Raw genomic sequence first — 144,179 nt, 5'->3', positions numbered from 1 at the left:
TGGGGGTATGTCTGCATAGCCTGTAGCTGACCTCCAAGAGATTGCAGACCTGGCTCTCAGTTGTACATATACTGATCCTTTCTCTGTTTAAGAATTCTTCCTGCTCTGGGTCCCTCATTCTGGGAACAATTGACTTCTGGACTTTAAGCTGAGCAGCTGAGTCTTGTTCTTCCCACAGGTGACAGCAGCCCCTGCATGTGAAACAGGCTTTCCTCCAGGGTGATGTAGTTCTTAGGGATCTTCTGAAGCCCCAAGTTAGAAGTCTACTCAATGATGCAGCCATGGGCATCTTGCTTGGAAGACAAGTTTCCAGATGCATCTGAGAACAGGCTGTGTACACTGAGAACTGGTTGTTACCCAGACCCAGAGAAGACTCTCTGTTCAGAGGACACATTGACAATAACTGACATTCCCAGCAGGGACCTTGTCTTGTGAAAGAGCAAGTGGCAGCAGGATCCTCGCAGTTCAATGATTCCCACTGCTACCATCAGTCTCTATCCACAGAGTCCTCATGTGGTCACACATTTAGGAAACTGTTCCTCCTTCAAATGTGTGTGCCTGCCTTTGACTTACAATGTATGTTTACTTACTCCTGCGTTTTTATTACATTAATAAACCACAAATAAACTAAATGTCCATATAAAGGGGAATATTTAGGTAGAGTATGATGCAGCCATAAAATGGAGTAATTTGGCTGGGCACAGTGGAGCACTCCCGTAATACCAGTGGCTCAGGAGGCTGAGGCAGAAGGATCTCCAGTTCAAAGCCAGCTTCAAAAGAGAGGTGCTAAAAAACTCAGTGAGATTCTGACTCTAAATAAAATATAAAATAGGGCTGGGGATGTGGCTCAATGGTCCACTGCCCCTGAGTTCAATCCCCAGTACACCCCCCCAAAAGGAATAATTCATAGCAATAAAAATTGGGCTTGGGCTGGAGTTGTGGCTCAGAGGTAGAGTGCTCGCCTAGCACATGCAAGGCCCTGGGTTCGATCCTTAGCACCACATAAAAATAAGTAAATAAAGGTATTATGTTCAACTACAACTAAAAAATAAATATTTTTTAAAAATTGGGCTAATGTCATAGAAGTACTTAGGAAGTTTTGCTAAGTAAAAACAATGAGCTGTAAAATTTTACTGAAATTTGAACCCCTCTCTCAACAAAAACAACAAAAGCCATTATTTGTGTATACTTACATGTATATACATATGTTTATATATACACATATAGAAAAATACTAAATTGATCAATACCAACATTCATATAGTTTTCTTTTTATACTTTTTCTGTTTTCTTACAGTAGTTATATGTTAATTTTTAATTTAAAAAGTTTTATTGTTTTTGAAAGAGCATACTTAAAAATTATTTTGGAAAATTATGGCCTACGACCCTGAACCTTCCCACTGACACATGTAACTGACATACACAAATTAAACTCTGAAATCAAGAGCAGGTGACGTGAGCAGGGCTCAAGGATGACAGTCCAAGGATGACCAGGGATATGGCTGTGTGACCTTCCCCTTCATATCCTTGAGCTAATTCATCCCTAATCAGTCTATTAAGCAAAATAACATGTTGTTCTGAAGGGCAGCATGACTCAGATTCTTAACCCACACTGGTTTGCAGCCTATGGGGGTCTGCTCCTCTGCTTTGTCAGTCAGCCAGTCTGGAACTGGTCCATCTTCAAGGACAAACAGGCCCTACCAGCTGCTGGCATCCATCACTGAACTCCATTACCTTCGTGATCCATATCAATATCCCTAGGGGCAGAGGGTCCTGTCTACCTTTACCCTAACACCTTAACAAAATGAACCCAAGGACAGGTGAGAAGGGTAAAAGCAGTCAAATGAGGGTGGCACAGCTGAAAGGTGTGGAAAGGGCTGAGTGGCAAGTTGCCTGCTTTGACCCAGTAGCAGGGAGGGGGCATGTGGGCCCCAGGCTCTTACATCAGCTGAAAGCCCCTCTGATCCATTGCCCAGATATAGGCCATAGTAAACACACACACACACACACACACACACACACACCTTCTTTGCTCTCCCAAAGAGACAAAGTATGAGTCCCTGTCCATCTTGGTTGTCTTGGTCTCTGAGGGGTTGGACCCTTTCCTTAAGGTGATATGGGGAAGGCATGGGCCTTTGAGGGTCTAGAGGGCATATAGATAGTGCCAGGTGCTAAGTTAGAATAGCAATAGCAACAAAGAAACTCAGCACTTTTTCTTTCATTCATTTGTTCACCTGATGCTTACTGAGAGCCTATCATGTGCACTGCGGTGACAACATGGAGCACAACAGATAAGGGCCATGCTCCCACAGAGCTGCTATTCCAGGGCAATGGGAGAGTGATGATAAGTAGTGAATAACAAATTATAGTGGCAAGTGTTACAATGAAAATATAACAGCATAATATAATAGAGAATAATCAGGCATTATTAGGTTCCTGCATAATGCACATCAGGGCCCCATCATGGGAGAGAGGGAAATAATAATCATCTAAGTATGAGAGGCTCCTCTGTCAAGGGCATTAAAATTCATACTAGGTGGTTGCTGTGCTCTGTGTATGTGTGTGTATGTGTGTGTGTGCGCGCACGCGTGTGTGTGTGTGTGTGTGTGCGCGCGAGCTGGGGCTCATCCCATTAGCCAAAGTTGTTTCTTCTCCTGAGATTTAAGACACGTGTCTTAGTCTGTTCAGGATGCTATAACAAAATACCTTAGACTGGGTAATTTATAAACAACAGGAATGTATTTCTGACAGTGCTGGAGGCTGGGAAGTTCAAGGTCAAGGCATTAGGAGATTCAGTGTCTAGTGAGGGTTCATTCCTAATAGATGGTGCCTTCTGTTTCCTCATGCACTGGAAAAAGATATGGAATAGCCCCCCTAGTCTCTTTACATAAGGGCACTAATTACATTTATGAATGTAGGACCTTCATGACTTTAGCACTTCTCAAAGTCCTTGCCTCTTTGTGTTATCACATTGTGTATTAAGTGATAACATGAATTCTGGGGAGACACCAACAGACATTCAGATCATTGCAAAATGTTTGGACTTGTCTCGTTGAATGGTAAGGAGGATCCTCAAGGTTGATTCACTTGTGGTCCTGTCAGAGAATGGAAGGAACTCAAAGGTGCATTGGTGTCCTATGTTGATTAAGAAGACAAAAGGGATCTGTCTTGATATTTCCTACCCTCTCTCCTCTACCTCACATCACAGCTTGATGAACTTACATTTGAGCTTTCTGGAGAGAGGTGCTGCAGACAAAGCAGAAAAAAACTTCTATCACTTTGAGAGTCATAGGATTGTAAGCAACTGATAGTGCATGGTTCTGTAGATGTGTTTCCAGTGCAATAAATACTCAATTATTCTGACTATTAGTACCATTATTTTAATGATGAAATATGAGACAGAATTAGGAAGGGGACTTTCCAATCAAACGTAGGTCCAGTATTGAAGTTTCTAGGCCCCAGCCCACTTTGGCATCTGCACAGCCTGCAGTTCTGGGAGACAGGATTCCTGAATCCTCTGTACAGACAGCAGCCTTTTCACAAGGGAATCACCCTAAGGAACCAAGAGGGCAACCAGAACTGGTTCAGTGGCCTTATCAAGTGGGAAGTGAGAGAGAGGAAGATGCAGATGCCGCAAAAGTACAAATAGAACTCTTCATGACCTCAAGACTTTCAGAATTAGAGGTGGGCCTACAGGTCAAAAATTCTACAGATTAGATTAAAATGCACAGTGGTGCATGCCTATAATCCCAGTAATCCAGGAGCCTGAGGTAGGAAGATCACCAGTTTGAGGCCAGCCTTAGTAATTTAGTGAGGCCCTAAGCAACTTACTGAGACCCTCACTAAGTTTTATTCTCAAAATAAAATTAAAAAGGGCTGAGGATATAGTTCAGTGGTAAAGTGCCCTGGGTTCAAGTCCCAGTACAAAAAGAAAAAGAAAAAAGAAAACCCTATAGACCTGTGTTCAAGATGAGATCTGGCACTTACAAACTGTATGGCATTGAGCAAATTACTTAAACTCTCTGGTCCACTCTATCCTCATCTATAAAGCAGATATAATAATACCATCCATATGTTTATTGTGATGATTCAATAAGATAATTTGTACATAGGGTACATCATTAGCCCAGTATGTGGCATGCAGTAAGTACTCAATAACTAGCATGTAGGAGCCTGAGCATTTTTAACTGCCAGGCTGAACCAGTCTGGGGAAACTTGGACTATGAACAAAACATGCTATTCAGTTTTCTCAGAGGGTGATGAGTCCACCAAAGGGGACTAAAGGGGATTATTGGGTCATCAGGATTTCCAGGCCACTGAGGGTGGAAGACTTTATGTGGGGATGTGGGAGAGGGGAGGGAAAGACTGGGATCGAGGTGGGTTTCAAAGGTACATGACCTGTGCAGTTGCACAGGGCTCTGTGCTCTGAAGGGTCCCACACTTGGTTTAATGCCCTGCTGTTGCCATCTTGAAATTTCTAATAATTTCATCTTTTAAAAATTTTTTTTTGTAAGAGAAATCTGATGGACAATGGAGCCTACATATGAACAGGGGGAATGCACCAGTGCTTGCTGCTCCATTTTCACACACCATTTGTGATGCCCATGAGCACAGAATCTGCATGCCGCCCCAACATGAGAGTGCAACGAGACTCAACTGGAGAAGGAGATGAGGGAGGATCATCCACAGGTGAGCAAGCTGGGTCCCTGAAATGCCAAGAGGCCATGCTTTCCATCAAAGCAGACTTTGCTTTGAATGCTGAAAAAAGGCAATGACATTAAGAGAAACAAAAATGACCAAGGAACCCGATCACACTCTTTCTCAGTACCATGGGCTGGCCACTTTCACTGAAAATTAGAAGGGAAAAGGTAGGCTGAACCACAGTTCTTCTCTTCAGTCCTTATTCATTGTAAGCTGAAGGTAGGGCGTGTTGGTAAAATATGTACATAGAAAGACGTGAAATAAAAACAATTGCATTAATTTTGTGCAGTGTCTCCACTGTTCCAGTAAGAATGAAATAAATAGGTGTATGTAATATGAAATACAAACTATAAATGCAATGATTCTACATGTAAATTAAATGCTCTTACATTTGCATTTAAATCGGGTATTCTACATTAAAGAAATGAATGGTAAAATTCATTCCAATAATTTAAAGTGTTATTTTTCTTTACTTAGAACAGCAAATAAATATCAACTAAAAAAATATCATGGCAAGTAGAGAGATAGACTATGTTAAATATATGAAAAAGCTCTTATTTTAGTACTTTTAAAGGCACATTTTTTTCTTGCTTTTTGAACAAAGGGCTTCATATTTGCAAATTGTGTAGCTGGTCTTGGCAAGAAGTTTATGTAGATGTTGCAGGTTGTAAAGTTTTTTCCACATTACCATTATGAGACCTCAGAGGAGCCTTGGGGCCCCTCCTCCCCTCCGTTCTTAGGAGGAGATACCTGGACCATGGTCCAAGCAAAGTTGGGTAGGTTGCATTGTGAGAATAGACAGCCTCTTCCTTCTTATCTTGGATTTATCTTTCCTTGAGAATGGGAAAGTCTAGAGGGCTCAGATGAAGGTGCTGATCACAGCCAGATTTTCACTATGGCTCTAAGCCTACTATAGCCTGTGAAAAACTGGGTTCTTCCTAGCTGACTAAGAGACAGCCTGGGAGCTTGTGGCCAAAGGTCCAGTCAGGAATAGAATTTTTCCCTTGTAATTATGTGTGTGTGTGAGTGTGCATATGCATGCATATATGAATGTGTATGTACATGTGTGCATATATGTATATGCATGTATGTGTATGTATGTTTTATGTGCATTGCATGAGCATGTGAATGCATATGCACATCTCCCTCAGGATTTATCTTCATAGTAGGGACTTGTTCAAAGCTTTGATGCCTTTGGTCAGAACCCCGAAACTATCATCTTGGAGTGAGCAACCATAGGAGGCAGCTCCCAGAATCCATCCCCATGTATTTCCCTCCTGGCTGGCTGTCAGCACTCAGGAACTGTGGGGAAAGAGTGGTGAGGGCTGATGAACTGGTGAGAGGTCCTGGGAAAGGCTGAGCTGGGAGGACAGGCCTGCCAGGGACAGTGCCTCCCCCAGAGGAAGGCAGCAATGGCGGGATGTGAAGAATCCTTCTGCTAACAAGTGAGGATGGGGCATCAATCACCACCAGGAGGTGACACCACCACAGCTCCTCCTGTCAGCAGGGCTGGCCTCTCTCCTCACCTATGCTGGGGAGTGGGAGTTGAGGTGTCCTGAGCAGGCCTGCCGGATGAGTGCCAGCACAGGGCCTTTCTCAAGCTGCTGTGACTGCTCTCTGCTGCCTCTTGAGCACATGTGGGGTTTAAGCTGATTTTCTGGTTTCCAAAGAATTATTCCAACCAGAGTAAAACAAAAGGCTTACAAATGACTGGGCTCCTCACTGAGAGAAAGGGCCAGGGTTACAGGTTGATCTCTATATGGTACTATTTGGGGTCAATGTGGGAGTCCAGGAATGTTCTTGGGAAAATTCATTCATTCATTTAGTGTTCTTATTATCTACTTATTTTATAAAGGAAGTCCTAAAATTCAAAGATGAATAGGACACAATTCCTGTCCTTAAGCACTGGCAGCTTAATAGGAAAGGTAGTAGGATAATAGCAGGATCATTGAACAAAAACAACACAGCTGATGAGACTGCAGTCCAGACATCAACAACAACCTGAGGGACCTGAGAGAGAAGGTGCCTATCTTAGGGCAGAATCAAGGAAGGTGTCATATGGGGTGGCATATTAGCTGGATCCAAAGGACATGAAGGAGGTCCCCAGGAAGAAGAAGTATATGTGTGTGTGTGTGTGTGTGTGTGTGTGTGTGTGTGTGTGTAAGAAGCAAGAGTTTGTTCTAGTTTATCCCAGAAGGAAGAAAAGCTAATATTAAGACACAGAATATCAATGAACAGGAAAGGTGCAGAGACCAGGAGGTCTGGGAAAGGTGAGGAGAAAAGTGAAAGTTCTGGAGAGATCAGCCCTTCCAGACTGTGGGGGTTGGGAGAGGGCAGTGTGAAGGAGGAGGTGACAATCACTCTGGGCCTTTGTAGATGGCAGTGTTTTGAGAGCTAGAGAAGAGGGTGTTCCAGGAGATGAGATAGCACAGAGTGTGAGAAGAAAACCCAACACGTGTTTGGGTGACAGCAAGGTTTAGCTGGTGTTTAGACAAAATGAAAAGTAGAAATGGTTAGAAAGAGGGCCTGGTTAAAGAGTCTGGACTTTAAATTCCTTAGGCAAATGGAAACTACTAAAGCTTTTTGCTGGTGGTTTTGATGTCATTATCATTTCAGAGGTATAATGAACATGCAGTAAAATTTATCTTTTTTAGCATTCTATAAGGTTTTTGTTTGTTTTTTTGTTTGTTTGTTTTACTATGAATTGAGCACTGGGACACTTAACCACTAAGCAACATCCCCAGTACTTTTATTGTTTTATTTTGAGACAGGGTTTCACTAAGTTGCTTAGGGCCTCACTAAATTGCTGAGGCTGGCCTTGAACTTGTGATCTTCATGCCTCAGTATCCTGAGCACTGGGATTACAGGTGTGTACCACCCCAACACCCAACTAGCATTCTCTAAGTCTTGGCAAATGTGCATAGTTACATAAGCACCACAACAATCAAGCTATAGAATGCTTCCATCATGCTATTAAGTTGGTTTATGCATCTTTGTAGCCAATCCTCCCCACACACCAACCTCTCAAAACCACTGCTCTGTCATCTCTCTTTGTAGTCTTGCCTTCTCCAGAATGTCCTGTAAGTGGAATCATGCATACAGAAGGTAGCATCTTGAATCTGGCATCTTTCATATTTGCATGTGTGTCAATACTTTGTTCCTTCTTTTTGCCCAGTTGTGTTCTATAATATGGACGTGTCATCTGCTCACCAGTTGAAAGACATTTGTGTTATTTCTAGTTGGAGGCGATTATAAAGAAAACCCACTATCAGCATTGCATGGAAGTTTTGTGTGAAGATAAGTTTTCAGTTCACTTGGGCAAATACCTAAGTGAATAAAAGTAAAATTGCTGGGTCACATAAATCCTTACTAGTACATGTTTAATTTTGTCTTAAAAAGAAACTTGGGCCTGGGGATGTAGCTCAGTGGTAGAGTACCTGCCTGATAAGCACACGGCTCTGGGTTCAACATGCAGCACTGCAAAAAAATGAAAGAAAGAAACAAAAGAAAAACCAGACAAAATAATATTTTCCAAGGGATCTATAATATCTTGCACTCTAAGCAGTGCTCGCTTGTTCCCGCGCGTTCTCTCTCTCTCTCTCTCTCTCTCTCTCTCTCTCTCTCTCTCTCTCTCTCTCTTTCTCTCTCTCTCCTGGGGATTTAATGCATGGGTGCTTTACCCTGAACTACATCCCCTTCCCTTTTATTTATTTATTTATTTTAAAATTTATTCCTCTGCCTCAGCCTCAGCCTCCTGAGTTGCTGGGATTACTGGTGTGCGCCATCACACCTGGCAGCAGGACTTAAAGTTCTACTGTTCCCCATCTGTTTGTTTGCAATACTGGTGATTGAGCCCAGTGGGTATTCTGTGACAGTCCTGCACTTTTTATTTTCTTTTTGAGATGAGATCTCATTAAGTTACTGAGGCTGGCCTCAAACCTGTGATCCTCCTTTCAGCTGCCCTAGTTGCCAGGATTCCAGGCATGTACCACTGTGCACCATGCCTGACCATTATTGTATTTTTAAAAACGGAACCGTTCTAATCAGTATGTACTAGAATCTCATTGTGGTTTTAACTTGTATTTCCTTGATGACAAATGATGTTGAACATCTATTCATGTGTTCATTTGCCATTCTTATCTCTTTGGGGGAAAGGTCTGTTCAAATCCACCCAAGTGACATGATCAATGTTATGTCTTGGGAGATAATCCTGGCAGTAGTGTCCAGTCTTTTTATCATTTTTTTTTTAATGTGATGCTGAGGATTACACCCAGTGCCTCACATGTGCTAGGTAAGTGTTCTACCACTGAGCCACAACCCCAGCCCCAAGTCATTTTTTTTTTTAAAGAGAGAGAGAGAAAGAGAGAGAGAGAGAGAGAGAGAGAGAGAGAGAATTTTAATATTTACTTTTTAGTTTTGGGCAGACACAACATCTTTGTTTGTATGTGGTGCTAAGGATGGAACCCGGGCCGCATGCATGTCAGGCGAGCGCGCTACCACTTGAGCCACATCCCCAGCCCCAGCCCCAAGTCTTGATACTCGAAGTGTTGAATGAGGGCCAGCAGCTCCTGCATCTCCCACGAGCTATTTAGGGATGCAGCACCTTGGCCTCATTCTAGTCCAAATGAATCAGAATTCAAGCAAGACCCCCAAGTGATTTGTACACTTGTTAAACTTTGAGAAGCACCTGATACTCAGGAGAAATTGGAGAGAGAAAAAATGCAAAGGACTAATTTAGAAAGTTCTTGCACTACAGAGAACTCGGGGAGGCCCAGCAGTCAGAAGCCCAAGGAAATAAGAATCTATACATCTCCTGGCCTGGTCTGGACACCTGACTCAGAATTTGAGTTCCTGTCTGCTCCCTTACCTGATCCCACTCCTGGATGAAAGCCCCATGTAATAATAAAGGGGGTCTTCAGAGGAAACCATGCCCCAGATGGCAGATGCATCAGTTCAGGTGTCCAGTTACAACCTGTGGGATATAGTATGGGTCTGTTTGGCAGAACAGGGAGGAATCTGTGTAATCAATTTTCCCAGCCAGTACTGATAGTGGCTCTGACACTGTGCTGGGTATACATAGATAAGCCCCAGCCTTCAGGTGAAAGTTCATGGTATAGTTCAGGGAACAGACAGTCATAATTATCATTATGACAAATATCATAGCAGAAATATAAATAAGTACTATGCAAGCCCAGAGAAGGGAAAGACTCAGTGAGCGGGGAATGGAGGGAATCAGCAGAAGGATTCAGAAAAGAATTAACAGTTGACCTGGGTTTTAGAATTTTAATAATAGCCAACATTTATAGAGCATTAAATGCCAGATTCTGCATTTTGTGTTACATATTGTTGTGTTTAACCTTCATAATAGCTCCAGGAGGTTGGGATTGTCATTAGTTCTATTTTATGGACAAGGTTATAGGGATATAGAAGGATTCAGTAATTACTGAATTTTCCCTCTGTCTCCCAGCTAGTTTCCCACTTGTCCTGTCTTTTATCAAAGTTTGTGTTCTTAACTGAGCATGTTCTATGAGCCAGGTACTGTCCAAGAGAACCCAGGTAGAACAGATGCCGAACCAATGTCCATGCTTTAAGGAGCTCCCAGTCCTTGCCTCAGCCCCAGTGTTGCTCAGAGGGACTGAAGATATTGACAGATGCCTAGAAAAGCCCTCTAGCTTCCTGTGGAGGACTTGGGCATAGCTGGAGACACCTTATTTTCTGTTTGCTTCTGAGAACTCTGGGTCAAGTTTCCATGGTCATATTGTGCTCTGGCCACTGCCTTTCTCTGTAAGCAGAACTGGATAGTGTCAAAAGCATGGCTCTCCTTAGAACCCACATAACTGTGGATTTCTCCTCTATCTAAGGAGATAAAGCCAAAGGACAGGATTTTGCTATATCTCAGCCTCCCCTGACAGCATAGAGGCCTGTACATTGTAAAGATTTTCCAAAAGGAGCTCTGTTATGGCTTTTAAAAGTAAACCCTGGAGATATAGGGTAGACGTGACCCTCAGCATGCCTTTATAAAGGCCTCCTATCCCCCAGACCTTGTGGTAGGTATACTTTGAAAGTTCCTTGGATTCAAGGATGTGAATCCCCTACAGTGCCTTTTCATGGTGCTGGCCCATGAGGTTCTGGCCCAAAACAGGCTCTCTGGGGACATTGGTTGTGCTGCCCACATTAGTAGGCTGAAGCTTGAAGCCTGCTTCTCACAGGAGGGAGGAGCTACAGACTCTGGATCCTTGTTACCAGACTGAATCCTGTCTCTGCCGCTTGCTAGCTCTGTGCAATTAAGCAAGTTGTTTAAGCTCTCTAGCCTTAGTGTTTCCTTGGTAAGGTGGACATAATACTTCCTCCCTCCAAAGGATGTGAGGTTTAAATGGGTTGTTATATAAAGTACTTAAAAGAATATGTAGCCCATAGAAAGCACCCTATCCTAATTAGCACAGAAGAGAGGAGTCTTTTGATATTGACCTGGGTTGGACGGGGTGGGAATCCCAGTTCCATCCCCTTCTAAGATATGACTTCAGGCAAGTTACTGAGCCTCACCAGGTTTCATCTTCCACTTCTGAAAAATGGAGATAACAACTCCTACATCTAAGAATTAGGGAGAGAATTGAAAGTAGCAATTAATGTGAAGGGCTGGTTCAGTGCCTACCCAGAGTTAATGCTGGTGTGACCATGTGGTTTCCTGATTCACTTGTCCACCAGATCTGAGGGTGAGGGAGATATGGATTTTTCTTTGGCTGACCTCAGAAGGCGCCTCACATCTATCCAAGGCAATTGGAGGTCAAGGGCAAATGGGCAGTTGAGGTATTCATGCAGAACTAGCATTCAAAGGACAGAACTAGCAAGACTAATTTAGTAGGAATCCTGAGGAAAGGAGAGCAAAAAGACTTCTATTCCAGAAAATAAATACTAGAAAATGGCAACCATAGCACCTTAATGGAGGTAAAGAGAACTTGATGATACTGGGTCACCCCAAACCTTGGTTACCCTAAACCCTTGTGCATCACTGCCCTTGGCAAGCTGCTTGTAGCATGGGCCTTCACTGCATTGCCATAGCTCAGTACCTGTTTTAGTGGATTTCAGGCCTGTGCAGATGGGTCTGCTCCCTTTGCTGCTGCTGGGACTAGAGCTCTCGGCAAACCTTGCTAACAGAATGTGCAAACTCAGAGTGCTTCCAGAAATCCAGGGGTCATGAATGGGATGAAGAAAAGAGATAAAAAGCAAATATCTGGGGGCTGGAAGTTGTGGCTCAGTGGTAGTGTGCTTGCCTTGCACACGTGGGGCACTGGGTTTGATCCTCAGCACCACATAAATAAATGAAAAATAATAAAATAAAGGTATTGTGTCCATCTACAACTAAAAAAAATTTTTTTAAAAGCAAAAAAGATGTTCTGTGGAGAAACTCTGACTCTTGGTAGAAATATCACCCAGGTTGGCCAAGGATACTGTCTCTGAGCTTCCCCACAGTTGGCCTTGGGGAGATGGCCTCCTTATCAACTCTTTATCATCTGATGCATTTCCACTGTAACTATGGCAGTGGCCTCTTCCACCCCTCTGTGTGCAGCCTTCCAGAAGTCCCTGGAGAGGGGCTGCAGAGAAGGGATGAGAGCTAACACCAGAGACGTGGGGTCTTAGCTACAACACATCTTAGCTACATCTGAGCTGAGTTGTGTGGGCAAAAGCAGCCAGCAAGGGACTTTAAGCAGGGAAGAGGAAAGATATGATGGAGTTTTAGAAGTTTTTTTCAGAGCCATGTGGAAGATAACTCCTTGAGAAGATAAAGGAAACATTGACATCCCCCCCCCCCGCCGCCCCTTTACTGTACTTTATTTTCCAAATGAAGCATAAATCATGGTTTCGTTTTCATCTAATTATATATTTTTATTGACCCAATCTCTTTAAAAGGTTAAGGAAAACTTTTGTCATCTTAGGCCTTTGATGAGGTCCTGCTTGGCCCTTTCCCAGCCATGTGAAGTAGGGCACAGAGAAGTAAGGCAACTTTCCCAAACTCATGCTGTGGGCTTTTAGGACCTCACAGAGTCTGGGTTCTTCGAATCATGCTAGAACTAGATCCTGCTGCTTCCCACCCCCACAAGCTTGTTCACACTTGCCTCCTAAAATGTAACTTTCAACGACTTAGGAGAAAAGAGCACACTCAAGCTTTGGAAACCCAGCTGAGCCCAAGTCCTAAGTTAGACCTTTGCAGTTCAATGCCTCAGTTTCCTTCTGTGTAACCTGTCTTCCATCATTAATGTTTTCCAGTGGATTTCCTGCCAGTCTCTTCACTGTAAACAGTGTCAATGTTGGCCTTTAGCCCAGTGTGACTGTGAGTCCCCAAAGAAACCCTGCTTAGGGAATATGAAGAGTAAACACATGTTGAACAGAGTCAGTGTTCTGCCTTTTCTGCTGATACCTTCACCACACCCCTGCCCTTTCCATGGTGTGCCAGCAGTTTGTCTAATTCACTCAGAGCAATGATGGCTGCTCCATGGGCCACCCCATTGCTCCATCTCCAGAACACACCTGACCAGAAGGAACTATAGTAAAGAAGATGTTCATGAGGCCACATTTATAGCGTGCTATGGATTTACTGTAAATGCTTCTGCAGTTTGAGTTAGAAAATGGTGCACTTTCAATGATCTCAAATTCTATCTAAACTATCCCCAGATGCAACATAAATGCATCACCATGCTTTGTACAAAATACTTCTAAACTGTGCAATGACAAACAGGTATATTTCTGAATGGTTTCTCTCACTGTACTTTGCTTTTAGTCTATGCCTCACATACCTATGAGTCTTCTGAGGAAAAGACACCACTACCACCAACAACAGGAAAAACTTCTGCATCACACCAGTCGATGAAGTTTGTGCTTCTTGAACAGGATGTTGTTGAACTCAAATTGGACCTTGGGTAACTGGGAACAAACATTGCCTTTTACCATAATCCTATATGTTTCTGGGGAAAAGTAGAGCAGTCTTGAAAGGAATCAAGCTTCAGATGAGTTAGGACTTTTACAAAAGGGAAGGGAAGGGAGGAAGGAAGGAAGAAAAAAAAGAAAGGATTGATTGTGTTTTGGGGGTATCAACTAGTCAGATATTTTCTGTCAGGTCAGTAACAGCATGCCTTAACCTGTTTTCAGAGAGAAGTACATAAAGTATCTTGCCAGAAAGCAGAGACAGGAGTGAGGGAAAGGGGTGGTCAATTTATTTTTCCTCAGGGAATAAAGTGTTGTCCCAACAGAATACAGCATTCCCTGAGTGTGGATGAAGCCCCAGGCAGCTCAGCGAATGCCATGTTTCATTGTGATATTCTCTGGCCCTATCATGGAAGCTCTCCATTCTCCTTTTCTGGAAATGGAATACTAACCCAGAACAAGACTGTGCTTATGGGAAGACTTACATTCAGCCCCCTGCTAAGTGGAAGTGGAAGGCAATTGGTGACCACCGATGGCAAAATCTACATGGGAGAAACACCTCCATGTGTGCCTTTCAGATTCTGAGGTGTCCGGGACTGGAGCTACAGCTCAGTGGAAGAGTGCATGCCCAGGATGTGTGAGGTCCTGGGTTCCAAGGCCCACGTGCATGTGTGCACACATACACACACAAACAAAAATAACCCTAGAAATAAAACGGAAAATCAGAAATGTCCAGTCTATTATGTGCTACAAGCCTCTCCTTGACCTTGCTTAATTAAAAAAAAAAAAAATCTTTGAGACCATCTTCTTTGTATTCACTGTCACTTATGTATTTTGTTCCACTATGGGATGACTTGCATTCATAACTTTAAGGTTTTCCACCATTCATAGCTTTAGGTTTTTCTCTTCCATCCCCAAGCCTAAATAGGAACCACAAAACACAATTATCATCAATTATTTTACCAGGGAATTGAGGAAAAGCTGAGAGTAAGTCCCTTAGGATTGATTTCGAGATTTAGCCATTAACTGTGAGCCTGAATATTTCTTCCTTTTGCTACAAGAAAAAAACAACCCACTGGAGAAATCATGTTGCTGATGAAACCGAATTGAGAGCATAAAGTCAAATGTCCCCCATAAATTTTCCAGCTGGGGAAATGAGAGAAGCTTCCCTAAAAAGGGATGAGATGGAAGGGAATTGTGTCATCACTTGGAGCCTGTTTACAAGATTCAAGTTATCAGCACAAAGCTTGCTAGTCTTGTTTGCAAATGTATTTGAAAAGAAAGTCAACAAAAGTCAAATTAAAAATTTATAGAGGGCTGAGAGAGTTTAGAAAAAGAGTTTAAATCTATTTGCCCAAATGTCTAAGTTAATATTTAGAATTTATGATTAAAATGTGAAATGCAACATTTGAGAAGCCACACCTTTACTTTAAACCAGGACTGATTTGTACACTTTCTTTATCATCGTTCCCCCTACTTTATAATTGCATGTACTGTTTTTTTCTCACTTATTGTACTGTAAGCATTTTTTCATGTTATAGTCTTCATAATTATTCATCAACTTATATCTCAATATTCCAACCACTAGATACACCATATATATTTTTGTCATTTCTCTTTTGGTTATTTATGTTTCTTCAATTTTTCATTGTTATAATGCTGCAGTGGGCATTTTGAAGAAGTTAGCTCATTTCAGCATTTAAATTTCTCTCCTCCCTCTTTACTAATACTGCAGATAGAAACTTGGAGGCATTTCACCCCTGAGCTACATTTCCAGCCTTTTTTATTTATTTTGAGACAGGGTCTTGCTAAGTTGCTGACGCTGGTCTTGAATTTGTGATCCTTATGCCTCACCTCCTGAATTGCTTGGATTACAGGTGTGTGGCACCATGCTCAACTTGAATTATTTCTTTAGGGTAGACGTCCAGAAGTAGAAATAATGGATTAAATAGCATGTATATTTTTATTCCCCTGTATGGTTTGCTAAATTGTTTTCTCAAAGAATTATACCTAGTTAGTCAGTCATTAGTAATGAATGAGAAGTTTGTTCTTACCACTGTTGGATATTAATATGTATAATTTGTTCATTAATTTAATAGCAAAAAAATTATTTACCTGGAAGCTTTAAAATTCTTATGAAGTCAAATATTATGTCCATCTTTTCCTCTTAGTATTCCCAAATTGCTTTAAGTTTGGCAGATGGTCCCCTTCCCTGTCAAGAGCATGGAATTTGTAAATGTATAGGGCAAGGAGCAGGTTCCCCTGGCCTGGGCCACACTGTAGAGTGACTAAATCAAACCATCTGGATGTTTTGGGGAGCGGGTAGTGGGTACCAGGGATTGAACTCAGAGGCACTCAACTACTGAGCCACACTCCAAGCCCTATTTTGTATTTTATTTAGAGACAGTTTCACTGATGTACATCTGGATATAGGTCCTGGGCCCCATGTGATTTTTTATGTGCAGCCCAGACAGAGAGCTTCTGGCATATAAAGTAGGGATTAAATCTGATTTTGAAGGTGCCAAATAAGAGGGGAGGCGAAGGCAACAGTTTCCCTCTCACCAAAGAGATACGAGGATAGTTTGAGGGAAGAGCAGGGTCACAGATAGATGCTCTTGAAAATGGAATAGGTGGGCTGATGTGTTTGAAAATAGAGGGATCAGATTTTGTGGAAAGCAAAAGAATAAGGGAACTAAGAGGGAAAAACAAAACCAAAAAAAGGGCTGGGGATGTAGCTCAGAGGTAAAACATCCCTGGGCACAAACCTTCTCCCACAATAACAACAACAAAAAAAGAAAACAGGAATGAAGGAGGGGAGTTGGGTCAATGCCCCTGAAAGAGGGCTTGGCATGCATGAGGGAGAATAGTTATTGCTTTGGGTCTGTGAAGATGAGAACAGGGGTAAAAATGCAGGAACACATTGAGGTATGGGAGTTGGCCTACCTGAGATCTAGTCTCAGACAGCAAAGCCATCTCCTGGCAGTGGAAATGACATGAGACAACCTCGGTGGAGAAGGGAAAAGGAGGAAATAAAAGGATCGTGTACTAAAAGCCACCAAATTAGTTGACTGGTCAACTACACTGTTCATGAAAGTCACCACTGAGAAAGCAGACAACAAACTAATGTTGAAATTTAGAGTTGCCACTATTGATTGTCATTTACTCACACTGTCCTTCCAAGTTTGTGACAGTGAGCTGGCCCTATACATCCCATCAGCCAAGGTTAAATCAGAAGACTGGAACAATTATGGATGATATTTTAAAAAGAGTGTTTTTTTTTTTAATGTGAATTAGATCACAAACAATTGTGGCATCTCTTGGAGAAGGCTGTGCACACAGTTGCCTCTGAATGTGGTGTTGGCACTGAAGACACGGTAGGTCAAGAACAGAGAAGAATTGGATATGCAACGAGGAAGAGCAAAGATAGTCTGGAATACAAGAGGACAATCAGCAACCCTATTCTTTGTACATCTCCAGCCTTGAGAGTGTTAGTGACTAACAGAAGAAGTTGGTGCTCTTTATCAGAGGTGCACACAGAGCTGGCCCAGGACCTGGTGTTGGTGAAAGAGGGGAATTGGCAGGAGTGGGAGCCCCAGGCAGGCATGGTAGACCAGTAGATGCTCAACAACACACATGAGCTGCCAAGGCACCTGGTGCCTATACTAACCTTCTGAGCATAAAAATGGCTGCTGCCTAAACTTTGCCTTCCAAATCTCACTTAAAGAACGGTGGAGAAAAGGGAATTCTGGGAGGCTTGGCTTCAACATGGCTGAGATGACACATGATAGTCACCACATACATAAAGTCTTAAGTTTCAGAAGAGTTTTAAAGCACTGTACTTGTAATTTAGATTGCAATTTTGGGGAGCGGGTAGTGGGTACCAGGGACTGAACTCAGAGGCACTCAATTACTGAGCCACACTCCAAGCCCTATTTTGTATTTTATTTAGAGACAGTTTCGCTGAGTTGCTTAGTGACTCACTGTTGCTGAGGCTAACTTTGAACTCATGATCCTCTTGACTCAGACTCCTGAGCAGTGGGGATTACAGGTGTGCACCATCACACTTGACAGTATTTGAGTCTTGTGAGAGGAGAAATGCCATCCCGAATGTTACAATTTGGGCCTAAAGTCACATCTTGTGTTCTAGCTATAATGATGGCATTTAGAACTTAGTTTTCTGGTCCTATAAGAAATGAGAACAGAGAAGCCCTCTCTCTCTTGCTGCTGGTGGTGTGTATTACTGAGAAAACTGCGTGCATCTGTTTTATAATGGTCACTGCAGAAAAGTGTGGGGCAAAAGGAGCCCCCAGGGTTTTCAGAAATGTAGCCTTCACTGAGCTTTTTCTTGTCTCAGCACACCCTCATAACCTGGGTGTGCCAAGGGATTGAGAATGGCTTCCTCAGCCAGCACCGTGAACAGTGCCTGGTTTGAGTGATTAATTCTCCTGCAGGGACAGCACAGCTGTAAATTTGAAGACTCTGCAACGTCCCAGGTCCTCATAAAGCAGCTCACATATTTGCCATCCAACGAAGCATAGCTGAAATAACATAATCTCCTTGCAGCGGGTTTTGGGAATGTAATGTCAGCTGGACCCCAGGCCCTGTGGCTTCTGTCCTTTCCCATAGAAGTGGTCAGCCGGAGTCAGGCCCTGTTGGTTGAGGGAGGGGGTCGACATCTGCTCTGGGTGTATGTCCTACCTGCTTCATCTTTCACTTGGCTTTAACACAAAGGGAATCAACACCAACTTGGAAACGAGAAGGCTGAGTTTTCCTCTCCATATTTAAGGTCAGATGGCCACATCTGATGTCTTGGAGAAGGCTAAATTTTAGATTTCAGTCAGGTTCAGACATCATTTACTTTTATTACAGATGTGCAATCAAGCTAAACTGGAAAGTAAAGCCTTGTAATAGGACCTGGTTTGAAGAATTTTGGAAAACATTCTTGGAACCATGAAAGGTTGATTTTCCAAAGTTTCTCTCCATCTCTTTCACTCCTCTTTCCCCCGCCCCCTCTATGCTTTCCTTTTCCTTTCCCCCAGTCCTTCTCTCTGCCCTTCATTCTCATTCCAGAAACACATAACCAAGTGTTTCCTGGGATCAGGCCTGTGATGTGGATGGGGGTACCAAGAAGAGAGACAGTACCTGCCCTCAAGGGACACACTGATAAGCACAGCATGGTGTGATGGGAGAGGTCCACAGTGATCAGGGTGCAGAGGACAGATGGCTGTTGGGTGAGTCTTGAGGCAAGAGCAGGAGTTACCTGGTGGTCTTCTCTGTTCTTTGGTTCTCATTTTGTCTGTCGAAACATTCTCCTTTTAGACTCTTTGCCAACAACTGGAATATTTCGGAAGAAAAGAAGACTCTGGCAGCTGGTACTGAACCTTGAAGTCATCTGCTAATGGCCATCTCTGGATCCCATCTCTTGGGTAAAGAAATCATTCTCAAATAGCAAACTCCTAACTTTCCGACTCTCCTGAAGAACCCAAAGTAAAGTTTCAAACACCCAATCACATACTCACTTTTAATGACAGTCAGCAAGTCCTCTTAGATAGGTTGGCCATTACCATTTCTATAACTCTCTTAGAATACAAACACATTTTGCTTTCAAGTTCTTTCCTGTTATTCCTAGTTTTCCTGGCTGCTTGCTGCATTTTGCTGTTGCCTCTACTTTCACGCGTTCCCCAACCACACCAATACTTATAAGGGAGTGGAAACAGCTTTGAACATAATTTGACTCCCAGCCTGAGAGTTGAATTTATCATCCACCCCTCCCCTGGTATCACACCCATCCCAATGGTAACCTCTGGTACTTGGCTCAACCTTAGCCTGAAGAAGTTAATTGCCAAGGAATTGGAACCAGCTCTTAAGGGAAGAGCTTTAAGAGATTGACGTTACGGTTACCGGGTCTGCAAAATGGTATTGAGCAAAGTGTGAGATTGCTATGAGACCAAGGGCAAAACTTTATACACATGTAAAACCTTGAAAATAAGTACTAAGTGAGACCCTTTGGATCTACTTTTGCAGAATCTTTAGGAGCAGTGGGTCACTTATCCACACTGTTATGGATGCTACATCTGGAGTCAAGAAGACAATTTGAGGGTCTTCGAAGTGACTGTCTGCTTGGTGATCAGAAGGCTGCCTCATGATGCATACAAGTCTGGGGAAACCAGCATCATCCATTTTTTCTGGCAACTTGTTAGAAATGCTGAAGCTCAGGCTCCACATTTGATCTACAATAATGTAATCTGCATTTTAAAAAAAAATTCCAGGTGATTCTTATGCACAGTGGAATTTAAGAAGCTCTATTATAGAGGTTTATGGCTTTCACATACATAAAATCTTTGTAAGAGCAGGACAGAGAAAACTAAAGATTTCAAGCAAGAGACTCATCTAAGAACATAGGGCTAGAACTAGAAATTTCTTAACTGATACTGGCTTGGAGCACTTTTTGCTGCCCCATTTTCCTCCTGGCAATTGTCAGGAAAGAATAGTATCAATGAATACTCCTATTGGGTTCTCACTATATGCCAAGACTTGTTCTGAGCTGTTATTAAATCTCACTGGCTCTATGAGATGGGGACATTCATTTTTCTTATTTTTAACTAGTGAAGTGGTGGAGCACCAGAAAACAAGTAGTATATTTCAGACTCTGAGTTACCCTCATGGAGAGTTTGATTTTGGATTTCCCACTAGTAACTGGAAAGCAGTAAAGAAATGAGGGAATAAACAAAGGAACTAGCTGTGTGACATTAGACAAGTTGCCTCTTAAGAAATGAGATTGAACTAGATGATCTTTAAAGCAATTTCCAGCTCTGAAATTTTAGGATTCTAAGTCCTTTCCTTAATATCTACTGATGACTTTTCTTCTGAGCAGCTTTGATTTAGGACCAGAGACTCCTAGCTCAGGGAGTGGGAAGAGAGGCACATTTGACTATGTGGGACAGATGTCAAATCCTGCACACAGCCTGCTGGCCAGCCTCACCAACCTGCTATGTGGTGTCATGGGGCAGCTTCCAACATGGCTATTCTGCAGAATTTCTGAGGCTAATTTAAAACCACTCCTTGCAGCTATACCATATCTTTCCAATTCAGCTGGCAAGAGGATAACTTTAAGCAAGAGAAGGTAGTTGGGCCCAGAGAGTTTCCTACAAACCCCACGTCACAGAATGAGTTAACTGCCAATGAATCAGAAACATGTGGTACTCAACAGGCCTCTCCCAGAACGTGCTGAGGGAATCACTTTCTCTCAAAACACGTGGGGCTTGTTACCAAATCCAGGACCTCTGAGGTCCAGTATGAAATGTATTGTCAAACAGGCCATGGTCTCCAGGGCCATATTAATGTATCTTTGCTCCATCTGTGGGAGATTATTTTCCAATTGTATCATTTGGTGATTGTGACTCAGAATGGGGTCCGAATAGGACCAAGGTTTAAAAGACACCTGACCAATTATGCCTAAGCAAATAAAGCTTAAAACAGATCACTAGCAAGCACTACTTAGTCACAGGGCAAAAGAACACACACTCATTGCTTCTATTTTCAGAAAATTAATGAACGATCTCAGTTATGGCGAAACAACCCTGCAGAACAAGGGTCAGTTTGCTCTTTTAATCAAGAAGCCTTGCCAAATATTTACTAAAATAGGGCAGACTCCTTGTAAAATTATAAATAGTTTTGTTTCTTATTTAAAATAAAAAGGTCCCTAGCACCGTATATGGTCTGGTCCTTTTGATAGCACTCAAGTGTTTTTATAGTAGGATTTCCATTGTGGTCTCTGCTTCGGAAAAAAGAAGACTACAGCACGAGGTCAGAGAAAAATGATACTTCACATAAAAATCCAATAGAAAACTCTGCAGAGTAAACTGTGAGTAATGTTGTCTCAAGAGGATAAAGCTTGTGGCCATGCTGTGCTCAGACCCAAGTGAAGACCAAGCTTTCTTCAGCCGACTCAGTTGCTTACTTGCTGGTTCCTCCCTGAAAGAACCCGATTCTGATCAGTTATCTGTCTCTCCCCAGTGTGATTCAGTGTGTTCAGCTCCTGGAGCATATTCTACTTAGGCAAATCATGGGATTCCCCTTAATGGGTACAGGAACAGGCATGTGACCCAGTTCTGTCCAATAAAAAGAGGGAAAAATAAAATAAAAAGAGGATAAAATTTTAAAAATTTGTCTGCTGGGGGTAGTGGTTAGGGGAAAGTTTTCCTTGCTCCTAAGGAAGAGGAACAAAAAAAAAGACAGATGATTCTGCCTACGAGAATCATAGTCCTGTCCTGGCTGGATATGGTGTTGGTAAAGTGGCAGCCATCTTGCTTTCAGGAGAGGGCAAAGCTGATGCAGGGGTTGGGTAAGATAACAGAATCAGTGAGAGACGGAACACAGTTCTGGGACATCACATCTGGGGTCCATCTGCCTTTGGATTTCATGTTATGTGAAATAATAAATTTCCTTATTAAGTTTATTTGAGTTGATATTTCCAGCTCACAAAAGTATCCAAACTGATTTAATATAGCTTCCAAATCAACATACAGACCAGCCATCCATTTTTTCATTCCATTGTCCTGAAAACTTCTCCTCACCCATTATTTTGCCAAAACACCTCTGAAAGGGTAAAATTTCCCTCCAAATATTGAAACATAAACTAAATATTTATAAATATGTCTAAGTAGTGATTCTTTACTGATTACCACTTGTTTTATTTTCATTTCTCAAGCTAGATGAACCAGAGAAGCATCCTAAAGCATCCTTTTTTGTAATAAAGGTAACATTGAGTCAATAGCACATGTATCATGTATTTCCAGGACTGATTGAGTGGATCCATCCACTCACACTACCCCCTACCCTCCTTTGCTACTGATGTTTAACCCAGGGGCACTTAACCATGAGCCATATCCTCAAGCCTTTGCTAAGTTGCTGAGGCTGGCTTTGAGTTCATGGTCCTCCTGCCTCTGTCTCCCAAGTCACTGGGGTTACAGGCATGCACCACCACACTGGGCTTCCACCCTCTCTCTTATGTACCACTTGTAAAGAATAGCCGGAATGTCAATACAACTGATGGGTGAGGATTGACAAATGGAGGGCCTGTACAGCAGATCCTACTGCTTTAACCAAGATACAAATTTCTGAGATTTTCTGAAACCCCAAATTAGGACCTCAAACTCCAGTTTCAGAAAAACCTCATTGGCCTCATGTAAAATGTAAAAAGTATGAATTCTCTTGAGTGTTGCCTATTTATGCCTTTGTTTGTGTGCATACCAATAATCCACTTTCAGTATTTCCAAATGTGAATTGATCTCAAATTATCACTTTTATAAGGAGTCAAGAAGTTGACATAAATAAAAGGTACAGTATGTATTTTGTATTTAGAATTTCAAATTTTTCTCCTTTTTTTCCTTTTCATTACCGTCATCAAGGGTCTTTAAATACAAATATTCCAAAACAAAGCTATATAGTAAAAGAGTCAATAAGAATTCCGAAAGCATTCTCTGCCTCTATCTGATGAATGAAATGGGTGGATTTTTTCACCTTTGATTATTTGGCATATTACCTCAATTTTCTGCTTTTTTGTATCTAGGAAGACTTGTATTAGTGCTGTCCATCAAATCAGTTGAGGGAGGTAGTTAATGAATGTGCTACCAGCTCTAACGAGAAAAGGCTTGATGCTTAACTCCATCAGGGTCTCTGGAACTACAGATTGTAGTCATTGCTCTAGGCAGTACAATACACACACTGCACCCTTTAACACAAACCACTTGACCCCAGATTCACAACCTTTGGGACTCCTCCTTTTGATGTGAAATCCAACCATAAAGCTCATGAACTACACTAACATAGGCATTTGAGTATTGTATTTGTTACAATTCAAGCAGAAGGAAAGTATGATATGATAATGAAGAGCACAGTAGATCTGGGTTCATATTCCAGCTCTGCTACTTATTGGCTCAGTCAACTTGGGAAAATTCCTCAGCCTTAGGGCCTTGCCTTGGTTTTCCCATCTATAAAAGAGAAAGAATAATAAGTACATCATTGAGTTTTGAAGCTGAATGTGTTAATGCAAGAAGAGCACTAAGGATAATTCTTAGCACAAAGCATAGTACTCAGCAAGTCTTCAATGAATAATAGCTATTAAAAAACAAAGGGTAATGAGCCTTGAATGTTCAAGTTAAGAACTTGAATGTGAATACCATTTCTGTGAGGTTTTTTTTCACTGTTATTGACTGTGTTAGTCAAAGATGGCTGGTGAGTCCAGTTTCCTACCCCAACAAATGAAGGCAATAGGGTCTTGATATGAAAACCTTGAAGAACCACTCTGACTTCTGTTTTTTTTTTAATATATATTAATGTTGTAGATGGACACAATATCTTTATTTCATTTATTTATTTTTATGTGGCGCTAAGGATCAAACCCAGTGCCTCACATGTGCCAGGCAAATGTTCTTCCACTGAGCCACTACCCCAGCCCCCTGACTTCTGTTTTTAACACAGGGCTCTCCATTATCTGTGGTGTGTGTATTTGTGTGGGTGTGGGTGTTCACCCAGGTGTCTAGGGAGAAGGGAGGGAGAAAGAAGTGAAGAACACTGGTATCAAATTTACCAGCTTTTTCCTTCCTGTTAACACTCATCCAGCACCCAGACAGGATGTTTACAGGCAGAAGATTAAAATGCAAAGTAATGTAGTGACATTTAAAAATTGCCACAGTTGTCTTAGAAAATACACACCAACACACGGACAAGGCCTCTATTGATTTCAAGGACTTAATGATCCTGAAATAATTCACCCATATGATTTGGTAGTTCAATTTCTTACACTTATGTCTATTTGCTTAAAATATTGCAGATCATAAGCAAGTGAACTATAATATTCACATCACCTGGCAGGAATGATAACAAGATGAGAAAGGCAGCTTAGAGAAGAGGCTGTTTCTTATCATCATGCTGAATGAGCTGGATGTTTAAAGTAGGAATGGTTTAGTTTGTGCCATAGAAACTGCTCTCACCATGGTCCCTGGAGTGGGGAGAGTTCCAGAGATGCAAGTCCTCACTCCACCCTTTTTAAAGGGAAATTGACCAGCTCTTTGCTAGAATGTGCAACATATAACGAAAACAAGCAAGAATTAGTACAGATTCCTGCACAGGGTAACAGTAATTCTTGAGGAAGGACAACCTCAAGAATTAGGTTATACTTGGCCATGGGGGGGGGGGGGTCACAAGAGGCTATCAAAGTTATAACTCTATATTTATATAAACAACTAGTTGTTCCCAAGAGTGCACCCCCTCATTCAAGGAGTGTGTGAGAGAGGATGGTCTCATTTTGAGCTTTCCTCAGATCAAGTTTTCCAACACCCGCTTCTCCTTTGCTAGCTCAGGCCCTAGAGTGGGTTCTGACTTCTCTACCTCCCTGTGAGTTCACCCTCAGAACACTTGGTGGCCTTTCTCAAAAGCAGAGCGTGGGCCAGGCATGGTGACGCATGCCTGTAATCCCAGCAGGTCATGAGGCTGAGACAGGAGGATCATGAGTTCAAAGCCAGCCTCAGCAAAAGTGAGGTTCTAAGCAACTCAGTGAGACTCTGTCTCTAAATAAAAATATAAAATAGGACTGGGGATGTGGCTCAGTGGTTGAGTGTCCCTGAGTTCAATCCCCAGTAGCAAAAAGAAAAAAAAAAAGTTTGGACCCTTTCTACCCCCAGTGAAGCTCTAGTGGCATGAACCCCCACAGCACTCCTGTGTTGAAGGGCAGCCTTTGTCAAGTCGTGAAAAGTTCATCTTACCTCTCTCCCCTGGGACAGTGAGTCCCCATGACTTTAAGAGGGACCAAAGAAGGACCCCTTAAGAGATTTTTTTTCTCAAAACAAATATTTATTCCAAAGCAACTTAGTGTCTCTTCCTATATGCAACACTGCTTGGCCACTTATAAACAAATAGCTCCTGCTAAAAGAAATATCAAGTTCCACCTAACCAGGTAGCCCATTGCATTAAAAATAATGTCTACTTATTAATGTAGTTTCTTTCCATTGGCATTATTTAATAGACTGTCTCTGGGAATGTTTTTGAAAGTCTGGTCTGTTGACTATTTCAGAGTCGCCTGAGACATGTGTTAAAGCAGATCCCTGCTCCCTCCCTGGCCTAATGAATCAAAATTTCTGAGAATGGGTACGAAAATAGGTATTGCATGTGATTCTGATGCACACCAAATCTTATACTGATGAATGAGAGTTTACCTTGTCTGGCATTCATTGAGTTCATGAATATTTATTGAGTCCCTATAATGTGTCAGGCATGGTTCTAGGCTATATAAATACAGTAGAAAATAAAATATACACTAATCCGATAAAGCATAATTTCTAGAGGCAGGGACAGATAAATAAATTATTTAGCAAATAAGCACATTTTAGTATTAGGTAGTAAGAATCAAGGAATAAATAAAAGGGTAAGGGTTTGCATGGTGGTGGTGCTATTTTTAGCCAAGGTGCTTGGGGAAGGCTTTTCTGGAAAGTCATGTGAGCCAAGACCTGAAGGCAGTGAGGGTGCATGCCAGCATATGCCTGAAGAAAGAGTGTTCTAGGCAAAAGAATAGCAGGTGGAAAGGTTTCAAGACAGAAAGGATGCTTAGCATATTTGAAGGAAAGCAAGGAGAAAAATATAGCCAGAGTAGAGGGAGTAAGGGGGAGCAGGGTGGAAGGATCATGAAGGAAATGATTTTGAGGACTCTTACTTTTACTCTAAATGTAATGGGAAGCCACTAGAGGCTCTGGACAGGACAGTGATATGCTCTGCCTCCAGGTTTGAACGGCGCTCCTTGCTGCTCCTCCTCTGTGTCTCCTCTCTAGGTATTCTCATTCAATTCTAAGGTTTCTAGGTGGAGAATTGATTGAGGCAAGCAAGAGTAACTTCAAGTCAAAGTTATACATCTGTCATTCATGGATTTATCCATGTGTCAGGCATTTAAAACACCGTCTCATTTAATTTTATGAGATAGGCACAGAATAATCACCCCTATTTTATTCACGGGGAAATTGAAGTTCAGAGAAATTATGTAACTTTAAAAGTGATGAAAATGGATTTTAAGCAGTATACCCTACCTCCTCCCCTGATAAAACCACCAAGCTTCATTGTACCTCCATGGGTAAAACTAACCATGAGAAAAGATTTAATAAAGAAAAGAAAGGGGACCTGTGGGGGAAAGGTTGAAACAAACACATGTTTATCAGAACCTTCAAGTTTCAGCTTTATTATATTCATTCTTTTAGTCAACCTCTTCTTCTGCGGACTCGATTGTGAGTCATGTAAACCCAAAGTCACAGCCTTTAAAAACTACCTGTTCACACGGAGTTTAATCTATACCTACAATTTCAGGGTGCTTTCTTTGTCTCCCTTAGCTGTATCTCTGCACAGCTGCATCCTGCTCTATTAAGCACAACTCAAAGACACTGCCAAAGTCTTGTTTTACTTTTTCAAACTTTTTTTTTCTTTTTTAGGGAATTATCTGCATACAGAGCACATAAAGACAGAAATTAAATTTTCTATCGGCTAGAATTACCTCTCTTAGTTATTAGAAAGTTGAATAGAGCCCTGATTGGAAGTAGCCCACCTATTCTCAAACAATGCCATCTCAACATATCAAATATTGGCCCTGTAGACCAGCAAGACATCTTTAAATATAGTATTTTGTAGGGAGCCTTAGTTAACCAAAAGGCAGGGAGGGAGCCAGACACATGTAATCCCAGCCACTCAGGAGACTGAGGCAGGAGAATCACATTGGAGGCCAGCCTGGACAACTTAGTGAGACTCTATCTCAAAATAAAAAATAAAATAAAAGAGGATATAGTTCAGTGGGAGAGCAGCACTGGGTTCGAACCCCAGTATTAAAAAAAAAAAAGGCATGGAGTAGGAGTTAATTACCAATATAGTTTTTTTTTAATATTTATTTTTAAATTTTAAATGGACACAATATCTTTATTTTATTTTTGTGTGGTGCTGAGAATCTAACCTAGTGCCTCACGCATGCTAGGCGAGCGCACTACCACTTGAGCCACATCCTCAGCCTACCACTATAGTTTTTAAAGTTTTAACTATTAATTGATAAGTTCTTATGTATCTGAATAAAAACAATCATAAAGTATTCTCATTACTAATTCAGTTAAATTGTCACTCACTTTATCACCCCCTGAAGTCCACTCCTGCAAATTCTGTACAAAATAAACTGAAGATATTTATGTTTAATTTAGTTGTCGATAAGAATTTATATTTGCCTAACAGCTGGGCTGAGAGCTGAACTTTTTTTTTTTTCAAGTCTTAGAAGAAAAAAAAAGGTGAGAAAGGAGGGGGTGGAAACTAAAACTAACTTTGAGCCAGCTGTGTTTCTTCTTTAAGAGGGACCACTGAGGAGGTGATGGTTTGTTTAATTGCAGAAATGTAAACAGAAGGAAGCTTGTCACAATTAAGTTAGAATTTAAGCACTAATTAAGTCTGCCGCAGTATAATGGAGATTTAGATTTAGTAAATATTGGTCCCAAATGGCCCTCCTTTCTTTATCCATCTCAAATTAATCTTAATGTAAACCAAAGTGCATGTGTTCTTTCCACAGTAAAATCTGCTCATATCTGTATTCCAAGAGAAAGGAGATTGGAAACCGCAAGGATTACATTTCCCAGGAATGTATATGAAGGACCACAGCCGTGGAGCAGTGCTATCTGTATTTCTGCAGTACTGCTTGGGTCTGTCAGTTCACACAGAGCAGGAGCAGATCGCTAAGGAATCCTGGGTAAGAGTAAACACACACACACACACACACACACACACTGTTACATATACTGACCCAAAGTATTATAGACTCCAAGGTTTTAAGATCTACTTTTTAAGGTCGATTGCATAACCAAAAGAGTGTGTTCAAAATACTTGAAAAAAATTATAATTAATCTACCAGTGACTACAGCTCCCATTTCAGTCCACCTCTGTGATAGTTAACTGAAAATCCAGATTGCCTTTGAGGGCATGGAGAAATAAACAGTTCCTGATACTTCACAGAAGAAGAATTTATTTAATGCTGCTAAGGGAGTTAGTAATTTCCCAGATTACTTTTAGACCATTTTCATCATTTGAAAAAAAAAATTGTGAAAGAAGTTTTTGTGTAAACCTGATATACCTATATTATCTCTTAAAATTTTACTATTATCTTTAAACAGTTGGCATCAGAGAGGCAAAAAGAAAAAAAAAACATTCAATTGAAATAGGTACATGATTTTCCCAAGATGGGAATTTTGCCAGATTGGTGGATTGGCCAAGAAATATTTTGGTAATGGTATGGCGGCTTAAATTTTATATTAGAATCACAGTCTACAAAGGACTATCCCCCTCCCAGGCAGGGCTATCCCTGGAAAAACATTGGCATTTCTCTGAATAGTTTGATAACAAATAGAAACCAAGAAAGTAAAATAGCTGAGCTCCCCTTTTTATACGGAGGAAGACTGAGGCTTCTGAATGGATGACAGTTTAGGTGAGATCCAGTTTGCATTTGGAGGAGGAATCAGAAGGAATCAGCAGTAGATGGGATGTAGAAGGTGAGAAAAGGAACCAGGGATGACTCCTAAGTTTTTGGTTTAAGTAGTTGAGTGGATGGTGGTATCTCTTCCTGAGGTGGTGATTACTGGGAGAGCAGGACAAAGTGTGTCGTGTGGATGATGTACGAGGTGCTTGTTAACCCTCTAACTGGGGACATCAACTAAGTAGTTGAGTATGTACGTCTGGAAGCTCAAGGGAGCTAAGGGTTACAAATAGAGCAATGGAGAGGATTCAGAGGGAGAGGAGCTCTGTGTAGGGAGTAGTTCTAGTAGGAAAATCAGAAAAGGAAAACTCATAATTTGGAGCTCCTTTACAGAGTATCTTTATTACTTTGTTTGGAGTTTTAAATTCCTAGAATAGCAAACATACCCATATTCAAACATAGGAATAAAAACATATTCTAGGATCAAATGTTGGTGAATTTTGGATTAATTGCTTTAAAATCATTTTAAAACATTATAAATAAAGAGTTGACTATATTCATGTTTTTATCTCTAGAAGAACTAGTTCAATGAATTTGACCAGCATTTAATAAATGACTTTGGAGTCATACTGGGCTTAGGTACTAGTTACACCAATTGACTAGTTGTGTGATCTTAGCCATAATGGGTCTGAGTTGTGGGTCCCTGAGGTAGAAAATAGTATGGAAAGGAGTGAGACTATTTAAGGCAGAATACCTAAAATGATTCCCAGTCACAATAAGAGCTTAATAAAAGGAAGTTATTATTAATTAAGTAAAGCAAGAGCCTAGGGACTTTCAAATCTGGTGAGAGGTGTCTACAACCAGGAAAAGCCAGCAAAAAGTTTCCAAAGTGAGAAGATTGAAAGGAGCAAAGAATGTCCTCAAAACACTGCTGTTCCTTGCCGTCTGTCAAAGTCAGAGGCATGGCTCAGCCCAATGGCAACCCAGCTCAGGCCCATGGAGAACTGCTTCTGTGCTCAGAAGAGATACTAACTCCTCAGAACCCAGAGCCAAGAGCAGCTGGCTGGGCAGATCTTGGTCCTTTCCTGCCCTTGGGTGCGTCTCTGCCTTCCCTACTACCCTCCCCTTTCCCTCCTGAATATCCTTCCAGCCAGAACCTTACTCTACTCCTCCCAGGCTCACACTTGGTTTCCTGACATGCTGGTATGTCCCTAATTAAGCAGTTTCAGTTCCCTTTCTGGCCAGGGGTTTCCAATAACAAAATCTATGGTATCCAAAGGACACTGTTTTGTTTTCACATAGTACTTATTTACTGCTGGGTTGGGGTTCCGCCAGATGAACTGTTGTACAACCACCTAGGTTGAGGACACCAAGCTCAGAAAAGGTCTTTTAGGGGCTTGGGCTAAAGTCTCTGGTTTCATGGCCTACTTGGGTCTGAGGCACTGCCTGTAATTTTGCAGGCATGGATTTTACCCCCTGTGATAGCCTGGGGCAGTTGTTCCTGCTGGACAAGGCTCCTTGGCTCATTGGTCTAATTTACAACAGATCCTAAAATGTCTCTTTCTTTTATTCATCATGGCACACCAGCTTGAGTAGCTAAAGAATCAAATCTGAGCAGGAGATGAGATGTATTTCCTGCCTTAGACTTGTGCCTGTTGGCAGCCAGGCCTACACTAGAGGCCAAGGGCAGAACTTAGTACATTGTTCAGCATGTAGCTCAGTAATCGCTCAATTTTTAGGATGTTGGGTCCCAAGGCAATGGGTGAGCCATGTCTTTAGGAATGCACAGAATTAAAGAATAACAGCAACAAAAAGCTATAAGTGTTATTTGCTGGCAAACAGTATCTCATAAATTTATTTAAAACAGCAAATATCCTCTATAATGCAAGTTTCTAAAGCAATCTTTTTAAATGATTACTCTTGAACTGATTAATACTGCCCTTCAATCTATTGATAGTCCTTAGCCTTGACAAATTGCTTTTACTTCTTATCCTGACCTAATTACTTTCTACCCAGCTTGAAAATCTTCAGTTATCTCTGTTGCCAAGGAAATCAGGTCAAATCTTGCTTCTTATCAGACAAGAGCCATCAAAGATCTCCTTAGGTGGTCAGAGCTCCAGGGTGCAGAAGTGGGCTTATTTCAAAGTCTGGCTTTAGCTCTGGGGCCTTTCACTAGGACTAGTGCTTCCACAGGTTCTGTACCAGATTTAAAATTTATAATTTTGCATTCTTTTTCTTTAAAAGGAGCAGACATTATATAGGCTTGAGGCCACGCCAAAGTTAGGTCTACCTCTAGGAAGGATTAACTCACGGACCAGCCAGAGAATCCTTGTCAGCCCTGGGCACCTCTGGGCGGCCCACATTGATTGGGCGGGGACTGAGATGTTGGGTGTAGTCTCTATGTCAACAGGGCCCAGGACACACTAATCAAGAGCCAGATTCTGTGAAAGACTCAGGATCCTAAGACTCAAAGTCCCAGGGACTTTACAGAAGACTTTACATTGATTCTTTATAGAAGCAATGTATACAAAGTGAGGTGATTTCTGGTAGAATCTTGGAAAAACAAATTCACATAAAACATAGGCTGTGAGGTGGTGCTGAGCATCCATCTGATCACTTCCAGGAGCCTCCCAAGAGCTCCTGTCTCTCTAAATTTGCCCACACGTGACTGGATCCTCCTCACCTGGAGGCCTTATGCTGAGGGTTCCCAGTTCTTTCCACATCCCATTTGGTGTTCTTGTTGCTTTACTTTTTGTGGTTTCTATTTAATCCTAGTTGTTTCCCCAGGACTCTGGCCAAGTTCCTAGATCCATTTTACCTGCATGGAGGGCAGGGAATGTAAATAGTATATAGATTTTGAACAACATTGTAAATGCTTTACAGACTGTGTGTTACAGGGAGTAGTGAGCTGTAAAATTGGAATTAAACCAATGTGTTTACAGAATTGTGCCAATTGTAAAACTTCTCTGCTTTCTAAATACAGGCTTTGTGGTGTAGGGTTTGGGGTATTCAGAGGGTGGCTCAAAGCTGGGGATATAGAGAACATCTCTGGCAGGCTCCTGTGAGTGTCTGAGACAACATCTTGGTCCCATTTTCTCCACAGCACTTTGGAGTGATTCTTCTTGTGGAGCATGCAGCTTCTTCCTTGAGTTTGTAATGACTTGCCGAATACCCTTCCCATGTGACTTTCCACATGAGCACGCCACTGCCCTCCCTGTGAGGTGAAAATGCTGCTGCCAACATCCTCCTCAGAGAGCATGCCTCATGAGTGACAGAAACAGAGCCCCACCAGCAGCCATGTCCTCCACCCCTCATGCCTCAGTCTCACAGGAAAGGATTCTCTTCACTGACAAGCCCACAGGAAATATCCTCCTGAGTTATTATTACCATGGCAGGAGAAAACAGCTTTCTTCCTTCCCTCCTCTCCTCTGTTTCCTCCTCCTCCTCCCTCCCTCCCTCCCTTCCTTGCTTCTTCTGGCTCTCCTTTCAGAGTGGTCTACCCACATTTCCTTCTGTCTTACTTTGTTCATTCAATCATTGCCTGGATCTACCAGCAATGTATAAACTGAAAGAGGATACTGACAGCTATCCTAGGTCCACAGGATTACTCCAATACACTTTTGAGTGTGTACACACACATGCATACACACCCATGGGGTAATAGGAGAGGGAGGCAGCTTGACCTCATGAAAAAGAAGTCATTGCTAGTTTTTGAATCCTGGCCTAGCCATCTACCAGGTGGGGAGACCTTGGGCAAGTCACTTAACCTCTGAGTCACTTAACTTCCTTCCTTTGGTGCATAATAGGGATCAGAACCTTTCAAGGGCAGTATATGGATTCAGATCTATGTTGTAGGTGTCCAATGAGTGGTAGATGTAGATTTTTTGTATGATTTGGGCAACTATTTATAATAGCTGTCTATACACTAAAGCCTATAAGAACTTAAATGAAGAAAATACCTCCAAATTATTTATACCACCTGGGTTTCTGATGGACACAGGTAGGAAATTAGTGAAAGAATGCTTCTGAAATTTTGGAAAGGTAAGAGAAGTTCAATTCAGAGACCATTTTGAACGAGCCTTGGCTCATGACTCTCTGAAGACCAACCTAAGGAAGTTCATTCATTGCAAGATAAATCAATAAACTAGGATTGTAAAAGGAATGGTTGGGATTGCTGAGTGCTCTTTGTTTGTGAGCTCCTAGGTTTTGAACAAACAGGAGCAGGGTTCTGGGATATTTTGTCAGTGAAATATGAACAATATTACCTAAAAATCCCATGCTGCACTGAAGAGTCTCTCCCAAAGCTAAACTACCTAATGATCTGGAGCCATGTCTTAAGAAATGTTGAAGCAGGAAACTTTCAGTATCTTTTTTAGTACTTTGATATTGTATGGATTTGCTTTGTCCCCAAAAGTTCATGTATTGGGAGCTTGGTCCCCAGTATAGCAGTGTAGGAGCCGACAGAACCTTTAACAGATGTAACATTTAAGAGCCTACTAGGAGGTCATTAGGTCAGTGGGGGTCCTGCTGTGGGAAGAGATTAAGGTAGTTCTTGTGTGACCCCTTGGTACTTCTCACAAGATGATTGTTATAAAAGCCTGAGCTTCGCCCCACCCAGCTCTCTGGCTTCCCATATCAACATGTGATTTCTTGCTCCTGAAAGTGCTCCTATTATTACCATTGGCTATGATGTAACACCACTGAAAGGACTCTCACCAGAACTGAATGCAGTTTCTATGCCCTTGACCCTCCAAAAGTGTGAGCTAAATGAACTTTTCTTTATAAGGTTGGCTGCCTTAAGTATTTTGTTATGGCAACCAATAGTTGACTAATACATATCTCTGACACTTTGATGCCACCCCCAGACTCTAGGTTGCACCTACACACTCTTTGCATCTTTTCCCAGTTTCATCTGTCATCAAAGTGTTCATTTCTACATTCCACTTGTTCTCCACCGAATGTAGGTAACACCAAGAAGCAACCCGATAAACAAATCCTCATAAAAGTGGCCATTTAATAGCACTTAAAAATACTTTGCAGAATATATTATTTCAAATCCATACAATATTTCCAATAGTAGCTTTTTTCTTTATACCGCTATGCAGAAATAGAGAAATTTGAGGATCAAACAGGCAATTAATTTGTGGGTTGCATATTTAGTACAGAGTGAAACTAGAATCTAAACTCAGATTTATCTGCAAATACGTATATGTACTTGCATACATATTTGTGTGTGTATGTGTGCACATTTAGAACTATACATTGTCTAAAATCAAGGCTGCATGGGGAGGAGGAATACCCGAATGACAATTGGCACAATTACTAAAGGAAACGGGAAACTGATATTGGAGAGGCAAACCTCAAGGTCACTGTGTACTCTATAACTGACCTTTACTTCTTGTGTCCTGCAGAACCATTATATCCCTTCTGAGTAAATTTCCCCCCACTCCATGCTGAAGCCAAACGGTGATTAGTTCTCTATCTAAAAGAGGTGAACATGGTGGTAACCAGATGGGGGTGATCCTGGGGGCAATAACAGGGATAGAATCTGTTCCAGAAAAGATGTTGGTGATATGGGAAAGAGGTGAGACACTTGGTCCTCAAGAGCATGGCAGAGCAGAGAGTAAGACATATGATAGTGAGGATGGTGCCCAGAGGTCTCTTGGGCAATGTGTGCTCCATCCCAGGGACCTACTCAGTCTGGTTTCCAGCAGCATTTGGGACTGGTGGAAGGAGCTCCTGTTACTGGTGCACATACCATTTGATTTACACTTCCAAATGAGAGATGCCTGGAGAGTCTGGGGTATAGTATGATGTAGATTGATAGCCAAGAGGGTGCATGCTTGGGTCAGATCTTGAATCTGCTACTTGTGAGGAATATGAGTTTGAGTAAGTTGTTAAATTCTCTGTCAAATGTGAATAATTTCTTCATCTGTCAAATTTAAATAATAAATTGTCCCCTACAAATTGGGGTATGTGAGGAATAAATGGGTTAATGTATGAAAGCACTTAATGTAGACCTTACCCATAATAGATACCCAATAAGCACAAGCTTTTTGTATAATTTTGGTTTCTTTATATAGAACAGTGGTTTTTAACTGAGGGTGGGTGTATCTGGCATCCTGTGGATAGAGGCCAGGGATGCTGCTAAACCTGCTCCACTCACCCCATAGAAGATTTATCTGGTTTGTGCTGAGATTCATAAACCAAACTATGTGGATCTTCCACTGTTTACCAAGAAGTTGGTGAGCTATTTGGTCCAAAGTGAGAGTGGGGAGAGATTCAAGAGCTTAACAAACCAGCTCTCTGGAATAGGTAAGTGGCTGTACCCCACAGATTTTGACCCAAATTTCACTTTGGGTTTCCTAGATTGGTTGGTCTGTTCTAGGTGTTATAAACAAGGTGACAACTTTGACTGATGTGATTTTTTTTCTTTCTTTGCAGAGAAGATCATCAGCATTCTGAAAAATGAGTACAAACAAGGAAATGAAATAGGCCATGGTAGTGCCTGAGGTTTGGCAGAACTCCTTGCTTTGGTAGATGTCTTCATCACTAATGGTTTGACTCATTATACTTAACAGAAGACTTTATAAAATCTTATTTGCATGACTTTGTTAGAGATGCCCCCAACTATTTGGAATTCTTCTCTGTTCCTCTACTACTACTACCACTACCACCCTTTTCATTCACCCCGAACTCCAGAGTATTAAAATTAGGAATTTTACTCATCTTTCAATGTCTGCTTCACACTTTACTTCCTGCAACTTCGTTGCTGCAGTTGGAAATTGTCTCTCCTTCTTCTGAACTCTATACCCTAAATTAAAGTTATTCAGGAATATATCTCCCCCCCACCACCTGCTTGAGAGCTTTTCAGGACAAAGGCCTTCTGTTTTTCTTCCTTAAATCTCCCAGAGCTACCAACACTGAGGACCAGTAAGTGCTTGAATAAATGAATGAATGAATAGATAGCCCTATGGAGGTCCCATAGAAACATTCCTCCATTGCAAACGAGGGAATCAAGTACAAGTCAGAGCGACCTGTGCCCAGACCCAGACCTCTCTCAGGCATTTCCATGGTACCACATTTCTCTAACGAAGCCATTTTTTCCCCCAGATTCTTTGGGAAAACATCCCAGGCATGTATGATAAAGGTCACTACATTGAGCAGAGGAGTGTCCAGCTGAATTTATGTTTTTACCCTCAAGCACCATGAAGCCAGAGTGCAAATAGGGTGGGGCCCTGAAAGAAGAGGAGATTGTGATGTGAATGCCAGCAATGCACAGCATCGGGCCCCCTGCCCTTGATGAGCCAAAGGGCACTGCCCACTCTCTATAGGACTGTTGTTAAGGGCCAGAGGGTGTCATGTGAGTGTCAAAGGAAAGTTCACATTTCCATGGAAGGCTCAGGGCCAAGAGAAAGGTCAGGCGTGTCTGTGGGGTTTTTGTCTAACAGCTCTTTGTTAAAACGCACATGTGGCCATATTTTGGTCTAATAGATATCTGCATATGTTTCTGGGTGGATGAGAATGCTGCACAGCTGGACCCTGAGTCATGATTCCGGCCTTCCACGAGCTCCACAGAGGAGCTGCCTTAGACAGGGTTACATTCTGCTCTCACTTTCCAATTTGGCAAAGAAAACTGCATATTCATCTCATCAAGTCAGGGGAGAGTTAAGGGTGTTGCCACCAAATTCTTCTCCCTTCCCACATGTTTAAGTCATGAAGGAAAAGTTCTGACTATGTTTCTCTGAGATGCCAATTTATGACTTAGGTCAATGCCCGCTTACATAGTAGGTGCTATTTTAAAACTTTTTAGTATGGAAAACTTCAAGAATATACAAAGGAGAGATAGAATACACAAGTTTTGAAGCATCAAAAAAGGTAGCTCAGCTTCAATAGTGGCCAATGTTGTTTTATGTATGCCTCCACTCGCTTCCTCCTCCCATCTGCAAAATCTTAAAGCAAATTCCAGGCGTTGTATAATCTCCTCTGTAAACAGTTCTGTATGAATCTCTAGAGAACTCCTTTTTAAAACATATACACAATATTATTACCACATCTAAAAAAACCCCAATAAATCCTTAATATCATAAAATATTTAGCCAGTGTTGAAATTTTAAAAAACTTCATAAATGGCAATTTAAAAAGTTTTCTTATTTGATTCAAGATCCAAAATAGGCCCATATGTACTGATTGCTCTATCTCCTTACATTTCATTTGATCTCTAGATCTCTCTTTGCTTGAAGAAATGGCGTTGTTAGCCATGTGGACTTGCTCAGTCTGGAGTTGTCTTACTGATCCCTCCAGTGGCATTTTTATATGTTCCTTTTCCCTCTGTTTTGGGGGTTTTCTTTTTCCCACTCCTCTGAATTGGTAGTTGTATCTTAAGCTCAACAAACTTCAGGTTTGATTTTTTTTATTTTTCAGAAAGATTGCTTCCAATCTTCTGTATTCTTCTGTCAGCAAGTATGTAACCTTTGGCTTTTCTCTCTTTGCAATAATCACAACTTGGATGATCAATTTCTAAATTGAATTAACACATTAGAAATTGCAAAATGGTGATGATAATATTCTAACTCCACTTTTACCTCTTCATTTTTAGCTGTAATCCTATGAAGAGAAGAGAAAATCCCCCTTACTTGGTTATCCAGTGCAACCATTTATACAGGAAAGGAAGGAAAATGCTTAATTTTAAAATTTTTATTCTTATTTCCAAGTAACAAAAAATAAATAAAAAGACTCACAGCCTCCTTCAAGAGTGACTAATGATTATATTTTTAGAATTATTGTGAACTCATGATTCAAACATATTTTAATGTATCGCAGTTATTGTCATTATTGATGCTCAAATCAACTCGAATCTTCTAAAAGTTGACTCTTCAGTATTCCAGTGCAATCCTTATAGTTTGATAACTTTCTTATTATTAAGAAGACAAAATGTTCCAGGGACATTTTGTGCATTTCCTGCTCTAATTGTGGAAATGACCATCTCTCCCACGAGCCCTTCCTTGTTCCATTAGTGAGAAATGGTATATCTGGAACTCACTCTGGGCACTGCGGGGCACTATGCTAACTGGGTTGATGGTTATTTCTAGGCCTTTATTGTAGATTGAAGCAGGAAATACATTTATTTCTTAAGATAAAATATATCATGAATTCATATTTATACTTCCAATTCAAGTTCAGGACTTCAGGAATTTTTGTTTTAATACCTTCAATCCTACATCTCCTTTCTCTCATAGTTAAGAATTCAGGTTTTCAAAGACACTAGTAATGATTATCATGTAATTATGCATTTGTTCTATCATGAAACATGTAACACACACATGTAAAACCTTTCAGAAAAACTACCAACATTCCCACCAACAACGTTATTCCTAAAAAGAATTTAAGTGTTTTTTGTTTTTGTAGTTCTTATTGTTCTTCACAAGATGTAGTCAAGTTGAAGTTTAAGTCTCATGGAATAGTGTGGTTATGAAAACTGTATTCATATTTAGGATCATTTGTTTCATTTTATTTTCCAGGATTATTTTTTTTTAATTTTGGTTTTTATATGAAATATTTATGTTTCCAAAGTCAAATCTACCAACTAAGTATAAAGTAGTCTACCTTGTATCCTATAACTTCTATTTCTTCCTAGCTCTTACAGGTAATTGTTTTTTAATTTTATGATTTTTTTATTGCTTGTTTTAAAAAAGCTACACACACACACAATTTCCTTTCCTTTTGTGTATGTGTATACATATAGACCCATACAATTTTCTCTGCTTTTTTGTTTGTTTGTTTATTATAATCTGGAGATCACACCATTGTGGTATATAGAAATATTTCTTATTCCTTTTTAAAGTGTATATATGTACAATAGTTCATTCAGTCCCTTAAGATAAGGTATTTGAGTTATCTTTGTTGGCAAAAATAATAACAACTTTGAATTTTTTTTCTCAGCAATATGTGTTTTGATTACATTCCTAAAAATTTTTGGATATATAGTAGTTTGAGAGCTTTTCCTTAATCTCAAACTTAAACTTGCCATTTTTTTCCTGTACATATTTTAGGTAGGATGTCAACATGATGTGCCATCACCATTGGATACATTACTATGTGTTTCCTATAAACAATAACATTTGCTCACATAACCACACAAGAGCTATCAAACTCAGGAAATTAACAATGGTATTACACTCCCTTCTAATCCTGGACACCCACTTGACCTTTACCAATAATGTCCTTGAAGGCAGAAGAACCCCGTTTAGAATCACGTGTTGCATGTTGGTGTCATACCCCTTTAGCAACTGTCATTTTAAAACAGTTCTCTCTTTCCTTGATTTTCATGACTTGGATATGTTTGATGATTACAAGTCAGTTATTTTGAGGAAATTTGAGTTCATAGGTTTTAACAAAAAGATGTAGAGGATTAAGGTTGATCATATTTCCCTTAAATTAGTCTCAAGATCTTGGCTGGGAGGGTGGAGCAGGATGAAGGGAAAGAAATAGCTCTAGAAGAGAGGGGCCCCTTTGGAAATGTGCTTATCTCACTGTACACAAAGGATGAGGGCTTTTGGCCTTTCCCATGGAGGGTGCGGGTGGGGGAAAGGAAGCTGATTCCCCAGGAAGCGTGATCAGATAAGAAATCTGTGCCTCTGTAAACTCATCTGCTTCTGTTTTAGTACTGTCCTTCCTTAACTTCCTCCTAAGTTTCAGTAAAACTACTGGGGAGAGGGGGTTTCTATCTTTTTTTCAGCTGAGCTAAGGGGAGGAGGATTGTCCAAGAAGCTGCTCTTGAGAGGGCTGCCTGGGGCCAGGTGTGGTGAGTCTATAGCAGACAGTTAAGAGCTCCTTTTTCTGCTGCCACAGGCATCTGTTCCTACCCCCTTGAAACTGTTGAGTCTCTCTTCTCTATGGCGCTGTGGCTGCCTCCTGAATGGGGGCTGTGAGCTATGATCAGTCAGGCAAAAGGACTGATGTGTGAGGAACAGCCTCACATTCATATGGCTCTTATCTGCCTACCTCATCAGTAGCTTTGCAGGTAGCAGGCACCTCCTCCAGAAAGAAGCTGGGTAAGGGCAGTGTTGAAATAGGAGGACACAGGAGGACAGTGGAGTGTTCTGGAAGGAGGACCTGGTGAAAGCACTTTACTTGATGCTTTTGGATACATTAGTCAGAGTAATTTCATTTCAACTGATTTTGAAGAGAGAGGAAGAGAAGGAAAAAAAATAAAAGGAAGTTAAAAGAATTTGTGATTGATTTCCCTTTTAAATCCAGGATGTCGGAGACTTCAGAGGTTGCCTAGTTTAGCCAGTGCTCCCAGGAGCCCCTGCGTCCCCAGCCAAGCCCAGCTCTGGAACTCCACACCCTGAGCCTACCTGACAGGTTGAGAGTTTGGTAAGGCAGGGAGCAATTTACTTTAACTGCATCGCTAAAGCAATGTTTTCTTTTCAGAGCTGGGGGGTGGAGGGTGGATAAAACTACACACTCTTAGCTCAATCCAGGTGTTTATACTGTTTGCTGAAGTTAGAACAGGCATGATTTCCCTTAAGGAGAGATGGTGGCATTTTGAGGGATGGTCTGTGTGTGTGTGTTTAATTGGGTAGAAGCCCCAAAGAGCGTGAGTCCTTTTTACTTGGCAGGAACTCCAATCCATTCATCAAGGGAAAACAAAAGTGTACCTTCAAACACCAGCTTTGTGATAACCTCAAACACTTAAAAGTCAATATTTGCTCACAGGAACTTTATGTATGTACATTTCAGACACTTCCTACGTGGGTCAATTTTGATTTCCTTCTTTCTGATAGAGCCTAGCTTGGGGAACAACACTAATCAAAAGGTCCCTATCAGTCCATCTCCCCTCCCATCTTTTGGACTGATCATTATTTTTTAACTCTCTAATATAGGTATCAGACTTTGGTTGGAACTCCCTTAATAAGAGAGTTTTTTTGGCATGTTTTTGTTTATCATTTTATAAATATGAGAGAGACACAATTTGACAATAGAGCTTCTAGATAAAAAACTGGTTTTGTTAAAGTACTTGAAATTTAAAAGCCCTTCTTGCCTTGTAAGGAGCCCTTTGAAAGAAGATCTGTTTGGGACCCTCTGGGATTTCTGAGGAAGCACACAGCTTTGGGGGAAATGCTTTCTCCCTCCCCTGATCCCACAAGTACACATTTCTCAACCCTACACTCTAGCTAGACCACTCTGCTTCCTGATGCAGTAATCAGATATTTTGATGAAGAAAATTTTAAAGCATAATCATGCTGTAGTAAGGAAAGTGGGATTTCTTTCCTTGTTGCAACTCAAGGTCACATGTTCTTTAAAATTTTGGTCTCTCACAAGATGCCCATCCCATAACTATGAAAAAGTCAGTCTCCAACATTAGACAGGTTACCAACCAGAATGGAAGAGAGACAGCCAGCCAAATAATTTACGCATGCAGTAATTGCAGTAAATTTTTACTCATGTTATTAGTATATTTGACACATGCATTACATTTACTGAGTCCAGTGCCTAAGAACACAAAGGCAAATATTAAAATTTATCAAATCTATGGCATATATTGCAATCACACCTACTTAAAAAAACTCACCAAGAAAAAAATACACTGACAATTGTATGTAAGTAAACCTCTCATTTCAGAAATGCTAGAAAATGGAAAATCTAGAAATGCTAGATAATAGAAAATGGAAAATGAATGAATCCTTCAAGATTCACAAGGGAACCAGGTAGGGAACCAATTACAAAACAAGGTAATAAGCACCATTACAGTGGTAAACAAAGCGGAGGTTGGTCCAGAGCCAGAGATAGGCACTTTAGATAAGCTTCATAGAGGAGGTGACATTTTTCAAAAAATGAACATGACTTGCAGGTGAAGAAGACTTGGCATTGCAGGCTGAGGAAACTATCTGCAAAGGCAAAGTGGACTAATGATCTTATGTGGGGCTTTGGCTACCTCTCTCGATTTAATGCTTACAACATGATCAGACTTTACCATTACTTCTCTTTTACAAAGGAGGAAACAAGCACAGGTTTAGTAACTTGCTCAAGATCTTTCAGCTGGCAATCAAGAAATACTAGCTATTGCTATTATTTCTGTCCAGTCATGTGGGCCATTGATCCAGAGCTGTTATCAAATATGGTAGAGACTAACTACAGGTGCCTATGGGAAATGTGGATTGTACAAGTTGAGATGTGCTATAAAATATACCTGATTTTAAAACCTTAGTGCCGGGGCTGGGGATGTGGCTCAAGCGGTAGTGTGCTCGCCTGGCATGTGTGCGGCCTGGTGTTCGATCCTCAGCACCACATACAAAACAAAGATGTTGTGACTGCCGAAAACTAAAAAAAATAAATAAATATTAAAATTCTCTCTCTCTCTTTAAAACAAAAAAACAAAAACAAAACAAAAAAACCTTAGTGCCCCCAAAAGGATGTAAAATATCTCATTAATAATTTTTATATTAATTACATGTTAAATGATGTTTCTGATACATCTGGTTGAGAATATATGGTTAAAATTAATTGTTCTTTTTTACTTTTGGTAATTGAATTACTAGAAAAAAATTTAATTAAGTATATGAATCACATTAAATTTCTGTTGGTCAGCATTGTTCTAGAGCAGTCTACTATGAAGTGGCATTGTGAGAGCAAATGATCCTGAGGGCAAAGGAATGTATTTGTGCCCATATTCTTTACATTCTGCCAGCAGAGTCCACTTGTGGTTCCTCCCACAGGGTGACTGGTTGTCACTCTGCCTCTGGGGCTAGGTGAAATATAGAAGCTAGTAATCAAGAAATACTAGCTATTGCTATTATTTCTAAACTTTGAACACAGACAGCCTTACACCAGAGTCTGCCTTTGAGTTCCAGAAATGTGACTACCTGTGGGTGTGACATTGAGCACAAAGGGCTGTGGTCAGATTGTTAATGTGCTACTTCTTTCAGGGAACCTCTTTGTACACATTTCCAAAAGACCTCTAAGGAGTGAGTAGAATGCTGGGGATTTCTGGCACCAGTTGAGTGATAAGGCCTCAAGGAAATAACTTCCATCCTAAATCAGGCTCCTGTGAGATCCGGGCTCCTTCCTCATTACATTCCAAGGCCAGGTATTGGCCTATGCTAGTGAGATTCTGCCCAAGTCCTGAGCAGGGAAAATACCCCTCCATACCCAGGACCCGTCTGCTTCTTCTACCCTGCTCCATCTTCTACCCAGTCACACACCTACCCGGTAAACTTCTATGCATCTGTGGCTTTGTTTGTGCTTCCCCTCACTAACCCTTTCTTGTCTTACTTTCAAGGCCAATTCACCCTTGAAGACTCCGCTCAAACCTCACCTACTCTACAGCCTTCCCTCACTTCCCCAGGGCATAAGTTATCCTCCCTCTGTTCCACACTGTAGTTATTTGTCTACACATCTATGGCCCCTGCTTGATGATGGGTTCCCTCTAGTCAGGAAAATGTCCCACTTGTTCTCCTCCACCCAGCAGTGCCTCATCAGTATCCACACACATCACACAGATGCTCAATCCCTGCTCTGGAATTGAGTTGAATCAAATCACATTTAACCAGCTAAAGGAGAATGGGGACAGCTCCTTCACAATAGAATTCTCCTTTATAAATCCTGAAAGGCTGATTGTTCCTACTATTTGCCTATCTATTAAAATGAAGAATTGATAGAGGTAACAGCAGTTTTTTGTTTTGTTTTGGTCTTTTTATTTATTTATTTTATTGGTGCATTATAATTATACATAATAGTGGAATTCATTATGCCATATTTGTACATGCGCATAATTTGATCAATCTTATTCCACAGTATCTTCCTTTTCCCTCCCCCCTCCTCTTTCCCCAGATTTGCTTGTGCTACTAAAGTAATCTCCCTTGTATTATTAATTAATGCATTAAAATTATATATATATATATATATATATATATATGCAGGATTCATTATGATATATTCATACATGTACAGCACATAATTGGGTAGATTTCATCAACTTCTGAAATGACTTTTACAGAAGAAAACCCTGCAAGAAAAAAAATCATGATACCTTACCAGCATGACTCAGCAGCAAGGCACATCTCAGGGGAAAGGAAGATTTGGTTTTTGGTTTTGCTCATATAAGTTGTTTTTTTTTTTTTTTTGGTACTGGGGATTGAACCCAGGGGGCACTTAGCTACTGGGTTACATCCACAGCCCTTTTTATTTTTTGAGACTAAATTGCTTCAGGCCTTGCTAAATTGCTGAGGCTGGCCTTCAACTTGTGATCCACCCTGCTTCCAGAGTTGCTGATTTTACAAGCATGCATCATCATGCCTGGCTTCTCATCATAGGCTCTTAATCTGTGAAATTCAATCACTCTCCCACCCTAGTGTCTCATGCTCTGATTTTGATACAGGGGTTGATGCATGATCTGGGGCCTGTTTCTGTGGCATTCAAAGGGTCTGCATTTGGTTTCCTTCCTAGTTTGCTTCTCACAACAGCCTCATAGAATGCAGTGGGTTTGTTTTTTAATTTTTTTTTTTTTTTGGTCCTCATGCATGCTAGGCAACTACTCTGCCACTGAGCTGTAACCCCAGCCTGCGTTTTTGTTTTGTTTTTAATATTGCCATTATTCTTAAGAGTGTCATGAATTAACAATTTGTGATAACTTCTCCCACCTTCACACAATTTGATGTTTTCCTTCCAAACCTACTATTGATGATAGTGATGATCTGGATCACACCTTGTGAGTCAGGACCTGTCCTTCCTTACTAGAGACTGATGCAGACAGCAATGACTAGGTGCTTTGAAATACTAGGCAGTAGGGCCTGGAAAACATGTCACAGGCCCTGAAAAGGTGTGCCAAGTCAGAGCCAAGAGCTAGTCCTCCTTTGCCTCACAATTCTGCTCCAACCCCCAATCCTTTCCCAAGGTGACATGCACCAAGGGGCCCATGCACAAATTGTTTTCCTACCACTGATCCTAATCCTCCAAAATAAAACTGATGCTTATTCTACAAAATAATAATAATTTAACTTCAGGCACCCTGTTATTTCATCCTAGGAGCCTGCCCCATCACCTATAATACTATTTTACATAAGTTTTTCAATTATTTTACTGAAATGTCCAGCAAAGACTCAGCACCTTGAAGCCAGACAGCTTAACAGAATGATCTCTCAATTTTCTTCCTGATTGTATGTTTTTTGTTAAATTTTTGAGTAAGTACAATTTAGAGAAGGAAGTCTGATTTCTACTCAAGAAAAACAGGGAATCTGTCTTGGCAGTTAATGTGTGAAGTGCAATGTGTAGTAGGATGATCTATTCACATTTAGCTTTTATTTTATTTTTTCCCTCATTCCTCTCCAGTTCCCCTTCTTGCTTCTCTTCTTTTTTAAGAAATGCATCAAAAAGTCTGGGAGAGTGAACTATCCTGAGACTCTACAGGTAGCTCCCTCCTCCAAAGGCAACAGGGCTCCATAGAAACCATCGAAGTGATGAATCTGAAGAAGTAGATGTGATATCAGTGAAGAGTCCAGTTGGGGTCCAGGTTCTTGGCTTCCAAACAAAGAACTGAGCAAGACATGCAGAAATAAAAGGCAGAGTATAGATTTATTGAAAGTAAAAGTGAGCTCAGCATGGTGATCCAGCCATAATCCCAGCCACTCAGGAGATTGAAGCAGGAGAATTGCAAGTTCGAGGCCAGCCTCACCAACTTAGCAAGACCCTAAGCAACTTGGTGAGAACCAGTCTCAAAACAAAAAAAAATAAAAATAAAAAATAAAAAAGGGCTGAGGAAATGGGCACGGTGGTGCATGCTTGTAATCCCAGCAGCTCAGGAGGCTGAGACAGGAAGATCATGAGTTCAAAGCTAGCTTCGGCAACCAGTGGGGCGCTGAGCAACTCAGTGAGACCCTGTCTCTAAATAAAATACAAAATAGGGCTGGGGATGTGGCTCAGTGGATGAGTGCTCTGAGTTCAATCCCTGATCCCCCAACCTCCTCCAAAAAAGGGCTGGGGATGTGTCTCAGTGGTTAAGCACTTCTGGATTCAATCCCTAGTACAAAAACAAAACAAAACAACATCAACAACAAAAACAACAACAAAAACACTCCATAAAGTAGAGTGGAGCAACCTCTGTGAGAGGTCAAGGCCCCAAGGTCTGGGCAATTTGATTTTTTATGTGTCAAACTGTTCTGCATTCTTCTCTTTATGGACCTAATTGAAGACCCTGCCCTATTTGTTCCCATTGGTTACTTTATTTTCGCCTAATTAGAATATGGGACTTCTGGCAGAGTTGCTATGTTGATAAGCACTCAGTGGCGGAGTTGCCATGGTAATAGGACTTACCATAAACAGAGACAAGATGATTCATTGCCCCATCTTATATTCTAGCCAACATTTTTCTTGTACCCTGCCTCTGCCATCTTGATATCCCTAAACTCCTACCTCAGATGCCATGGCCTTATTTGCTGGAAAATATTAAATAATGAGGACCTTTTACATTTTCAGGAATTGCCAGACTTACAGTACAATGTTCCCAAGGAAAGGAAAATATCCAGACTTTTGGGGTCAGAGGGCTGGCTACCCTGATAAAAGCTGTTGCAGCCCATTTAGGTGACTAGATTTTGGGGGACAGACCACAGAAGGACTCAAAATTAGCACCAAGAGTTGCAATTCTGGGAATCTAAGCAAGGGACCTTCTTGGCCAAGTGGAACAAGAGGCTGAGAATCATTTTCCCAAAGACCTTGGCAAAATTTGTATGTTAAAGCTTAATCCCCATTTGGGCAGTGAGAAGTGATTTGATCAAGAAGGCTCCGCCCTCACAAATGGACTTGTGCATTTTGAAAGTGCTGGAGAGAGGAGATCACACCCAGGATACACGTACGCAAGAGGTTTTACCACCAGCCCAAAGTTGAAAGTGAAAGGGATGACCACAAGTCTCTGTCCCTGATGATTCTGAGAGTCACCGAGTCAAGAACAAGCAGTAGAAGCCACACGAAACATATTTTATGTTAACAATGACAAGAGAAAATGTTCACTTGTGGAGAGGATGGTGGTAAAGCAAGGCAAAATGAGAGCCTAAGCTTTGAGAGAAGGCTATCCATAGTCATTCTCCATTTAATAAAATTTCCCTAGTACATATTCTTTGCCATGCACTATGCTAGTATGTACTATTTATTTATCAAACAATAAATAAAACTCACATGATCCTTACCCTCTGGTACAGAGGTAAAGGTTATTTCAAGTCCTCAAATAACTTTAAACTATAGTTAGCACTGAGGACTAATTATTATCTGTTTTCAACCCAATCAGTTTTTAACTAAGAGATAAAACAGATGAGTCTCTGTGCACAAATTTCAAGAAAACAAAGAGTTAAGTCCTGTACAGGGCCCTGCTGAAGCTGTCCCAGGAAAAAGAGGGGCCTATTTATTAGTCCTTGGGCAATGGGTTGGTTCTTCCTCTACTGTCATTTCAGAGAATAAGTGCTCCCTCTGGCATCATGGCTGGCCCGGAAGGTCACTGCAAGCTCAGGGTACCACAAATGCAGGATTGTTCACTCTCTTTGGCAGAGGAACTGGGCTTGGGACCAAGCTATCCCACAAACTCAGGTTTTTCCCATTTTATTTCAAGGGCAGCCAACTTTAGGACCTTACAAACAGGCTTATGGCAACACTGACAGTGGTGATGAGGGGAGCCAAAGTCAATGCCATCAACAGGCCACATTGCTTTCAGAATAATTTCCCAATCTTTGAAACAACTACAGAGTGATTGCCAGAGTGCCTTAGAGGGGAGGAGGAGAGCTGGAGTGCCTCTGGTGAGTAAGGTTGTGTGTTCAAATGATAAAAGGAATTTTCTGGGGATCCCCAATCTAGTAGCCAGCCTTCCTTCCTTCCTTCTTTTCCTCCCTCCCTCCCTCCTTCCCTCCCTCCTTCCTTCCTTCCTTCCTTCCATCCATCCATCCATCCATCCATCCATCCATCCATACTGAGGATTGAACCCAGAGATGCTTTACCATTGAGCTACAATCCCAGGTCTTTTTTGTTTTTTTTTTTGAGGCAGGATCTTGCTAAATTGCTGAGGCCAACCTCAAACTTGTGATCCCCTTGACTCAGCCTCCCAAGTCTTTAAAATCAGAGGCATGTGCCATCACACTTGGCAGTCTTGTTACAACTTTCTATAGTGTGAAGAATTTTTCTGGAAAATTCTACAGTTTCTTCTGTGGTGATTGTACTATATCCAGTTGTTTAAGCAGAAACCTGGGGTTCATTCAAAACTTTGGTATTTGATCAATATATTCTGCATAGAAAATCTGGCTATTTTTTGATAGTTTTTTTTCTAGCTGGAATAAGATCATTAAAAGTGACTTGATGTAGCCTAGTTTCTTCTTTCCCTTCAGTATTAAACTAAGACACCCCCACCTTTAGAAAGCATGTAGTAGGGCAACCAAGGCTAGGTCAATAACAAGGAAGCCCCAGACCAGAGTCCTTCTGTGGCTCTTCTTACAGTGGTGACTCAGGGATCCACAATCCTATAATCTTATATTGCTGTTATTTAGATTCAGAGGTCATCACAGAAGGGAAAGTGAGAACATGGACAAAGGTGCAATGAATTTTATGGCCAGGGGCCTGAGAATAACATGTAATTTCTTCCCTGTGCTATTGGTTTTAATCCAGTCATGTGGCCCCAATCTGATAAGAACTCCCCAGGGTGTCAGAGAAATTAATATAGAATTGCTGAGGCTGGCCTTGAGCACATGATCCTCCTGCCTCAATCCTCCTTCAGAGATTAGAGGCATGCATCACCACACCTAGCTGTATCCTATTTTTTAATGATGTGGTTTTGATTTCTTCCTATAATTTGTGGGCATACTATAAATTAATACAGAATTTTCTATTAACCAGCTAACCAGTTCAATACAAGTCCATTCCAGTCCACTCTTTTATTCACTGTAAGATCTTAGGTTACAATTCGTTCATCGTTTCTTCCATCCAATTTACTGTGCTGACTGTACTTACGGTATCTACTGTAGGTCAGACTGCTACATTTGAAGAAGGAGGAGAGGAGAGTAAGAGGGGGCTTCCCTGTAAGCAGACACAATGCTTTGGGTTCACCAAATTTTGTCATTCATCTCTTTCCAGTACATGTGAAAACATTTCCAAGATTCTCTGGGAAGTTCTTATTAGGTTGGTGTCACATGACTAGGGGTACAACTAGTACTAGTGGTGAAGTGCCTCTGGATTCCATTGCCAGTTGAAAAAAATAAAAAAGAAATAAAGAAAGCTGTACCAAGACTGAAGGAGGTAATGAGTTAGTTAAAGGAGTCTCTTTCTTATCATAAAAATGGATTATCCAGTTCTTGATTCTCTGAAGAATTCTCTTAATTTAATGAGGTAAAAAAAGAGAGGAAAGTAGGGAGAGAATGTCAGTTTCCTTCAAGTCCTAGGGTATTGGGATCTCAAATGAGAACCATGAGGTGGCCATGTCTATCATTCTGCATCAGAGAAAAACCAATGTCAATCAGCATTAATATGTTGACTCTTGAAATTAAATTTTCTCAAGTGGTTACACAGAACCAAGTCTATTGGATCTAGTCTGGAGAATTCTTTCTTTAGACTTTACAAAATCCCAGGGTTGTAAATAGTTTTGATTTAATGGAATTTGTATTCTTAATTAAGCCCCTTTATTGTAATATGTCTCAGATCATTTGATACCCTAGATTCAATATTTGCTATAGAAACTAAAGGAAGCAAGTTCTCTCTTTCAAAATAGACATATCAGTTCTTGGGCTTGGATCTGCTCTACTTGAGCTAACATCTCTGGACCTTGAGACATTGGAATTTCAGACCTGAGTTATCAAGAAATAATAAGAACATGTAGGAGGTCTGTTCCATGAACTAATACTAATACTGTATTTAGATAAGTAACTAAAATCTCAGTTTGAACATGATGTCTGAAATGAGTGTAAAGACTAAGGGGATGTGGTTGCAATCCTGAAAGTCTGAGTTTTAACCAGAAAATAGGTCAAGAAAAAAACAGAGTTACAAAAACTACATGTACCTGGGCCCTACAAGGATAAGCCTGCTGGTCACATAACAAGGAGGACTTCTCAGGGAAACTGAAGGACTCACATAATCATAGTTTTAGTAAAAATCACAACTAACAATTATGAAGTGATAACTATGTGCCAAGCACTCTGTCAAGTGTTCTACATACATCATCCTGTTTAATTCCTCATTACAAGCCAGTGGGGTACATATTAGTAATTTCTTTCAGGAAACTGAGGTTAATAACTTACCCAAGTACCAAAGTTTTCCTGACTCTAAATTTCAAGTTTTTAACCACAACCCTGCCAAATTTAACATTCAAACTTCCCATTGTGAATTCAGTTTAGGAAATGATATATTGTGTGGTGGGAACAGTAAAGCATGTCAAAGTTCCTGTATCCTACCTTACCTTTGGTCTCAGTTTCCTGGCCTATAAAATGGGACTAATTCCTATCCTGTATTTAGCAGTCTTGAGAAAGCTTTCTCAAAGGCTTCCCAAGTGAAGGATTCTAATTTAGGTTGTCTAAACAGTTTACATACATTTCAGCCTTCAATAATTTTTCCTGTGCCCACTAGTTCACAAAAGAGAATGCTACAATATAATCACAATATAAATCAAAACTTATTAGCACAACAGAAATGTTAAATCATTCTCTGTGGCCTATGTTATGTTTTTCCCTTTAAAGGACAGAAAAGGGAAAGTCCTATAAGTGCCCTGAGGAGGTAGCACAAAGGAGCCTGGAAGAGGATATTCTCTCATAGCCATTGTGGGAGACAGCTGGCATAGTGGGCAGCCTCTAAAACATCAGGTGTTTTAGTCAGCCTTTTCTATGCTGTGACTAAAGGATCTGACCAGAATAACTATAGAGAAGGGGCTCACGGTTTCGGGGTCTTAGTCCATAGAAGGTCGGCTCCATTTCTCATGGCTGGAGGTAAGGCTGGACATCATGGTGGGAGAATGTGACAGAGGGAAGCAGCCTCACATCATGGTGATCAGGAAGCAGAGAGAGACTCCACTTTCCGGATACAAATATATACCCCAAAGCCATGCCCCAATTCTCACCTCCTCCAACCACACCCTACCACTTCAATTAATCTCATCAGGGATTAATTCACTGATTGGGTTAACCTGCCAATCATTTCTCCTCTGAACCTTCCTGCATTGTCTCACATGTGAGCTTTTGGAGGATAACTTATATCCTAATCATAGCACCAGGAAAGGTAGGGTTGTACCACATCCATCTACTGAAATTCCTTCAATTTTATTTATTTTTTGTTTGTTTGTTATTGGGGATTGAACCCAGGGGTGCTTAACCACTGAGCCACATCCCCAGCCCTATTTTGTATTTTATTTAGAGACAGGGTCTCACTGAGTTGCTTAGGCCCTTGCTTTTGCTGAGGCTGGCTTTGAACTCATGATCCTCCTACCTCAACTTCCTGAATTGCTGGGATTATAGGCCTGCACCACTGCACCCAGCTCCTTCAACATTTTTATTGTCGGTTGTGTAAATTATAAAGCTTCAGAATAATGTTTTTTGGAATTTTCTAGGCAGAAAGCTTGGATTAACTCCGTATATGTTATATTTAGACAAAGTGAAAAAGGGTCTCTTGGTCTGGCTGCCTGCCTCTGAAAGGCAGAGGTGAATTAGGGAGGACCCCAGGCCCCAAGGATGCTGAGAACCTCAGGCTTGAGGATGCTCTGTGGTAGAAGGGTAGAATCCAAGAGATGGTTCAAAACAGCCTTCTTCCTCCTGTTGATTGTGATATGTGAGGCACTGTCCTGGGCATTGGAAATGTGTCCTGGGCTCATCAATGAGGAAAATGTCTTTTCTAGAGTGCTTTAAGACACTCTCATAGCCATTGTGGGAGACAGAGGAAAAAGACTTTTATATACATAAAGTAATGACTATGCATTGTGAAACCATGCAATTCTGAGCTAGAAGTATGGATCTTCAGTAACGGACTTGAGATAATCATACTTAGGCCTAAATCCTACCTATGCTTCTAAATTAGATATGGCCCTAGGGAAATTATTTAAGGATTTGAGCCCAGCTTCTTGCACCTATAACGTGGGGACAACCTCACAGTTATATTGTTGAAAACTAAATAAGATTACCTAAATTAAGCATTTAGCACAGTGAGGGCTAAGTAATGAACACAATGGTGCAGACCCTTGGAGGCAGAAATTGCATCTTGCATTTACTTTGAATCCTCAGTGTTCACTGGTGTAACAGAAGGTGTTAAAATAATTATCTGTTGAAGATCAGAAAGTTAATGGAGGCTAGGAAGCAAGCTAAAAGTCTAGAACAGGATAAAAGACAAAATGTCAAGAACTAGAAAAGGCAGAAACAGGATGTAGGGATAGAACAGTCATAGCAACTAAGGTTACTCTAAGAGGAGGTGAGAGGAGGAGTAGCGGGTGTGTGGATCAGCATCGAATAAAGAAAGATACAGGGTTATGACAGTTCCAGAGATCTCTCCCCATAAGCTCATTAACACTCTTCTCTGCTGCCCCAACAACTTATGCTGTAATAATAGCAAACACAACTAACGAGGAGAACAAACAATTCAATTATTAGTTACCTACTGTGAAAAAAAAAGAGTCCAGAAAGATAGGCCCTGAGACTCTATCCCAGTTTCGGAGAAAGAGGATCCTAGAGTTGTGGCTGCCCAAATTTCTTCTCTGTCCTTTCTTTGGCTCCCACATACTATCTCCATGATAGGAAAAGTGACCATAATAAGTTGCCCTAGTTAAAGCTCATGCCCCAGTGCAATCACTAATAAATCAAGAGTTCTTATACTTCAGGGTATGAGCTAATCACCTGAGAATCTGGCTACAATATAGATTCTGATTCGGTAGTTTTAGGTGTAGCATGGGATTATGCATTTCTTGATTAGTTAAGGCTGAAGATGATGCTGTTTGCCCAGGGACTACACTGTCAGTGTCAAGCAGATCCCACTGATAATCAAAGGTATACATCAGCATCACCTGGGCTGGTGTGTGTGTGTGTGTGTGTGTGTGTGTGTGTGAGAGAGAGAGAGAGTGTGTGTGTGTGTGTGTGAGAGAGAGAGAGAGAGAGAGAGAGAGTGTGTGTGTGTGTGTGTGTGTTTGGTGGGGAGTACTGGAGTACTGGGGATTGGACCCAGGGCCTAAAGCACATGAAGCATATGTTCTACCACTAAGCTACGCCTACCTTCCCTTTTTTTAAAATTATAGACTCAAGGGCTCAGAAAGACATGATCTGAAATAGCATCCCTTCAGAAATTTCAACTTGCCTTTTCCACCAAACGTTTTCTTTGGGTTAAGGGGATGTAAACAGAAAAACAACCTGCTAACCTCAATAAACACACCTCTCAGTAAGTCTACATGCAGGAGGAAGCATCCATTAGGGCACCTGACAGTGTTTAGTTAGCAGGTACTGGAAGGGTAGCAGCTCTGTCTGATTCAAAGAGCCAGTAGAGCTTTAACTTCAGGCACCCTGGGGTTTAGCTGTAAGGCATGTGTGAGGCTTTGCGGAAGGTGGTCAGTGTCCTGTGGGCCAAGAATTGAACAAAGCACTGAGTGGGGAAAGATGCACTCTGGCTTTAGGGAGTCTGAAAGTAAGATACAAGATTTGGATTATTTCAAAGCCACTACTAAACACATGCAAAAGAAATCAAACAAAGCATCAAGGTGGTGAAAAAACTGGTGGAACTCAATTGGTTAGAAAGGAGAAGTCTCCGGGTAAAAATTAATCTCACACTGTAAACATTAATCTCACACTGCAGGAGCTAATCTAGGGGGATAAGTAGAAGTGGATGGAGGAGGTTGTACACTAAAAGGTGGAAGTACAAATAGACAGGTACAAGCTCTAAAATGGGCCTCCATGAAAAGACTTCTGGTTTTAAAAACAGGAAAGAAATACCTCTATTTGTCAAAGTCCCACAGGGGATCCTCCTCTAACAGCTTAGATGCTGAGCTGCTGGGGGCAGAGACCAAACCTCATCCTGCCCTCCTGCTGTAAGTCCTGCACCAGCTACAAGTCTTGCCCCTGGCTACAGAGGCCTCTCCATGGAGTGTTAGTTTAGTCATTCTTGCTCAGCATCAAAATAACACCCATCAATGAGCTGCCAGTTACAAACCCTATTCCTACTCTCATCCCTGGATGGTCCCACACAGACAGGAGGAAAAGGTGGAAGTGAGGAGAAACCAACTACTGGGGAACTGCACTGAAGCAGATTTTCCACACACTTCAGAGCAGGGTCAAGAAAAAGCCAGAATCAGGGCTTCTAAGGGAGAAAGGAAGGGCAGGGAAAGGGTTGCTTCATTGCAAGACACAAAGCTGGATGAACAACTGAGTCTTTGCCTCGTTGACAAAGGAGAATAAGGGACTCATGCCAGACTGGCTTAAATTGACTGGAGAAAAGCGACTTTTATAATTCACGATCCTTAGCATGTGATGGAAACCCTGGCAAAGTGGCCAAACAGGCACGCACTCTCCAGGCAGAAAGAACTTGAACCATGAGACAATGACAGGCTCCAGGGTCATGGGTAGGGTTGCCCGGGACCTCAGGGCCACCTCAGGAAGGGAGGAAGTGCCTAAATGGGGTCTGGCTGCCCCCCATGGCCTGGGGACCACATGTTCCAGCTGCACCCCCTTAGTCACTCACTTCACACCTGCTCTCTCCAGCTGTGATGGGTCCACCCATGTCTGTGACTGTGTGGGCAAGGCTAGTCCTCTTGTGTGGTCACCTTCAGGTTTTCTGTAGAGTGTCAAGGGGATCAGGGAGACTTCTCTGTGCCAGAGTCGGGTGGGGTGGGGTACACAAAAACAAGTTAGAGGTAGTAACTTGACAAGGATTTACTGAAAGGTTGCACTGTGCTCTCAAAACCTGCCTAAGAGGCTTGGGACATAGTGAATAGTTAACTTATCAGCGATAAAGGATACTGAAGACCTGCCCCCAGAGCCACTGCAAGAACCTCAGAAAGAAGGAGACATTCCTTTTAGTTGCTGATTCTAGATTTCTCATCAGTGTTGGTGGGTTGAGCTAGAGATCATGATTCAGACAAAAATAAATGTGAAATTTCCTATATCCAAGTGGTTAGGAAAAACTTTATGAGCTACACAGCACAAACCTGCTGTAATCATGTACTAAGTTGAGTGGCAGTCAGACTACAGATGTGGAGAGATGAAGAAATTTCTGGGGTCCAGATTGATCAGATTTTAGAAGAAGATTCAAGAAAGGGACAAGCAGAAGAAAGTGGGAAGGCATTCCAAGAGGGAAGGGATAGCATAACCAGAGACCCTAAGATGAGCATGGGGCTTAGGGGCTTTGGCGGGATCAGTCTGTTTGGAGTTAGTAGGTGCTCTGAAGAGCATGGGAGAGAAGAAAGCACAGGCAGCTGGAATATAGCAGGGAGCACATCAGAGCATCCCGCAGTGCCTAGGAGGCTCTCAGCTGTCAGGTTCTTGTGAGCATCATCCTAGTTCCTTCTGGAATTTAGCGAGATCTTGCATCAGAGTTCTAAGCACCATAATTTTCATTTTTCCTTCACTGTTACAGTTTGAATCTGGAATGTCCCCAAAGGCTCATATGTTGAAGGCTTGATACCCAGCTGGTGGCACTATTGGGAAGTAGTGGGAACTTCAGGAGTAGGGGCCTAGTTGGAAGAAGCAGGTCACTGGGGGGCCTACCCTTGAAGGCTACATCTTGTCCCTGGGTCCCTTTTCTTTTTGTTGTCTGGCCGCCATGAGATGACAGCTTTCCTTTACCAGGACCTTCCACCATCATGTTCTGCCTTACCAGAGACCCCAAAACAACACAGCCAAGTGACCTTGGACTGAAACTCCTGAAACCATGAGTCAAAAAAAAAAAAAAAAATCATTATCCTTTAAGTTGATTTTTCTCATGTATTTTGTCATAGTGATGGAAAGCTGACTAACATACTCACTGAATCCCTGGAGGGGGCCAAAAAAGAAAGGTGTTAAACTCCTTTCACATATTAAACCTCTGCTGCTGAAAGGATGAAGCTGTTCCAGAGGGACCTTTGAGAGAGAAATATGGATGTCATTTGTCCTTTATGAGAAATCCACATTTCATACATCTTCAAGGCAAGAAGGCAGGAGGAGATGATGAAGATACTCCTTAATTCAGCAGAAAGGCTTTACTACCTCCTTTCTGGAAGAGTCACCAAGATTCATTTTGAAAAGACAGCAACCAGGATCTGTCAAAAGGACAAGAATGTTCACTCTTACTGCTGCTATTCAGCTTTACATGCAAGATCCTAACCAGTACCACAGGGCAAGAAAAAGACATTGAAGACATGCACATTGGAGGGGAAGAAGTAATCCTTTTCCTTACTTTGCCGGCAACATGATCTTATATGTAGAAAAGCCTAAGGAATCTGAGAGAATATACTAGAAGTGATAAGTTTAGAAAAGTTTCAGAATACACTATTAAAAAACAATGGGAAGACTAAGCTATGAAAATATTTCCATGCATAATAACAAGAAAAATATGTGAATAATTTTAACAAAAGAAGTACAAGACCAACACATTGAAAGAGAATTGAAAGATCTTTTAAAAATGGAGTGTTATGCCAAGTTCATGGATTGGAAGATTCAATATTAAGATTTGAATTGCAATTGTTCATAAGTTGATCTATAGTTGCGTAATAAGGCTAATAGTAAACCCTAAAGTAGTAGGGAGCATTGAAGATCAGTAAATGCTTAGCCCAGAGCCCGACAACAGAGGAGGCTGCTAAGGGAAAATCCTGAATCAATTATTCCAACAGAAAATGCAGGGCCTCCTTGTAACTCTAGAATTGTAGACTCTTTGGCATACTGTAGCAGAATTGCAAGAACCTCACCTTCCTAATTTAGCAGCCTTTTTTCATGAAGAAGCCTGGGGTAGTGGACTTAAAGCCTTGGTTTCCAAGTCCTGGTTCTGTCACAATTGGAACATATAACTATAACAGAGTTCCTTACCCTCTCTGGGTTCCTCCAGTATGTCCCTCCTCCCAAGTGGGGTTGTTGGGCTATGTCTGAAGTCACTGCTCATTACCAATGTTAAAAGTGTCAGGCTGGGCTTGGTGGTGCGTGCCTGTAATCCCAGCGGCTCGGGAGGTTGAGGCAGGAGGATCGCAAGTTCAAAGCCAGCCTCAGCAAAAGTGAGGTGCTAAGCAACTCAGCAAGACCCCGTCTCTAAATAAAATAAAAAATAGGGCTGGAGATGTGACTCAGTGGTCCAGTGTCCCTGAGTTCAATCCCCAGTACCAAAAAAAAAAAAAAAACGTCCTCTGTGAAGTAATGATAGCACAGAGCACAGGATGGGGGCTGGGGCCCAGCCCAAGAGATCACTGTGCTATAAGCTGGAATATGTAGAGAGTAGCCTAGCAGGAGGCCATGGAAATTTTCACAAACCAAAATTGGCATTTGGAGTCAAACTGGAAAGTTGTGAACAGGATGCTGCTGAAAATGGTGCCAGGCAGGGCTGCTACCTGAAGTTTTCGCAGGCTGTACCCGCTGCCAGCTGATTACAGAAGGATGTTGTGTCATCAGGAAATAGGAATTTGAAATGACCCTACAGGAAAGTGTGAACAACAACAGAAGCAACAGAAAAAAATAAAAATAAAAACCAGACTGGTGGAGTGTGTGGGGTGGATTGGGAGACATGTGAGTTCTCACTTTCAACACTCAAGAAACTTCTAAAGAAAAGTCCATCTGGCATTCAAAGATGGCATTGTGATAGACTGCTTCATCTGCCCCTCTTCTCCTCCATTAAGACCTCCTGGGGGAGGAGAGGGGCATAGCCTCTTGAGGGGATGACTCATTTCTGGCTTAGGATGCCACAACTTGCAATGGACATTTGCTTTTCTTTTCCTTTTTGGATGCCCAGTATGGGCTTTGCTCAACTTTTACTTCTACTACTTGAACCCAAGCTCTTCTCCAGTTTCTTAGTTGTTCTTCCATTCTATGATTCCCTGATACTATTTCAAGTAGGGTGTGGTCCATTTCTGTTACAAAGACATAGAATGTGGTTGTGACACTTGCTTGGGGCAGTTTTCAGGAGGGACATGCTCAGGGAAATAGAAAGAGCCTAACTTCAGGCACCCACCCTCAATCTTCAGATTCCTCAACTTTTTAGCTATGTGATCAGAGGTGAGTCACTAAGTCCCTCTATGCCTCAACATCTGTAAAATGGAAATAGTATTACTTTTCATCACTATCAAGTTTAAATGTATTTATTCACTCATTCATGTAATATTTGCCCAGCAGCTACTATTTGCCTAGAACTCTGTGAGGAACCAGAATAGAAATATGAACAAGAAAGACATTGTATGGGCTGGGGATGTGGCTCAAGCGGTAGTGCACTCGCCTGGCATGCGTGCAGCCCGGGTTCGATCCTCAGCACCACATACAAAGAAAGATGTTGTGTCTGCCGAAAACTAAAAAATAAATATTAAAATTCTCTCTCTCTCTTTAAAAAAAAAAGACATTGTATAATCCCAGTCTTCATGGGGGCATACAATCTAATGGGAAGAGACATATTGTATATGTATTTACAAGTTCAAAAGGCACATACTCTAGTTTCTCTTCAGATAATATAAATCTTTTGCTTTTTGCAAGTTTAAAGCCCTGTGGGAGGACTGAAGGAATCCAGTAGAGAGCCATGTATGAAAGACCTTTAATAATTATGACTTCCTTTTCTCCTGGCTGTTTTCTTTTTCATCATGACCTTTTGCATTTTGCATGCATGTTTACTTTTTTTACCACTGATACCCCACTCATCCATGTTCTTGTAGTAGAATTAGAATACTCCAGAGAAATCCAGATTTGGTTCATTGGTCGATTGACATCCACATTATATTTAAAGCATGTATTAGAACACTTTCACCCCTACAGATGAACCAACTATGTGTGTGTGAGGAGTGTCCTTACCTTGGGCATAAAGAGAAGCCAAGAATAAGAGAACAGGGAAAGCAATAGGGAGGCTCTAACACCTTTAGAATTGACTGCTTCTCAGATTAACAAGGTCTAGTAGGAGTTATGACAAAGAGGCTGACCTAAAGTTGATTGACAAAACAAGGATAAACACTATCCCTGATCCACTAGGTAGCTTTTTAATATAAAAAAGTCTCAAAAATGATTCACAGAACTTAGCACCAGAAAATGTTCTTAGAGAACATTTAGAAAGGCCCTTTATTGCCAGATGTAGTGGTACATACCTGTAATTCCAGCAACTTCAGGAGGCTGAAGCAGGAGCATCACAATTTCAAAGCCAGTCTCAGCAACTTAGCAAGACCCTGTCTTAAAATTTAAAAAATTTTTAAAAAAAGGTTGGGGATATAGCTCAGTAATTAAGTGCCCCTGGGTTCTATTCCTGGTACAAAAATAATAAGAATAGGTCTGGAGATGTAGCTTAGTGGTAAAGTGCCCCTGGGGGGGGGAGGGAAGGAGGGAGGAGGGGGGGAGGGAGGGAGAGAAAGGAAGGAAGTCCAGCCCACTCACCCCTTTATTTACTGATAAGGTAATCATGGCTTATTAAATCTCTTATGCATGTCCTGGGTGTGTACTCCTGTGTACTTTTAGATCTCTGCTAAAGCAGTAAGAGAGCCTAGACTATTTCATCATCATATGGTCAAGTCTTGGTGGCTGTGCCCTATGATAAAAGCCTGGGTTAAGCTCCAAAAGGACAAGAACCAGAGGAATGAGGGTCTGTGTTAGATATTGGGGAGGGACAAAGAAGAGACACAAGTACTTTAGGGTTCTTCTGACATAGTTGGGGAATTCAAAAACACAAAATGCCAGATATCACACAAGGCAACAATTAACAAGAACTGCCTGTTAGATATGATCATATCAACATTTCTGAAACCCAGTTCATCATTTCTGCCCAGTTATCTTCTTAGACTCATATTGGAAGTGCCTTCTCCTCAGACACCTGCATACATTAATAGCAGTATCATCCTCCAGTCACAAAGGCTTAAAACATTCAAGTTAGTTTTTATTCCCACATTTCCATCAACCCCATATCCAGTTAATTATAGGTCCCACTGATCTGATCCTTAAATTCTACCTTTTCCTGACTAAAGACATCAGGGTAGTATTCCTAATATATAACTCTTACCATTCCCCTGCTCAAAATCCTTTGGGTTGCTGCAAAATATCATTTGCATAATGAAACACAAGCTCCTTATGATCTACATCCAATTCCTTCCTTCTTTCCTGAAACTATCTTATGTGATTTATTAACCATGATTTTAACTTTTTATGTTTTGATACTTTGACATCTGAATTGACTCTGGAGGGAACCCCCCCCCCCCGCCCCCAACACACCCATCCAGGGCTAGCCAATGCTTAGAGATAGTAAACTGCTAGCCCTGGACATACCTTTCAAATGCAGAACAACCCACCCCACTTTCCCCAACACCTAATCTATGGGTCCTTTGCACCCATGGTCACTAGTCCCCTGCTCTAATCATCCAAGGGCCAGTTAACAGGTAACTAGGGATAATCCCTATTCCCCTAAATTGGTTGAAGTCATCAAAACTAGCCAATCCTGAACTGTTAACTCCTCTTTGTCTGATCCTTCCCACAGAAATCACCATCAAGGCTTCTGCCCTTATTTTCTTTTGCTCCTTTTGTCTCATTAGTGCTTCCCTCTGTGGCCCCTTGCAATATGTCATGCCTCCTCTTGGGATCTGTGAGTATAAATTAACAGCCATCTCTCTGTTGACCTTGTTATATAATATTATAAATACCTATATTTTAATATAAGGAACTCTATCCTCCAGAAGTAGTCCTCTGTTCCCCAAACAGGACCCTGCTTTCCGATGTCTATATTTCCTCATTTTCAAATAAACTTCCTTTGCGACTACTGCACTTTATAATTCTATCCATTCTTCAGTGTATTCTCACAAGCATTGTCTTAAAACCCCGGTAATGAAGATGAGTATGTGAATTACAAGTTAGTGACTATTGTATGCCACATGGCAAGTTGAAGGCAATGTCAGGCCTTGGAGCCTCACAGGCTTTCTTTGCAACCTTCTCAATCATTGCATTGGCTCAGATCCTCTGAATGTGTGCAACAGAAGTAGACTTTAATCAGCTTGAGCACAAAAGGGATTTCCTGGAAGGATGATGGGGAAGCTCACAGAATTGAAAAAGAGCTGAAGGAACGGACCTCAGGTGAAGTGGGAACAAGTGATGAGTCTCTGAATTTCCCTTCATGATCTGTCTTAAATAGGACTCAAATCAAACCTACTCTCCTTAAAGTTTCAAATATCTGGAAGTGACATTTTGAGGCATCCAGCCAATTAGATGTAATCCCTAGATCAATGAGCTATAGTAAGATGTGTTTGAGAGGTAGGGAAGGGTCCCAGAACACCAATGTGATCAGTGGAGTACTATGCTTATGTATTAGAATTTCCCAAAGAAAATGGAATGGTTGACACCTGGGCGTACACCCCAATTCAAGTCTCTTACAACTTCCTAATGTAGCAAACACTTAAGTCTTCTACACCCAGTTGGGCAGTAGACAGATTAAAACAGCTCCAAAGCAAAGCAATTTTAACAGTTGAATAAATAGTCACTGGACACAATTCTATACAAAAAACTAGCTAGATACTGTGTGGAGAAAGTGATGAAATTGGGCTCTGAAAATTAGTTAAGACCTGGCAACTGTTCAAGGATAAGATAGGCATGCAAACCAGGATAAAGGCAGGCAGGGTAAAGGAAGTGATGTTACTAAAAGTCATGCTCCTAAAAGAATACTACGAGGTTTTACAATATGAACAAATTCCCTAAAGTCTACATCCAGAGAAAAACCGAAAAGCTAAAGTCCAGATTTTCCTTCTTATTGAAACTTCATCTTATGCTGAAAAACTATACATGACTCTATGTGGAAAGGAACTCAATGTTCTTCTTTCCACCTACTGCAGCCAGATGCCAATTTAAACACCTGCCACCCCTTGACTGTAATTAGGGAAGCTCTGGGGTCAGCCCCTACTCAGATGACTAAATAAACACTGTATCTGGGGAAAAAAAGAAATTACCAAGAGTCTTGCCTATACTTCTATGAAGATTTCAGATGCTCCATCAAGGAGAAATTTCTGAAAGTCTTTGAGCACAGCAAGGATAAAGTATTTTAGAATGCTTGATGATAGGGTTAAGCATAGAGTTCTTAGCCAATAACATTACGATACAAGGAGAGTTTGCCACAACATTTCATAACCAAGTGCAGCCCCAAGGCCACGTTGTTGCAACATATTTGGATCCATCTCACATTGTAGTGATGAGAGAGCGTGAAGAATTTAACAATCTTAAACTCATTGGTATTATCAAAATGATCTTCTTTATTGAAAGCAGCAAGGTATATCTCACAACTTCTCAAAGTCAAAGATCAAGTTAAAATTTTTTTTTTTAAATATTTATTTATTTTTTTTAGTTTTCGGCGGACACAACATGTTTGTTTGTACGTGGTGCTGAGGATCGAACCCGGGCCGCACACATGCCAGGCGAGCGCGCTACCGCTTGAGCCACATCCCCAGCCCTCAAGTTAAAAATTTGATATGGGGGTGGAAAAATGCAAAAGCTTCTTCACTTACTCCAGAGGCACAAGAGGAGATGGGCCATGAAGAACACAGGGAGAGGGAAAGCTGAAAAAGGAAATTATGCAGGGAAGAGGTACATTATCTGCATTATTTCTACTGTTGAAGTGGGGGAAAGTGAGGGCAACAGAACCCTCTCACCTTTAACAGCAGAAAGATAATCTGTTGATTAAGGGAGAAAATCAGTTAATCTTTCTACAGGTCCACTATGCTTCAGTTACTGCTGCATTTTCTTTGACTTGTGAACCTACAGATAGGGAAGCCTCCAGTATTTGTACTTGTAAATTACAACTTAAAAGGTATGGCAGACATCTCCTCGTTCTTAATACATATGTATGTCTCATCTTTAGAACTTAGTTTCTTTTAGCCTAATGTTCAGCCTCCACTGCTGAGTTGAAAAATAGCTGAATGGAAACAATTTCATGTGGCTCAACTTGATACATAAATTCACTGTAAATTATGTTAAGTGTACTGTTAAATAAAAATATTAAAAATTGTGAACTTGCTTTGTCATCTTGTCATTAAAAATATCTATCTATATATCTCACATTGAGATCCTTAAAAAAAAAATAAATGGAAGTGACCAAGGCCCTTCTTGGCTAGAGCCAGTTTCTACCTTTATCCTGAAGCCTTCACAGAGCAGAGAAGGCCTCATGAGAATCATTTGATGCTCAACACCAAGAGCACTTCCCATGTAGCAAGTCTTTTTTTTTTTTCCCTTAAATGTTGCACCTCCACCTCATTTTTTTTTCTTTTTGTGATACTGGGTATTTAAGTTACATCCTACTCCTTTTTAATTTTTATTTTGAGAAAGGGTCTCACTGAGTTGCTGAGGCTGGACTTGAAATTGGATCCACCTGCCTCAGCATTTGGAGTAGCTGGTATTACTGACACATGTTGCTGTGCCCAGCTTCAGCTTCATTTCTAGTTAACTACCTAAATCAATAAAGGCTGTCCTACTGCATATTTTTTATATCACTGCATCTGTTTGGCCACCAGACTGCAAACATATCTTCTCTCTCTTTAAATGTTCAATGGCCTCTCCAAACTTGCTCTGCAAACTATATTTAACCTCCTACAAAGTTTGACATGAATTCTAAATTCACTCACTGAAAATTTAGGCCAACATAAAACTTAGTGAAATTGCTATCAGAAGTTTCTCTGGCTGACTCTGCATATAGATGCTGCTGTAGCAAAGACAGACTGATAACAGGTATAGAGTCCTGCTATCATTTCTCCTCACTCATCTCCAACAAAGATTATGTTTGCTGCAGGTATGCTGTGTATATGCATATAGCATAGCTATATACGTGCTTATTTTTAAATGAATATTCATGGAAGCCTGATGATGTGTCAGGCACTGGAGATACAATGTGCATGAACTAGATAAGTCTTGTCACGGAGCTCACAATCTAGTGGGTAATACAGACAAGAGGGAATGATAATATGTTAAGTGTCATAATAGGAAGGATCAAAGGTGACTAAGGTCCTATGGAAGCAGCCATCCATTCCACAGGGTTGTGTCTACCTGTGCCAAGCACTATTTAGGTGCCAGAAGGAGAGATAACTGGGAGGCTCATTTGAGCAGGGTACTTACTTAATGAGGAACAGGATGCTAAGGAGCAGGATAGAGACAGTCACCTGGACTCAGAATGAGAGGTCAGGGAAGTCTTACTGATTGCAGTGATGCCTGAATTAAGACCTGAAGGATGGAATAGTCAGCCAAGTGAGGAAGTCTGCAACTAAGGGGAAAGTGCTCTAGGCAGAGCAAAACAGGACATGCAAAATACTAGAAGAGAAGGAACAAAAGAGATGAAAAGTTTGGAAAAGATGAGGGGGTAGTCAATAACCACTAGCTACCCCTATGCCTGAAAACATTTGTTTCAAATGTGCAGGGGCCAGTTTATTCATTTTTTTTTTTTCCTTTTAGAAGCCTTATTGATATACCAGTCAAAAGATGTCTACATACCTTGCAAAACATGCCAAAGGAATTTCTGCCATCTGGTGGGCAGAGAGAACATCACAATGCACAGAAAATCACTACTATAGTTTTTAGAATCATGGTATCTCAGATGGTGACATTTCCACTCAATGGTATAAAAGCCCTGATGTATGTAACTACATTCTCAGGCAATGCTCTCCTGTATGAAAAGATGAAGGAAGCTAGGGGAAGGGAAACAGTTATGTACTTGTACCAACACTATACTCATACAATCCTACATATAATCCTGCATAGTCTCATACAATCCTACAAATAGCAGGTGCATGTACCCCATTTTGCAGCTGAAGAAACTGAGATTCAGTTTAAGAAAGAGCCAGTCTTGGCTGAGTGCTTCATGTTATGCTACCTGCAGTCAGGGTTTATTTTTTAATCATTAAAAGATGAAGCAGGAGGCATGAAAATGCTCCCCAGTTGTGTGTGACATTTATACTTTAAAATACATTTATACTTTTAAATGTATACCTCAGAGAAATTACTGAAGTCCCCATGTGATGCTCAAAGACATTGGAAAAATCTTAGAAATAAACATGTCAGTTAGTCCCCCAAAGCAGAGTTAGCCTCAGAGGCCACATTACAAGGGACATATTATCAAAGCTAAAAAACTGGAATGCATTTCTAACAATTTCATAGTACTTTTGGTTTAATGTCAGAAATGCAATTTGGAAGTAGAAATGCTGGAATTCCCAGAACACATAAGTTTTTGGAATTAAATCTATTTCAGAAAAATCCAGGATAAATAGGATCCCGTATGTATGAAGATGAATTATATCAGCAAAATCAAGTGTGCACATTATGCTTTCCCATGATATAACTTATTTGTGAGTCCTTAAAACAAATTTTTTATTGTTATAGTGTTTGGCACAGAAATAGGAGTGAAGAACATGACTATAATAATTATGAAATTTTTTGCTTACTCGCCTCTTGTACAAGGATATGAAGGGTTATAGATAAAATGTCCACCCAATGGAAAGAGCACCAAGATGGAACAGAGGAATTACTAGATAGATAGGAGGGGGATGGGGCAGCTGAGAAGCCTTAGGAGGGATCACCAAGGGAAACAGGCTAAGCCTTCGGATGCTTAAGAATTAAAGGGTGTATTTTTAGACTGGTAGTATTCTTGGAACTACGGGGTCAGGTTCCTAGTTAACCCAAAAATTTTGACTGAATAGGAGACTTTAAAGTGTTGTTAGAGACCTTAACTTCTTAAATTTATGTACAGGAAGTCAAGGAAATGATATTTGGACTGATCAGGGAAGGTTTTGTAGAAGGCAGTGAATTTCTGGTGGCCCGATAAGAATGAAAGCATTTGGGATACACAGATTGGAAGGACAAACATTAGAGATAATGGCAACTACAAAGTTCAAAGACGACTTTGGCTTAGTATTTTGCCAAGAAAGCAAATTAATTAAATGTAACTTAAAAGCATTCACTTGACTAATATTTATTGAGCACCCAACTCAATAAATGCCAGGCACTAGTCACAACTTATAGGGGAGAACAAGAAAGATATTTTCTCATAATATATAACAGAGATGTACGCTGTTGTTTTTAATTTTTTTAAACATAAAACTCATGTTTACAGGCTGGGGTTGTGGCTCAGTGGTAACACACTTGCCTAGCATGTGTGAGGCACTGGGTTCAATTCTCAGCACCACATATAAAAAATAAATGAATAAAGGTCCATCAATAACTAATTAAAATTTTTTTAAAAGTAATGTTTACTTTTTGTGAAGTTTAAAATTTTTATGTGATCATTTACCTGCGGAGTTTTAAAATAAATCAAGATCAAAGAAAGGTACTCACAGAACACCAGGTATTCATTTAATGGAAAGTGTATGTGGTGCTGAGGTTGGTGGCACATGCCTATAATCCCAGTGACTGAGGCGGCAAAATCAATTGAGGGCTACCTCAGTAACTTAGTGAGACTCTGTATCCAAATAAAATAAAGAGGACTGGCATGTAGCTCATAATTAGAGTGCCAGTGGGTTCCATTTTACTTCAGTAAAATAATTTAAAAAATAAAGGAGCTATGGTTATGCTTGCTAAAAGTTACTCATATGCATAGTGTGATTGGTTTTGTTTTTAATCAGAGCTTTTGGGTACAGGAAGATAGTGATCAGCAACATGCCAGAAGAAATGCAGAAATTTCTACATGGTAAAAAAATGAGTGTCTAGAGAGCTTTAGAAGTAACTGGATTCCCCAGGCCCCTGCTCCTCTTTCTTAAGGACAGAGATAAAATAACAACAATGTGAGGCCACAGAGGCATACATCTGTTTCTGATTTCTTTGTCTTGTCCTAGTTGGAAGTAATTTCTAGATCATATGCTACAGTCTCAGAAAAGTTACAGAAGGAATTCACACAAAGGGCAAATACATAATTAAATACACATACAAAAACACACCATCAATAGAATGTAGATAAGGAACATATGCAGAACTTCTGATTAGGATGAAATCATCCGATGGTTCTTTAATTTTCTGATTTGTGCAACTAGCCCAAGTGTTCAGTATTTACTGATATCAGGATGTCAGAAATCCATCCCTTGATCCATCTTCTTAGTTTCCTACTAGACTGGCATTGGCATTTTGGAAGTTTGGAACTAGAGATGAATCTACAAGTTACTTATTCCTTATTTTCCTTTGTGTTAGAATTAAATTTCCTAGTTCTAAACCTGGTACTTTTCTTAAAGAATTGCTTCAGTAAGGTCCAAGATGGAATCTGCTTAATGGCAAGGACCTCAAGTGTTAAACTAAAAAATATATTTGCACTTGGGGCCTACTTAAATAGAAATTCTAAATCATTCACATCTGTTTTCTAGTCACCTTTCTTGCCTTATTTAAAAACAACAACTTTTGTTGTTGTTGTTGTTGTTTCTTTGTTTTCTTTTTTTGTGGTGCTGAGAACTAAACCCAGGGCCTCATGCATACTAGGCAAGTGCCCTAGCACTGAGCTACCCCCCAGCCCCCACACATACCATCTTTTGACTTTTTTTTTAAAAAACTCATCCTTTTGAATTCTTTTCTATAAATTGTTAAATGTTTTAAGCACTCAAAACAGAGGTCAAGGATAATTTTATCCTTTTAGTTCATTCTCTTCTATGAAAAAAATTAGCAGGTCAAATTAAACTCTTAAATTAAGTTGCAATTTCTTTTCTGGACTTTATTTTTAGAATTTTCTCACCCAATTCAAATTGCTCTTCTAAGATCATGCTTTTTAACTTTAGATTATATATCTAAAACATCATTATTTATTAAATGCTTGCCTTACTACTGGCTTTTGAGGTTACACTGTTGAAAACCTTGCTGTAATTTGACCCAGCATTAACTAATTCTGATTACTTATTTGGTACATGGTGGATAATGTTGACCTTTCAAGGAAGGAGTTTAACACATAATTTGACAAAATTAGGAAATGACAGCATCAGTTCTAAGAATATAGAAAAAAAGAATTTGAGGAGAGAGTTGACAATGTCTGGTGTTAGATACCGTGTTCTTTAAAGACCAAAGACAACATGCACCAATGTAGGCGGAAACAATACATCTGCAGACACTGGCAGACAGCATTACCCGCCGAATTTGGCCAGTTTCTTAAGATAAATAACTTTTTGGTGACGTGCAGGGCTGAAATTACATAAACAACAGAAATTACTAAGCCTAAGCCAGCAAGTTTTGTGAGTTTTAAGCTTTTATGCAATCAATACCCTGACATCTGTACCACAATTCTGTCCCTAAAATACTGATGCCAGAAACTAAAATATTAACATTACTTGTTGACTTTTGTTCAGATTTTGAAATAAACTAAATTTAATTCTTTGGAACAACCATCTTAAGCCACATTTTTATTTAGATCATTAAGACAACCATAATCATCTCCTTATATGGAAAAGTTTCATTAAAAATGCTAGAGAGCTGCAGCCTGTTTCAAAAACCAATACTTGTAGCTTGTTATACTAACAGTTCCAATGTCTAACCATTATAAATGAAAACACCCTTAACGGTTTTATCTCAAGAGTCTGACTAGTAAGAATTTTAAAAGGCTGACAATGAAAAATAGCTGAATATTCCAGGAACTTCTATAATAATAGGAAATGGCATTAACTCATTACCTTCTTAATCTTTCTCCAGAAATGACTATTTTGTCTGATTAAAATATATGAGGGAGGTAACTGCCATTATAAAATGGTATCCGGTATGAATTACAGTGGATGGGGTAGAGAGAGAAGATGGGAGGGGAGGGAGGGGGGATGGTAGAGGATAGGAAAGGTAGCAGAATACAACAGTTACTAATAGGGCATTATGTAAAAATGTGGATGTGTAACCGATGTGATTCTGCAATCTGTATTTGGGGTAAAATTGGGAGTTCATAACCAACTTGAATCTAATGTATGAAATATGATATGTCAAGAGCTTTATAATGTTTTGAACAACCAATAAAAAAAATTAAAAAAAATAAAATAAAATGGTATCCGGAAGGCTTAGAAACTGCAAGAATAGGTATACGGAAGTCCCTTATTAGTTTTATCCAGCACATTGGGAATGTGTTTGCCAAACTGAGGCAACATTCTCCAGTGGAACTGAAATATACCAGGAGCAAATTTGTAATATTAGATATTTTTAAAAAGATCTTTTACCTCCCTCCTTGAATATCAACAAAGTCTGTACCAACAGAAAATTAAAACAACAGCTCTGAATTCTAAACTTTCTTAAAAAATGTCTTCCTCCCTTGTTCTTCTGGGTAGTTAATTTTTTATTCCTCTTAATTTTCTGAGGATATGTGAGTCAAAAATCTTAGCTAAGATTTCACTTTGGTTACTGAGGTTTACTGTTTTATAATTTGTGATAAATATCCTACAAATTAAGTCAATTAGCAGCTTTTTAATTAAAAAATCAATAAATCATATATTACATTTGAGCCAGGTCAGTATTTGTTTACCTACTATCCACTATTTGCTTAAAAGAGATGTTTCATTAATCTCAGAATAAAATTACTCCCAGTAGTCAAATTTTTTTTGGCATTTTCCTCCCTTTCTTCTAAGAGAAGGGGTATTGCTATATTGTTCATGATAGCCCAAATTCTTGGACTAAAGTGATCCTATTGCCTTGTCCCCAAAGTAGGCACATGCCATACAAGACTGGCTTAAACAATCATTTTTAAAATCAGTCTGATATAAAAATACAAAAGGATAGCTTTATTAAACATTCAAATTCAAAAAGGATTATAGCATAAGACAGCAGATCAAAAGCCATGGTGTATACATATATATACATATATATAAAATAGTGTACACACACAAACACACACACGCACACACAAACAATTATCTACATTTACCAAGTATCTGATTAGGTAGCTATACTGACCTGTCAATGCTCAAAATAATGAAGTAAATATCTGTCCCTAATCTGTTTTTATAATTTATTAATCTCAGATCTACTCCTCCAGACTTATTTCCCATAGGAAGTTTGTGATGCTGTACACATCATGCTACATGCTCTACATATCATTTTGGAATGTAAATAATATATAAACTTCTATCTTAGGTCCCTTCCCACTTTGCCTCCTTCATTATCTCTTTTCCCAATCCACCTAAAACTCCAATAATCATTCTTCACTAAATAAGACCAACTTAGTTAAAACAGGGTATAGAAATCTGGAGGGCTCTAGATAGAGGAAAAATCTCCAGTAATATTTTCAATTCTGTATTTATTTTTCCTTTGGGCAGCTACCTAATAATATTAAGATGATGTAAAAAAAAAAAAAAAAAAAAAAAAAGAAAGAAAGAAAAAGAAAAACATACACATTCAAAAGAGAAAAGGATAAGCATTTTAGACTATTAATACTCACCTTAGTCCTAAAGGCTTTCCCTTATCAACCAATGTGTATATTATTACTTTTAAGTTCCCAACTGAACATAAAACATTTAATACAACACCCAGAAACTTTATGGTAAATGCCATATGATTTCCAAAGTGACTATGTTAGGTGAGGACAAAGAAAGAAAAATAAATAACACAATTTACACAAAAATGTGTTCATGAAATACTTTTTTTAAATGGACAAATTCAATTTTAAGTGATATTTTGCCCCACGACCAACACTTCCTTACTGTCTTACTGTTCATAAAAGATATCCTCTAAGAAAGGAAATTATCTTTATCTATAAAACTGTTAAGAGTTCTAGCACCATTTTGAACTTTTCAAAAGGACAGAGCTTATACTCTTAAGGAATCAGTAAACTAAGTCTTTTGACTCATTTGATCCCTATCACACCCATTAATTTTAATACTTTCACCTTGAACGCATGTGCTAGGCTAAAACTACTCTTTTTTTTTTTTTTTTTGCATATGGCAGTGAAAAATTTTAGAGAAACTAAAGGTCTGATTTTACTTGTATTGATTTAACTCAAAGATTATGCTATCTGTCCAAAAAATTCTCCCAGATATGTTAGAGTAATCTTAATCTCTATTTTATGACCTGTCATGAGAGCAGATAATAACATTTTAAAATAAATTATTTACCCTATTCTGGTATCAACAAGAACATACAGCTATTACAAAAACTCTTCACCTCACAATACACAACAGTAACATTAAATGAAATACCACCATCACAAGCTCATATCTTTAAAAAATGGATGTAACAAAGCTTCTTCTGCTGTTATTCTGGAAGCTGGATTTAAGTCTAGAAGTTTATCAAGCAGGTCATAAGCTTCATCAGGTACCTCATCCCAGCCTTCTAAATTGGTATTACATTCATCACAACTACTGCCACAGCCATTATTATCCCTTTTACATAATGAATTCCCTAAGTGTTGTGCCTGGTATGTTTGTATGATGTAAGAAGCTTTCTGGTCAGTCTTCTCTGAAAAGGATGGGTCATACATACATCCTTGACTATCACTTGTTAATCTGGAAGTGTTAGAATCTCGACCCCTGAGTCTCTCACAGAGTTTCCTTAAGTCTTGTGCTGGGACTTCTTTGCTACATAATATTGATTTGCCTAAAAGAAAAAACAAAAATACATACACACATATTTCATTATATTATTTGCATATATCAAAAGCATCTGTCATGGGAAAGAGGCAAGTCCAGCCATGTGCTTTATGAGTATATACATATATATGCATACACACAGAATATTAACACAGAGCACCACATGCATTTTTTTTCTGGTGGGGGTAGTGGAAATTGAACCCAGGGGTGCTTTATCACTGAGCTATATCCCCAGCCCTTTTTGTTTTTTTATTTTGAGAAAGGGTACTGCTAAATTGCTAAGGCTGCCCTCGAACTTGCAATCCTCCTGCCTCAGCCTTCTGAGCCACTGGGATTAAGAGCATGCAATAAGGTGTCTAGCTACAACATCCTATTTTTAAGTTGTATTTGAACTACATAATTGAAGGCCAAACCATAAAGTGGGAAATAGTAAGTAGAAAGCAGCAACTTACTGAGCTATGCCAGGTCTCACTTGACTCTGCCCACTTCTCCAGCTTTCCTTTATTCTTTTGTAATCTTTAGCTGCAGCACTCCACCCTCCATCCTACCTCCCATCCTCTATGCTTTTAAGCACTCCACACCCTCGTGTGCCCAGGAGGCTCCCATATACATCTTCACCTTACTCAAGAAGCCCCTCTGTGATGACACTCCAGATGCAACTGATCATGTTAAACTTCTGTCATTTCCTGGGAAGAGTTCTATTATTATTTTTTTTTTTTTTTGGCTGGCTCCACCTGCTCTACTTATTTATTTATTTATTTATATTTTTTTTTACATGCGCTCTTATTATTATTATTTTTTGCATTACAATTCTTAATACACCTTTATACCACAATTTATCATACCACTGTATACAAGATATGTTGATACCAAATTCACATCTTCATACATGTATTTTGTACAACAATGAGGGTCTCTCTCCTTCCACCATCCATGCAATTCCCCTTCTCTCTCCCTTTCCCTCGAATCCCTCTTCCCTGGCTACATTACATTGTAATTGACAAAATGTATGTATGTCTTACCTACTAGATAATGTATTCTTTCAAGATAGGGAATGTCCTATTTATTTTTGAACCCCCAAAACCTATACAATGCCTGGTACCTGCTAGTTGCTCAGTTAATGTCTGTTAGACTGAACAAAAAGGCATTGTTCATTTGAACATCTGTATTCAAATGTCACACTCTTAGAGGTACTGGTTTTATTCAACCTATCCTAAATGGCTGAGCTCTCTCCCTTTCTCCTCATCTTTTTCAGTACCATTCACTTGTTAGTAAATATTTACTTTCTTGCCCTCATTAGAGAGGGTATTTAAGCTCTATAAAAGCAGAAACTCACAACAGTACCTGGCATATAAAGTCCCAATAAGGTTTCTCAATGAATTAACAAGCAAATTAGATCTCAAGTTTCTAAAACATAAATGTATTTATAAAATAATTTACCATCAGCTTATTATCAGACACAGGGAAACATAAGTTACGCACACAAATAGGTAACTGTATGCTAATTGCTAATTTCCTTATTAAACAGAAATGTGGCTCTAAATGATTAGCATAACATTTAGATCTCTTTCTGGAGTATGCAGATTATAAACAAAGCAATTTGGATGAAGTTACCTTTACATATTCTGAGACTGATGTAACAGGGCAGGAAAAAGTGGGGAGGATGACCCCAAGGAAAAACAAAAGGAAACAAATGACTACCAGCTAAGTATGGTGAGGACACCACAGGCCAATTCTTCTTTACTTTTAAATCTATCATTTCTATCATTATCTCTAGAAAATTCTAGCCAGAGGAGAATAGTCACATAGTTTTGATTTATTAGCTTGCTCTGAAGTCATGAAATAAAAACAGTATATAGCACATCCCAAGCAGTACAATATGCTTAAAATTATTTTTGTACATGACTAAAGAGTACATTTAAACTATTCAGGGAGAATAATTTACACTAGTACATTCAATCAAAATGCATTTTGTTACAGACTGCTATCTGTCAGGCATTTGTTTTAGCTCAAAGTTTTCTTTTGAAATTATTCAATAGAATTCAATGAGTATTTAATGATGACCTAAAATGGGGCCAGGTCTAAAGCTGAGGATAATGGGGTAGGTTTTATATATATTTTATATATATATATAAGAGAAGCAGAGGTACACTCACTGCTATCTCAGGCAAGTCATCTCTTTATGTTCTAAAGGAGAACATAGTTTTGTGTATTTAAATTTTGAGCTTTATTAGTCAGCTCAAAGTTATAAAATGCTCTAAAAACTAAAAAGTTATGCTTAAAAAAAAGACAAGTACCATAGAGCACTATTATTTTTTAAAATGAGAACAATATAAATTTCTAAGAAGCCCTTGTGTGATATCTGATATTTGCTCTGAAGTATTTTTGTGTCAGATGTACTTTAATTTGTGGCTCTCATTACATCTTTGACTATCAATGGGGGAAGAGTCAAGCTCAACAAAATGTTGTAGTGCTGGCTGATAAACTTTATGTTCATAAACTTCTTTTAAAGATATTTAATAGTAGATAAATGTTTTCTTAATTAGTTAAGCATAAACATACTCATGTTTATTACAATGTAATACCAGTTTCAAGATAATTATTTTACATTCACAGTCATTTTTTCCTTATATGTATGCATTATTTCATCTTATTATCTTCAAATAAATTTTTCTTATAATAGGTGGAAGAAAGGTACAACATGTGAATTGACTTGGAGGCAGAGATAATTTTTGGCAAGCCTTTATTATGAAGCTTTCCTAAAATTCACCACTAAGTTTTTTTTATGGACTAGACCATAGCACTGGTGCCTAAGCAAGAGGCAATGATTTTTATGGTGGTTGACCAGAAGTGATTTACAGTCAAAATCATTTGTTTTCAAATTAACAAGCCTGGAGCCTTTTTCAGTATATTTTTCTGAATTATATTCTCAGAATGGCACAGCATTTTGGGCATATGAATTTCTTTAAACTTCTCAGATAATTCTGATTTGCATTGTTGGTTAAGACCCACCGATCCTGGGACTGAGCACATGGCAGCCCAGTTACTCTTGATGTAGGCTGATTAAAACATTGTCCATAGGGGTGTTCCATATTGTATGGTGCAAGCTGACTTAATCAGACCCTCTCCTTGGAAAGTATAAAGTCTAATTGTGCTTAGAGAGTAAATTCAAGGTGGGCATTTGAATTCATGTTGTTGGACAGAAGCTGAGAGAATTCTCATGTGTCCTATAAAGTAAACTGTATATCCCAGTCTTGAAGAAGAACCTGTGTGGAAATGACTTCCTATGTCCTATGTCCGATACACGCTTACAAAAATACTCCATCTGAAAAGGTGTTCTATTCATTTCACTTCTCTGTTACCCTACCCCTCAAAACCTGAATACTAACACACATTTCTCTTCTCTTCCAAACTATAGTCCTTATTAGGCTGTATTATAATTCTTATTATACTAAAATCAATTAAGGAGAGAACATTCTTAGTACCATGTAGAACATCTGGTAAATATTTATGTAATAAAAGTCACTAAAGTAGTTTTTATTCCTTATTCTCTTGTTTAAGATTATAAAGCTGAGCTCTAAATACTGGAGTAGTTTATTACTCTATAATTAGTAAGAGTAAATGATTACATGTAATGAGGAGAAAAGATGATAAATTATTTTCTTACGTAAATGCAATGTATTTCCAAGCAATTAAGAATTTTCTACCTATGAATAGATATATTTATAAACATTGAATATGTTTATTTGTAAAGAGAATTTTATGTTTGCAGCAAATAATCAAAGGCATCTGTTTTGTTCTATAATATAAAACTGCTTACCAAAAGTTTCTGCAGCCTGGATAGTTTCCCTGGATCCCCGAATTGTCATAATTTGAGCCAGTGCAGTTAAGTCATCACTTGCTTTATAAAATGGATATCGTCCACTGAGCAAAGAAAGGAATATGACACCTGCAGACCACATGTCAATTGCTGTAACAGAAAACAAACTTTAAAATAAATTCCAAATCTATAATTTCATCATTTATATAAAATAGTTCTCAACCTTTACTGTTCATTAAAATCATCTTGGGAGCCTTAAAAAATTCAGATGCCAAGGCTCAATCCCTCAGAGATTTTGATCAGTCTGGAGTTAGGTATTTTTAAAAAGACCCCCCAGGTGACTGTAATGTATACCCAGGATCCCTGACTCAACACCCTTGCTAAAAAATACAATGTTTTCTTTCTGGAACAATATGTTGGTAAGTTAAAAGGATATTTCATCATTAGAAAATTCTTAAGTAAACATACATTGTATAAGATCAAAAGAAACCAAAAATAGCTCTGTGGAAAAAAATCTGGGATGCCTCTCAAAAACCTATACTACAGTAATGTTTTTTCATTCTAGTGAAAAGTACTGAACATTAGAAGCTCTTCTTCAGCCAGATGTTAACATCAACTACTATAGAAACTTTCATCTCTGGAATTCTGGCAGTTAAGATTAAGACTAGTTCAGCTTTAGCCATAGGTTCAATACACAGGACCACCTAAAACAAAACAAAACAAAACAAAACACATCCAGCTCAGCTTCATGTTAAAAAGCTCATTTTTCTCTGAATTGTTCAATTTTTAGTATTATCAACTTATTGCTCTCTATTCCCTTGGCCACCGATCATTTGCCTTTCTTAGTTCTATTTATATCTTTAACTACTCCTTCAATGTTTGTGCCAAGGCTTCAGTGCCAAGGATCCTCAGAATTCCAATCTATTCCTCTGTTATATTCTCCCTTATTGTTTCATCCATCATACAGCTTCAACTACCACTTATTTAATGATGATATGCTGTATTTCCAGCCCAGCTCCTTCCCTGAACTTTAGACTTAACTTTTATTCTGCTAGATGTCTGGAAATGCCACAAAAATCTCAAACCAAATTATGCTGCATTCCAACTTTATCTTCCTTTATAAACCAGTTCCCTTTCCTTTATTCTCCATAATGGTTACTGACAGTACCCAAGTCCTCAAGTTAGTAATCTGGTAAACATCCTGAATGCCTTCTGCCCCCCTACCCCTGACAGCTCACCTCCCCACACCAAATTCAACATTCAATTTCCTCTCAAGTCTGGTCTTTCCAATCCTTCATTTTTCTTTTCATTTCTTGTACCAAGTTTCCCTTTCATATTTTCATCATCTTTCACTAAAGAGCCTCTAAAATCTATTTCTCTGTATACCTGCCTGAATGATGCATCTAGAATACAATATTACCATCTCTTTCTCTTGAACAGCTTTCTATAGTATAAAACCCAAGCTGTTTAAAAGTGTGATCTGACCTTGTATACCTCTTTATAGGTTTATTTCTAACCATTTCTCATCTTGTATCTTATATTCTAGCAATACTAAACTTTAATAGTTTCCTTTATGGCTAGACTATGCTGTTTCAGTTCCTCAGTTCACACCTCAACACTAATCCTCTACCCCAATTCAGAGTCTTATCTCAGAGGTCATCTCTTCCATTAACTTCCTTTCATAATCCCTTTGAGTTAAAATAAATACCTCTGAAATACTTTGAATAGGTTTTATCATCATGCTCAACACATTATTTTATAATTATTTGAGAATGTGTACTAACCAGAGGGTGAGCGGTCTCATTCATTTTTGCATCATTAGCAAGCACAGAACAGACATACAATGAATGAATGCATTATTTCAAAGCCTATAATCCAAGTGAATAACAGGGTTCATCTATTCATTCAACAAAATGTTTCCTGGTCTCTAGCTCCATAACAACATTTTTTAAAAAAATTATAATTATTAGCATTTATTAACTGCACCAAATAATGGGTTTCACAGTAACAATTTCAAATATGTGTATAAGGTACTTTGATTGTATCCACTCTATTACACTCTTTCCCCCATCCCCCTAGTCACCCTCTCCCTCCCCAGTAGTCAGTCCCCCTTCTACTTTTACATGCCAACTTTAGATTTTCTTTATTCCTTTAAAAAAAATTTTAACAGCTATTATTATTGTTTCCATAATAACAAAAAATAATTTCAATCAAACACAATTTTACCTGCACCACAGAAAACTTTTGAGGTATTAAGTAAGCAGATGAAATGCTGCAAATCTAAAGTTGGCAAAAAATTCAACACAATTTCCCCCCCAAGAGTGACAAAATACACTGTATGTTTTCTTTTTTTAAAGCAACATTAGGATGAGAAACTTTCAGACGAATGGCATTATCTCAAAAATGGGAATGTCTCATTGCTAGAACTACTTAATAATTTAATTAAAGCAGGAGAGTTCAATATTAGCCATACAGAAAGATCATAAAATATATCTAAACAATTCATTTGAACATACCTGTATTTCCAGTACAACATACCTGTAGTTTGATTAGGGCACTTTGTCAATACCTCTGGTGCTCTGAATCCTGGTGTACCTGCCCTTGGGGCAACCTGCTGACGCCTTAAGATGAAGAAATAAAATTTCTCTAGTTACATTACGCTATTTAAGTACAAAGAATAGTAGTTGTCAATTTGTTAGTTCACAGTGAATTTTGCCTTGATACTGACATATTTATTAAAAGCAAATGATAACCTAGTGTGATGAGCATCCTTATTTTGCCTCTACTGGTCACCCCCACTCTTCCTGAGTTCTCTCGCCTTATTCCAGAAGGATCTTAAGGTAATTTCCAAGCATGAAAAGATGGTAGTTGATATAAGCCATAATAGAAAAATAGATCACAAAAGGAATTTGTATGAAAATTCATTTGTTTGGGGATGATTAATTATCAACATACTTACTCAACTATATACTTGAGTTAATCAGGATATGCTCTACAAAAGTCAAGTCTTAAAGGAAAGGGAGAAATTTATGAAGCAAAGAGCTGCAGGTGTAAGAAAGGAGCTCTATTATTTGTACCCAATTATACCACACAGGCAGAAAGAAACAGAGAAAACAGAAAAGATGACATTAGCAAGCAAAATGTGCAAATTAAATTTCTAAAAAAGTTACTCTCTATCTCCCCATATTTGCAATAAAAGAGCAAATGTGTTTCTCAAAGAGCATATGCATGTTAAATGAATAATATGTGACAATAGTTATCATTTGCTCTTCAAGGTATTGTTCTACATCAATGCCTGTGTAGTTCATAGATCTGTGTTATTCCTTTCACTCAGTAAATCAATTGCCCACCAAAATTAATGCAATTTCTAATCTTGTCTGACAGCATGCTGGTGATTTTATAGTGGCATCACAACGCATTACCTTGAAAGGCAAATACTGCAAACTTTATCTGTTGCATAGCAGTCACAGGTCAGGTTAGCTGGGTAAGAACTGGCAGTTTTCTTTATTACACCACTATTCATAACTTTTGTAGAAACTGGCTTCTTTTTTGTTGGTAACTTTCTTGATATTACATCCATAGTCTTTGATTGCTTTACAAGCTACAAAAGAAAAGTCGTATTTTCTATTTTCATGACATTTAACATGATGCCTTCATAAGCTAGTATGGCAGAAAGCAACAGCAAAAGCACAATTATTTTTGTGGTGCTAGGGATCAAACACAGGGCCTTGCACAAATGAGGCAAGCACCTTACCACTGAGCTATAACTCCAGTTCCAGCCTAATAAGAACTTTCAAAAATGGCTGAATTCTGTTGGACTATAAATAAAAGTTTAAGGTCTTTTTCTGTTGAATAAACTTAAGTTTACTAATTAATTTGGTAAATATTTGACTTTATTAGAATTTCTCCCAATATATTACACAAATATAACAGTTATGTTCTAGTGTCTAACTCCATTTCAGAACTGTAAACTGCACATTTACCGTGGCTAAAATCAGAATTTTAATTTGTTGCTCAAGCTATCTAGCTATCATAAATCAATTTAAAATCATCTAACACTGAAAACAATTTTGTTACCTTTATAACCTTCTTTACACTATCAACTATGTGTTAGAACTCTGTTAGGCATTTGGAAGTCACATTCTAGCAATGATGACAGAAAAAGTCTCAATGTTCCAAATATTTTTATAGGGAAAGAACAAGAAGCAAAAAATGATGAAAAATTCTACCAGAAATGTTCAGAAAAAAAAAATGAGAGAAAATAAAATTTTGACTGAATGCTCAAAGCAGTAAAAACTTCTGCCAAAGCCAAACTTTACGTAATAAACACTAATCTAGTCATTACCTAAATTTTCCTCAGTGTATGACTGACTGACCATTGCACTATTAAGCTACATTACTTACTTTCACTGCAGGGCTCTCATGTGAAATGGAACTGTGTATATTGAAATTTCTTTCTCCAAAAACAGAGCGCTGGACAGAAAGGCCTACAGATCCCTCCTACAATACCAACAAAAACAAGGAAAATAAGGATTATATCTGTAACACTTTCTGCCAGCTGTACTCTGCCATAATTTTGAAAGAGTTAAGTGACATGAAATAAAAACAGCTGCATCCAAGACATTCTCAGGCATCAAAACACTCTGTGAAAGGAGAAAATAGTCTAGACAAAACTCTTCAGACCCATACAATGTTATCATAGCCCACAAATACATATAACTAAAAATCTCAAAAACCACCTGCATGTCACATTTTGCTGTGCAGCTAAAATGGAGATAGACACTTCAGAATTTTTTTCCTCTAACTAATGCTTTCTTTTAAAAAGGATGATTATACTGAACTTTATAACATGCAAAGAAAATCTATTATTTTCCATTTTATCTTATAATTTAATTTGTAATATATAATGATAAAGATATTATAAATCAACTAAGTAAAAAATTTCAGTGTCAAAATAGTAAATAAAATGATTCAGCACAGACCTTAATAAAAATCTAACCAACTGAATACACATAACCAATGTTAAAAGAAAAAAAAAAAAAGCTTTCTTTTTAACCGCAGGTACTAGTATTATATCTCCCCCTGTTGGATAAAGGAGTACATTTCCAAAATAGTGCTAGTACTTAAAAAATATATAAAAAGGTAGAACCTTTCCATCTTTTCCTTGTTTCAACTGAATTTGTGCATTTATGTAGGGTCTTTTGACAGAAGTTTTTGCAGTGGATTGCTGATCCAGTTCCTTAGGTGCTGAGCCACTCAATGAAATCTTGTTTGAAGTGATTACATGAGATTTGTTTTGTGAACAACTTTCCTGCTGAGTTTCAGACTGGACAAATTTGAGAAGTTCTATTTTTGTATCATGGGTTCCTTGAGCCAAACCAAAGTCTACTAAGGCATACCTAAGAAACAAAATTAAGCACTTTTACTTTTATTTAACAATTAAAGTTGAGTAACACTGTAATACTCAAACCACACTCACATAGAAACTAGTTCTTTTTAGGAACAATTAAGAATTTACAATATTCCTGAAAAAAAGAAAAAAAAATATTTCCAGACAAAGTAAAGATGTAACAGCTAATTAAGATTAAAAATTAAGGAATGATATCCCTCAATTCTTTAATCATTTTTCTCTCTTTTTTTCCCATGGCATATGTTGATAAGAACAGAAGAGGAATGCATAATATACTGAAACACTTTGACAGTGGAAGAGATGGCATCATAGCAGATAATTTAATTAGAAAGTTAAGGAAATCAAAGAGCAATGTCAAGGACATAAAAGCCCAAGAAAGAATTATAGTTTTCATCTCCTTACTATATTTAACATGATACAGTTATTTTCAGCTTATAATGCCTCTGTATATAATCAAAATATATATGGAAACAGAACTTTGGTGTTGAACCAGGAAATTGGCTATCATGCCATCCAATTCTCTCATTTAGTAGCACAGAAAAATGAAGCCAAAAGATGACAGACATGTGCAAGGGCAAAAAGCACTAAAATTCTATGTCTGTCTTAGTTAAGTGCTGTTTCTGTTGGTATATCTAATGATGGGCATTGCTTTAAGAATATAATTTTATTTTCTTCATTGCATCTCTTTTCCTCAATCAATAAAAATTTTATACAGAAATAATTTGCACTTAGCTGTTGCAGTATGTTCTAAGAGAATGACTCCATAACACAAATTCACTTAAGCAGAAATATTTTCTGAAAATTCTTCATACTTACTTTTTCAAACGCCTATTATATAAAAAATTGCTGGGTTTGACATCACGGTGAACAATACCAAACTGATGAATGCGTTTCAAAGCTTTGAACAGATTAAACATATATTCCCGTACTTCTTGAAATGAAAGAGAATTCAAAATGTCCTAAAATAAGTTATAAATGAGATCATAAAATTATTTTCAATTAAACATTTAGCTAGTAAAAATTCAAGAAATATTAAAAACCTACCAAAAAGGACTCATGCTCCAGATACGGCATAGCAATAACCACATGATCGTTTTTCCTAAAGCAGTATTTAACTCCCATGACATTGTCTTGCCCCCTAGTGAAAAAAAGCGCAAAACAGACTTTAAAGGAAAGGTTAAAATGAATTGGAACTTTATGCTTCTTTATTTTTTTGGTGGTGCTGGGCATTGAACCCAGGGGTTTGTGCATGTTAGGCAAGGACTCTACCACTGAATTACATCCTCAGTCTTATTCCTCTTTTTTAAAAAATGTAATTTTAACAATGCATACACACTGCCAGGAAACTGGCTTAAAATCATGATATAAAATAATATAAACATTTAACTGACTTATATAAAAAAAAATTTTCTTATAAAACAAAAATAATAACAGTTATGAGGCTGGTGCTCAATAATAATTCAAGGGTGAGATAATTCTAATTTCAACCGAATTGGCAGAATGAGAAGGAAAAGATGAACAAGATGAGTAGCAGGTAAGATGATAACAGTAATCAGATTTTAAAAGTAACTATAGGGAACATTCACTGAACATTCACTATATGGCAAGCTCTAAGGACTTCACACCTATCAGTAAACTCAATCTAAGGAAAGTGCTATTATTCCCCTCAATACACCTTTTTTGTTTTTCCTGATGAGGTAACTAGAGTACGGAGAGATTATGGAACTTCTCCAAAGTCACTGATTAGAGCCACACTTTGAATCAAGCAGTTTGCTCTGGATTTATGCTCTTAATCACTATACTATATTGCTTCATAAAAGGTAAAGAAAATGAGGTAAAGCTGATTTCCATGGTTTTGGACCTGAGTAAAACAATGTGCATAGCAACAAAACAAGCAGGAAAATCACACAAGAAAGCATCTAAAACCAGGACTTCATCATTTTGATAGAGATTTCTAGATACAAAGATTAAATATTTAAGTGGAAAGTCAAGGGAGAAGTCAGTGAATGTACCTATAGAAGTGTTATCTAATTCTGTGAAAATTTACATAAAAGAAAACTGAGTCTTGGAATAAAACCTGTAAGTTGATAAGGAAAATGAGGAAGACGAAACAAAATGAGGGGTTTTGAACAAAGAGATAATCAGCTTGGAAGTCAAAGAGAATAAGGATTGAGGGAAGGCTTTTAGTTTAATAATGAGGAATTAATTATGAGAGTAATTTAGGTGGAAAGGAAAAAGCAAAACTGGAGATATGGAAAGAAAACAGGATTCTATGCCGTATCACTAGAAGTGGAGCACCAAGACAATTTGCCTAACTGCATTGCAAGATCAGATGAAGACATTTTTAGCATGTACTTGCTGAAGTTCAGAGAAAGAAAAAGTGGTAGAGGGAGATAAAGTATAGAAAAAGAAATGATCACATCTAGGGAGGGGACTAAAATACACACAATTATGCCTTGGAGAGGCTATCTCATCTTCTATAATAAACAGAAGAGTAAAACAAGGAAAGAGGTTCATTCAGTAAATATCGAGTGGGTAATGTTATTTGCTAGACACTATGTTAAACATTAGGTATGCAATTGTGAATAAAATTAACACATTTTCTGTCTTCACGGAGTTTACTATTTAGTGGATATACAAATAAACAAGGTAAGAAACAATGACAGATAATCGTAAGGTCTTCAAAAGAAACCAAAAGGTATGTGACAATACTTTAAACATCACTCTGAATGCTGTGTAAGGATGGGATCAATAGGGTAGGAGAAGCCAGCTATATTAGTAGTCTAAGTCTGGACAGAGGTAGTGGCAGCAAAGACAGAAATGAGTAAGTACAAAAAATACATCTTGAAAGCAAAATGACCAAGATGGACGTGTTTTAGGAAAGAAATGAAGAAACTGAGGATAATCTCCATGTTTCTGGCTTGAGTAACAGTAGATGGGTGGTACCATTTGCAGAGATGGGTAGCTGAGAATATTTATTATGGTAGGGGGTTTTCTGGCTGGGGAAGGTGAATTAAAATTTAGTTTTGGGCATATAAAATATGAGATTTATCAGCCACCTAATAGGCAGATGTGTGTATCTGTAGTTAAGAAAAAAGGCCTGAGTCTAGATATATACTTTTGAGAATCATTACTATAAGCCATGTGGAATTGCAGGATACTATCTAAGAAGAGTATAAAAAAAGAAAATCCAGGATCAAGTATTGAGGAATTCCAGTATTTAGGTGTTAAGTCAAAGAGGAAGAGGAAAAGCTGGAAAGGATACTGAAAAAACAAAACAAAACAAGGAGATGTGGCAGTACAAAAGTCAAAAGATGAAGGTTCAAATCAACTGTTAATATCTACAATGCAAATTATAAAACACTAGTGAAAGAAACTGAAGAGGATACAAAAACAAGGAAAGATAGCCATGGAAGAATTACTATTATTATTAAAACATCCATACTATCTCAAGTAACCTACAGATTCAATGCAATCCTCATCAAGATACCAACGGTTGGTCTGGGGTTGTAGCTTAGCAGTAGAGCACTTGCCTTGTACATGCAAGGCCCTGGGTTCAATCCTCAGCACCATATAAAAATAAATAAATAAAATAGAGGTATTGTGTCCAACTACAACTAAAAAAATATATATATATTCAAAAGAATACCAATGGCATACTGGAAACACAATTCCAAACTTCTTATGAAACCAAGAGATCCCAAATAGCCAAAGAATCTTAAGCAAAAAGAACAAAGCTAGAAGAATCATGACACCCCATCTCAAAACATGTAACCAAAACAGAGTGGTACTGGCATAACAAGTAATACACAGACTAATGGAACAGAACAGAGAACCCAAAAATAAATCCACACATCAACAGGTGATCTTCAACACAGGCACCAAAAACATACACTGGAGAAATGAAAATCTTTTCAATAAATGGCACTGAGGAAATTGAATATCCATGTACAGAAAATGAAAATGGGCCTCTATCTCTCACCATATACAAAAAATAGACTCAAAATAGATCAAACACCTAAGTGTAAGAACTACAACTGAAAAATTACCAGAGGAAAACACAGAAGAAACTCTTCAAAACATCAGTATAATATCAGGCTATGAGGTTTTATTCCCCTCCTCCCTTTGAACAAGACCCCAAAAGCAAACATTGACAAATGGGATTACATCAAATTAAGAAATTTCTGCTCAGCAACAGAAAGAATTTACAGAGTAAAGAGACAACCTACAGAATGGGATAAAATACATGAAAACTATTCACCCAGCAAGGAATTAGTATTCACAATATATAACAAACTGAAAAAAAATCCAACAGCAAAATACCTAAATACTATGATTAAAAATCAGGAAAATGATCTGCATAGACATTTCTCAAAATAAAATATACAAATGGCCAACAATATATGCAAACATGCTCAACACTATCCACCATGAGGGAAATGCAAATCAAACCACAAGACACCACTTCCATTAGAATGGCTGTAATCCCAAAGAAAAAAATAACAAGTGCTGGTTGTTATGAGAAAAGGAGCAACTCTTACATACTGCTGGTGAGAATGTTAAATTAGGACAGTCATTATGGAAAAGAGGCTGAAGGTTCCTCAAAAAACTAACAATAGAACCACCATACAATTTAGCAATCCTACTATGGGTATATATCCAAAGGAAATAAAATCTTTATATGAAAGAAATACTTTACTCTTGTACTTATTGCAGCACTATTCGCAATAACCAAGCTATGGAATCAGCCATGGTGTCCATCAACAAATAAATGAAGAAATGCAATATATATATATACATACACACACACACACACACACACACACACACAATGGAATATTACTTAGCCATAAAAACTGACATTCTGTCCTTTGCAGGCACTGGAGGATATTGAGGATATTAAGTGAAATAAATTAAGCACAGAAAGACAAATACCACACGATTTCACACATAAGTGGAAGCTAATAAAGTTAATCTCACAGAAATAGGAAGTAGAAAAGAAATTACTATAGGATAGGAAGGTTAAGGGCATGGGGAATAGAAGGAGTATGGATAATAAGTATCAAATTACAGTTAGGAGGAATACGTTCTAGTGTTCCACAGCACAGTAAGTTGACTAAAGTTTACAGTAATGTATTATACATTTTATAAAGAACCAGAAGAAATGAGTTCCAAAGTTCCCAACACATAAAATGATAAATAAGGAGACAGAAATGCTAATTATCCTTATTTGATCATTACACATTAAATATATGTTTCAAATTATCATACTGTACCCCATAAATGTCCACAATTATCTTGTGTCCAAAAAAAAGTCAATCACATTAAATGATATTTGTAGTCATGGTTGACTGTTACTAAAGTAGTTTCAGTTCAACTAAAAGGGAGAAACACACTAGGGGTGTAGTGAAGGGAAATTGTAAAAGTAAAAACAGTATGTGTAGACTATTTTTGAGGGAACAAAGAAATTAAGGAGCAGCTGGAAGAAGGACCACAATCAGAGGCATAACATTCTAACTACATCATGTCTACATGATGACAGAAATGAACTAGCATTTTTTCATATATTTGTTGATTGATTGTATTTCTTCTTCTGAGAAGCATTTGTTCAGTTCCTTGGCCCATTTATTGATTGGGTTATTTGGGTTTTTTTTGGTGTTAAGATTTTTGAGTTCTTTATATATTCTAGAGATTAGTGCTCTATATGACGTGTGTGTGGTAAGAATTTGTTCCCAATTATTAGGTTTTCTATTCACTTCACTGATAGTTTCTTTTGCTGAGAATCTTTTTAGTTTGAATCCATCTCATTTATTGATTCTTGATATTAATTCTTATGCTATAGGAGTCTTATTAAGGAGGATGGGGCCTAATCCGACATGATGGAGATTTGGGCCTACTTTTTCTTCTAACAGACGCAGTGTCTCTGGTTTAATTTCTAGGTCCTTAATCCATTTTGAGTTTTATGTGTGGTGAGAGATGGGGGTTTAATTTCATTTTGTTGCATATGGATTTCCAGTTTTCCCAGCACCATTTGTTGAAGAAACTATCTTTTCTCCAATGTACATTCTTGGTGCCTTTTTCAAAGTGTAATCATATGGGTTAGTCTCTGAGTCCTCTATTCTGTACCACTGGTCTACAAGTCTATTTTGGTGCCAATACCATGAGCAATTAGAGAAATGCAAATCAAAACTACTCTAAGATTTCATCTCACTCCCAGAATGGCAGCTATTAAGAATACAAACATCAGTAAGTGTTGGCAAGGATGTGGGAAAAAAGGCACACTCATATATTGCTGGTGGGACTACAAATTGTGCAGCCAGTATGGAAAGCAGTATGGAGAATCCTTGGAAAACTGGGAATGGAAACACCATTTGACCCAGCTATCCCACTCCTCAGTCTATACCCAAAGGACTTAAAAACAGGAACACAGCCCACATCAATGTTTATAGCAGCACAATTCACAATAGCTAAATTGTGGATCCAACCCAGATGCCCTTCAGTAGATGAATGGATAAAGAAAATGTGATATATATATACAGTGGATTATTCAGCATTAAAATAGAATAAAATCATGGTGTTTGCAGGTAAATGGATGGAGCTGGAGAGTATAATGATAAGTGAAATTAGCCAATCCCAAAAAACCAAATGCTGAATGATTTCTCTGATTTAAGGATGCTGATTCATAATATGCTGCAGGAGGCAGGGGGATGGAAGGATTAAGTGAACTCTAGATAGGGCAAAGGGGAAAAGGGGAGGGAGGGCAAGGGAAGGGGCACAGGAGTAGGAAAGATGGTGGAATGTGATGGTTTTCATTACTCTAAGTACATGTATAAAGACACAAAGGATGTGACTCTACTCTGTATACAACCAGAGATATGAAAAATTGTGCTCTATATGTGTAATATGAATTGTAATGCATTCTGTTGTCATATACAACAAATAAAAAATTATTTAAATTTTTAAAAAATAAACTGTTAAAAATTAACAAAATTAAAAAAGAAAAGAAATGAACTAGCAGAAGAGAAACCAAGGAAAAGACATGGAAAATGATTCTGTTGTTCTAAATAATGAGATAAGTTATTCTGTACCAATGGTACAGAACAGAGGACACAGAGACTAACCCACATAATTATAGTTATCTTATATATATCTATAGTTGTAAAGATAAGAAAAATTAGTTCTTCATACTAAAAAACAATCTAGACCATGGAACTCAAGGTTTATGATTTGGTAGGAAGGTTACAAAAAAGTGGTACAAGAACAGGAAGTCAAGCTGGGGCTCAAGAAATCCACTCTAAAAGAATATAAATTTAACCAATCATTGTAAGGTTAGAGACAAAGTATTTGCAAACTGCAAACAAGTGAATGAAAAATACATTCAGTTCATGCATAATCTCTAATTCCCAATAAGCATATACTTTAAAATATTATAAATTATATACAGCCCAATCAATGAAAGTATCTTAAAATTGCCTACCCAGCCACTGTTAAACACTGCAGTTCAGCTGCAATTCTTACAGGATGACTTGTTGGAATTAAGTGTTTTAGAGCAATTTTCTCTTCAGGTCCTACTTGTAACTGTGCTGTGGCCAAATAAACAGAGCTGAATGTGCCTGTAAAATAATTTATTAAGTTTTAAATATCTCACTTTTTAAAATGTTAATGAAATGATACTATTTATAGATGAAGAAACTTTGAATGGCATAATATATTAAAACAGGACTGTTCATTTTACTGTAAATATTTATGTTTTCACACTTTACAGGAAGGAAAAAAGAAAGAGAAAAGCTGTTACTATAATAATATTATCATGGTCTTAATAGTTTAAAAATAGGGTATTTTCAACAAATAATAATGAAAACTTAGATTATGCAAAGAAAACAGAAGGAGGAAAAACTTGTAAAGGTAATAAAATATATCCCTAAATTACCTTCTCCAATTTTGTCCTTTATTTTAAATACATTACTAAGCTGTGGTACAGCTTCATACAGCTTCTCAATATCTTTTTTAACACCTACCAAGGAAAAGAGAAGTATAAATAATACAATTAACAAGAGCTCTTTTACAGTTTCTCAACTTAAAAAATAAAATAAAATGTAATTAATCACAAATGTTTTAATGAATCTTAAAATTGTAAGAATATTGAAAACTCCATCAAACTGCTACCACCCACATACACCTATTTTAGCTAATGGACAAAAAGATAGTCTCAGATTATAAATATCAACTTTCTACTACATTGGAACTACACACTAATAACTACATTGCTATTGCATATTTGTCTTTTAAATGAAGAAGCTAATTTTTTATTGGTTTCTTTTTTCTTTTTTTTAATTAAATTATTTATTCTAATTTGTTACACATGATGGCATAATACAACTCATTTCACATTACACATATAGAGCACAATTTTTCAAGTCACTGATTATACACAAAGTATTTTCACACCATACTTGTCTTCATACATGTACTTAGGGTAATAATGTCTAACTCATTCCACCATCATTCCTACACCTTTAACCCCTCCCTCCCCCTCCTCCTCCCTCATCTCCATTATGAGTCAGCATCCTCATTTAAAAAAAAACAAAAAACTTCTGCTTTTGGTTTTTGGGATTGGCTAATTTCACTTAGCATTATATTCTCCAACTCCATCCATTTACCTTCAAATGCCATGATTTTATTCTCTTTTAATGCTAAGTAATATTCCATTGTGTATATATGCCACATTTTATTTATCCATTCATCTACTGAAGGGCATCGAGGTTGGTTCCAGAGTTTAGCTATTGTGAATTGTGCTGCTATAAACATTGATATGGCTGTGTCCCTGTAGTATTCTGTTTTTAAGTCACTGTGGTGTGCATCTGTACTCCCACCTACTTGGGAGGCTGAGGCAGGAGGATCACTTAAGCTTAGGAGTTTGAAACCAGGGAGCCTGGGCATATAGTGAGACCCTATCTCTTAAAAAAGAAACACAGACAACTAAATAAAAAATAAATAAACAAACATAAAAAAAGAATAAACAATTTATGCTGTGATCACTAGATGGCAAAACATGAACACAATGCAATGTTCTTGAAAACTATTTCTTTCCCCAAAGATAAAATTTTAAAGGGCTCAGAAAAGCTTTATTTTTTTTAATCAATCAATCTCAGCATTGTTTCATTTTGTTATCATCCATACAAATTAACAATACACTTTACTGTATGAAATATTTGGAAGAGATGATAATTCCTTGGCAAACTAGCAAGCTACAGAATTCCACCCAGTGTAGAAAACATATTCACAGGCCTTTAACCATTTAATAAACAAATTTCACTGTTTGGGAAAACAGAATAATGGAAAACAAAAATTGACAGTGTGTGATATTAACCTGTTGATATAATACAGGATAGCAGCTTAATAATATGCTGGGTTTTTTCCACCTTCATCTTCTCTTAAAAAAAAAAGTTTGTTATAAAACCATGCAGAAAAATGGTGTAAGATATTATTGAAATAGTCTATTCCTGGAAAAGTATTATGTATTAAATATTTAGTTAAAAATCATTTTAAAATATTTTAAAGTATTCTAGAATATTTTAAAAAATGGTTCCAAATACCATTAGTTATCCTCATTTTAATATAAATATAAGCTCTCTATGAAAACATGTGGTTAATATAAGTGGCAGCAATAATACAAAATCTGATAAACTACTGGATACAAAAAAGAACTACACAAGTGTCTTCAGATTTTATTGCAAAAATCTAAGCTAAACATGAGATACTTTTAAGTTATCACAATAATATTCCACATAATGTAACAGATTAAGATATATTCAAAACACTCACATGTACTATCTTTTTAGATCTTCATAATAGCATTGTGATTTGGGGAGAACAAAAATTAATATCCTGATTTTCAGAATAAAAACCCTATTCAGGAAAGTTAAATCATTTGCCCAATTTCACAGAGATACTACTATAATCTATACACTGTTTTTAAAAGTGCTCAGCAATGAAATTTATTTTTAAATGAAGAAACTGACATTCACGGTCCCCTACAGAGCTTAGTCTAGCATAGGAAAAAGACATTATTATTTTTCATACAATGACAAACGCCAGAGAGTAGGTAGAAGGGACCTGGGTGGCTTAAGGGGGATAAATCCTTCATAAGGTACCAGGAAGCCTTCAGATGATAGTTAAGTTGTGTTCTAAAGCATTCACCAAGTAGCAAAAGTGGAAGAAGACATTTTTGGAAGAAAGAACTATGTATACAAAGACACTGAAAAGGAAAAAGGCATTCAGGATTGTGGTCCTGGGAGAGACAGGAGATAATGAAACACAAAGTAACTGAGGAAGGGAAAAGCAGAGAATGCAAGTGAAAGTCATGGAAAATTTTTAAGCAGAAAAAATAACAAGTAGTTTGAACTTTAAGGGGAGGAGAACATGGAAAAGCTGGAGACCAAATAAGAGGCTAAGAAGATCTAGTCCAGTGTTTTTTCTACTATGTTAGCCCATTTAAATAAATAGTAAGAATTTATTTAAATTACCCTCACCTTCCCATCTATATCATAAGTGGACTAGAGAACCTTTATGGCTCTCAATACAAGAGGCAATATAACATAAGTTACATATAACAGTATAGAAATGGAGGCCCTAAGTTAAAATTTGGGCTCCACTGTATACCACCCAGTATGACTTTCCTTGAGCATAGTTTCTCTCTGTGAACCTTACTTTCCTGTCTTCTTATTTATTTGGGGAGCACTAAGGATAGAACCCAAGGCCTGGCACATGCTAGTGACGTGTTTCACCACTTAGGTACATCCCCAGCCCTAGTTTCTCCATCTACAGAAAAGGGGTAACAGTATACAAGCCACTTAGATACTATGAGGATTCAATAAAATTTAGACACACACACATAGATGAACCTTTTTACGCACTGCCTAGCACACAGTAAATATTAAATGATAATGATGATTCCCTTTATTTCTTTAAGTAGGTTTTGCTTTTACTGGCTCCTGTTTTAAATGTGCTGGTCTGACAGTCTGGAATATATAGCTCAGCTAAGCAAGCCCAAGGTACTGGATTAAATTCCAGTACTTCAAGAAAAAAAAAAGGTTCTTCAAACTTCCCAGGTTAGTTCAATTGTCACAGTCCCCTGTGACACTTATTTAAATTAGCACTTCTCCTATTACCCTGTTTATTTATTTACCCACAATGAAATTAACCTGTTTGTTTATTCATTTTCTGCCTGCCTCCTTCCACAAAAGCCACATCACTATAGGTTCCCTGTTATTATAATTCACCTCACCTCCTGGTTAGAACACAGCAAGGAACATATGCTGAATAAACGAATAATTACTATCATTATGGGCATCCAGAGACAACTGTAGGGGGACAAAAAGCAAAAGTTTAAGAGTCACACCACCCTACTTTACTCTGTAAGCCAAAAAACAAGGCCTGGGGAAAAAATCTATATGGCTTTCTAGCAGTCACAGTTGCTGTAGTAAATTATACTCTTTCCCAAAAAGTGTCATTCCAACCAACTTCAAATTCCACAGGGTCAAAGGAAAAGGACTTGCATGGGTATTAAAATGATATGTTCAACTATTACATTTCTTTTGATTTTTAAGACACAATTTTAGCAAGTTTGGAATTGGGATGCATCTTACAGTTGCCAGACAGCATCAAAACTTACAGTGATTTGAAGAAAATCAGAGTATTTATTTAACCCTTAAGAATCAAATCAATGTAGGGAGAAGTAAAAATGAAGCAATCAAATATAGGCCAGATCGACATATTGGGCTCTTCTTAACAGCCAATGAACCATGATTAATATTATTATTAGATACTGGGGAATGAACCCAGGGGTTAAACTACTAAGCCACATTCCCAGCACCCCTCATCCCTTTTGGAGACAGGGTCTCACTAGGTTGTTAAGGCTGGCTTTGCACTTGCAATCCTCCTGCCTCAGCCTCCTGATGGTTTCTTATTTTTAGTGGTTCTTCAGAGAAAAATTGTTACCATTAATGTACACAAAACAGTACTAAGAGGAAAATGGGATATGAGTTTAAATACAAAAATTTAGGAGAACTGAAATATTTTCCTTTTTATATAATTACCCAGATATACAATTATTTGTCTATTTATGTCTAAAAGAATTATTTTAGTAAGTATAAAACAAAAAATTTTCTAGGTGATAGAACATTGTATCATAGTATAACTGGCAGCACAGTGTTTAGATATGAAGAAATATTTTAAAACTATGCAGTTGTATACTAAACATATTCAAGTACTTGTTTTGTAGTGTTTTGTAGTCATTTTGTTAACATATTCAAGTATTCAATGCATTCATACTTTGTTCTGTGATTACTATTACTGAAAGCTTTATAGTAGGATGATAGTCACATGAAGCTAGTGGACAGTAAGACTAAGTTTATTAAAAGTACATACAATTAAAAATTATTTTCTTCAGTTGCCTCACCACATGTGGCAGTAACGAAACATTTCCACTATCACAGAATGTTCTATTGGATAGTGCTGATATACAGGACGGCTGGAATGTAAACATCTGGATTCAACCCGTCGCAAACTATACTAGTTCTTAATTTCTTAACCTATAAAATAAAGGGGCTGGATCAGATGAACTTTTTACCCTCCAATTATAATAATCTATAGTTTTTCTACAAGTTCCCTACTTTGGAACTCTTCTTTGTATAAGCAAGAGCTGGCAAACAGTAGTAGAGATACTAGTTAACTATTAAAAAATCATAGGAAAGAAAAGAGATGTTAATAAGAAAATGCTGTAACATATAAGTCATGTGAATAATATACTTCCATGCCACTACTTACTTATTATGTACATACCCATCTTCACAAAACTCAGAATGTTTATATTAAGGATTCCTGTCACTACAGAACAACTCTGACATTTTTAAACAACACTAAAAACTTCTGACAACTAAAGTGAAAGTAATATCCTCAAATTCTGAAGTGGAAGATGAGTGTAAACAAGCAGAAAAGCACATTCATGTCAAAAGCTGGAAAATACTACCAGACAGAAACAAATGAATAGACTTTGAGGACTAGGGAAGTTCCTAAAAAAGACAAAAAAATAAAAATAAATAAATGCCCATATTTACACGAGGGCCTAGGCTGCTATTTTGAAAACTTAAGACTAATAGTTTCAAATCTTCTTCCATATAAAAGCCAAAAACTACTCTCTTTACATTTTTCTTTGATTTCATTCCCATCATCTTTCTTCTTTTAGCCACAGTGATCTCCTTGCTATTCCTGAATGGCGGGCAAACTTCCATCTCAGAGCCTTTGTACTTGCCATTTCCCCAGCCTGGAATGCTCTTCCCCAAACAGGTACATAGCTCACTCCCATCACCTTCCTTCAAGTCTAAGCTCAAATGTTCCTTGCCAAAGTCTTCTCTGATCATCTACTCTTAAAATCAATCTCCTCACCCAGTTCTTTCTATCATATTTTCCCTTCTATATTACTTTGCAGTACTAATCACTTTTGAACACAGTATTTCTTTTATCTCTTTCCATTATATTGAGGGCATTAATTTCTGTTTTATACACAGATTTATCCCTACCATCCAAAAAAGTGTTTGCACCTATTAGATACTTAATAAGTATTCCACCAAATAATACTTTCAATGTCTTACCATGGAGTAAAACTAACACTTTAGTAATGTACATCATTATTCTGGGGCTCTATGCTACAAATAGGGGGATCATTTATCATTCTGCCCAAATTGAAACTCTTCAGAGTGAAAGGGGATATCAATAATAATTACTTTGTGAAAAAAGGCATAAACTAGATCTGTTTCAGGCAAACCAAGATGTTATCTATAACCCATTTTAGAGCATGAGGTATGGGCATCCATAAAATATACAGAAAGCAAGCATAATTTAACAGCATAGAGTTATTCAGTATATGAAAAGTTTATTTTATTGTTTCACTGAGCAGATCTTTCTCACTTACTAAACTTGGCATACAGTAGATACTTTAAAATACTTGCTGAAACACTGAAAGAACAAACATTTGATCCAATACTATTCCAAGTACTTCAAGCAGTGCAGCATTTTTCTTAATTGAAAAACAATCTAAAAATTCAATAATAAAAGCCAATTAATATCATACAATGGAATTTAAACCAAGTTGTAGAATATTTAAGTACATAAGAAATATTTAAGACACACATTAAGCAAAAAATGGAGACAAGGGGAGTTGGGGATGTAGTTCATTGGTAGAGTACTAGCCTAGCATTCATAAGGCCTTGGGGTCAATCTCCAACACCTCAACTGAGGAAAAAAAAAAAGGAGAGATTAGAAATAAGTGCATTATGATCCCATTTTGGATTTTTACAAATATACCTCTAAGACTAAAGGAGTACAATAATCATTGGCAATATTTGAGTAGTGGGATAATATTTTCTTATTTTGGCTTTCTATAGTTCATAAATTCTTTTCAATAAGCATGTAGAATTTTTATCAGAAAAAGTTATAAGAATCTGGGGCTGGGGTCATGGCTCAAGTGGTAGAGTGCTGCCCAGCACGTGTGAGGTACTGGGTTCGATCCTCAGCACCATATAAAAATAAAATAAAGATATTGTATCCACCTAAAACTAAAAAATATATATTAAAAAAGTTATGAGAAACTGACAAATATCCCAAAAAAAGGGCTTTGCTATTCATCCATTACACCAAGTAATTTACTTTATATCACTGCATTAAATCTTTCATTCAAGTATTTTCTATCATTCATTATATTTAGAACCTTTCTGGTTCTGGGAATACAAGACATATTAAAAGCCCCACTACTGTATAAAAAACAACTTCAATAAGGCATAAAAGCTGATGAGGTCCAGGCACATAACTATGTCATGATCCAGTATCACTTTCCTAATTAGATCAAGAGACGGTTATGTGCCTGGACTTCTTTAGCTTACTCTTTATTGAAGTTATATTTTTGATATAAGCTTAGTTTTTATTCAGAGTCATAAAAAAGAACTATAAGGCTAAAGTTTCAGAATGTTTTATAAATTATCACAGGCACTATTTAAAATGTTCTCCAATGTTAGGTTATGTAAAAGCTATAAAACTTCTGAAATTGGGAATAAAATTCAACCCATTCTTTATTCCCCAGCAGATTTTCAGAATACTAGAGAAGTAGCATGATCCTAAACATAATGCTAGAACCAAATCAGATTCATTCATTCATACATGCTACTTAATGCACAACTTATCAGAAGCCAAACTATGGAGGTAAAACAAAAAGTACTAAATACAAGGATAATACAATAACTATGTAATTGTATTATATGTTCAATAACTAATGAGGGAATGCTTAACTATGAAAAATAGGTAATAGCAAGAAAAATGGAAGGGAAAAGGGACAGCATCCATGAAACTGGATCAAAGCGGCACTTGCCGGGAGAACGAAACAGAAATGTTTAGATAAGAAAATTCACTGTAATTCAAAAACAAAGCATAAGGAAATGAATTAATATGGTAGAAATAGCAATGGAAAAAGGCAATGCTATACATATTAAAAAGAAGATAAATTTGAGCGACGAAGTCAACTCTTAAGTGTAGGAAACTGAAATACCAAAAATAGGGACAATGAGAATATACTTCCAGCTTCTTAACCTAAGGTCTGGGTTGTGGTCAAACATAGCATGAAGTACAATGAGGTATGGTGTCATTATCATACCTCATTGTATTATCATACCTCATTATCATACCTAAGTGAGCATTAGAAATATTTCATTCATTTTGGTCAAGGAATTCTGCTTTTGAATTGGGGGAGGGGGTACCAGGGATTGACCACAGGGGCACTCTACCACTGAGCCACATCCTACCCCTATTTTGTATTTTATTTAGAGACAGGGTTTCACTGAGTTGCTTAGTGACTCGCTTTTGCTGAGGCTGGCTTTGAACTCATGATCCTCATGTCTCAGCCCCCGGAGCTGCTGGGATTACAGGCCTGCACCCCTGCTTTTGAATAGTTAAGTGAAGATCTCTTCAGTGTAAATTTCTAAAATAAGTGTAAGGCAGTATGGCAAGGGGAAATAATAGCTGGTCCAGATGAGAAATTCTAGTTTGGACTCCAACACACTTATGTTTTCTTAGTCACTAATATTTAGACCTTAGCTACTTCATCTATAAAATGATCAGGCTGGACTACAATACTCTTAAAATGCAATCTAATCCTGAATCAAGATCTTCCTACTCTTGTTTGTAAAATGATCCTATATAAACATACAGCTCACTTTAGGAGTCAATGTTATTTTTTAAAAAGATATAAGAAATACAGATGCCTGTGCATCTTTATAACTGTTTAGATCCTAAACATGATCCTAAACATAATGCTAAACCAAACACATACCTGGAAGTTTAAAATTCTGCTCATATTTTTTTGAAGAGTCTTCTGCCTGAAACCGGTCACGCAGGGGAGAAAAAGCCACTGGCTCATCCATATGAATCCCCAAAGATGCCTCCATCACAAAACAACTGGGATGCAAAATGTCAGCAAACGGGTCATGTCCTTAGGGAGAGCAAAGCAGCTGTGAAAATTAGAATGCTGGAGAAGGTAAGTTTAAATCACTCAGTGAACCAAGCACTAAACAACGCTGCTGTCCTCAAAGGGGCAAACACTTAAAAGCGCACCATATGTTCAAATCCCCAAAGTAAGGGAAACTGTGACCATTTCTACGGAAATCCCATTTGCTTTACTTTCACCTTCCAGAAACACCGGCAGGGGGCCGTAGGGAGAATTTCCCAGATGAGGCAGCCTCAGCAGCAGCTGGCAGCGCTGGAAAGGGGTTTGGGAAAGCTGAGGAAACGAGCCTGGGCACAAGCCTGCGGGGAGTGTGAGTGAGGGGGGCGAAGAGGAGGACGGTTCGTCCCGAGGAAAAGGAATGAAGCAGGAAACGACTTGCTACTGAAAAGAAGCCCCAGGAGGCTCGTCCAACGTCCCACGCAAATTGATGGAGAATTAATGCAATACTGGCCGCGAGCGCCAAGCAGAGGAAGAGAAGGGGAATGAATGGGCATTCTAAAGCGCCGGCCGCGAGCGCCGCGGGAAAGGACCTTCCACGCTCAAACCCGAGACCAAACCGGATGCTCTGTGCGCAAGCGCGTCACTTTGCCGCCCCAGGTCGTAGGGATCTGAAGTCGGGGAGAAGAGAAGCGCTGTACTGCGACAGAACCGAAGTCAAGACCCAGAATTCGCTCCTAACCCCTCACAATCCCGAACCGCGGAACAAACCGTCGGAAACTCACGGTTTAAGGGAGTACAACTTCTGTAGCTCCCAATATGCCCCGGTCGCCGGCTTCTAGAATCCCCACCCAGCGCTCGGCCAAACGCGCCTGCGCAACACTTCCCGCCTCCCTGCTTGGAGTTGCTCATGCGCACTACAACGCCCTCGGCGCTGCGGAATCCGCGCTCGGCGCCTGCGCGAGAGCTTTGGGCGCCTTCCCCGAGGCCTGGAAAGGCCGAAAGGGCAGTTACAGAAATAAAACTCAGGATGTTCTTTAGTGAAAGATAGAGTGAACCGTAAGGCCAAGATCTGGTATTTTCAGGAAGGAAGATATTCAGAGAGAAAAGAGCCTCAGGTGTAGGCGTTTTGTCACAACCCTACATACTGTGTTAACACACGACATTGGGCACTATGGGTAAAAGGCCCTTTCTTGACTCCCTGCTTTGACTTTTCGTTGAGTGCCCTATTTTATTAAAAACAAAAATGTAACAGCCGACTGTTTATGGGCGTTGTATTGCAGTAGAAGTGAGCAGCGTGGCACCCAGCTTATATTTATTGAGCCCTTAGCTTACAATGATGAGCAAGGCAGATAAATGGCCATCTCTTTTCAGAGTTAAATGGCAATGAGGCAGCGACAGTATAGGAAGCAAGTAAGCCATGTGCTTTCAGATATTCAGTATTACTCCAAAGGAAGTAAGATGGAAGAACGTGATAGTACTAGGAAGGTGGCACCTTGATGAGACTGTCAAGGAAGGCCCTTCAGAGAAGGGACCTGGATAAGGAGGAGCCAAAAGAGACTACCAGCAAAAGACAAGGCTAGTGCATAGATAAGAATGAGCTTCCTGTGCTTGGGGCAGGGGTAGTCAGAGTGAGGGAAATATATGAGATGAGGGTGGAGAGTTAGGCAGAAGCCAGATAGACCTTGTAGGCCTTTGAAACCCAGAGCAAGAAGTTTGGCTTTAATTAGAGGAATGCAAATCAAAACTACACTGAGATTCTGTCACACTCCAGTCAGAATAGCAGTCATCAAGAATAGAACAGTAGGTCTGTAATCCCAGCAGCTTGGGAGCCTGAAGTAGCAGAATGGGAAGTTCAAAGGCAGCCTCAGCAATTTAGCAAGGCCCTAATTTAGGGAGACCCTGTCTCAAAAAAAAAAAAAAAAAGAAGAAGAAAATAAAAGGGCTGGGATGAGCTGGGGTTGGGGCTCAGTGGTAGAGTGCTTGCCTAGCATGTGTGAGGCACTGGGTTCAATTCTCAGCACCACATATAAATAAGTAAAATAAAGGTCCATTAACAACTAAAAAAATATTTTTTAAAAAAAGAAGAAACAAAAAGGCTGGGAATGTGGTGGCTCAGTGGTTAAGCCCCTCTGGGTTCACTCTCTGGTACCAAAATAATAATAATAATAATAATAATAATAATAATAATAATAATAATGGATAGGATGTGGAGACAAAGGAGCACTTTACACTGTTGGTGGGGTTTTTAAATGGGTACACCACTATGGAAATCGGTATGGAGGTTTCTCAAAAGACCTGGAATGGAACCACCCAGCTAGCCCACTCCTCCGCATTTATCCTAAAGAATTAAAGTCATCATATGATGGGGAAACATGCATAACCATGTTTACAGCAGCACAATTCACAATAGTCAAACTATGGAACTAGCCTAGGTGTCCATCATCGATGAATGAAAAAAGGAAAATGCGGTATATATGTACAGTGGAGTTCTATTCTGCCACAAAGAAAAATGATGTTTTTCTTTGGATAGAACTAGATATGATTTGTTAAGTGAAATAAGCCAAACTCAGAAGGTCAGAGGTTGTATGTTTTCTGTCGTATGTGGAAGCTAGAGAGGAAAAAAACGATGGGAAAGGTCTTATGAAAATCAATGGGAGCTTGGTGGAATAGAGGAAAAGGACCAGGGAGAGGGAAGAGAGGAGCTAATGGGGAAATACTGGGCTATGATATTGGCCAAAATATATTGTTATATTGTGTGCATATACAAATATGTAACAACAAATTCTACTATGTCCAACTATAATGCACCAATAAAAAAGGGGAATGGGAAGTGTGTTTTTTATTCTAAGAACAATGGAAAGTGGTTTTAAAGCAAGGGAATATGATTTGTTGTTTTTTTTTTTATTGTGGGTTGTTCAAAACATTACAAATTTCTTGACATATCATATTCCACACTTTGATTCAAGTGGGTTATGAACTCCCACCTTCACCCCATACACAGATTGCAGATTCACAGCAGTTACACATCCATTGATTTACAAATTGCCATACTAGTGTCTGTTGTGCTCCGCTGCCTTTCCCATCATCCACCCTCCCCCCTCCCCACCTCTCCCCTCCCCTCCCCTCCTCTCTCTCTACGCCCTCCACTGTATAACCCTGAGGGTCTCCTTCCATTACCGTGCAATTTCCCTTCTCTCTCCCTTTCCCTCCCACCTCTCATTCCTGTTAAATGTTAATCTTCTTCTCCTGTTCTTCGTCCCTACTCTGTTCTTAAGGGGAATATGATTTGATTTGTGTGTATTGCAACAGTAGAGGGACAAGAATGGAAGCAGAGAGAATAATAGGCTACTTCATATTTAGGGTGCTTTGGATCAGAATGATGGCAGAAGAAATAAAGAAGACAATAGGGGCTGGGGATGTGGCTCAAGCGGTAGCGCACTCCCCCGGCAAGTGCGGGGCGCTGGGTTCGATCCTCAGCACCACATAAAAATAAAATAAAGATGCTGTGTCCACCAAAAGCTAAAAAATAAATATTAAAAAATTCTCTTTCTCTATTTTTTTTTTAAAGAAGACAATGGGATTTGGTGGTTGGGTGTGCAAGGTGACAAAAAGGGGAGTATCAATGATGAATTTTAAGTTTTTGTGTGAGCATATGTGTGGATGGTGATACCATATAAAAAGGAAAACTGTAAAGTGATAGTTTTATTTGGGAGTGATGGTTAAAGTAAATCAAGAGTATGGATACTGAGAAAGAGAAAAGCAGATCATGCCATCCGGGAGATGACTTGGTACTGCCAGCTTGTCTTGATGTTGCTGCAACTGGCCTGGCAAGCACAATTAGATGTCGGTGTTCTTTTATTGAAAATAAACAGTTTCACATATCCTTAATGCCAGCACATTGCGTCCGCATGGTAGAGAATTAACAAATGACTGGAATTAATGAAATGAGAAGAGGGTAGTTGAGTTTAAATAAGGATGAATCTCACATGGAGAGAGCCAAAATGAGAGTTTAAAAGGAAGCGATTATAATGATTCCTCATGGAATCTTTTGGAGGAAAGATTATTAGGAACTTAATAGATAGTAATGTATAGATTAATCCATCAAACCATAAATAGATAAAAAGTGCTGGGAATAATAGACTAGTAATCTCTGTAATCTTCAAATTGGTATAACTAGGGAAGAAGGGTAAACTAGCCAAAAAGGTAGTAAGTGGTTCATGGAATGGTGAAAATTGGAATTCCAGAGACTGTTGGAGACGTTAAAGTTGCTGGAGGAAAAGATCTGCTCTGGAGTGAAAAATTCAGATTATCCTGACTCCAAAATCCATATTTAGACCAAAGAGAGATCAGTTATTTTGCCTTATCTATTTTCTCCCCAGCCTGTAAGTAATATGCCTTTCTGTGGGCTCCATTATGCTGTATGCATGCCTCCATCTCAGTCCATAGGCATCAGAAAGAAATGCAAAAATTTGGCCTTCTCCAGAGCACTAAATCAGAATCTACAGTACAGCAGAATTCCTTGGTAATTTGAATGAACTATGAAATAACTGCTGGAAATAACTCAGAATAACTGCTTGTACATTAACATCACCTGAGAAACTATTAAAACTCGAAGCTCAGGATGAACCCCAGTTTAATTACATCAGAATTTTGGGGGATGGAATACAAATATCAGCACCCTTTAAAACTCCTTCATTTGATCCCCCCATTCAATTCTAATGCTTAACCAAGGGTGAGAAACACGGATTTTGAAGCTGGTAACATTAATCTACAAAGCCTATTATAATCCTTGCCAAAGTTATTTTTTCTGTTAATCATTGTAGGGTCTTTAACAACTTGTTTTTTTTTAATTAATTGTAGGATCTTTAACAACTTTTTTGTCTTTTCTATTAAATACACTTATTTAAGTGACTGCATTTGTGTCTCTAATTGTTTATAAACTTGGCAAATTAATCTCTCTGACATTCAGTCTCTTTATTTTAAAAATGTAAAATGGTCAAAAGCTTACTTGGTTTTGCTGTAGTCTAAAAATTAGACAAAGTGACATAAGATATGTACAGTCCTTAGCCTAGTATTATTCGATATGTATAGTGCTTACCCTGACATTGTTGGCTCATTTAATTTATATAGGTATTTTTTCTCCCTTTCCTTATGATCATATCCTTAATGCCTAGCACATTGCTATCCACATAGTAGGGACTTAATAAATGGCTATAGAATTAATGAAATGAGAATTTAGGTTTTAAATGGTTGGTTGCACTCAATGTCTCTCATAAGCAGATTGGAGGTGGATTGATTGTTGTATTAATAATTGTTACTTGGGGATGTTGATAATTACATACACAAAATTTTTCTTAAGGTCAGACCAGTGCCTTTACCATTTTTCCTTTACAGCACAGTTCTGTGTGTTTCTTATTTTATCTTTTTTTTCTATCTTCTCATCTTCCAAAATCAGTGAAGGTTTCATTTCCCTGGATATCCCAGTCTAGGATCTGTATCTTTCTTAACTCATGGTTAAGCTCTGTGTAGACTAGCCACAAGTAATTTTATTTTTTTTTTTTTTTTTTTTTTTTTTTTTGTTATGTATTTATTTATTTATTTATTTATTTATTTTTTTTAAATTTTTTATTGTTGGCTGTTCAAAACATTACATAGTTCTTGATATATCATATTTCACAATTTGATTCAAGTGGGTTATGAGCTCCCATTTTTACCCCATATACAGATTGCAGAATCACATCAGTTACACATCCATTGATTTACATATTGCCATACTAGTGTCTGTTGTATTCTGCTGCCTTTCCTATCCTCTACTATCCCCCCTCCCCTCCCCTCCCCTCCCCTCCCCTCCCCTCCCCTCCCCTCTTCTCTCTCTGCTCCCTCTACTGACATTCATTTGTCCCCCTTATATTATTTTTCCCCTTCCCCTCACTTCCTCTTGTATGTACTTTTGTATAACTCTGAGGGTCTCCTTCCATTTCCATGCATTTTCCCTTCTCTCTCCCTTTCCCTCCCACCTCTCATCCCTGTTTAATGTTAATCTTCTTCTCCTGCTCTTCGACCCTACTCTGTTCTTAGTTACTCTCCTTATATCAAAGAAGACATTTGGCATTTGTTTTTTAGGGATTGGCTAGCTTCACTTAGCATAATCTGCTCTAATGCCATCCATTTCCCTGTAAATTCTATGATTTTGTCATTTTTTAATGCAGAGTAATACTCCATTGTGTATAAATGCCACATTTTTTTTATCCATTCATCCATTGAAGGGCATCTAGGTTGGTTCCACAGTCTAGCTATTGTGAATTGTGCTGCTATGAACATAGATGTAGCAGTGTCCCTGTAGCATGCTCTTTTTAGGTCTTTAGGGAATAGACCGAGAAGGGGAATAGCTGGGTCAAATGGTGGTTCCATTCCCAGCTTTCCAAGAAATCTCCATACTGCTTTCCAAATTGGCTGCACCAATTTGCAGTCCCACCAGCAATGTACAAGTGTACCCTTTTCCCCACATCCTCGCCAGCACTTGTTGTTGTTTGACTTCATAATGGCTGCCAATCTAACTGGAGTGAGATGGTATCTTAGGGTGGTTTTGATTTGCATTTCTCTGACAGCTAGAGATGGTGAGCATTTTTTCATGTACTTGTTGATTGATTGTATGTCCTCCTCTGAGAAGTGTCTGTTCAGGTCCTTGGCCCATTTGTTGATTGGGTTGTTTGTTCTCTTATTGTCTAATTTTTTGAGTTCTTTGTATACTCTGGATATTAGGGCTCTATCTGAAGTGTGAGGAGTAAAGATTTGTTCCCAGGATGTAGGCTCTCTATTTACCTCTCTTATTGTTTCTTTTGCTGAGAAAAAACTTTTTAGTTTGAGTAAGTCCCATTTGTTGATTCTAGTTATTAACTTTTGTGCTATGGGTGTCCTATTGAGGAATTTGGAGCCCGACCCCACAGTATGTAGATCGTAGCCAACTTTTTCTTCTATCAGACGGCGTGTCTCTGATTTGATATCAAGCTCCTTGATCCATTTTGAATTTACTTTTGTGCATGGTGAGAGAAAGGGATTCAGTTTCATTTTGTTGCATATGGATTTCCAGTTTTCCCAGCACCATTTGTTGAAGATGCTATCCTTCCTCCATTGCATGCTTTTAGCCCCTTTATCAAATATAAGGTAGTTGTAGTTTTGTGGATTGGTTTCTGTGTCCTCTATTCTGTACCATTGGTCCACCCGCCTGTTTTGGTACCAGTACCATGCTGTTTTTGTTACTATTGCTCTGTAGTATAGTTTGAAGTCTGGTATCGCTATACCGCCTGATTCACCCTTCCTGCTTAGCATTGTTTTTGCTATTCTGGGTCTTTTGTTTTTCCATATGAATTTCATGATTGCTCTTTCTATTTCTACAAGAAATGCCGTTGGGATTTTGATTGGCATTGCATTAAACCTGTAGAGAACTTTTGGTAATATCGCCATTTTGATGATGTTAGTTCTGCCTATCCATGAACAGGGTATATTTTTCCATCTTCTAAGATCTTCTTCTATTTCTCTCTTTAGGGTTCTGTAGTTTTCATTGTATAAGTCTTTCACCTCTTTTGTTAGGTTGATTCCCAAGTATTTTATTTTTTTTGAAGATATTGTGAATGGAGTGGTTGTCCTCATTTCCATTTCAGAGGATTTGTCGCTGATATACAGGAATGCCTTTGATTTATGCGTGTTGATTTTATATCCTGCCACTTTGCTGAATTCATTTATTAGCTCTAATAGTTTCTTTGTAGACCCTTTTGGGTCTGCTAGGTATAGAATCATGTCATCTGCAAATAGTGATAATTTAAGTTCTTCTTTTCCTATTTTGATGCCTTTAATTTCTTTCGTCTGTCTAATTGCTCTGGCCAGTGTTTCGAGAACTATGTTGAACAGAAGTGGAGAGAGAGGGCATCCCTGTCTTGTTCCAGATTTTAGAGGGAATGCCTTCAATTTTTCTCCATTCAGAATGATGCTAGCCTGAGGCTTAGCATAGATTGCTTTTACAATATTGAGGTATGTTCCTGTTATCCCTAGTTTTTCTAGAGTTTTGAACATAAAGGGATGCTGTACTTTGTCAAATGCTTTTTCCGCATCTATCGAGATGATCATATGATTCTTATTTTTAAGTCTATTGATGTGATGAATAACATTTATTGATTTCCGTATATTGAACCAGCCTTGCATCCCAGGGATGAATCCTACTTGATCATGGTGCACAATTTTTTTGATAAGTTTTTGTATCCGAGTGGCCAGAATTTTATTGAGGATTTTTGCATCTAGGTTCATTAGAGATATTGGTCTGTAGTTTTCTTTCTTTGAAGTGTCTTTGTCTGGTTTAGGTATCAGGGTGATGTTGGCCTCGTAGAATGAATTTGGAAGTTCTCCCTCTTTTTCTATTTCCCGAAGTAGCTTGAAAAGTATTGGTATTAGTTCCTCTTTAAAGGTTTTGTAAAACTCTGCTGTATACCCATCTGGTCCTGGGCTTTTCTTAGTTGGTAGTCTTTTGATGGTTTCTTCTATTTCCTCAATTGATATTGGTCTGTTTAGGTTGTCTATATCCTCCTGACTCAATCTGGGCAGATCATATGACTTAAGAAATTTATCTATGCCTTCACTATCTTCTAATTTATTGGAGTATAAGGATTCAAAATAATTTTTGATTATCTTCTGTATTTCTGAAGTGTCTGTTGTGATATTGCCTCTATCATCCCGTATGTTAGTAATTTGAGTTCTCTCTCTTCTTCTCTTCGCTAGCATGGCTAAGGGTCTGTCGATTTTGTTTATTTTTTCAAAGAACCAACTTTTAGTTTTGTCAATTTTTTCAATTGTTTCTTTTGTTTCGATTTCATTAATTTCAGCTCTGATTTTAATTATTTCTTGCCTTCTACTTCTTTTGCTGTTGTTTTGCTCTTCTTTTTCAAGGATTTTGAGATGAAGTATGAGATCATTTATTTGTTGGTTTTTTCTTTTTTTAAGGAATGAACTCCAAGCAATGAATTTTCCTCTTAGAACTGCTTTCAATGTGTCCCATAGATTCCGATATGTTGTGTCTGTGTTTTCATTAATCTCTAAGAATTTTTTAATTTCTTCCTTGATGTCTTCTATAACCCATTGATCATTCAGTAACCTATTGTTCATTCTCCAAGTGATGTATTCTTTTCCCTTCCTTCTTTTATCGTTGATTTTCAGTTCCATTCCATTATGATCAGATAGGATGCATGGTATTATCTCTACTCCTTTATATTGTCTAAGAGTTGCCCTGTGACATAATATATGATCTATTTTTGAGAAGGATCCATGTGCTGCTGAGAAAAAAGTGTAACTGCTTGATGTTGGGTGGTATACTCTATATATGTCAATTAAGTCTAGGTTATTAATTGTGTTATTGAGTTCTATAGTTTCCTTATTCAACTTTTGTTTGGAAGATCTGTCCAGTGGTGATAGAGGTGTGTTGAAGTCTCCCATGATTATTGTATGGTGGTCTATTAGACTCTTGAACTTGAGAAGAGTTTGTTTGATGAACATAGCTGCACCATTGTTTGGGGCATATATATTTATGATTGTTATGTCTTGTTGGTGTATGGTTCCCTTGAGCAGTATGTAGTATCCCTCTTTATCCCTTTTGATTAACTTTGGCTTGAAATCTATTTTATTTGATATGAGTATGGATACTCCTGCTTGTTTCCGAAGTCCATATGAGTGATATGATTTTTCCCAACCTTTCACCTTCAGCCTATGTATGTCTTTTCCTATCAAATGCGTCTCCTGTAGGCAGCATATTGTTGGGTCTTGTTTTGTGACCCATTCTACTAGCCTGTGTCTCTTGATTGGTGAGTTTAAGCCATTAACATTTAGGGTTATTATTGAGATATGGGTTGTTCTTCCAGCCATATTTGTTTATTTATGTTACTAAACATGGTTTGTTTTCCTCTTTGATTATTTTCCCCCCTTTAGTGTCCTACCTCCCACTGTTGGTTTTCATTGTTATTTTCCATTTCCTCTTCCTGTAATGTTTTGCCAAGGATGTTTGGATAGAGGACGTATCAGATATTAAACTGATAAGAACAGATACTACACTTGATCTTAGCCAAAAGGCCGAGAAGCGATACACAAGTAATTTTATCACATACTGTTTTGTTTTTTATTAACCACATTGAACAATTTATTTTTTTATTAAATAAAGTCACATTGTCTAAATTATGCTGTTCTTCTAAACATTTTGGTTTCCAACTCGACTATGATCTTAGAAGAAGTACCTTGTCTTTTTAAGAATTTCTTTTTCATAGTACTTAGTTCATTGATAGCCACAAAATAGGTGTTTTATTAATGCTTGGTATCTTTTGGCACTCATTAACATATATTGAGTTTGGGGTCTTATTTAGTTCAGCTCATTTTTTGAGGAAGGAGTTTGTTTATCCAGTAATTTGTTTCTTTTTCTTCTGTTTCCATAGGAGATAGTTAAGAGTTACCAAGAAAGGGAATCAGAACTAGTTGGTACAGGAATCTGAAGGTAATCTTATTTCAAAGGAATGAAAAAGCTTTCCAATTATTTGAGGCAATTAATATCAAAACAGGACTTTATTAAATCATTCTATGGTTTCAAATGATCAGAGAAAAGACAATGAATATGTAAAATTAGTGGTTTTGAATTCTCCATCTTCAAAGGTAAGATGCAGGAAATGGAAAAGGGAATTAATAAGAAAAGAAAAAAGTAGAAGAAAAAGGAATTAACAAAATGAAAAGATGATACTGTTTTAATCTTAGATTATGTTAGATGTTATGTAGAGGGGGGAAAAGGAGATAGGGAAGGGAATAGGGATACTTCAAACTGGGATGAGGACAGAAGTTGTAGGTCTAATTCAAGGGCAGCAGAAACAATTGAGTGGAGAATGACTGGGCAATGCTGAGCAAGATGCCTAATCCTGTTGACCTAGCAGCAGGGGCCAGTGGGCTGGACTGTAACAGTCACCTCGACAGTAATGAGTGGCCTCCCTACTATTGTGGCACTATATGGGATACCACCTGGACCTTTCCACGATCTTGGAAAGGGCTGGAAGGGATATAGAAAATGAATTTCCTACCATCTCAGCAGAATGGTAGCTCAGAGGTAAATTAATTTTGTTTCAGATAAACAAAGAAATATGTGTTCTTTTGAGAATCGAACTTGCTTGGCAAGTTCATACAAGAATAGATATGCTGGGCATGGTTGTGCATGCCTATAATCCCAGTGGCTCAGGAGGCTAAGGCAGAGGATTGCAGGTTCAGAGCCAGTCTTAGCAATAGCAAGGCACTAAGCAACTCAGTGAGACCCTATCTCTAAATAAAATACAAAATAGGGCTGGGGATGTGGCTCAGTGGTCCAGGGCCTCTGAGTTCAATCCTTGGTACCCTCCCCACCCTTCAAAGCAGAGTAAATGCATTGGGACTTTTAATTCTAGTTTGTTTTGCAGTGCTGGTAATTGAACCTGGAGCCTCGTGAATGCTAGGCAATTGTATCTACAGGATACATCCCGGACAAAAATTCTAGTCTTTATGTCACAAAACCTATGAATTAGAGGTACAATTACCTATTCTCCATCTTGAGCTGGGACCCAGGTACCACATAGCACCAAGACCTCTTATGTTTATCCAATTGTTTTAAAAAATCCTACCTTGTTCTGAAGTTGTTGTCAGTTACTTTTATTAGCATAGGGACAAAGCTTGTCCTTTGTATGCATTCTGAAGCTGTATACTATACAGGGGACCATGGAAAATTACTTAACCTCTCTGGGATTCAGTTCCCTCATTAATGTAATGGTGATAATAAGAATATCTGCTCCATAGAATTATTGCTCAGTCGATGAATTAATAAATGTGGGTCATTTGGAAAAGTGCCTGACACATGTTGGATTCTGTGACACATGTTGAATTCTGTGTGTTAGCCATGATGAAAACAATGATAGTAAGATTCTTTAACATAGTACTTGACACATATTAAGTGGTCAGTAAACATTTGTCAAAAGTGGTTGAATTTGTTGAATACATGAATGAATAAAATAAAATAAGTTCTCAGAAGATGGGAGCTTTATCTGGGGAAAACTAAAGTCCAAGTTGGGGTTTTCAAAAATTAATAGGAGTTTACTAGATAAGTAGGAGAAGGAGGAAGCACTCTCTTAGGCATTCTAGGATGACTGAAACAGATAAGTGTGGTCAGGGAACTGTAGGTTTTTTAGTATTACCTTGGCACAAACAGTGTGAGAAGGACCGGTAGCAGTTAAGCTAGAGATTAGCAGGGGCCATGCCATGAAACTTCCTGTATGCTGTTTGCAAAATGATTGACATTTAATAATTGGTTTGCAGAGCTCTTTTGACATGTTCATTGACCATTTATATATCTTTTGGAGAAATGCCTGTATCCTTTGCCAATTTTTTGAATGACTTTTAATGTTGAGTTTTAAGAGTTCTCTTATATTCTGGATATTAATTCTTTATCATATGTATAATTTGCCAGCGTTTTCTTCCATTAGATAGGTTGTTTTTTACTTTGTTAATAATATTTTTGATGCACAAAAGTTATTTTCGCCAAGTCCAGTTTATCTAATTTTTCTGTTGTTGCCTGTGCCTCTGGTGTCATTGCCAAATTTAAAGTTGAGAAACTTTTCCTTTATTTTCCTATCAAAGTTTTGTAGTTTTAGAGCTTGTGTTTAGGTCTTTGGTCCATTTTGAGTTAAATCTTATATGTGGTATTAGATAAGAGCCTAACTTCATTCTTTGGATAACTTGTTTTCCCAGTAGACATTGGGAAACTGTTTTTCAGTATTACTAGCAAATTGCTCAGCCTAAATTAATTTAAACATATAAATAATCTCAGGCTCTATTAATGGAAATAAAATACTATTTTTTCCCTATTATTATGTAATGTAAGGGTAAAAGAAATTGAAGTTAAAGCGTAAAAGTTAAAGGGTAAAAGACCGGGTGTTGTAAAAGTTTCTAAGCTGCAAGGTCTGAGTTAAAATGTAAAGGAAGTATTGTTAGGTTTCTATGTTACCTGCAAAACCTGAAATTTCTGTAGCTGTTAAGACAATGCTTAGAACCGCCCAGTAAACATTTCCCCTGATTGTCTGGTTGTTTAATAACTGAAGGGGTCTGTGTGGTTGCACTCAGGCCTTGCAGGGCCTGAACCAATCAGTTTGAATGTGTACTCTCCTTAGGAATGACCTATCACTCCAGCCTGACCTGTTCCCGCCAATGAATGAACTAATCATGTTTAGGAGTTGTTGTTCAATTTTCCCGCGCCTCATGATGATTTGTTCTGATGTATACAAAGCCCTCCGCCCTCCCCAAAAAGTGTACTTAAGCAGTGCTCAGCCCCTGCTCGGGGCTCTGGGCTGCTTTCCCTTCTTGAGTGGGCACGGAGCCCCAGCATGCTGGTTCAATAAATCCCCCTTCTGCCAATTGCATGAGTGGTCACTTGGTGGTCTCTTTCTCCGACGTTTCGCGGGACTCTTACAGTAACATAGTTTAAAGAGATATAAATCTCTCAGGATTAAGTTTAAAACAAAATTTTAAAAGGAAACCAGGTTATTTATAATAGTTATCTATCTATTTTTTCTTGTCTGTTTATCCACATTTGTCTGTTTACCACATTTTTGTGGTACTTGTGGCAAGTTGTAACCCAGTTTCTAAATTAAAAACATGATGAATGGGAACATCTGTAAGAAATATCTAGAAATTTACCAAGGGAGAAGAGATATTTATAGGATGAAATAAATATGCTCTATTTGAAGGTGATTGCAGCAAAGAAAATAAATAACATATTTTCCATCTAAAACATACAGACGTCAAACAGTGAGAAAAAGTGCTATTATCATCATGGAAATTCAGAAATTGATAGAACCAAATTCACATTTTAAATATTTAAATGTAAACTTGAGAAATCTGTGATTTTTGTATATTTGCATAGCTCCAATATATAGTAAAATATTATTAGAACTAGAAAGTCAAATAGCAAGTACTATTATGATAAGTCAAATTTCATCTTCAGGGACTGAAACTTGTCTAAAATCTGCTCACACTCTTAACCACAGCCGACAATTTCAGTTCAGCCATTAATGGGAAAGCCAGCCACTACAATGAAGTCATAATGGTTTAACTTCCAATTGTTTGTTATCTTTAAGTAAGATGATTTAAAGTTTTGAAAAAATTCCTAGAAATTCCAGTTCAGGGTGTTTCCTTGAAAAGAAATATGCTTGAAAATACATTTAAAATGATATATTAATATTGTATTAAACTCTTGATACTTCTGTGTTTTAAAATTTCAGATAAGGTTATAATTGGTTAACTTTTATTTTAAAAACTTAAAGATGTAAATGTCTATTATTCAAGACAACTTTTTAAGATAGTTGTATACAGCAACATTAATTGGAGCTTAGTGCTTATCTTCTCAATTTAAGGATTTAGATATGATCATATCATTTAGATATGATTTAGATTTAGGGCTGGAGAGCTGGGTGTGGTGGCACACGCCTATAATCCCAGCAGCTCTGGAGGCTGAAACAGAAGAATCAAAAGGTCAAAGTCAGCCTTAGTAACTTATCGTGGCCCTAAGCAACTCAGCAGGACCCTGTCTCTGAATAAAATATAAAAAAGGAGTGGCATGTGGTCCAGTGGTTAAGTACCCCTGGGTTCAATCCACAGAAGGAGAGGAGGAGGAGGAGGAGGAGGAGGAGGAGGAGGAGGAGGAGGAGGAGGAGGAGAAGGAGAAATTCAGGACTGGGGATATAGCTCAGTGGTAAAGCACTTGCCTGGTACAACAGCCTGTGTTTGAACCCCAGCAGAAGGAAGGAAGGAAAGAAGAAAGAAAGAAGGGAGGAGAGAGAGAAGGAGGAGGAGGAGAAGGAGGAAGAAGAAAAAAAACCTAATTTTTATTCTAAAGAATTTTACAGTTGAGCTGTAAATCCCTGCCTCTCCTCCAAAATAGTAAAGACACAAGCATAATTTTCTTTGAAACTTTAAATATAGTGAAAACCCCAACTCTCTTTGGTTTGATGTTGGAGCATCATAGGGCTCTGAGAACTACAGACCAAATCCCCCATTGACTAAACCCACCTGCCACCTGTTTTTATATGTACTGCAAGCTAAAAATGGATTTTACATTTTTTAATTATTGAAAAATTTAAAATGTATTTTGTGACATATGAAAATCAAATTTCAATGTTTATAAATTAGGTTTAATTGGAAAACAGCCCTGATCGTTTGTTTACATATTGTCTATGACTACTTTCACCCTACAATGAATGGTAGAGTTGAGTAGTTCTCACAGAGATGTGTGACCTGCAAAATAAAAAATATTTACTCTTTGTCCCTTTTTGAAAAAATTTTGCCAACTTCTGGAGTGTAACAATTATGGCTTACATGCTACATTTTTTTTCTTTATTTTTTTGTGTGGCTTGAACATACAAATTAAAAGAATGTTACTAAGAGTATACACAATTTTTTTTCCTGTGTAATTTTTAACATATTTTAAATCAGTTAACATGGAGAAAAAAAGGACACAAATATTTACTTCAGAATTAATTACAACAATTAATAATTGTGATTCATACTTTCTTATGGTAGGTTTTTTTTTTTTGTATTTTGTATTTTTTTTTTTGAGAAGAAAGTTCTAATTCAACCTCTTTGTGTAAAAAAATACACTGATCCCATGATTTTTCACAAGCCAGAGATGGAGGAAATATGGCATAAATTCATATGCTGAAGTCTTTGTTAACAGCATGACTAGAAGACACTGACTTTGATATTTAATTTTGATGTGAAGAGGAAAGAAGAGCTTGCAAATACTCAGTGTCTATTTGAAGTGAAAGCCAAGATCCACCAGAACTCTCCTTGATGCTGCTTCTGTAGCTGGGAAGACATTAAGGTAAAGCCAAAACTGCTTCAACATCCTTGAATAGTTAACGATTCTGATCCTCCTTAACAATGTATGTTCTGTGTTGTTACTCATACATTCTAATACATTCTTCTTTCTAGCCACATAAAAAGGATGTTTCAGATTATGAGACCTCTTTACCTGGAATCTCCTCTGAATGTTATAAGACTAGGGTTACACTTTCACCGCCTAGGAATACCTTCTTGTGGCCATCCCTCAAAAAGGCTAACTGTGGTATCAGAGTGTGTTATAAGGAACTAAAGGGGATCCCTTGCCTTCTAGCTAGGCTTGAAGATGGTGAGTTATACCCTTAAGAACATAGAGCTATCATCTTTTGTAGCCATCACATAGCTAAAATTTTGACTGAATGTGAGGACCAAAAATAAAAGATCAATAACAGAGGCTCAGGAATGAGAATGATTAATGCTTTCTCACATATGAAGTATAATGCATAACACCCCAAATCAACATCAGTCTTAAAAAAATAAAATAAAAAACAAAATATATTCTGTTTTTAGATCCTAGAAACAGGCAATGAATGTCTAAATATTCATCTTCTATACAGCAAAAAATCACATCTCTGTGATTTATGCCAGCCTCCAGTATCTCAATATTTTGGTCATATGAAGCACATCTGGAACTTGTCAAAGCAAGTTAACTTTACAAGATAATTCCTTGTAGCAAGACCCCTGGCCAATGCATTCGTTCCACCACATTTCCACCGCAGTTTACCCATGAATGGTCACCATGAATATTAAAAATGAAGGGTAAGTTTCCTTAAACTTTACATTTTGCTTGAACAAAGTGAGCAAGATGATTAAGTTATAATAAAATAGGTCTAACAGCCAGCTTTTCAAAATTTCCTGTCTTTTTCCTTTTTTTAAAAAAAAGTAAATCTTGAGTAGATAGTTATAGAAACAAATGTGTTCATGTGATATGCCTACTTCTCTCTTTCATGCCTTTTTTGGGGATATTGTTTTATAATTGTTCTTTTGCAATAAAAGATTAGGAATTCCTATGAAATAAATTAATAGGGGGACTAATCACTCTTTTTAGCATTCTGTAAGAACCTAGGATGCCACACTCTTTGCACTAGACAGCTTAGTCCCAGTGCAGATGCACATATAAGTCTTCAGACATTTGGAATGTTAATTTATGGGGAAATAACAATTGCTAAAGCCAAGGCTTATACAATGACATCTCTACCTGGGTACCCCTCAAAGCCAGTAACATTCATTAAACACTGTGATTCGTTAAACACTGTGATTCCATGTAAGTCAGGAAGGAGGAAAGGCCAAGACAAGGTTGTGTTCAGGAGTTTACTACTCCTATAGGTAGGTGATTGGTACACAATCTTGCAGCGTCTCCTCAGGCTTTTGAAATATGCTGTAAAACTTTTCACCTGGGTTTAAAAGGGGAAGCAAGTATTTATCCATAAAATTATGTTCTCCATTAGTCAATTCCCTTTCCCATTTCAGACTGCAAATACCAAGATGTGAAGTGGGTTCCTATGGCACACAAAGAGTGCCAGAGATTCCCCTAGAAAAGATAGCTAGAAGGATACTGCACAGGTTGAAGCAAGAGTACCATCAAATTGCTTCTGCACAAAATTGTTGGGGTCTATTTGGAGCTTGTTGCAGCTGCAGTGGCTAAAGTGAAAGGTATGCCTGGTAGGATTTGAAATGGTGCACTGTCAAAAACTATGATGGGTCTGAATTTTACCCTACTTGCAAACTAACAAATTAGTCTGTCACAATTTCATGGCTGCTGGCAGAACACATAAGATTGCTGCTGCTTCAGAGACAAAAGACTGGGTTTGGAAAATTCATACAACTATATGAGTCATCCTAAGCTGTGAAAAAACTTAGAAGTTCTATAAGTCTGCATTGACTCCACCATTCCCCTATGCTGTATGCCATATTGCCAATCTGCCCCATGCATAATGCATACAGTTGAGCTTATGGAGATTTATAAAGGTGAAGATTTACACGAAGATGATAAATCTTCAGTATCTGAGTAGCAGTAAAGAGCAGAGGGCATATAAATTTTAACAATATTGCATTTTGATGGTTAAGAGAACAACCTATCCTGTACAGCCTATATGCTGTAAGTAATGTCAACCTAAAAGCAACAGAGAAAGTGGCTCTCAAAGAAAAACGTGAATAAATAAATAAGAAAGAAAGGGGGGGAGGATTTATTTGAGAATGAGCTGAGGATTACAAACTGAAGTATGTGTTCTGACACATCATAGGCATAGCTGGCCTGGGCAAAGGAAGACAAGGGCTTTTAAAGCCAAAATGAGAAAGGTTACCCAAGTTGTTGCAAAACAATTATTTTTGGCTAAAAGGATCAATAACAAGAATGGCTTAGCCCCAGGGCTGATCAGGCAGTTGCTGGGCAGATGTCCTTGCAGAAGTATTCTTTGTGCAGGCTTGTGGTTTTCACAGAGACTCTTGTGGTAGTTCTTATTACCAGGCAAATCATGTGTGAAGCCTGTTCCCTTGTAATCTCCTGGGTCTATTTTGCTAGGATTGACATAAGTGACTCCATTTTCATTCTGACAATATTCACAATAATTTCCTTTTGGAGTAAGTTATGGACAGAATGATATCTTATTCATTTTTGTATCACTAACACTTAGCATAATACCTGGTACATAGATACTATAAAAGGTATTTGTTGGATAAATGTAAGACTAAGATTACAAAATATAAAAGAACAAAAACAAACCTAAATAACAATATCGAAATACAGCATTCCTTGTCATACTTAATAGGGATATTGCTATTTTATTTCTACTTAAAAATTCCTCCCCATTCAATCTTCAAACAAAGAGAAAATACTTGTAAACATTTGCATGGTAAGACTATTTTATATATTTATGGGTAAAAGAAGATCCTTGGCTTTTTTTGTTTTTAATAGTGAAGAGCCACACTTTTTTTTTGTAGGTAGCATGGTACAGTGGATAGCGTATGAGCCCTATGATCAGACTAATTTGGATTTAATCTCAGCTCTACCACTCACTAGTGATGTGACTGTGGATAAGTTCCCCGTCTAACACTAGGTATCATAAATGGCCTTAGTAGGTTCTTTTGAGGGCTAAATGAGACAACATGTTTGAAGTTTGTAGAGGAATGTTCATAGAGAAATGCAATGAATATTAGTTCCTATATTAGTTTCCTCTGGCTGCCAGAGCAAATTAGGACAAATTGGGTAGGTTAGAATAGAAATGTAGTTTCTCCCAGTTCTGGAGGCCACAAGTTTGAAATCAAAGTGCTTTGGCAGGGCTATGAAGACTCTGGAGGAATCCTTCCTTGCCTTTTTCAGCTTCTCATAGCTCCAGGTATTCTTTGGCTTGTGGTAGGTCTCCCATCCCTGCCTGATCTTCTCTTCGCTTGTCTTTCCTTTGTGTGTCTTTTATAAGGAACACTGATGGTTGGATTTAAGGCCTACTCAGATAATCCAGAATGATCTCATCTTGAGATCCTTAGCTTAATTACATCTTCAAAGAATCCTTTTTTCCCCAATAAGATTACGTTTATCACACATAAGTTTTTTAGTGTAATAGTCTAGTAATCATTTTAGACAGGCAGTAAAGAAGTTTTGCTTTTTTTTTAACCTACAAATATTCAGATCAGAAAGGTCATGTGTCTTTCCTAAGGTAATATTTGCTATCATGTATATATAGTGTCAGAATTTTTAAAAAATCTACATCTCAGTTGTACAGAATTTAATTAGTTATAATCTTTTGTTCATGGAAATCCTAGTATCATTTGACCGTGCATACTTTATTATTTATTTGTTTGTTATACCTTATTATTATACTTTATGATTATTAATTTGATTTTAATAGTGAACTACCACCCACAAACCTATTACCTAGTGAAGAACTAGAATCATAATAATTTACATCTATTTACGCCTTCCTTCTCAATCTCATTCCCTCAAATTCCAAAGGTTTGTTCTTTTCATTATATCATAATGTCTGATGTTTAAACATAAGTGGTGAGGGTCTTGGCATGAAATTAGAAAAGCCTATGTTCTCATCTCAAGTCAGTCACACAGGAGGGGTTAACATTGTTCCAGTGATGGAGTTGGCCCCTTTTTGACAAATCTTCTTCAGGCTCAGTCCACCTAATCCAGTGAGAGTCTGGTTTACCAGCATATTAGAAATATCCTACCTGGTTCCAGATCATTCTAGGAGAACTATTGTGATTTAAAATACATTGTCTAAAATATTTTCCTTAAAAATAAATAATTACATTAAGTCAGTGGCAGAAAGAGTAAGATATATCTGTGTTAGTCAGCTTTGTATCACTTTCACCAAAATACCTGACACCAATACCTTAGAGATAGCAAAGTTTATTTTGGCTCATGGTTCCAGAGATTTAGTCCATGCATTGCTCTAGGACAAAAGTGAGGCAGAACATCATGGTGGAAGAGCTTGGCAGAGGGAAGCTGTCCAGTTCACAACAGCCCCAAAAGGGGCATATGGGGACCAGGGAAGATGAACCCTTCCAGGACACCTCCTCCAGTCACACCCCATTAAAACTAGCATGGACTGATTAAGTTACAGCTCTCACAATCCAATCATTTTATCTTTGAACAGTCTTGCATTAAAACAGGAGCTTTTGGGGGACATCTCATATGTAAACCACAACAATATCCATACAGCATCTTTCTTTGCAAAAACCTTTCAATAATAACATTGGTCAGAGTACTATGTTGAGTATTATAGGACATTACTATGTTGAGTACTTATGGCACTTATAGGAACAAAATAATCTTAAGAACAGGCTACAGAAAATAAGATGACTCTATTATGAGTCAGTTTTCTAGAATTAGTCATATAAATTGAGTATTAAATACTCTTGGAATGAAGAGTCAAAAAAAGAAATGCCCTGCATTCTTTCTCTACTTTGAGCACAAGATTTTTACATAGGAAAATTCAACATATGAGGGTTTTGTTTTCTCAGAGAAATAAAACTTAAGTATAAGTTACACACATGCTAGTAATTAGAGATTAATGTTTAGATTTTCACATTTTGTGCTACAGTTAAAATGACCATATATTTTATCCAAAATTGTTCAAACTGGGATAATTTTGAGAGTGAAAGGGTAATCATTATAGTTATGCTGGGACAACAGACATAAACTGGCACTGTTCCTGGGAAACTGGAACATATGATCACTCTGGTTTTAGCATATTTAAATTACCATGTCAGTATTTTCTCACATAAAGTAGGGGCAGATAATTTTAACATGTTTAACTGGTTTCCAAAATACTTTAAAGCTACATAGCACTTTATTTCAGTTTATTAAGTCTTCAGGGAACTTCAAACTTAAATATACAGCATCAATATTTGAGACAAAATTCTGCTTAGTACATTTTATTGACTAAAATTATTAATATATAGATTTATGGTTAGTCAAGATCAGACCATAGTGTTTTTTTCTCCACTAAAGCATTAAAAGTAGAGAAGATGAGCAAATAAATGTATTATCTGGAATGACTTTATATTAAGGTAGATTAATAATAACAAATTATAATGTAATGAATTTTAGGATAAACTTTAAGGCACAGCATATGATATTTATGTTTTATGAAATTCATTTCAATGTAATAAGAATACGTATATAAAATGAGATTCTTAAATTACATGACAAGGTGTGATCTAGTCTAACTCTGCACTGTCCAAATAGAAGCCACTATCCACACGTGGCTCTTGAGAACCCGAAATGAGTCTAGTCTGAATTGAAGATATGGTATAAGAATAAAATACACAGTATATTTCAAAGACTTAGTACAAACAAAAGGATGTAAAAAATCTCGTTACTTCTTAATATTGAATATATGTTGAAATAATGTTTTTGCTGTATTAGATTAAAATATATTATTAAAATCAATTTTACCTCTTTATAGCTTGGCTGCTAGAATATCTAAAATTACATATATGGCTCAAATTATATCTCTATTGGGTTGTGCTGGTCTAACCTATTTCAAAAATTATAAATGAAGATAGACTATAGAGCAGGATGGACATACATGATCATGAAAGGCCCTACTGATCTTAACATGACATGTATTTGGCTGATTCTTTTCCCACCTATCAGTAGTGTTCCTGGGTTCTCTCATGGTTCTATGAAGAAATCCTGACAGTTAGCCATGGTTTTTCCTGCTCCTGCTCCATTACCTCTCCTGTAGGCAACACCTTGCCTAACATCATATCTTCCACTTCCACTGGAAACCATTTTATCTTCCTGATACATACTGCTACCTCTGTGGCTTCAGAGGAATCCTCCAGGTGCTGAAGTTGCACCTCATTGCAGATAGGGGAGAATGTTGCTCTACGTTTTAGTATTTTTAGATTTTCCTATTAGACAAAACAGAGGTGTACTACCTGGGCCCAAATATTTTTAAGAACAATTCAAGTGTAGCAGCTCACTACAATGTAAAAACTCCCTGACCTCCACCATACTTACATGAGTCCATGGAGGGCTAACCAGAGCAAATTCTGAGCAAGCTAGAATTAACCCTCCTTTTATCATTTAGGGTTTTTTTTTTTTTCTTTTTAAAGTCATTTAGGTTTTGCTACTAGGCCAAGCCTGCCTGCTTACCTTTTCCCTTGTGCAGCAGTTGAAATTAGTGGGGGTGGAATTCAACTGCTGACATGTTTTTGTTGGGCTTGCACAATGTTTTTGTGTGAGTGCTTGTAGGCATGCACCAGTTCATTACAGTTCCTACTAGTCCCCAATACTATGTATCCTCATACATCACACATCTGCTACTGGCTTCGATCCTGAGTTTGCACCCCTACTTTACAGACTTGTTTTTCAAAGTGTGTTCTGGGATACTAAATCAGCAGCATTAGTATCACTGGGATTTAGTTAGAAATGTTCAACCCCAGACCTATTGAATCAGAATCTGCATTGTTAAACTTCTATGGTTCCTATGAACATTTGAAGTTTGAGAAACCCTGCCTTATAGGATCTGTTCTCTCCCTGAAGGCTCTGTAGCCCTCATTTAATAGGATTTGGCCCAAGCGATTTGCAGACATCCCAGACATGAATGGTGTGCAAAGGGAGTCTCTGCTTAGACTATGATTCCTGACACTCCATTAAAACAACAACATAACTTTCTAATATGTACAAAAGCTTGAAAACACAAGGTAGCAATCCCTCCCTCATTTTGCAATAGAAAGGAGGTCGTTATTGTTTCTCAGTTGCTTTCTTATTATATGTCTTATTTGCAGGTAGAATGTCTCCCCATCTCTTTTTTATTCAGTGGCACCCCTCCCACACACATACTCATGTTTACCATTTTCATGAAAAATTGAGAAATGATGTTTTATATTTTTTTAATCAAATTTGAACTATTTTCTGCTTGTGAACTTGGGGAGGAGAGAGAGAATACCTAGAGAAAGAGGTCATTTAGACTTTGTTTCAACCTAAGTGGTTTGAGCTTTTGAGAGTTGGCAAGATACTCCTTTAAAAAGCCATTCCCTATCTGGCAACAGAGATATCTTCACAAGGCCTTGTTGCAGACATAGAACAGCATCAGACATATTTGGCAAACATGGGTCAGGGGTGGGGCAGTGGGCTGTTTCATAGCAGGGTTTGGAAGTCCTTTATTACTCACCTCCTAACAGTATATTAAGAAAGGAATATTAAAATTCTAAACAGTAGCTTTATGAAATGCAATTTGACAATAAGTATTGTGTTGGATATTCTCCCCTGACAACTCTTTTCTATTCTGCTCTGTGTCTTGCAGGCTAAACTATACTTTCTGAACCTCATCATCCAGGCCTCCTTCCTGTCCAGAGTCTGTGTGAGGAGGAGGTCCCGTAATGTCCGGGATGAGAGGAGGAGGAGAGAGAGGCTGAGATTTCACTCCCCTACTCCTTCTCTGATAAGCAGTGTCCAGGGACTGAACAACAATCCCCTTGACAAAAAGGAGTGGCCTCTCTGTTGTGGCACTGTATAAGATACTTCTGTGGATCTTTCCGTTATCTTGGAAAGAAAGGATTGGAAGGGATATAGAAAATATAACTTCTACCATCTCAGCAGAATAGTGGCTCAGAGGTAAATTAAATTAGATTCAGATAAACAAAAAATATTATTTTTTTGGAAATTGAACTCGCCTAGCAAGTTCACACAAGAGTACATGCATAGAGCCCAGGGCCTCATGCATGTTAGGCAAGCACTCTACTTCTGACTCCATCCTCAGCCCTTCTTCTCCCTTTTTTAATACAGATTTATTGAGGTATAATATAGAGTGTAAACCACGCATATTGAGAATACACAATTTGATCAATTTTGACATATATATATATATTTGACATATATATAATATATATAATATGTAATATATTATATATATAATATATATATATATTATATATATATATAGCCTCCTTATATCAGAGGAAACATTCAGCATTTGGTTTTTTGGGATTGGCTAACTTCACTTTATATAAATATAATATATATATATATATAATGACATATATATATAATATAATATATATATATATATATATATATATTTATCTCCCATAAATCCATCACCACAAACAAAATGATGAACCTATCACATCACCTACAGAAGTTTCTTCTTGCCCTTCTCATTCCCCAGGCAACATCTGATCTGCTCTTTCACTATACATTAGTTATATTTCCTGAATTTTATTTTTAGAAATATTTAGTGAATTTATTCAAATGAAGGAAATTTAAATGATACAGAAATGAAAAATATTAGAAATCTATATACAATAAAAAGTTAATATAAGGGGCTGGGGATGTGGCTCAAGCGGTAGCGCGCTCGCCTGGCATGCGTGCGGCCCGGGTTCGATCCTCAGCACCACATACAAACAAAGATGTTGTGTCCGCCGAGAACTAAAAAATAAATATTAAAATTCTCTCTCTCTCTCTCTCTCTCTCTCTCTCTCTCTCTCTCTCCCTCTCTCTTTAAAAAAAATTTTAAAAAAAAGTTAATATAAATGAGTCAATTGTATGGATATTTCCAGTTACACATTCATACAAATACATATTTACCTTTTTATACACAATATGAACATTCTGGCAAAAAAAATCAGAGCTATTATCAACATTCTCAAGTTTTAAAAATACCATGTAATATGTTTCCACAACAATTACATGAATGTAAACTCCTGATTTATTCTTTTAAATTTTTTTACTTTAATTTGTTATATATAACAGCAGAATGCATTACAATTCATATTACACATATAGAGCACAATTTTTCATATCTCTGTTTGTATACAAAGTATATTCACACCATTCATGTCCTCATACATGTACTTTGGATAAGATGTCCATCTCATTCCACTATCATTTCTACCCCATGCTCCCTCCCTTCCCTTCCCACCCTTCTGCCCTATCTAGAGTTCATTTATTTCTCCCATGCTCCCCCTCCCAACCCAACTACGAATCAGCCTCCTTATATCAGAGGAAACATTCGGCATTTGGTTTTTTGGGATTGGCTAACTTCACTTAGCATGATCTTCTTCAGTGCCATACATTTACCTGCAAATGATTTCATTCTCTTTTATTGCTGAGTAATATTCCATTGTGTCTATATATCACATTTTTTAATCCATTCATCTATTGAAAGACACCTAGGTTGGTTCCATAATTTAGCTATGTGAACTATACTGCTATAAACATTGATGTGGCTATGTCCCTGTAGTATGCTGTTTTTAAGTCCTTTGGGTATAGACTGAGGAGTGGGATAGCTAGGTCAAATGGTGGTTCCATTCCCAGTTTTCCAAGGAATCTCCATACTGCTTTCCATATTGGCGGCAGCAATTTGCAGTCCCACGAGCAGTGTATAAATGTGCCTTTTCCCCCACATCCTTGCCAACACTTATTGTTTTTTGTATTCTTAATAGTTGCCATTCTGACTGGAGTAAGATGAAATCTTAGAGTAGTTTTGATTTGCATTTTTCTAATTGCTAGAGATATTAAACATTTTTTATATATTTGTTGATTGATTGTATATCATCTTCTGAGAAGTGTCTATTCAGGCCCTTGGCTCATTTATTGATTGGGTTATTTGTTTTTTTGGTGTTAAGATTTTTGAAATATTTATATACCCTAGAGATTAGTGCTCTATCTGATGTGTGAGGGGTAAAAATTCGCTCCCATTCTGTAGGTGTTCTCTTCACCTCACAGATTGTTTCTTTTGCTGAGAAGAAACCTTTTTTGAATCCATCCCATTTATTGATTCTTGATTTTAATTCTTGCGCTATAGGAGTCTTATTAAGGAAGTTGGGGCCTAATCCAACATGATGGAGATTAGGGCCTACTTTTTCTTCTATTAGACATAGGGTTTCTGGTTTAATTCCTAGGTCCTTGATCCACTTTGAACTTCTGATTTAATTGCATGATTTTATGATGTCAGAACCATGGTTGGTTTTAATTTTTAATTTGGGAAAGGATAGTAGGGATTGGACCCAGGGGTACTTTATCACTGAGTTACATTCCTGGCCCTTTTTATTTTGAGACAGGACTTTCACTAAATTGCTGGACTGGCCTTGAACTTGTGATCTTTCTGCCTCAGTCTCCTAAGTGGCTGTGAGGTTGGGATTACAGGCATGTGCCACCATGCCCAGCTGGCTTTAATTTTTTTAGAACAGACATTGGTATCATAGCACATGGCTTATTAATAGTTAAGGAATTTGTAAACATATTCTCATATATTTGTTGACAAAAATTTTAATACTTATTATTCACTATGATGTTTTACATTTTCAAAATCTTTCAACATAAGAAAATAGTTGTATACATTTAAATGTTTTTTTTATAAAACACAATAAAAAATTAATGATGATTGATCTTTGTGGTTCCTAGGAATGAGTCCTAACTTTTCACATAGTATAACTTATATTCTTATGCAAGATTTTATTACAACCTTTTTAATATTTTTAATATTTATTTTTTAGTTTTTAAATTTTTTTAATATTTATTTTTTAGTTGTAGGTGAACATAATATCTTTATTTCATTCTTATGTGGTGCCAAGGATCAAACCCAGTGCCTCACGTGTGCTAGGCAAGCACTCTACTACTCTGCAACAACCCCAGCCAATGACCCAGTAGTTCTTAAACAATATAACCAGATAACCATATAAATCCCAAATACCCCAAAGGGAACAATCTTCCTAGTGTGCTTTCACCTCATTGAATTAGAAGCTGTTCCTTTTGGACATTTTTCCAAGTAGATGGTTAGGTTTTCATTATGTGACTTTTTAAAAGAAAAAAAATGATTTTTATTTCTTCCACAGTTTATAGTTCTCAAAATAGACCTATTTTTTGGAAATCATATAGTCCAGGATATTTTGAATAACCAAATGTTCTTTAGTAGATGAAATCTCTCAGTGCAAACTGTAATAAATAAGCATCTACATCCTTGGCTATATTACCCATATATCCTGGAACCAAAATAAAATGGTTTTCCAGTTTCCACAAACCACTTAATTGTTGTTTTAAATCACCAAATATGTTCAGCTATCAAAGGGTAGTTTTTCAGGCAAGTGGCCTGCACAAGCCAGCTCATTTTCTTTATTTGCCATGCCACAACCTCAATTTAAGAGGGGACTGTCTTTTTGTTTTGTTTTGTTTTCTGTAACAAGGATTTGGAAAGGGGTGATGAACTTCCTGTCTTCCATAGATCACTTGACTTAGTTTATCTGGACTTTCACAGGTTGTCCAACTGTTTTACTTATGTAAGCAGTTGATTGTCTTGGAGATTTCTTAACCTCCTTCATGTTCTTAGTGAAATTAGAATTTTTTTTTCTATGAAAAATCCATGGAATGATCCTCAATATTATTACAAAATTTTTGAATTTTAACATTGTGAGTTTCAAATGACATAATCTCTTAAATACTGGTGCTGGTCACCCTTGGCCCACTCAGAGCACCCGACATCACTATATCTTGCCAGGACAGCACCCTCATGGGCTCTCCTGAATTTCAAATAGAATTATACAAATGTGTCACCAGCCATCCGTGGGCTGTGAGTGTGAACTATGTGCATTGGAGCGATATGAGGGGACAGTCTGGCTTTGTACACTGATTGGGCTGTGCGACATAAGTGTGCCTTTCCTTTTGCTCTGCCTGTGATCCCCCACAGCACCTGAGGTGGGTGTGACTTGCCAAGATATCAATCAATCTGCTGAACACAAGACATCACAAAGCAAGACTCCACCTTTGAAACATTATCCCCTGCCTTATTTGGTGAAGAACATTCCACTGAAGCTCCTTTGTGTGTGTCCCTCCTATAACAATAATGAGATTCTGGGTGCACGCTCTCTCTCCAGTGCTGTCCACTGTGGAAGATGACCCTTAAGGTCACAGAGCCATCCTACCCTCGACCTGAAAAACTCATGTTTGTGTGTGGTGTGATTTCTTTGCTGTTTTCTTTGTTTAATGTTGCAGCCACCTCTTTTGAACTCAGCTCATCTCGCCAGTGTGGGCAGTTAGTGAGATAAATGTGCTTTTTTCCCCTTTGGCCTGGCTTCCTTCACTCAGCATAATCATTCTGAATTTTATTCACATCGTGTGTATCAAAATTCACTTCTTTGTATTGAGGAGTATTCCAGTGTATAGGTGTGACACAATTTGTTTATCCATTTACTTGTAGCAGACATTTGGATTGCTTCTGGTTTTTGACAATTACAAATAAACTGTTATAATCATTGTGTATAAGTAATGGACATATTCTTTTTATCTTGAGTAAATACTTAGAAGTAGAACAACTGAATAACATAACAGTGTATATTTAACTTTTTAAGAAATGACTAAGCTTTTCCAAAGTGGTTGGACAATTTTATAGTACACCAGCAATATATGGGAGTTCTAACTCCTCCAAATTCTCATCAATACCTGGTATTGTCAGTCTTCTTCATGTTGGCCATTCTGATGGATGTGTAGTAATATATCATTGGACATTTCCCTAATGACAAATGGTGCCAATCATATATTTATGTTTTTGTGTAACAACTATATAGCTTCTTTCATGAAGTGTCTTCTCAAATATTCTTCTTACTTTGAAATATTGGCTTCTTTTTTTTTTAAGTTTTGAGAGTATTTTTTTAACATATTTTGGACTTACCAGGTCTTTGTCAGATATTTTATTTGCAAATATTTTTTCCCAGTTTGTGACTTGTCTTTTCATATTCTTTCCACCTCCCTTCTAGCTTTTTAATAGTGTTAGGAACGGAACCCAGCATCTTACACATGCTAGGCAAGCACTCTACCCTTGAGCTATATCCCCAGTCTTCTTCATTTTCTTGACATATGAGTTATAAAGCCAGGAAATCCCCTTCATTGTTTAAGGGAGTTTAAGGCCTAAGTTTATGTTATTTATAATGAAGAAAATGTGGATACAGCCTATGTGTGCAAACAGAAGATGAAGAGTTAAAGAATTAAACATCAAATGGGTTATTACACAAGCTATACAAAAAGTGGGGGAGGGGAAAAAGAAGCAGCCCCTGACATCTGAGAGCTGGCCTGTTACTATTGGCTAGGGCCTATCATTCCACTGTCAAACAATTTCACAAAACAGGAATGTCAGGCAAAGCCATTCAGTGACTGGGATGGATCAAGGCAAAAACAAGACCACTTGGGATTTATGTCAGATCAAAAACCAAAGGCTGAATGTTTTCTCTGATATGCGGGTGCTAATTCACAATAGGGGAGGCACTGGGAAAGAATTGAGTTACTTTGAGTAGAGGGGAGTGAGGGGAGGGGATATGGGGATAGGAAGGATAGTAAAAAGAAACAAACATTATTACCTTATGTATATGTATGACTATATGACTGATATGGTCCTACAACATGTACAATCATAAAAATGAGAAATTATACCCCATTTTTGTATGATATATTAAAGTGTATAAGTGCATTCTACTGTCATATGTAACTAATTAAAACAAATTTAAAAATTTAAAAAAAAAAACATGAATCTTATCCAAGTCCCCAAAGTGATCAAGCATTCTCTGATCCTGGCTAATGTGGGTGATTGCTTGAAATTTGTTACCAACCATAACTTTAGCTGTGATTCATTCTTCTTTCCTATAGATAAGATGTATTATGATACCCAATCTTTTTAATATCCCTGCTTCCTGACAGCATCAAATCCAGAGCAAAGCTTTGCTTACTCAAACCCTCCCCCAAATCATCTAATAGGAGGTCCAAATCTGTCCTTTCAATATTGATGCCTTGAGAAACCATGGGTGTTTCACTGCATGTTTAGTGGAATCATAAGACCTAGCACTAAACACAGCTTGCTTAAATACTAGTTTGTTCCAGGGGTTCTTTGTCTGGACATGACTGACAAAAGCGGGTCTTCATGTGCTGATGTGGCTTTCAAGATATTTCATTTAATAGTAGAAATAAGAATTAGAGAGCATGTATATTCATTTTCTTGTATACAACTAGAATATTACTGGTAGGACATATAAGCAATTTGTTACAGGATTATTTTTGGAGAGAAAACTGGGTGGCAGAAGACAATTGAGATAAAATTTACCTTTTGTCATATATACTTTTGATTTTTTTGCCACATATTTTCTTTTTTCTCTCCAATTATCTACTTTTATTGATCTGAAATATACAATCTAAGTAAAATCAGAGACCTCAGCTGGCATATGTTCTTTCAAGGCAAATTTCGAGGTAGTCTGTTGTATGCAGTTAGCCTCCCTGTGTTTTTTTTTTTTTTCTTTTTATTTTGGTATCTGGGGTTGAACCATTTCCCTGATCCACATTCCCAGCCCTTTTTTTAAAAAAAAAAAAAAAACACAATTTTTTATTCTAATTAGGTATGTATGACAGCAGAAGGCATTTTGATTCATTGTGCACAATTGCAGAACTTTTTTCTCTGGTTTTACACAATGTTGCATTGTAGCATATGTGCAGTCATACATGTACCTAGGGTAATAATGTCCATCACATTCCACCATCTTTCCTTCCCCCATCCCCCCTCCCTTCCCCTTCCTCCCCTTTACCCAATCACAGTTCTTCCATTTTCCCCATGCACCCCCCCTCCCACCCATCCATTATGGATCAACATCCACTTATCAGAGATAACATTTGGTCTTTGGTTTGGGGAGATTGGCTTACTTCGCTTAGCATGATATTCTCCAACTCCAACCATTTACCTGAAATGCCATAATTTTATTCTCTTTTATGCTAAGTAATATTCCATTGTGTATATATACCACAGTTTCTTTATCTATTCATCTATTGAAGGGCATCTAGTTTGCTTCCACATTTTAGTTATTGTGAATTGAGCTGCTAAAAACATTGATATGGCTGCATTTCTATAGTATGCTGATTTTAAGTCCTTTGCATATAGACTGAGGAGTGGGACAGTTGGGTCAATTGTTGGTTTCATTCCAGGTGTTCTAATGAATATTCATACTGCTTTCCAGATTGGTTGCACCAATTTGCAGTCCCACCAGTAACGTATGAGTATGCCTTTCCCCCCACACCCTCGTCAATACTTATTGTTGTCTGTATTCTTGATGACTGCCATTCTGACTGGCATGAGATGAAATCTTAGAGTAGTTTTGATTTGCATTTCTCTAATTACTAGAGATGTTGAACATTTTTTCATATATTTGTTGATGGATTGTATATCTTCTTCTGAGAAGTGTCTGTTCAGCTCCTTAGCACATTATTGATTCAGTTGTTTGATTTTTTGGTGTTAAGTTTTTTGAGTTCTTTATATATCCTGGAGATTAGTGCTCTATCTGATGCGCATGTGGCAAAAATTTGCTCCCAAAATGTAGGTTCTCTCTTCACCTCATTAATTGTTTCTTTTGTTAGAAAAATGCTTTTTAGTTTGAATCCATCCCATTTATTGATTCTTGATTTTATTTCTTGTGCTTTAGGAGTCTTGTTAAGGAAGTCGGGGCCTAATCTGAAGTGATGAAGATCTGGGCCTACTTTTTCCTCTATTAGGGACAGGGTATCTGGTCTAATTTTTAGGTCCTTTATCCACTTTGAGTTTTGTGCATGGTGAGAGATAGGGGTTCAGTTTCATTTTCCTGCATATGGACTTCCAGTTTTTCTGGCACCATTTGTTGAAGAGGCTATCTTTTCTCCAATGTATGTTTTTGGTGCCTTTGTCTAGTATGAGATAATTGTATTTATGTGGGTTTGTCTCTGTGTCTTCTATTCTGTACCATTGGTCTATATATATATATATGTGTGTGTTTATTTTGGCACCAATACCATGCTATTTTTGTTACTATAGTTTTGTAGTATAGTTTAAGGTCTGGTATTGTGATGCCTTCTGCTTCATTCTTCTTGCTAAGGATTGCTTTTGCCACATATTTTCTAAGCAAAAGAATGAGTAAAGTTTAAATTAGATAATCTTTTCAATTTTCAATGAGGTAAAATTTTGTGTGCATATGTATTTTAAAGATTTGAAGGAAAATATTACCAGTAGTATTTCTAGAGGATGGGATTAAAGATAATTTTTTTTTCAAAAATCTTTGCCTCTTCCCCCCTACCAAATTTTTTTTTTACAAAAAGTAAGACTTGCTCTTATATTATTTTTTAAAACAATAGCCATACTGAAAGGCTTTGAAGAGAAATCAGAGGTGACCTACTTAGGGCAGCAGTTTCTGAGGAGGACAGGTCAGAGCCTACAAGGACTACCCCTGTGACCCATGAAATCACTGCCCAAGGTGAGAGGGGAGCAAAGTATTGTCGGAGTCCTACCTGTTGTGGCTCATGTTTACTCAGTAGTGACAATAGCCCTCAGGATCATACAGATTATTATTTGTTGTCAAGACCCCTGAGGAGAAGGGGTAGGGGCTCCAGGAAGATATTATATTATTATTATTATCCAGGAAGAAGGGGTAGGGGTTCCAGGATTATTCTTTTAATCCTCTTTTTTTATACTTAATGCACCCCCCCCAAAAAAAAATGCTGAGTAAGTAAAGGAGACAGGAAATAGAAAACATTGTGGCAACAGAAGATGTGGACCTAATTCCTCATCCTATAATTTGACCATTGTATGGGGTCACATTCTTAAGTTTCTTAAAGGCTCTGAGTCTCAGTTTCCTCAGTCTTTAAAATTAGAGGTTTGTACTTGATCAATGATAAGCAATCCAAAGTTTACAAATGAAGTGACTTGTCAATTAATGTCTGTACATTCATGGCTTTCCCTCCTACCTCAGTTGCTTTTCTGTAGATGCACTTGCCTTGTATGTGGTTGCATCTAAGTTTCATGTGCCAAGATTTGCCTGTTGTCAAGATGTGCCTGTTTATCTACAGAAGTGCCGCAGTCTGGCTGGGCACAAACGCCGCAGTCTGGCTGGGCACACAATCACGAGCCACCACACAGCTTGTAGATTCAAACAGCAACTCTTTATTCCCGAACTCACACCAGCCGTCTACAAACACGTTCTGGGGAAATCCACGTTCTCTGCCCAAATCCACGTTCTCTGCCCAAATCCTCGTTCTCTGCCCAAATCCACGTTCTCTGCCCAAATCCACGTTCTCTGCCCAAATCCACGTTCTCTGCCCAAATCCACCTCCACTGGGCTTCTGTCTCCCAAAATATACTGTCTAAATCCCGTGAGACCTCAAGGGGAACTCAGGCAGCAGGATACGCCCTATTCCCAGCAGGAATAATCTTAAACCTTAAACCTGGAACCTAAACTGGGAACGCCCTAAACAAGATTATCTTAAAACCGGGAACACCCTAATCTGCCTTGGTCCTTGAGCAAGGTTAAGTACATTCAATGTCACTGCAACATGGGGTACGCTGGCAAGGAAATTGTCATACTTACTTGGCTAATGGCTCCCAGCATCTCCCCCCTTCTGATTAATTAAACAACAAGCAATGTGCCTGGTAGGTTGTCCAATTCAACATATGGTTCTTACCCGTCATGGGAAAAACTGACCTTTAGGCGTCAGCCTCCTGTCTTAGGTTGATACCACTGCAATTGAATCATACCCGTCACTGACTACCGGTCCAGCATACAGCCATACTTGTGGATAGGTCTATGCACCAGTGGGGGGGTGAGGTTCTTTGCCTCACCTCTGTTGGCCCCCAAATTTGGCCTCGGTGCCAGTGGGGGAGTGAGGTTAATGTGGCTTATGGACCGTGCCTGGTAGGTTGTCCAATTCAACATATGGTTCTTACCCGTCATCGGAAAACTGACCTTTAGGCGTCAGCCTCCTGTCTTAGGTTGATACCACTGCAATTGGATCATACCCGTCACTGACTACCGGTCCAGCATAAGCCATTGGCCCCCAAATTTTAGACCATCACTAGCAGAAGGGAGGAGGATACAGAAATGCCACGACACCAAGCCAATTGACGGCTCCTTGGGAAAAATTGCATCACTGGTGACACCATCAGCAAAGATATGTCAGCACTACCACAATTAACATGGGGTGCACTGGCAAGGAAATAAAAATTGCATCACTAGTGACACCATCAGCAAAGATATGCCAGCATTACCACAATTCGCTGCACCAAACGATAGTTACATAGTCCAGGCAAGTTCTGCAAGCAGTTCAAAGCAGAGGAATCTATCAATATGTCCATTTCCTCCCCAAAATCTGTCTCCTCCCAAAGTAAGTTGACTCTTTGATTGAGCATTACTTGTTGAGTTCTTCACCGGCACTGAGATGGAGATAGGAATTCTGGCAATGATGCTAAAGAGACATTATCCTGAAAAGAATTATTAAATATAATGAAAAGGAAAGGTGAAAGTAAACAAACAGATCTGTTAACCTACTTTAAAAACAATCCTTAACAGCTTTTTACCTAATTTAAATTAGTAAACAAACATCTGTTAACCACCTTTAAAAACAATCCTTAACAGCTGTTTACATAATTTAAATTAAACCATTTAAATCACGTGAATAAAAAAATAATAATAATTCGGATCCATTTTTTCATGAGCGCTCCTCATACAAGAAATATGGACATACGCACATACAGACATACAACACAAAACACAAGAGTGTACACAAACGTACAACACATAAGAATAGTAAAGGCCTTGTAGCTTTACCTAGGTGAAATCTCCATTGCAATGTTTAAAAACTCCACAGTCAAAAAATAAAACTGATCAGAAAAACATTAACCTAGGTTTGTATGAGCTCAAAAAATAAAAATAGAACTTCATGTTATGGGGAAAACCAATAATAAAATAGCTATTGAAAAAAGCATCCTGGTTAATCACTGTCGCAGATGTAAGAATGGCCAAGCTGGAGTTCTGGATATCAGCTGTTATGGATTTGAGTCAAATCATCTTCTTTTCGATCTGTAGAAACTGTTTTAGTTACTCTCTCTGGAATCCAAATGGGCTGCTGTTCTCCCTGTGGAAAAACACAAACAGACCCCCGACTCCAGACAATCACTGGGTCAGGACCTTTCCATTGTCCTGTTAGAATATCTTTCCAAAGTACTTTAGGCTTATGTACATTTTTTGGATACATATGCCTTTCCGCAGCACTAAGTCCTTATGAATCCAAATTTTAAAAGTTTAGAGTAAAAAGGGTTATTTTAAGTTTATCTATGGGGGATATATACCCCTTTCCAATTCCCTCTTTTTGCTTTAATAAGTATATGTCTGTATCTAATAGTTGTCTTAGCTTTTTGCATTTTCTATCTGTGTAATACCTTACTTGACATTTTTAACCATTTTCTATCTTATTTCTATCTTCTAGTTTTTTTCCCTAAGGTTTGTATTTTTACCCTTAGTTGCTTATTTTCCTCCTAGTTTTTTTTTTTTCCTATTTTGTGGGTATAAAATTCTTGTCTTCCTACATTTTTTTATCTTTCTACATCTTCTTTATCTTTATTCTTTTTAACTTTCTATACTTCTGTCTTTAAAGTTTTTCACTTTAAATTTTTAATCTTCTTTATCTAAATATCTTTTATCCTATTATCTTCCCATTTTTTTAAAGTAATGCCTTTAAGATTAAGCTTCTTTCCTCCATCATGAAGGCATTTTAACCATCTTCAATTTAACCTTTTAAAGCCTTTTAATTATCATCTATACTGTATTTTTAAATGTACTTTTTCACCACCTACAGCTTCACTCTTTTAAACGAGGCTTAGATTTTGTTTAAATCGCTTCAATGTTAGTTTACATGGCTGCCTTTCAACCAAAGGCTTTTTTTTTTAACTCCATTGAGAAGCTTTGTCTCAATCTGCCATGTACAAATATCTTTTTCTTTCTTCCTTTATCAAGCTTTTAAATTAAGTCTAGTTTCCTCAAAAATTTTTTAAATGACATTTTACAACTTTTTACTTTACCACACAGAGATTATCTCATCTAGAAACATTTATTTCTCCTTTAACCTTTATATTAAAATATATTCCCACATCTTGAATCTTTTTCTATCTCTTTTTTAACTGTTAACCCTTTTTATAAATTCACATTTTGAAACAACTCTTATAAAATTTCTGATTTAGACAAATTACTCCACTTTAATAAGATGAAAGACTTTCATGTTTCTTATGACACTATAATACTATAATTGAAACCCAACTGAAAATTTTTCTACTCTTTGTATATAAATTACACATGATAGAATCTTAACACTTAGTAACCTTGTTTTAGCAAAGACACAGACACAAAGCAATATTAAACCTTTTTCCATTTACCAATTTATGAAAACACACATAATGTTTAAATATATTACCTTATGGAACTTAATAAGTAAAAGTACTTGATTTTATATTTAGTGGTTGATATTTTAACACTTTAGCTTTGTAAATTAATCAGATGTCTGTAAAAACCAAGATCTTAGACAAATGTAGTAAACAGAACTAGCATCTCTTTCTTGTTGAAGAAAAATCTTTCTACAGGATACCATGATGGTCCCATTGATATACTTAATAACTCGTCTTTAAAAAGCCATGGGCTACATTTTTGTATTGTATCAACATATGTCCTAACTGTTCTTGGTCTTACTGGGGTGCCTCCTTCCTCTAACAATTTCTCTTGCTCGGTGGCGAACAACTTCAAACCTTGAGTCAACCATTTTCCCCAGTTTGCCTGAGAAAGTTCTAGGAACAGGCAACTTGAAATAAAAACAAAATAAATCAAAACAATAACACATTGTTTTTTGAAATGTTCACCCATTTTTTTTCTCTTCCTCAAGGGTGAGAAATTTCACTTACCTCTAAGCTTCAGAAGTTCCCCGTACGGGCCACCAAATGCCGCAGTCTGGCTGGGCACAAACGCCGCAGTCTGGCTGGGCACACAATCACGAGCCACCACACAGCTTGTAGATTCAAACAGCAACTCTTTATTCCCGAACTCACACCAGCCGTCTACAAACACGTTCTGGGGAAATCCACGTTCTCTGCCCAAATCCACCTTCTCTCCCAAATTCACTTCCACTGGGCTTCTATCTCCAAAATATACTGTCTGAATCCCGTGAGAACTCAAGGGGAACTCAGGCAGCAGGATACGCCCTATTCCCAGCAGGAATAATCTTAAACCTTAAACCTGGAACCTAAACTGGGAACGCCCTAAACAAGATTATCTTAAAACCGGGAACACCCTAATCTGCCTTGGTCCTTGAGCAAGGTCACTTACATTCAATGTCACTGCAACATGTCAGCAACATGGGGTACGCTGGCAAGGAAATTGTCATACCTACTTGGCTAATGGCTCCCAGCACAGAAGCACACATGGTAACATCTGGTCTCTGCTTATCTTCTACATATGCTTGGCATCCACAGAAAGGCCCAACCTCCCTTCCTGCCCTTGGCCAGCAGCCCAGGCTGAGTCATTCTTCATTTCCTTCCACAGGGTCTCTGTACATCTAATAACTCTTTGTTCCCACATCTGTGTTACTTTGGGACATAAAGAAACAGTCCAGCCTCCCCTGACATTTTGTAGTACAGGGAAGCTCGGAAAACTTATCTCAGGATCACTAGGCTAGGCACTTCACAGCTGATTCTGTCCTCTATAATGCTCCTAGAAGGGCTGGTCACCAACCTAGGTTCTCCTTGAGAAAGGACACTTTGCTCTTTGCTTGAGATTCTCTTATCCTCTACCCTCTTCCCATTTCTTGGCCTTGGAGGAGAGATTTCTGGACTCTTTTCTCAGATTCTACTTGCATCTAGAACACTTCACTTTCAACTTTCTTTTCTACCTCATTCCCAGGATAATATTTCTCCTTACTCATCCCTCTGAATCTCTTGATTCTTTTGCAAAAGAGCAATACAGTGTAATGGACAAGTACCTAGACTCTGGAACCAGACCAAAAATGCTTATCTCCTGCCTCTAGTACTTATGAGTTATGTGGCCTTAGGAAAGTTATATCATCACTTGTGCCCCAGTGTTTTACATGTAAAATAAGGTTAGCAGGTGGGTACAATAGACAATAGTACCCATCTGTATTAGTTTTCTATTGCTGCTATAACAATTTATCACAAACTTAATGGTTTAAAACAACACAAATCTATCACCAAACAGTTCTGGAAGTCAAAAGTCCTGAGTGTGGTCAGGGCTATGTTTTTTCTGGATGTTGTAAAGGAGACTTTTTTTTTTTTTTGGGGCCTTTCCCAGATCCTGGTGGCCATCTGTGTTCCTTGCCTTGTGACCCTTTCTCCATCTCCAAAACCAGTAGCATGACATCTTCAAATAGAGAGCTCATGCACACTCTGCTTCCATCATCAGTCATCACATTTTTTTTTCTTTCTCTCTCTCTGACTCCTCTGCACACAAGTTTTTGTGTGATTACCTTGGACCTAGCCTGGATAGTCCAGGCTAATTCCCCTTCTCAAACACCTTAACTTAATCACTTCTACAAAGTCTCTTTTGCTATGTAAGGTAGTCTATGCACAGATTTTGGGGATTAGGGCATGGACATTTTCGGGGGCAGAGGGGCATTACTCCATCTACCATAGTAACTAATAGGATTATTGTGAGGAATTAAATATGAGGATTAATGCTTGGTTTGGTACAATATTATGATTAAGCCTAGGCCCAGGCTTTTGAAATTCATACACCAAGAATTGTTTGTTTTCTGTTATGTTATTTATTTTTCTTTGGCACAATGCATACCTTGAGCTCTTTATACTATACCAAATAAATAGAAAGACCAAGGCATTTGAATAAATGTGAAGTTTTAAATGTCCATTAAATTGCAAAGATCTGCTCCTGCTATTTCTGTAGGCCTTTTCATTTTTCCTGACATGGCCCACAAGTAAAGAAGTGTATTCACTAGTGACCTTGATGGCCTCCGAAGTTCACTTCCTCTAACACTCTTCTTCAACACTAAAGTCTTAAAATCTACACCTCTTTTTCTGCGTGAGTAGGGGCTTGTCTGGGATCCCCTCATGGCTTTTATTTTCACTCTGCTTTCCTCTCTTCCTCTTCTTCCTTCTTACTAAAATTCTTAAAGAGTCATTAGTGGCAGGACAGAGATAGTGTAGTCAGGCTGGGCACAGTTGGAACTGGCATCTCTAGAAGGGGAGCCTTACCCCACAGAGGAAAGCAAATAGTTTCTAGTACTCCATTAGCATTTGTGAAGCATGAGCATTTCCAGGTGACAGTTGAGAGAGGCTGGAACATGAAATTGAGGAAATCTTGCTTGGTTCATCTGAGTAGAGCCATCTGGTCTTTCACAATCCTCAATAGCTATGCTAGCCTGACTATACTGGGGCAAGGCTGTAACCTATCAACTCTGAAAATGACAAGAAATGGGCAGAATTTAATTCCTTAAGGCCAGGAAAGAAATTCTTTTAAAATGCTGGGAAAAACTTAAGCATGTATTCCCCTAAGTGGGGTCAGGAAGTCCCCAGAAGGGAGCTGTATCTCATTTTGTGAAACGATCTCTAGAAATTTAAGTGTGGATCTTGTGGGAACCAAAGGACTGCTCTAAGGATTAGAATGAACACTAAAAGAAAGGAGGTAATGGTCTTAGGAAAAAAAGACAAGCCATGCATTGAAAATTAGGAGCAGCTGTGATATCTGGACCTGACATCTAGTTAGAAGACACCAAGAAGCTCTGGTGTATATCATTGCTCAATAATTGGAAGAATCACCAGTTATTAAGTTACTGCTATGTTCAGGATTTGAATGTTTGGTACTTATTTATTTCATCTTTAACTATAAAAAAATTCTGAAAGATAATTTCTTATTATCTTATTATTTATGCACTCTCTCGGCTTTAATTTTATCATTAAAATTGCAATGATCACACCTATCTATAACATTGCTAGAAAAAGTGGAATAAAGTATGTCAACATGCTTGTATTTAACAGGAGTCTGATTTACATTTGTGAAATGATTGTTGAATCAGGCAGAAAAGATAAGGATATAAACGATATTTTTATTGGTTATTTCATTTGGCAATTGTTTAGGATGCCTATTATATTCCAGGCCCAAGACAATTAAAATATAACCCTAACCCCAGCACTAAAAATTATATCAATATTTGGTATTGAAACTGAATGTACTGACTATTATATTATCAATATTATAAATTTAAGCAGGAGCTGAAAATTCAGCTCTTATATGCCTAACAAATTTAAGTTTTTTGTTAAGTGAGGGGAAGCCATTGGAAGACTGTATGAAAGGTTTACTCTGTTCAGATTTATGGCTCAGAAAGATTATTTAGGTGATAGTGTGGGGGTAGTGGGGACACAATACTCAATGCATGGAGAGTTAGGATACTGAAATTAGGTGGTGTAGAGTAATGGTCTAAAGTAAGACGTGTGGAGATAGCCCAGGTCTGGCTTCGCCATATTCTGGAAGTGTTATCATGGATGATTTACTTAATCTCTTTGCATCCCAGTTTTCTTAAACATAGAATAAGAATAAAAATAGTATCTACCTCACAAGATTGATGTGACATTTATAAGTGTTAATAGAATACAACAAATAGTAAAATAACTGCTGTATAATGAGACCAAATAAATGCTATCTTGTTGTCATTGTTAAAATATTAGTGCAAAAGAGAAATGATGAGGACCTGGGATGAGGCAGTGGCATTGTGGATGGAGAAAGGGGGAAGGTGTCAAGTAAGTGGAATTGAAAGGACTGAGTAACAGAGTTAAGGTGAGTTTAAAAGCAATGGAGGCTCATGGGAGCTCTTTCAATTCACTGGGTGAGTAGAAGAGTCTGGATTCAAAGCTGTTCTGATTTATATTTTCCTCAGTTGTTTTTCTTGAGTAGGTCACTCAAGAATGATTCTATCATCCTGCATGTCCTGGATTTAAATCTCATCTACAAATACAGTAGTCCACAAAACATAAACCTAAGTTTTTTAAGCCTTCCCTTTGGGTGACAGAAACACATTTCAGTTACTAGAGTTTTGCCTCCTTTTTCTCCGTAATTGCACAAAACTGTGTTCTACAAGTGCCACAATGAAAGATTGGGACTGCACACTATTCCTCCGTGCCATCTGGCCAGGTCAGCATCCATTAAAGCTATCATCACCTTTAAGCTCACTCCTCAAGCCTTTTCATGTGTGACACTTCTCTTGGGCATGCCACAATCAATCATTCTGCTGCTTAGTCAGGTTCTACCACAAAATGCTGGAAACTAAGAATGTTAGGGTCTGTTTTAGTCCATTTTCTATAAAGTAACAGAACTTATCTAACTTATAGTTTTGGAGGCTAATTTCCTCCCGCTAGGCAAGGCCCCCCACCCTCTAAAGATTCCACCACCTCTCAACATTGCACACTGGGGATGCAAGCTTCCAAAATATGAACCCTTGAGAGAAGTATTGTGTCCAAACCATAGCAGAGTAATTTCTTACTTCTGTCCTCTTTTGGCTACACAGTAATCATTGCTTGGTTTCTGCAACACACTTGGAATGTGGGTGAGTCTAAGGTGCAAGTTCTTCATCAGTTTCTTGCCACCTGCAGGATCTGTTTTCTTGGATATCCTAAACCTAGCCAAGGTTTCAATAGAGTCCCTCAGATCCCAATCCACTTGAGTGATGGAATAAGGCAGTGCAGATGCCCTCTTCTTAAGGACCTCAGCATCTCTGCTCCCATTACTTCCCCTTAATTCTCCTTTCCCTTCCTCCTGCAGGCCTAAGCCAGGTTCTTACTTTTCTTTCTTCACTTATTTTCCTTTTTGTTTAACTGCCCTGAGTCTGTTCAGTTCCCCTCAGGCCTTGAGTTTGGAAACTCAAAAGCTAGGAAGAGGCTTTTTAAAATCCTCTTTCTTCTGTAACTTACCTTCCCTGAGGCAATGAAGGAGGGGATGTGCTCAAAAATGGGAAAGTGTCAAAGAAAAATAATCCATTAATACTTCATAGACATTATCCAAATACATTTTAAACAGAATCATCAGATAATAACCTACAATATCTTTTGTCTTTGAAAGTCTTTTATCTTTTCCCTAGTTTACAGATATGAGACATGGAATTTTGATAGTCATTTGACTTATTGATTCTGAGAATAGGCAGGGCTGAATGTAACAGGTGAAGAAATCTTTCAAAGATAAGAAAAAGCCAGTCTCTTTGAATTAGAGGAAAAATTAAGGTAGGAAGGAAAGATGAGTCTCTCTTCAATACCATCTTAGTGCCATGGGCTTAGGACAAGACTGAAATTGGAAAGTGTCTATGGAAAGCTGGAATGGGAGAAGGCACTAACTGGACTAGAAGGAGCACACACATGGATTTTCCTGAGATGGTGCTAGTTTATTCCTTTTTCTCATGTCCTTCGGGTTAGTGCCCACTTTCTCTCTCAGAACCATCCAGGGTTAAAAGGTAAATTATGTGGTGAACTAGTTTCTAGCTTATATAAGCCTCTTGTTCCTATTTGGAAAGAGATTGGAGACGTAAAAAAACTTATTTACTAATTTTTCTCATATAACGAGGTCAAAGAAATTACTCAAAATTCTGAGATCAAGAAGGATCTCTGTTTTTAACTCTAGGACTATGAGAGTCAGTAGATTCTTTGATATAAAAATCATGTTTTCATTATAAGTAAATAAAGATATAAAGGATAAATAAATATTTATTTCATTATTTACAACTATTTCTGTGGATTTATAAACTTTCTTTACTCATTTAATTTGTTGTGGCAAATTATCTCATGTTATCTACTGTCCTGTGTTTTATTCCTTTTTTTGAATTCTTAATTGCTCATGGGTAAAGTAAAAATATATACTACCTAGGTAAAATTTTCCTTTTCAACCATTTATATAATTTTCCATTAGGATAGTTTCTAGAAAAATGGACAAACTTGGATACATTATTCACAGATTGTGTGTATGTGTGTGTGTGAATGCATGTACTCACAGTGTTCTATGAAGCTGATTAGATTCTGAAAGGCAAAAATGAGAGATCTGAAGCCTTAACGATTTCCAATAAATACAATCCCTACTGCAAGGAAATGACTTGAAATACTGATGCGGGGCAAGTGTTAGTGCCATTGCTTCAAAGCAAATAGTTGCATTAGGCCTGTCCAGATTAAATTGAAGTCAGAGTTCAAATATTAAATATGCACTTAGGAGGACATTTGACAGCCACAGTCTGCAGAATGGAACTCTAAGGAAATCAAGTTGTAAGAATTATCTGTTGGTGAGATCACCTAGGCATCTTAGAATTTGATGAATGAACTACAGACCAGAACAATTCCTTTTTATTTAATATTTGTTTTTTAGTTGGACACAATACCTTTATTTTTTATTTATTTTTATGTGGTGCTGAGGATCAAACCCAGGGCATCACACGTGCTAGGCGAATGCTCTACCACTGAGCCATAATACCAGTTGTCACCCATTCTTGTTACTAGAGTGTCTCAGTCCATTTGTGCTTTTATAAGAGAATATCACAGACTGAGTAATTTATAAAAACCCAAAATGTATTTCTCACAGTTCTGGAGACTGGAAAGAGTCCAAAATCAAGGCATCAGTAGGTTTGATATCTGGTGAGGGAGGGTCCAGTATACCTGCTTCCAACATGGCACCTTGTTGCTGTAATCTCTGGAGGGGATGAGTACTGTGTCCTCACATGGTGAAAAGAATGGAAAAGCAAAAGAGCTTTTGTGCAGGAGTTCTGTTAAGTCTCCTTTATAAAACACTCAATCTCATGCATGAAAGAGGTGCCCTCATGGTGTAATTACCTTGTAAAGGCCACACCTCTAAGGTTACTGCATTGGAGATTAAGTTTCAACATGAATTTTAGAGGGACATAAATACTCAAACCATAGCATAGAGGATTCCTTTGGCTGTTCTCATTAGAAATCTGCAGTTTTGTGTAGGGAATGTTTTTCTTCAGCTCTCTTATTGGAGATATAGTTATTTTATTGTTTGTTAATTTAAAACAGTTTCTTGTGGAGATGACATTACTGGTCCTCTTTTAAATGTCTTACTCTATAGCATATCTAATGGTCAATTTTTTTAAAAAAATATTTTTATAGTAGATGAACACAATACCTTTATTTTATTTTTATGTGGTGCTGAGGATCAAACCTCATACATGCTAGGCAAGCTCTCTGCCAACTGAGCTATAACCTCAGCCCTAAAGATCAATTTTGATGGAAAAATAAAACCATTCTGTTTCTGCCAATTTTAAACAGGCCTATTCAACCAATTTTAAGTGATCCTGTAAGTGTTATGAAACAATTTCTTTATAATTTACACCATTTCAAGGATAAGATTTAATGGCTGTTTTGAGGAACCTGTAGAACATGTAAAAGTTCATAAAATATTTAAATTGTGAACAATATTTACAGTGATACAGGATAATGTGACTTGTAACCAAAATGTTACAAAGATAAACATATAAAATAAGAGTAGCTTTTTAAAAAATGATGCATACTCCTGTAACTTATCTTTTGGCTGTTGAATGAGTAAATTATTACTAAAGAACATTAAAAATGTGCAGGAGCTTAATTATTCCTCCGGGATATATGTGCATTAGATGAAATACTTCAGTTTCTAGTGAAGAGACAGGAAAAACTGAAGACTATTGAGCCTTCATTAAATGTCTATTGCCAGTATTTCAAATATATTAGATAGTTCAGGAGATATTGGAGTCTACCTAGAGAAAAGGAGTAAAAAATTGGGACAAAGGATACATTTTCCATGGCAAATAGGACAGGAAGATATTTTATTGACCAGGTGAAGTGAAATATTTCCACCAGACTTCTCTGACAATTTGTTACACTGGAATCAAGTCAGCTATTTCCCTCCACAGTCAGGAGAATGAGTGAAGTAGTAAGCAGGAAGGGTAAACAAATAGGCAGGTACATTAGCTTTTAATCACAATAATGAAATGCCTTACAGAGATTACTTAAAGAAAATTATTTGCTCACAGTTTTAGAAGTTCAAAGTCCATGATCAGGTGGCCCCATTCATTTGGCCTTTGGTGAGTGCAGTGCATGGTGGTACATTCATGGTGGAAGTGTGTGTAGGAGCAAGTGGTTCCATTACAAACAGGAGGAGAGAGAACGAGTGGGCAGGGCCAGGCCTGGTCTTTTAATTATAACCGTGTCTAAGAACTATCAAAGGGATTGCATAAGAAATACCTAATACTCCCAGTGATCTAAGGGTCTCCTATTAGGCCCACACCTTAAAGCTTCCACTGCCTCCCAGAGTTCCACCATGGGGACTGTGTTAGTCAGTTTTTCGTTGCTGTGACTAAAAGACCTGGCAAGAATAACTTTAGAGGAGGAAAAGTTTGTTTAAGGGCTCATGTTTTAGGAGGTGTCAGTGTATAGAAGGCTGGCTCCATTCATCAGGGCTCAAGATGAGGCAGAATAGTGTAGCAGATGGAAGCTGTATACATGATCAGAAAGGAGAGAGAGAGAGAGAGAGAGAGAGAGAGAGAGAGAGAGAAAGAGAGAGAGAGAGACAGACTCCACTCACCAGATACAAAATATATACTCAAAAGGCACACGCCCATTGACCCACTTTCTCCAACCACACTCTACCCACCTTCAGTTACTATTCAGTTAATCTCATCAGGGGATTAAATCACTGATTGGGTTAAGGCTCTCACTCATTTCTCCTCTAAACCTTCTGGCATTGTCTCACTCATGAACTTTTGGGGGATACCTCATATGTAAACCGTAACAGAGACCAAGCCTTTAATTACAGTAGATTCCTGAGAGACATAAACCATACTCAAGCAGCAGCAGGCATGAGGAAGAAGCCTGATCTTTCAGTTGAGTATTTATAGTAAGGTAAATGAAGGCAAAGAAAAGGCAACATGTCATGCTGTAAAAAGCAAGTGGAAAGCAGATTCTATTACAGGTCCTTGTAATGATACAGCACTGACTCTTCTCATAATGATAACAGCAATACAAACCAGAGTTGGTAATGACAGAGTGGTCTAAGCAGAGGAAGCAAGATTTTAAAATCACACAGTTTTGAAGCTACATTACCAGTTGAAGGAAGTATAATTAGTTTAGTAAATTAAGAGTATGTGGAAAGAAGTAATATGGAATGATACAAGGGTATCCACAGGCTACAAACAAAAATGCTTATAGGGGCCATGTGGATACAGCCAATGAGTAAAGCATGCTGGGTAAAATACAGAAAGTGCAGGCTATGACAGATCAGAGAGCTCACCTGCCTTCTAAAATGGGCAAACTTTGCTCACTCCATCTGATGTTGCCTCTGGGAATGCAGGCCCAGATGTTGCCAGATAGTTTGTGTTATTTTTCAAAAGAAGTCTAGAATATAGATTTTTGTGAAATGTGAATTTCCCCAATGATTAAAATATCATATGGCCAGATGAAGTACATCTGCTTGCAATATCTGGACCAAATCATTATGACCCCTGTATGTTAAGATAAAGAGATTGAAATTCCTCCTAAACACATTCAGAAGGACATCACTGGATGTTAGGTATTAACA

The 144,179-nt window shown here is 38.2% G+C and overlaps 1 protein-coding gene, 1 long non-coding RNA gene and 1 pseudogene across 4 annotated transcripts; all 3 read right to left on the bottom strand.

Annotated features, from left to right (window-relative positions):
* Window positions 1-44,207: 44,207 nt before the first annotated feature.
* Window positions 44,208-59,459, bottom strand: LOC124105455 (uncharacterized). Its single transcript, XR_009228506.1, has 2 exons — window positions 59,319-59,459; window positions 44,208-45,634 (listed from the first exon to the last, which is right to left on the bottom strand). It is a non-coding gene; the product is annotated as an uncharacterized LOC124105455 (long non-coding RNA).
* A 10,413-nt stretch (window positions 59,460-69,872) lies between these two features.
* On the bottom strand, window positions 69,873-98,319 carry Cdc7 (cell division cycle 7). 3 transcript variants are annotated; one of them, XM_046461632.2, is made up of 12 exons: window positions 98,201-98,319; window positions 97,305-97,463; window positions 88,857-88,940; window positions 88,404-88,539; window positions 81,971-82,064; window positions 81,743-81,885; window positions 80,666-80,915; window positions 79,921-80,016; window positions 78,939-79,117; window positions 78,055-78,137; window positions 75,517-75,666; window positions 69,873-71,703 (listed from the first exon to the last, which is right to left on the bottom strand). In XM_046461632.2, exons 2-12 carry the CDS (start codon window positions 97,417-97,419, stop codon window positions 71,312-71,314), a joined length of 1,722 nt encoding a protein of 573 aa, XP_046317588.1. In that variant the 5' UTR covers window positions 97,420-97,463; window positions 98,201-98,319; the 3' UTR covers window positions 69,873-71,311. The 3 variants fall into 3 exon arrangements, with proteins under 3 accessions (XP_046317588.1, XP_046317593.1, XP_046317578.1); XM_046461637.2 differs by having other exon boundaries at window positions 97,305-97,482; window positions 98,201-98,289; XM_046461622.2 differs by lacking the exon at window positions 98,201-98,319 and adding an exon at window positions 93,356-93,519 and having other exon boundaries at window positions 97,305-97,440.
* Window positions 98,320-107,403: 9,084 nt separating this feature from the next.
* On the bottom strand, window positions 107,404-107,540 carry LOC124105523 (U2 spliceosomal RNA; annotated as a pseudogene).
* Between the last annotated feature and the right edge of the window lie 36,639 nt (window positions 107,541-144,179).

Source organism: Marmota monax, unplaced genomic scaffold, assembly GCF_021218885.2.
Source record: "Marmota monax isolate L192 unplaced genomic scaffold, Marmota_monax_Labrador192_F-V1.1 WCK01_AAM20220418_F8-fsc00070, whole genome shotgun sequence".
Classification (NCBI taxonomy): Eukaryota; Metazoa; Chordata; class Mammalia; order Rodentia; family Sciuridae; genus Marmota; species Marmota monax.
The sequence above is the reverse complement of the archived record's forward strand: the minus strand, read 5'-3'. Positions and strand labels throughout refer to the sequence as shown.

Excerpts from the sequence above, each read along its gene's own strand:
- Cdc7 (XM_046461622.2), bottom strand. The coding sequence starts at position 93,473 with ATGTTTACATTCCAGCCGTCCTGTATATCAGCACTATCCAATAGAACA. Across the intron at positions 82,065-88,403 it reads CAGTGTTTAACAGTGGCTGG|GGGGCAAGACAATGTCATGG; the intron begins GTAGGCAATTTT and ends TTTTTTCACTAG. Across the intron at positions 80,916-81,742 it reads TATAATAGGCGTTTGAAAAA|GTATGCCTTAGTAGACTTTG; the intron begins GTAAGTATGAAG and ends TTTGTTTCTTAG.